Genomic DNA, 127,498 nt, shown 5'->3' with positions numbered 1-127,498 from the left:
GCCTCAAATCCAACTTTTCTCTGGGTCTACTGAGAAGCCCATCCATCCATTCAGGATTCACAGCCCTGCACCCTCCCCTGAAAAATAGTTCAGATGGCTTTTTTCAAAACCCAAGTGCAGCTCACAATTTTCCAACCAAGATCTGCCACTACTCCTCACTTGTTGTGAAGTTACTCAGCAGCTAAAGCACTCATCCTGACTGTAGGAGACTGGACGCCTATTTCCACTCTCCTTGCAGGTATTCAAACTCACATTCTCCACCTCTCACATAAGCACCATAAACACTAGATTTGAGCCATGTGTTCTCAGTGGGCCAATTACTGTTCCATTAGTTCATGAAAAATCGGGCCTTGTCAACAGGACAACCCCTCCCATCACAGAATAGCCTACAGCCTAGTATTTAAGTACTTAGATGGGAAGTGGGAGGCATGGGTTCAAATCCCTCTATGCAGAAGAGGGATTTGAACCCACTTCAAAGGTATATACTCTGAGCTATTAGAAGGGCATTGGGTAACTCTTTTCACTATCTTTTGGTATCTACAGACTTCAGGTGCTGCTAAGGTTAGGTAACAGCTCAATATTGGATTGTGGATCTAAACTTTAGACTTATGTTCCTATTGTTTTTGTGGATCTATTCCTTAACACTTACGTAGGCACTCTTAAAAATCCCGCTAGGCTACTGTCTGCATCTTTAGGTGCTTAACTGACTTGCTAAAAGTCAAATAGGAAACATGTAGCTGTGCCAGGAAAAAACCTCCAAATCTCCTGAGTTCCAGTCCACTGCCTTAATTATAAGATCATCTTTCCAGTTTGTCCTGTTTCCTCTTTCCTCCCTAAACTGTCTGAAATGCCAAATAATATTTGTTTGAGGAAAAGCATTTGTTGAAGGAAGGGCATGTAGTTCATTATATCATTTTATGACATGTTGCAAATTAACTTGTCACATGTTAGGGGGGGAAATTGGATCTTTTTTTTTTTTTTTCCTTGCTTGAAACTAGAACAAACTCTTTTAATGCTCTTGCTGTGAATCATTTGGCTAAGACCCCCTCATGTGATGCCACCTGCATTATTTTGGACTTAATTGCAACACTTGTTGTTATTTGCTCTTGAGACTGGTGAATTTCCCCTGTGTATCTTCTTTCTTTGGCTTTCTGTAGTGCTCCTGAAGCAGACTTAGCAGAGCCTGTGGTACTGGAAGCTTTCTGAACCCACTGTCAAAATCATAATCTCTCGAGATTAACTCAATGACAAATTTTAAATGTAAGTTTTGTTTGGCACCTTCCACTTAACTGTTCCTCACACAAAAATGGTTCCGTTAAATACTTAAGATGACATTTAATTGATCCTGAATATCATACCACTCTGGGTAAGATCTTTGCACTGCTTAAAGTCTTTGATCACTGTCTTTCTTGCCTAGACTTTGTAGACATAAAACAGCTTTTCATTGGGATTGACCCCAGAAATTTTCTCCAAACCACACAGCTGCCCTTACTGCTGTTTAGTAACTAGACTCTCATTTGGAAAGAGTTATCAGAAACCACTGAGATGTGTTTTTTGTTGGTGGTGGGATTTCTAAGCTCTCAGTCTCTCTTTCCCCCTCCCCCCAACTTTATATCAGCCAACAAGCAGCTGGAAGAAATAAAGAATTATCTCTTGCTGCTGATGGGACCCATTTAAACTGTGAGTTGGATCTTTGATGCTCCTTTTTTTCCTTGTGCTTAGCTTGCAGAGTTACAGGACAAAACCCGGAATGGAATAGTAGGCAGGGTAGATGTGCACCTTATAGACTAACTAAATTAGAGAGATGTATAGTACAAGCATTCATGTACTCATGAAGAGTTTTCCAAAAACTCCTGTTCTAAAAAATATTCTATACATTACTGTTAGTCATCCCGTGGCACTAATCTTAGAGCAACATTTCAACTAAGTGCGTTTGTTCTCTGCTACTGTCTTTTTGGCAGGAACAGTCCCCTCTAAGAGTATTTTAGTGCTTAGAGTTGATGGTAAGCTATATTTTATCCATCTAATGTTTAATTTAATAAGCTATGGTGTGATTATTTGAATTCATTAGAGGCTGTGTAAGAGCTTGGTATATAATGTACTTCTGATATTCACCTTTTAAATGCACATTTATATCTATCAACTATAAATATTTGAGGTATATTTATGCAAATTTGATATACTAGCAATGCAAAGCATTATAGATCATTTGCAAGGGTGTTGTAGAGTGAATCCACATTTAAGGCATCAGGCAGAACAGTTTAAGATCTGTGCTTTATTTTTAAAGGCTCCACTATTAAATCTATTCTGAAATGCTTCAAAGTTGTAGCTCAATCTTCTTAAGTGGTATCTTGATCCCAGCAGCTGTTTGGCATAGTAGCTTTACTGAAAACAAAAATGTTTATTTCAAACTGATGTAGTTATTAGTGGGCTATCTGAGGAGGTCTGACTACTTCCACACCACGGTAGGGTGAAAGTGTTTGTCAGTAGCTCCACCGTTTTTCTGTGTTTGTCACTTTTGTAATGTTAGTTGAATGCTACAGTCTATGCAAGGCCTTGTTACATATATGGTCAGTTTTTCTCTGTGTGTCTCACTGTACCTTTCAGGTGTTATACAGAAATGTAGATAAAAACAAAGAGGGGAAAATATTCATCTGAGCATCTGATTCAAGAAAGTACCTTATTGTAAAGACTGCCCTACCCGGTCTCTACTGAACTACTTGAAGGGCCCTGTTCCTGTTCAAGATTTCTGTAGAGAGTCCTGCCACTGTCTGGAAAACAAATTGCTAGAAACAAGAATATGACTGCCGAAATTGATCTTATCTGCAACAAGGTGGTGAGAAAACTGGTTTTGACTGAAGCAATCTGAACAATGCAAAAAAATAAGTGGAAGGGTGAGTGAAGCCTTGCCGATAATGGAAATGATCCAGAATCTCTTTCCAGGTTTCCCCAACCTTGACCTTTGCGTGGGAGTGGTTCTTAGTGGATCTGAACTAGTAATTATCCAAAACAAACACATGAGTTTGACTATTTCTAACAACTTCTCTAGAACCAGGCTGCTCTAGGCAGAGCGATACAATGTTTTAGCCAGTTTTTCATAGACTGTAAGGCCAGAAGGGACCTTGAAAGATCATTGGGTCCAGGCCCCTGCACCAAGCAGGAAAGATAACTGGGGGTCAAGTGACCCCAGCAAGGTGACCGTCTAGTCTCCTCTTGAAGATTTCCAGAGTAGGTGATTGCACCACCTCTGGAGAGAGCTTATTCCACAGTCTGGACACCTTGGCAGTGAAGACGTTTTTCCTGATGTTAAGCCCGAATCGATCTTCCAGGAGTTTGTGGCTATTACTCCTGGTTTTCCCCTTGGGTGCCCTGGTGAACAGTTGCTCACCAAGCCCTTAATTTACTCCCTGAGTGTAGTGGTAAGCTGCTACGAGGTCCCCTCTCAGCCTTCTTTTCCTCAGGCTGGAGATTCCCAGGTCCCTCGGCCTTTCCTCATATAGTGTGCTGTGTAAGACTGATCATACAGGTGGCGCTTTTCTGGACTCTCTCAAACTTGTCCATGTCCTTGTTGAAGTGTGGTGCCCAGAACTGGACACAGTACTTTACTGTGGACACAGCTTTATTGTGCATTGTGCCTTTTTAGACTGAGCAAGTTTCTCATCTGCTTAAAGAAAGCTGTGGCAGGCACCAGGATTTTACTCAAGGATGTATTCCTGTCCTAGGGTTTGTGTGGACATGCCTTTGTCATTTGTTGACAGATCAAAAGAATATGGCTCTATGGAATGGCATACCCTGATTACTTTCTCGTTCAGTCAATGTCTCCGTTAGTGATTAGGGGAGGAAATCCAATAGTTTGCTATAATATCAACTTTGAAATAGCATCTTAAAAATCCTTACTATTAGAACCTATTTATAGTGGACTCCATTTTATAAAGAAAAGAAAAGTGGCAGACATACAGATTCAGTATTACCTGAGCTGCTACTTACCTTTCTTTGTATCCAACAAACTAAAACTACATCTAGCATGGGGGACTCTTTGCTGATGTTCTACAGTTTTATAGATTTATTGATCTATTAAGCCTGTGTTCCTTAGCTAAATTCCTATATTCTGAGTGTCAAAGGATAGAGTGAGCTGTTTCCAATGGATGGCACCATAGAAAATGCTATTCATAGTATGTTTTTGTGCAGGGAACATTCTACAAGAAAGGGAGACCATTAAGATTCATCCTGCTGTAGACATAGAGGGCACTTGCTTGATCCCCACAATTCAGATTAGATACTAGAGTGAAAGTGACCTGGGTGGACAGTAAAGGAAAGATAAGCCATGAATCTCACCAGGTATTTTCCCTATCAACAAGTATTGGTATGGTCCCTTATGGACTGTCTGGGCAAATGAGATGCTACGTCGCCATAGCTTGTCACTGTGGTGACATAGCATCTAAAAATAACTGTGTGCTGCTTGGACTCTGCAGTACCAAATGCGCAGTCTGGGGCACATGTAGATGCACCCTCTGAAGAGGATAACAAGTTTCTATGTCAAAAAGGTCTCTACAGCTGGGGGACTGTGGTTAGTCTTTGGATGTCCATTGACCTAAAGCTGTGATAAGTGCTAGGTTGTGTGCTGTCCTTTATATATAACAGCTAGTGTTTGAAGGGTTGCACATCTGGCCAGCTGGATTTCTTGCTGGGTTTAGTGCATTTCCCTGCATACTGTAGGGCCAATAAAATACTGTACCCTTTACAGATTAGGTCAGGGGTAGGAAGGGCATGCCTGAGACATTGTGTTACAGTTATCCCATATGACAGCAAGAACCTTTTAGATACTAAAAGCATCATATGGTAAGGTTCATATCTACCTCCACTGGGCTGCAAAGGTAGCATAGAGCCACCTAGTTCTCTGAGCTGCAGTTCCCCTCTGGTTGGCAGCACATCAGAATGGGGACTGTCTAACTTTATCTCAGGATTGGATTCAGTTGGTAGGGGCAGTCTGAGGTTGACAAAGCACATCTGCTCAGTTCTGCTTTGGTTGCTGTGATCTTCTTAGAGTGAGAATGTACTAGGGCACAAAACTCTTGATATAAGCCTTTGTAAGGTTGTACTGAACCACAGATTTATGAAGAAGTGAGGCAGGATGATCAGTAGATCATCTTGTCCAGGGGCTGGTAAACTATGGCCTGTGGACCAGATTCAGCCTGCAGAGCCATTTGGATCTAGCGTACGAATGTGAGGCTTTGGTGGCATTCAGCAGCAGGGGGCTTCCACAGCAGTTTTTCTCCCCATGACACCACAGGGAAAAGCAGCTGGGTCCAAGCATCTGCCTGCTCACCTAGATATGAACTGGGTCAATCTGACTTACAGCTTTAAAAGGTTGCTGACTGCTGATCTAGTCCAACCTCCTGCTCAAGACAGGGTCATTCTTGACCTAGTCAGCCCAGAAGGCAGAGCAGTGTGGCATCATGTAAACTAACTCATTCAGAGGGGTCCAAGCTTTCGTGGGCCACAGCCTGTTTTGTCAGAAGCTAGGAAGCTCTGAATGAGTTGCACTATAATATGCCACACTGTTGTGCCTTCTAACTTCAGGTGAATATGGCTAACTACATATTTTTAAACCATCCCAGTCAGATATTTGTTTCTTTCTTTGGAACTTAGATGGCACTAGACTTGAAGTCTTTTGTATGGTGAGAAGCAGGCGGAGTTTGGGAGAATTGTTAAGTATGTAGTGGAGAGCATATGCACCCCTGATATCTGCTATGGATAATAACTGATACCCTGTACTTGGAATGATGAATTATTCCTTGGTGTGCGTGTGTGTGCTTATCTTAACGCAACATTATAGTGTTATAGCAAGTATGTGTAACTCTTCTATTAGAACCATTGCCCAGTGGAACATATGGGCCAAATTCATCTTTACTTTAACACCCCTGAAATCAAGAATGAAATGGACTGTACCTGCATGAAATCATAAAGAGTATCAAGACCTTTTTCCCCTATATGTGCTTTTATGTTACTACTGATCCTTTTCTGCTTGTATTACAAAAACCTGAGAAAGTGAATGTAAAGCTAGATCCATGAAAGGATAGGAAGCTGGTTTTACAAACATGACAGGGAAACTGTGTGGAATCAAATGCCAATATTAATGCATGACATCTGCTCTCTGCTCCAGTTCTGAATACAGTAATCCAGTCCTAATTATACACTGCTGTGCCCTCTACCAGCTATGGAGAATGGTGCAGCCACTCTTAGTACTGGTATATGAATTCCTTTCTGGATCCGATAGATACATTAGATGCAGGGCAGGCTTTTCATTTTTTGGCTGGCAGTAGATTTGGGAAGTACAAAGAGAGGGGAGGAGACAGGTTGCAGGAGGAAGAGATCAAAATCTTCCAAAAAAGGGCTCTGTTCCCAGAATAAAAATCTTTCCTAGAGACCGTTCCCCACAGACCTCAATCAATATTATTCTCATCTGAGTGCACATATTATTCATTAAGAAACGCTGGCAAGACGTGCACCATAATGTATGCCTTCACTAAAGCCTCCACCTGCCTGTTTTCATCAGAAGGTCTTCATTAATTTTTCTCTGCAATGAGCATCTCCCCATCTCTGGATGTGGGAGGAAATCTGGTATATTTTACAGAAGGGGTAAAAGTGTTTACACCTCCTCACTTTCTGAGGGATGCAATTCCCCTCTCCCACACAGGCTAGTGGATCAAAAGAACATTACCATTACTTTCAGATTCAGATACCATTACACCATAAAAAGCCATGCAAAATAAAGTCCAGTGCACTAGCCCCTCACTACCAATGATGGAGTAAATAGAGTGAGTTGTTCTTCTTGTCCTGTATTCAGCATTTGGGATGCATCTATTCTGTGAGCCTACAAGCTGTTATGCTAGTAGACACAGACCAGCAGAATTCCATTTCTTAGTTTTTAGAACATGGTCTTGAAGACTTGAAGAGAGAGAGAAAGATGCATCTACATCAACACTGATGAAGGGAACCACATAGTATTTGCTGCATAATCTGTTATCATTGCAATGATGGCTGCATTATGAGGTCTCAAAGATGTTTCACCATGACAGTGGGGTTGCACTTGGGCTTGATTGGTTGTCCTATTTTTTTTTTTTTTTCCCTTTTCTACACCCATGGCAAAATTTCTCCTCCTGGCATCAGGGAGGGGAAGAAAAGGATTCTGTCCTTGGGTAAACACTGTCTTTGTTTTGAGTTTGTATGATATGTCTATGACAGGGGCTCCTATGTACTACTGCAGTATAAATAATAAACAACAATAATGTATTCCCTCTCTGAGTCTGAAGCGTGATTTTGGTGGCTCTGGCTCATTTATCCAGCAATCTCACATTCTTGTTCGACACAGGACTGTGATTTTTCACTATCTACTTGATATCATGTACAGTGAGATGAGCCATGATCTGAACAGTGGAGTCGACAAGAAACCCTTAAGATCCATGTGTGACTAGAACAACAAGGTAATTATCACAATACCATGGTTTCCTCTGTAATGCAGTTGAGGTGACTGTGTGGATGCCAGTGGAAGCAGAAATGGTTTATTTGGGTTTGTTTTCCCACCACCATCTACATGAGTCTCCAAAAGTGAAATTGCAGAGTAAGGGCAATCTGCCAAGAAACCATTAGGGTACCCAGGGAAGTTTGGAGTATGAGCTGGTAAAGAAAGGCCAAGTAACATCAGGCCCACTCAATATAAGTGGCAATATGAGACTACACCAACAACAGAGCTCAATTTGTAATGGAAAATTTTAAGACCTTTCTGTATTTAAATTTTGGGTAATCGGGGAACTCTGTCATTTCTTTAAATATTTGCTTTGGAAAATAAACCTGGAGGAGAGGAAGTGGCACACTCGAAGTAAACTCTATCAACCTGACATATACCCAACCTTAGGTGTTTTGACTCTCATCTCTCTCCCCAAATCCTTTCTCTAAAGTTAACTAAAAAAGGAGCATCTTCTGGCTAGTTTTTGATGGAATTCATAAATAATTAACTTCCATACACTTAGCTTGGGAATCATGGTAGCAACCCCAGCCAAATTAGAAATGACTCACTTGATGGCAAAAGTGGCATTGGCATTGTGGCATTCTGTTCTTAATCAGCATCAGATTGTAGAGGGGGAAATGGGGTAAACAATGAATGGTAAAAGCTTAAAACAATCAGAAGGTAAATTAAAAATAACTCCAAAACCTCATGATGCAGAGGGATGGGGCAAACTAATATTTATTGAATGCTTCAGTTTGAGCTTACTAGGCTCACTCTCTCTTTTTCTTACATGTTTAACCCCCCCCCCCCCCCCAGGTGGATTTATTTAGGGAGCTTGGACTACTGAAAATGAATAATTTATCTGGTAAATGGACTGTAATTTCACTGGACTGGGCACAACCTATGTGTGTTCTAGTAACAGTCAAAATAACTAGTTTACCAGCCAGGTAAGAAGCAAATGGGATAGCTGACTACAGGAGGGTTTTGAGGGAAAGGAGATCTATAGGGGGATTCTACTGTGACTGGGATGCTGCATATGTGGATGGGAAGCAAATCCATGATAAATTGCGTGGAACTTGTTATGAAGAAGGCAGCAAACTGAACTCTAGCTTTTTACTGTTTTTATAAAATTGTTTTCCTTTTAACATTATAACATTTGGTGCCATTTAGAGAACAGCACCAAAGCTGTCTTGTAACTAACTTAATATCTGCAATACCTGCACCTTAATCCCCTAGAAGGTTACTTTAGATTGCATAGCCTAATGACTAAAATGCCCACCTTCTGTTACAGTAGTAGGGATCTCACCTTCTCCAGAGGCTGTTCTTTTATGAAGTTATCTTTCAGCTCTTCTTTTCTTGGTATCAAAAGGAATATAGTATTTTGAACACAAATATTATTTTCATCTAAAAATAACCCACAGTCAACAAAATATTTACATGACTTATTTCAAGCACACCTTGTAACACTAAACAGTTTGATTGTTTCTACAATATAAACAGGCTTTCACCTTCAGTAGACTATTTAAACAGGTGCTTGGGTCTCATTGAAGTCCATAGCACTTAAACAGGTGGTTAAGTGCTGTACTAAATTGAGGCTATAGTTGATACACATTTAAAAAATTAATGGGAGAGGTATAAAAAAGTTTTTTTTACAGGATAACAGAGTTGCAATAACAGATCAGAGTGGTGGCCAATCTAATCAGATATTAATGAGGAATATTGAAGAAACTCTGAAGTGGACACTTGTGAAGGGAATTTTGCTTGCAGCTAACTTAGTGGGCAGAACTTGGTATTCCATTTGGTGGTGAATTCTGCTGCAACACTTTTAAAATTTCTCATGAAATGAAATTCCAGGGAAGAGGGATAATTATTGAGGGTTAATCTAATTGTCTTGTTCCAATTCTAAAATGTTTATTAAAAATAAAATAAAATAAATGGATCAAAGTTGTTTTGAAATGGAAAGCTGAAAGGTTCTGTTCCAAAAAGGTCTTTGACCTCATCAGAATGCTCCATTCCGGGTTTTTTTTTTGCTAAATAAAATTTCATCAAGATGGACACTCTTCCATGAAATGCATTGCTTTCAACCTGTCAGCATTTCTAGTACAAAAACATTCAATCAGAAATCGGTACAGTCCGAGTTAGCACCTTTTTAATTTGCTGTTGTCTGCATGTGCTGTAATCTGAGTGGAGTGGATTTTTATCCTCATGGATAACATGTCTGTATTCCTGTTTGTAAAGTCATATACTAACCAAGGATCAGATCCTTATGCACAATTAATCAGTGTGACTGTGTGTGCAAAGTTACTTATCTGCAGGTTTAAGGCTTAGTACTTAGAAAGTGCAGTTCAAACACAACTATCTCTATAAACGTCTCCTTTTCTGAAATATTAAAAGAAGTCTGGGAGGTAAGAGGACTCCACTTCTGCAAATGGATCCATGTAGATGGCTCCTTCTGGCCCTGAGAGCCCCAAACGAGCTTGCAGTCTTAGCACACGGTTTTTATGAAAAATTGGACTTCCCACCCCCCCACAAAAAAACAAGCAATTTCATTAATAGGAGGAGTAGAAAGACCCATCCCAGGGTTGCTTAACACTTTCCAATTTTTAGAACTTCAACAAGATGGGTTGAATCTTTACATTTTAGTGGTCTCCCCTACAGCTTTTTTTTGATAAAGAATGAGTCAACCATTTTCAAGGAGATGAGTTTATGAAAAAAGTTACTCTGATTAAAAAAACTTCCTGACCCTTTTAAAAACTTCTCTGTAGCCTCTGTGAATGGCAGCAGAAATGAGAAGTGCAGCAGGAAAAATGTCTGTGGGCTCAGAGAGGTCCTTTTTGTTGAATCCATGAAACTACACCAAGAATGACATCTCTGAGAATCTGTCTCTGTGCTGGGGCTGTAGAACTTCTTAGAAATTCCTTTGTTACTTTCCTGAATTTCTCATCTGTAGTGTGTGTGCTCACATGCCCTAATAAACCTCCTGACAAGCCTTAGACATAGTATTTCCTCTTCTCCTCATCTCTGCTTTGACCTAGGGAAAGGTGCCCTGAATTAGGAATCTCTGTCCCATTGACTAGTGATGGTGATGTTGCACATGCCACAGCCCATTATAAATCAAAGCTTCATCTGTACACCCTATTTTATGCAGGTAGCAGTGGGAAGGCTTTCCAGTTTATTTCTGAGAAAGCAAGGTATAAAATATGGCAAATACAAATCTCATTCACTCAGCAATGATGCATTAGAAATGGTAGAGGTCTGTGCAATGGGTCTGATAGCTCCTGCAGTAGGATCACTTACTATTAAAATGATGGATCTTCTTCCTCCCCCACCTCCTTAAGGAAAAAAATCTAGAAAAATAAATACCAAATACCCTGCTGAAGCAACATTAGTGATGTTACGAATTCAAACTCAGTATCAGTAAACCCTGAAACTAAGATGGGCAATGCTAAATGTGCCATCTTCCGTGCATTCATTATGTTCTTTAATAGTGTAAACCAGGGGTTTTCAACCTTTTTGGATCAGTGTACCCCTGACAGCTGAATGCGGAGTGGGGGGGTGGCAGTGGCATATGGCTGAATGTGGAGCGGGAGCAGTCGCCATATGCGAGCTTCCCCTGCCCCTCGCATCCAGCCAGGTGGGCGATACCATGCACCATCCCATGCTGCTGTGCAGGTGATGCTTCGTCCCTGCTCACCTGCGCATACCCACTCCGGCCTTCTCAAGTACTCCTGGGGTTACACATACCCCTGGCTGACAACCCTTGGCCTGGTATAAACCATTACCTTCCCCTGGACCTCTGCCTCATTCTGACTTGCATTGCTATTTAAATTGTAGTTTTTTGGTATGGGGGCTGCCCCTTATTATTTTACTTTTGTTCTGCAGTAAATTTTTTCTGTTTTAACCCCTTGTGGGGCCCTGGAGATGCCAGCACAGTATTTTAATACTGTTAAATAGCAAGCTGGCAGCGATGAGTATTTTAGCAAACTGGATTTCCTAATCCTGACTGGACAAGGAGGTGGTATGGTTTAGTAGTTAAGCAGTGCTGGAATGGGAGTTGCAAGACATGAGTCCAATTCCTGGTTCTGCTACTGACTGTACTGGGTGCCCTGGAGCACGTCATTTAACCTGGTGTGCTACCTGGTATGCTTTCCCTTCCTGCCCTTTGTCTATGCTGTCTACTAGAATGTAAATTCTCTGGGTAGGAACTCTCTAATGTATTTCTATAGCATTTGGTAGAATGAGGCTGCTAGGTGTTTCTGTAATACAAATAATAATAATATGGAAAAACTCTAAACAAAGTCTATCCTTGTGAGATTGCCAGCCTGGCCTTTGAATATTTATCCAAACCTGAAAACACTTTCTTTTCTGAACCTATATTGAATACACACAACTGGAGAAACAACCAAAATAATGCTCCGCTGTACTATAAAAATTATTCATCTCTAGACTTTACATAGTAGTTCATTTTTTGTCATATAAAAGGTAAACATGTAAAGTCCACATAAATCCCTACAATTACATTACACCATAGATTTTAAATGGTAAAATGTTTATATGGGGAATTATTCAATGTTTTATGTTTGGCTGTAATGGTGTGAGCTCCCCCACACACTTGGATTTGTCTTTTGCCTCTTGCTTCCTCTTCTCTCTCTTCTCCCTAGTGACCACAGTCTTTCTGAATTCAACATCACATCCAGAGAGATGATACCAAAATCAATATTCATTTCACAGTTTAGCCCCTTTCCTCAGTTTCTCACTGCATCACCCTTTGCATTCTCCATGACCTTGAGCTTATGGTAACCAAACATCTACATTTTCCTAAAAGCATCCTTAGACAGAAGTCTACCCACCTCCCTAAAAAAATCACAATAAGGCTGCATGTTGGGCCCTGCACCTACTGCCATTGTGACGCAAAGTTTCCTTTGGCTACAGTGGGGAAAGAATTAGGCCCTTAAAGTTTAACATTTCTGAAGTATTTTGATGTGAATTTTTTTTTCTCCAACTTTGGTCTTTCTTGATATTTGTGTTCTTTCAAAAAAAGATTCATTGAGTTAGACGGGTCAAGTTCCTGTGGGTACAGTATATACCACGTGGCAAATATTAAAGGACAGAAAATTAACAGGGTTTGTTGTGTTATAAAGCTGAAGGCATTTTTATCCTCATGCTCCTAAAAAAACCGAACTGCACTAATGGAACACAACGTTATGTTCCAAGTCATATTTATACTTGCAAGCAATGAGTGTACTTCAGTTAAGCTTGCTTGGCAACAAACTTACTGGGTTTTTGTTGGGTTTTTTTTTGCCTTGGCTTTAAGTTATATGTACAAGGTGTGCTTTAAAGATAATGGGTAGAGTTGCCAAATGAGCCAGTTTAATCATGGTTGTCCTGACCATGGGTGGATTTGATGATGTAGAATTGGGGAGAAGGGAAAATCCCAGGCAATGAGCATTTGGCATGTTTCCCCCCAAATCTACGAAAAATTGTCTGTGTCCCGTCAAGAGGAACCAGCCTGAATAAAACTACAAAAAGGCCAGACGCTGGAGAAGGTAAAGCCTAAATAAAAGCTAGTATGTGAGCAAAGCTAATATTAGTTTCCTGATATATAAAGCCAAATGGATTAATGGATCGGCTCATGCATCGCCTGGGGAAAGAAAAAGAAAATCTTCAATACTTCTGTGCACATTGAGGACACTAACAATAAATGTCTCTAGAAAGAAAAACCTAATTTAGGAAAATCAATTACTACGTTTTAAGGGTGCTTCACCTGGAAGTAAAATCTGGGTAACTTGGAAACCACAAGTCCTGTTGGAAACTGAGTACAATAACGGTTGATTTCAGTGTGTGTTAGACCTGTCCAGATTCTCTTTTTTTGTTATTGTTCCAGTTTCAGCTAATGGAAATGAAGCGGAGCATTATCATTTATGATAAATGTAAGATGCAAGTACACTAAATAGTGGGCACTGATATTAATTCAGATTGAAAACAATTCAGAACTGTTACTACTACATACTATATTATGTGTCATCTTATCTGCTGCTTTCATGAGGCCATTTCCTTCCCAGCTTTTTAAAATACAGAAAATTGTCAGCTGCCCAGTTTTCTGCTTTGATAAAACTATTTGCAAATTCTAGTTTGCTCCCCCATCAGCCCTTTACACCTTTTTTGTATGTAGTTGCAAACACTTCTCAATCCACCATTGCCACCTACATTCATTGCAATGCAGATCTGCTCCTTATTAAAAAAAAAATAAGTTTAGTAGGGGGAGATGTGGGGAATAATCTAATGCCATAGGTAGAAAGAAAATTGAGCTTATTTATACAGTAACGTGTGTGTTGGAGCAATGCCTCCTTTCCTTGCCTATACACTCCCCCATTTTCTCTCTCACACACGTATATACACACACACTTTAACTGTGCTTTTGTGTTTTGTCAGAATTAATGAGAAAAGTTCCCTTGCCCTAGGGGTAATTAGTGTCCTTGGAGTTAAATAAGCTAATACTTAGACACCTCTGGCACAGGCAATTATGTTTGTGTATTGAATAATTGATTCAAAGAGGGGGGGAAGGGGCTGCTAATCAGATCTGAGCATAATGAATTGATTTAATTAACAGGGGAATCTGAGGGTCCCTGGGAAATGTGTGCATTTATTCAGCAGCAGGAGAGAGTGCAAAGCACATAAATTGAGAGAGAGAGGCAGGCAGCAAGTGCTTTTGCTTTCAGTGATAGGTTCACATCTTTCCTTCCCCCCAGCACCCCCCCCCCCCCGCCTTTGAATATAATTTTAGATTTAGAGTGAAATCAAGAGAAAAGCACTTTAGAAACCTGGAAAGCTCTGCAGTAGCAACAGCGAGAGGGGGGATTGCGACCTATCCTATTGCAATTATATTAGGACAACGTTTTATGTTGTTATTATTACTATTATTTTTTGGCGGTGCAGGCTGAGAAAGGACAGAGCGCTGGAGAGCCAGCCCGGGGGTTTCTTGTTTTGTCTCCCTTAACCTTCTTTTTTTTTTTTCCTCCCCCCCCCCCCCTTTTTTTTTTTTTTAATATCCAAACTGGCATTTGAGTTGCGGGGCGGGGGGGAAAGACCGCGTTGGCACTCGGCGAGCTTTTCGGTGCCGAATGTAATTCTAGCTCCGCGCAATCTAGGTTAAAAGTCGTGCAACTGTAGCTGGCTGGGGCGGGGGGGGAGAGAGGAAAAGGCGAGCGGGAGGACGATCCGGGTGCCTTTTTTGCTCGGCAGCGCTTTGCAAACACTCCGGTGCTCCTTCCCCTTCCCCTTCCCCTTCCCCTCCCCCGGAGCCGAGGAGCAGCGGCGGCGGCTGGAGAGTGGGGGGAGACACGGAGCGGCAGCGCAGGAGGCAGCTGCTGCCCTCGATCCCCGGGACAATGGTGCTGGACAAGGAGGACGGTAGGTGATGGGGGGCGGCGGCGGTCGTGCCCAGGCGCGCTGGCGCTGCTGTGCGGCCGGCCCTGCCCGGCCCCGCGGCCGCGGGCGCCTGCTCCGTGTCCCTGCGTGTGCGTGCGTGTGCACGCGGGGCACCGGCACCGGGCGCAGCTTCGCGGCCCCGCAGCCCGGCTCGGGGGGAGCTGCGGGCTTGCCCTGGCCCGGCTCCCGTGTGGCACCGCCGCTCCGCATCGCGGGCTGCCCGTCACCTGCCGGGTTTGTCCCACGGTGCGGGTCGCCCCCTCCCCTCCTGCAGGAGCTTCCCTCAAGTGCTGCAGGAAGCGGGGGGGATTTACTTGCTCAATGGGAGAGGGTGGCTGGGGGCGACGGGGGGTGTATCTGCACAAGTGTATTTGTGTGGATGCGCACGGATGTACGTATGCATGTGTGTACTTGTGTGGATGTGCGGGACATGCACGCACACATGCGTGTGGATGCCCGGCTGCCCATGTGTGTACAAGACAGGCGCGCACACGTGTGCATGCCTGTCGGTGTGAGTGGCTGTGTATGGATGTCCGTAGGCGTGTCTGGATGCCCGTGTATGTACAGGGCATGCACGCACGTGTGTGCACGTCTGTCCGTGTGCACACGTGTGGGTGGATGTCCGTATGTAGGGGTGTATCTGGATGCCCGTGTATGTGCGAGACATGTGCGCGTGTCTGGCCGTATGCCCATGTGTCTCGGGACGCGCGCGCACGTGTGTGCGTGTAGACCCGTGTGCACGTGTCCGTACACGTGTCTGTGTGCGGATGCGCATGTATGCCCGTATGTGCTTGCGCACGTATGTACAGGGCATGCAGGCGCTTGTGTACATGTATGTCCATCCGCACGTGTGCGCAGCTTGCCCCTGCTGTTGTGAATCCAAGCTTCATCTGTGTGCGGGTGTGGGTGCGGGAAAGCTTTCCCACCGGCATGTGCTCCCGTGGGATCGCGCGGGCCAGGGCAGAGGAGCTGCCAGCGGGGGGGGGCTGCTGCTGCCACAGCCCCGAGATTCCCCCTGCTGCCCCGCTCGCAACTTGCCCCTGCAATGCCGCCAGGCGCCGCCCAGGCCGGCCGAGGGCGCGGGGACGCCCGGCCACGCACCTCTGCCCCCCACACGCTCCCTGCAGGCGCCGGGCGGGGAGGCTGCGCCCGCTGTGAGAGGAGCGAATGCCTGACCGACCGCAGCCCCCCGGCGCCAGCCCTGTCCCCTGCGCTCCGCCTGCGAGCCAGGCTTGAATGCGGAGCACCTCGGAGGTGCGGAGGGGAGGGCGCTGCTTGCTGTCTCTCTTTAGTGGCGGTCTTTCCCCTCTCTGTCGGAGCAGCCCGAGGCAGCGGGGCGCACCAGGCTCCGGTGGCCAGGGGAAGGAGAGAGAGAGAGCCTCACTAAAGGGCCCCTTCCTCTCATCCCCCACCCTATGCAAAGATGCAAAGGGTTAAATCATAACAGGCTGTGCTCAGGTAGGATGGGGGTTGCATGTCCACCTGCCTCCCTCAAAACTTCCTCAGACTCCCAAGTGTTGCACTGCCCACCTTCCCCTGAAGAAAACGGGTTGCTTTCCCCCCCCCCACCATTAACACCCTTTCATAATAATAAACCGGGTGACGTCTTAATCCCGTTGACTTCTTGTCACAGGGTGCCTGCTAGCCCCTATCTGATTTAAATCTGATTGATGGGTAACAGCAGGATACTGCTTCCACAGCAGAAGTGAGGGAAACAGGTGAGCTGTGAGGAAAGACCGAGATCTAAAGCTGGTCTCCTAATGGGGATATTTGGGTTCTTTCAAGTCTTGCAGACGTACTCATTAAGCCTGAGGAGCTCAGGGCTGGCATGATGATGGCATGAGGGAGTGAAACTAGAACCATTGATTATCCAGACAGTTCTCAACAGCCCTCCTTCCAGGAGATCTCATGAATGGCTATATGAAAGGAAATAATGGGGATGGGAGTGGAGGTAAAGAGGAAATTAGAATGGGATGCACTTAAAAAGAAGAGAAGTAAGAAACAACCCCCTGATGAGAGAGGGATGTGGAGATCAGAGTAACAAACTGAGGTAATGCCTAGGAATCTTCAAAACTGTTGACAGGGTACTTAGGCTAGAGGAGAAATTGCACCTATTAAGGATGTTAGAAATTGGGGACAGAAGGTGAGATTAAGAGAGGTAACTATTTGAGGAGATGGTTATATTACACTTGAGCCGTTCTTTCCTTCTTTCTGCCCGACTCATGGGCTCCAGTTGTCTGCTTACGTATGAATATTAGAAGATATGCTGGATCTGCCTGGGTTACAAATGCGACTAAAATGGAGGCTTTCACTTAGCCGTACCAGTTCCTTTCCATATCAAGCTGAAAGCATGCATTAAAAAGAACAGGCCTAGTTCTTAACGTCTAAAAACGATGGATGTAAAATGCCCTTCTTTTTTCCAGTTCATTTTGAAATGTTAAAAAAGAAAAGTTTATAGAAGAGAGCACTGCCGTAGCTTAGCAAATGCTGTGCGCTGCCAAACGGAAAGCTGGCATTTGGGGAGTCTGTCGTTTCTCTAACGGTATTGGGGTATTACGCGGAGAGCAAGAGCGGTGTTCTCTGAAGTAGAGTTTGTAATGTGCTCCGAGCTTTTGCATCCCTGAGAGTTGGTTGTCAAGCTGCGTTGTGGTCTTGGTAGAGACTGCTCTCCCAGCCTCATGGTACATGTAGCAATCATGGCTCCGGGGCAGCAATGCTAGCCCTTAGCATGACACCGCCACCACACGCAGTCTAATAATTGGCTTGCTGCCTTGTAAGAAGAAACTTTCCTTGGCAAATGTTTCTTGCTTTTGATAGAAGCAACTGAAACGCAATATTGCTTTCTTAAGGTCTCAACAATAACGATATCATTGTGGGCAAAGGACGAGGCTAAAAAAAACTGTCAGCTCTCTGACTTGATAAATCATGGCACTATGTCAAGTTATGTCAGTGAGGTAGCATTATTTCATATGTCTGAAGTGACACAGTATAACTTGACTGATGTAACGTAATGTGATATTAGAAGATACCGTTTTAAGATGGAAACTTATGTGCATGTCTTCCCAAAACAACCCTTAAAAGCTTTGATTAAAGAAGAATTATTTAAGGACTTGCGCCTGTACAACTCCAGGGTGTAAATCAGTGTTGAATTTGGCCCAGTATATCCATGTAATTTCTTTTGCCTAAGACAAACTAACCAGCCCAGTGTCTGATATACTTTATAAATAATGGAGTGATTATAGATATTCCTCAAATATATAAATGCTGATTTAATGTTTTTAACCATCTGTTCTCTGCAATCAGAATCAGCGAGCTGCCCTCAGATATCGTGACCAATGCCAAAATACCATCTTGGTCACGGCTGATTTCTGTTAATTGTTCTTTCAAGTAGGTTAAGGGTTGGAAAAAAAATTTTCCACTGGAGTTTGAAATAAGTGAAGTGAATGAAAGAAGTTCAAGAAAAATATCATTTGGGTTATTCCTGGTGCAAATTTATGTGGCGTGTGGAAGCGATGTAGGGATAAAATGCGTACCAGCTCAGTGTTGCATATTATTGCACAAAATTTTAGGCAGGTGCATTATGTCAGTCAGTTTGTATGTGCAGTTACTACAAAAGTCAACTATTATAGCAAAGTTGAGACTGTACATTACTTTTAATTACTGAATAAAAATATTTTAAATTCTTTCTTTTTGAAAGAGAAAATTGCCTCAAAATACTCTGCTCATACCACGCAGCTTGAGAGTACACAAAACAAAACCTACAATTCATTAAAAAGTCAGTAGCATCAGTCTAAAATATTACAGTTTAGAAAATCCTACTTCTGTGCTAAGCAATTTTAAATCGGAACTTTTGGGCACTAGCTTTCTCATCTTGGCGTTACAGTTCCCATTCCTTTTTAACTTGGTAAAATAATCACTTATAGCTGTTGCACTCTTACCCTATGGTATAATTTTGGCTCTTGCAAACTAATATTACAGGAAAAAGAATAGTAGTTTTAAGTGCTGGATGAAATGACTATGCAAAATGATGACTGTTAGGATTAAGTATTCAAAATGAAGGGGGAGGGAAAAGCCATTTGAGCTGAGGATAAGGAATCTAATTAAAAATAGGTATTAAGGATATATAACTTGAGCTTGCTATCATGCTTTTAAAGAGTGCTGTTGTATCAGTTGTAAAGGGAAAGGAAAAGTATCATTAAAATGAGAATAAAATGTTTTCTTGGATTTAAAAAAAATGGACACAGCTGACATGCTGTTTAGATCAGCATTAAAGGACCTGATCCTGGAACATTTACTGACAGAATTGAGAACAATGGTCTACTTGTGTGAGTAAGAATAGCAGATCATATCTTCTAATAATTTGGCATTACTAGAATTAACTGGCACAACAGTGTATATGAACAGGTAGAGCAGTAGGTATGGGCTACCGTTGTATTTGTCTTGTATAAGTCGATAATATATGGATTGCTGAAGGTGAAGTGCATTCAGTGTTGAATTTTGCAAGTTGTATTTTGAAGCTTTAAGTGAGCGTACTAAAATAAGGTTGAAATGAGGACCAAAAATGTTAAATTGAGTTGTAAGCTATGACACATCTGTGAAACAGTTAATAATTGTAGAAGTCAATGTACCAAGGCTGTGCCCTTAGAATTTTATGCAGAGAACTTTAGCAGTCTTTGACCTATTGAAACCTACTAGCCATTTTCAAGCGACCCCCTCCAGTTTTAAATAAACATATTGGGTAAAGTGATCATGCTTTGGAGAAATAAAATGCATAAGCAAAAAGAAAACATTGGTAAGTTGCAGTCCATAAAGACTAAGGATGGAATTTCTTACTACTGAGTATATTCATAAATGAAAGTAGCCCACAAACCATGACCAAGATTGAACAGAGGCAAAGTTAGTAATTTGAAATGCTCAAAATAATTCAGTAGCAATCAAACCTCAATTTACAGAGACTGTGCTGCAGGTGGTGCTACTGAGCTGAGAAGACTTAAAATCACCATTCAACCCTGACAAGAGAATAAGAAGGGGTCCCTGGGAAATATGTGCATTTATTCAGTAGCAAATGTGCAAAGCTCACAAATTGAGAGACAGTGGCAGCAGTAGTCAGGCTTAGATATTTTACCCTCTCTGAATATAATTTTAGATTTAGAATCAGCTTAAATCCAAGGGGAAAACACTTTATAAGGTTGAAAGCTGTGTAGTTGCAACAGCCAGGGTTATGAGCTATCAAATGCAATTACATTAAAACAGATTATACTGTGCAAATTGAGCCATTTAGAAGGTGAGAACCAAAGAAACAGCTCTGATCTTCCTTTTTTTCTAAATTGCAGTTTTAGTTCCTTGCAATTCTGAGGTACAAAAGTAGGTGAGACTGCTTTTGTATCTGCAAAGTGCTTCATTTCTGAATGTAATTCTAACTGAGTGCAATCTAGGTTAAAAGCTGGACAACTGGGTAATTAGAGCTCACTCACTGCTAAAGGACGATCAGCTGTACTATAGCTCATCTGTGTTCCCAGAGACTAGTTCTCTTCTCTTCTGAGTGGAGCCTGCTGGCAAAGAAGCATCTACCCCCAGACTCTTCTTGATCCCTGAGATGATGGTGCTGGACAAGGAGGACGGTAGGTGTGCTGAGATTGCTTAAGCCTGTATATGGGGTGTTCTGTATGTTCCTTACATGAAAACAAATAGTTCTGATTTGTATGTACACCAAGTGCTCTGCCTTCAACCTTTTATGTTTTTCCCTTTGCTGATAATAGTGTGCTTGCTTTATATTTTTGTTCCCCCCCCCAGCATTGCTGAAAAGTGAACCAGTCTAGAAGGGTTTACTTCAGGGTTCTCTGTTTGTTGAAGGACATGGCATGAGCTGATATGTATACGTATATTAATTCCATTTGGATTTTTCTTCTCTGTGAATGACAAAACAGTTCTTCTTTGTGGTCCATTTCTGCCCATTTGTTTTGGTAGCTTTGTAAATCTAATTTGGAGACCTCTTCCCACTGCATGCCATCTGGGTCTTTTTAATTTACGTGTTTAATATCTCCTGTTTACTGCTCTTCTTCGTAGCTATAAATATAATGACAATAAGCTAATAGGCCTGCTAAACTGCTCTGGCAAGGAAGCATTGGCTTATTGTGAGAATTTACTCCTCTCGAACTGGGAGAGGTGTGATTCAGTAGGGAGGGAATCTTCTAATAGAAGAAGCTGAAGGGCAACTTGACTAAGTTTAGGACCTGGCATGTGCTTCTTATTCTTTTCTTTTTTTTTTTTTTAAAAGCTAACTGGTCCTTTATAAAAGAAAAGGAATCCGTGGGACAATTTTAGAGTCCTAGATCATATTAAGGCAGTGTTTCTTAGTAATTAGAACAAGGTAGAGAGAGACTCATCATCCTCATCTGAATGCCACTTGCTCTTGGACAGATGACTGAACTGCTCTGTGAGTGGTAGTTGCTAGGAAGACTGTGGTAAGGTTGATCACAAGTTTTCAGACGAGATGATATTGTTTGGCAGGTCTTGTGCAACCTCCTGCTGAACTAGTCCTGATGTGCCTGCAAAAAGGAGAACTTGTATTTAGACATACATTTCATGCAGTACATAGAACAAGCTCTTTGAATCTAAGATGTAATAGTTCATACCTTGAAAGCATGGTGGGATGCTTCTTAAGCTTTCCCTTTAGTCAGTCAGACTTCCCTACAAGTTTCACTGCTGCTAACAGCATTTTGGAGGTACTTATGTGTTTTTAATTGAAGAGATACCAACAAAGTCCATATTTGACTTTCAAAACACCAAACTCGCTTTAGATAGATGTTAGTCACTAATTTTTCTCTCTTATTCATTTTATAAATGGGTAACTTAATTGTTCTCTCCACTACTGTCTGCTGCTAGGTAGTGTGCATTCTGATAGCTTTTAGCATGTTAATCTATGTGGACAGGTCTTGAACAGCTGGAAAGTTAGACACAGGCTGCTGTCATTTGGAGGCAAAGTGCTGAATTTCTTCATGTCTACGGACAGAGAGAGCCGTTCAGGTTTTCTCTGTTCTATGTGGAACCCTATGTTTAACACTTTGGCAGCATTTTTTTTATTACTTGGGTGTGTGTTACATGTGTTGTGCTTTTTTGAAACGCATACCATTTGTAATTCAAAATGCCTTATTTTTTTTTTCCTGTCAAAATTGATGTTAATCATGTAACACTAATAATACAGAAACCCAACCAATTCAAATAAGCTGAAAGGGGATGATTCCCCGTCACCCCCAGTGTCTAGCTTCTGGCGTCAAAATGAAGTTAACCTACTGGGAAACAACTAGAAGAGGGAAAGTTTGGGTTTTTTTGTTTGTTTGTTTTTTAATATTAAAAAAACAAAGAAAACAGCCTCTCAGTGACTTTGAACCAGACGGTTGGGTAATTGTCATGGTGAAGTCTCTCAACATTGAAAACAATATCTAAAATTATGGTCTACATTTTTAGCTTCAGCTTTGTTTGCATTGCCTTTTGTCATGTATTTGGAGGACTGCCATTGCTTAATATAATTTATTTTACACGATCAGTTCACTTCGGCTTGTTTGCAAGCACCAAGCTACTTGGACTTATTTATGGAGTGGCATGCAAGCACTCCAACCTCAGCTTGACATGCTTGGTGTGGTGGATAAAATGTGTGTGGAATTTTTCACCACGATTTTTCTGCTGCTTTACACGCGCAGACACAACCCCTCCATCAAGCTTTATCTGATTCTTCTGTGTTTTTTATGAACGTTCATGAAGTCTTGTCTCTGAATAGAAAAATCATCATGTCACTTGTTACAGGTGTAACATACATGTGCATTCTTAGCAATGCTGTAATAGTTGAGTTGGAATCCTGATATTTTGAACTAGAAATTTCAGTTTTGTATTGATTCTCATCAGTTTTCTTGTAACCATATTAGAACTTAAAATAAAGTAGGTCCAAAGCATCTGTTAGACATCTTCTGGATCAACCTTGCAGATGGCTGGGACTAAGTAGCTGAGTATTGCTTATGCTAGAAAAAACAAATTAAGCTGACTGGATTTCAAAGGCTTTGAAGCAGCTCAGTGCTCAAAGGTGCTCAGTTATTTTTTTTGGCAGTCTTAAGTTAAATTTACTAAAGTAAAGTTGAGTTTACTTTATTAGAGGCATAAGGCTCCTCTTGTAACCTTTCTGTGAATAAGACATGTTTGGCTGGCTGGCTTTTTTTGCAGGTTTTTTTGTTGGACCACACATGGTGTGCTGCTTTTTAAGGTTTTTTTTTTTAAAATTTTTTTTTTTTCTTCTAAACAAAAGAAGCTTCTCCCACATCTTGTTAAATCTTCCTTTTCAGTTCACACTTGCACTCAGAAATCTAGTATACAATGATGGTATAGCATGCAACATAGCCCAAATTAATTATTTGTGTTTTGAGGCAGTGCTGTTACCTGCATAAAATTGGTAATGGGTTGTATAGGGATCAAACTTTCAAGTATGTGCAAGTAATGCTTGAAGCAACAAAAAAAAAAAAAAATCTGCATAATAATAATAATTAGGAATATGCTGCAGCTTATCCTTGCTGTGATCTTTGCTAACAATAAGGAACAGCTTAGTAATAGGCATTTTGTGGCATGAAATGCACTAAGAGAAACCATGGAAGTCATGTGGGGGGGGAAAAAGTTGCCTTTTGCATAATGTGTTATAGTAACCAGACAGTGTCTTTGAAATCAAATATTAAAGAATACGTTAATCACACTTTTTTTTACATGTGTGAAAGCAGTTGTCAGAACACATTTAATCCTAGTGCCAGTACCCAACAGCATAAAACTATGGGTACCACACATTAAAAATAGAAGTTGAATAAGTTAAATAGAGCAAACTTAAGTCTCCCACCTTGCATTTACATTGCCTATTCTAGTATGTGGACCTTTATGACAGACCAGTCAATGAGCAAGGGCTTAATAGTTCAAGAATGGCAACCTCCTCCCCCCCACCCCCCCACCCCTTCAAAACATCGGGGTATTACTGGCCAGGGGTAAGGAGACCTGTTAAAGAAATCAAAGGCTAGCATGGCAGCAAATGTTACAGCTTTTGAAACTAGATTTGAAGTAAGCGGTTAACAGGAGTTTCGTTTGTTTGTTTTTTTTAAATAAGCGGACAACATAGAAGCAACAAAAAACCAAGCCAGGTTTGATGTCTATGCACCGTGGCTGTACCTGTAGGAGTAGTTTAATCTGGACACTCTTAAAATATTTAGCAAGTGGAACTGGGTGTCTTAATCTCTTCTGTGTGTTGAAGCATCAGTTGATAATCCAACAATATTCACATATGTTAGGAGGAAAGCATAAGGAGAATTAATCTCTCGGTTGGGCATCAAAATATTTCACCCTATGATGAAATAGGGCCACAAAAACTTTTAAAAAACTTTAATAGCAAGATGTTCTGACTTAAAGAGATTAGCTTTTCTGTTTGCCACAGTCACCAGATTGCCAAGCCTGGAGGGGCCCCACTATGATATGAATAAAGGTGCATCTTCCACCTCCTTTCTGCAAACTCTATGAAAAGAATAACTGGTGACATAGGACTCCAGCCAGGAGAATAGAGCCATGGATTCATTTTATAAATGAATGTGTGAAATGCTGCACATCTGGAACAGGATCAGGTCATGACAATCCATGCAGGACACTACTGTTATATGGATGTCTGTAAGGACAATATCAAGGTAGCTATAGATCGCATACAAGCTTAATAGGAAATAGTGCCATCAGAGGGGAAAAGAGTGTTCCATATATTGCTGATGATACTAAAAAAGGAAATGGCAAATTTCCCAGACAGGTTTACTGAAGGACCAGACAAGGAGGGATGCGGAAAATGAGTGTCAAGTGAAAACAGCAGAGTCTCTTTCTGCCAACATGGCATGTAGAATTTCACTGTCATCCTGATTATCTAATACTAAATTCCTAAAGTTGCTACTTGCGCATGCTTACTTGCTCTCTTCCCTTCTATCTAGAACCTTCCCTTGGACTCATCACTCCGTGGCTTCCTGTGTCCACTACAGAAAAAAAAAAACCCCAAACCCCAAACAAACGTCACATCCTCCTAGAAGTCACCTCATTCCAAGGGTAAAAACATTCTGGATCTTCTGGTGGTGAAGGACTGATATTTCCATTGTTGGTGGAGTTGCATGTATAGTTATGGGGAGGGCCAGTCATGCTGCCTGCAGTCTAAATTTTAATTGCAGTGGGTCTTGGTTGGAATCCTGAAAGGAAACGATCGAGATCTTGAAGAGTACGTGTGAAAGTGTGGGTGCAGTTAGAAGCACAGAAGTAGCATGAACAGAAATGCACAGAAGTGACTATATATAAATAAAAACTTGTAGTGCTGCTGGGAGCTGAAGACAAGAAAGCAAGTATCTGGTGAGAGTAGAGTGTGACTTGATGGATAAATTTGTACAACGGTGGGATTCCAGTAGGCACTGAAAAGATCAGATTTTGCCCAAATTTTACGGGGTAGGATCTCCTAGAACAGGCTGTATTAGGTTAACTTCCTTCCATAGGAATTGGCAAACTCGGCATCAGGTGAAAGTTGACAAGTTGGTTTTAAAATGCTCTCCACTTTATTTAATGAATGCAAAAAGAGTTAAGTCTGGTTCAAGTTCCATGGTTCTCAATGTTTACATTCTTAAATTCATGGAAGTAGTTGCCCATCCATAATGGAAATAGAGAAGTCTACACTTCTAATAGCAGCAAATTATGTTTTATAGCTACACTCCTGCCATGCAATCAAGATCACTATTGTCTGCTGCGATAGGTTATTAAAAAACAGTAGCCAGGCTTCTTTTCAAACCTTTGTTGTTCGTCATTTCTAGGTGCTCTTGGGACCTATGGGACCATTGTTTTCAAGGCATATTATTTGTTTAAAACAAGTTGGAAACAGTTCTCCAGCTTTGGGGGTGAGACAGAAGATGAAAGACTGAATCTTGGAAGTTATTTAGCTTTAATTGTGCTTTGAACACAATAAAATTATGCTAGATACATAGGAAGGGCAACAGAATTTATCTTCTTCTCGGTCGGTATTCAATTTTTATGTTGTATTCGTGAAAGATAATAAAATATCAATCTGTTTGCTGTAGCCACTCTTAAGAGACTCTTCTTACAGTGTAGAATCTTCAAAAAAAATTCCTTTTAAGAGCAGTGCATTATTAATAAAGTAATCCATTAGGTCTGGCGATAAAGGGTCACAGAAGAGTCTGAAATATGTTTCTTAAATGGTTAAGAATTTTATCATGGTTGGCAGATTAATTGATTTCATTTGGAAGCTTTTTTAGGTTTTTCAGATTTAGAGACACTAGAGACAGTTGTGCACTATTTGTAAATGTGAATTTCCTGTTCAAAGTTTTGTTTAACCTAGGCCAAAGAATTAGGCTTACAGCAAAGTTAGCTTTCATTGGAAAACTATCAAAGTGCTACTAAAGAATAAGTACTCTTTTAGCACTAGTACTGAGTGCACCTTTAAAGCATTTTATCTTTGGTAAAGCCTATGAAAGTTTATGGCAAATAAGATATTTTATTTTAAATCAATTCAAATCAGAATAATGGCATTAAGCATGGTGGGGTAAAAGGAGAGAATACGCTACAGATATTGCAAACTGCCAAACAGTAAAACTCTAATGGGTCTATATGTTTTTAAAACTGTACAGAACTGTCATCATTTAGAACACAGAAATGTTATTTTAGATGGCATAAAAATTGTCACCCCATTTCCAGTGTGGTGAACTGTGTATAGGGAGTGATTTATTCAGTAAATGTAGCACCTATTCACTAGTAACTTGAGGGGAAAAGGGGAGAGCTATAACACTTTTCCACAAAGTAGACTTACAATTTGGCTTATTCATGGCTTGTGAATGCTCTACTGACTGTTAATGTGTGTGGGTCTCTTTCCCACTTAACTCCCAGGTCCACAAAAAGTTTTCAAGACTGGCATTGGGTATCGCTTCCACAAATATATAAACACAAAAGTTTTTATCTTGTTGTGAAAATTTTTGCAAATAAAATTTATTCAACAGTATCTATGAGCTGCATAATGTGCATTTGTACAAAGGAATTTATTTGAATGATCACTGGTGAATTCTTTTCTTTTGGTATTTAGAGTTGTAATCTTGCTGATCAAACTTGAAAAGATGTCTCTGGGAAGCTAAATGAATGCTAGGTAGTTGTGGGCTTCAACAATTATGCTCTGTTCCTAAAAGAGAAAAGTGTAAGATTCATGCATATGTATGAGTGAGTGAAGAGAATCTGGTTCAAAATTTAACAATTATGCACCTCCCCATGTAAACATCCACTTGGGGCAAAGCCAGGGATGTTCCTATTTGGTTTATTATGGGTCTGAGATATAGAAATGTATTCCAGAGGACTGTATTTCTAATAAATAAAAAAAGCATAATGAGAATGTAACTGGGAAGGAAGACAAAAGCAGCCATGCTTTAAATTGTTAATGATGGTGCCAGTGACTGCAGCTTTACCACAGCTGTTTAAATTGATCAGCTAGTGAAAATGTTTTGTTTTGGCACTTTCCCTGTGTATGCAACCTTTTCGAAGGGGAACTGTGAAATAGTGCTTAGAGAACCAAGTATTCTGGATTATTTAAAATGTGCAATTTGTTTTCCACTTGTAATATTTCAGACAGGTATTCAGTTCTCCATTTGTTCCCCAACTTGCAAATTATTGATGGCTTACACTAGATGGTGCACCTCACATTTCAGCATCACCTCTCTATCCAGCCTGAACTTTTTCTGTCATTATGAAGCTTGAACAGAAGAGCAGAATGGCACTTTTAAAACTTGAGGTATATCACTACAATTCACTGTTTGTTCTTGACAGACACCTAGTGAGAGAGTGTCCTTTCAGATCCATGTCACCTGCTACCTGTTTTATTTCTAGGCTGGTTCTACCTTTTAGTTAGTGTGGATCAGCTATTGTAGTCATTCTTGTAGTATCTAGTTTCATTCAGTTGTGGCGGGTAAAGTCCCCAGAACCGAAAACCACCCCTCCTCCTTACCCCCTTCCCCACCCCCAATAAAAATCCCATCCTCAATAAAGCCATCTTTGCTCAGTCTTTATGTTAAAGCAGCTTCTGAAAGGGGACCCTTTACTCAAGATTGTGGCGTCTGCTCAAGAAGGTTCATAATAGTATCTAGCCAGTGTGGAGTTATGTTCTCTACTTCGAAGAGTTTTTCAACGAACAAACAAAGATCAACTACTCTGTGGGCTTCGTTATCCCATTGTAGTTCCTGAAGATGTTTGAAAGGAACTTCAAGGATGGATGGTGTTGTATATGTCTCAGATAATCCTGGCATCTCAGTCCTATCTAATATGTTTATAGTTAGGGATACTTAACGTTATTTATTATTATAGAATCCATTATATATTCATTTTTATCCTCCTTTATGGAAAATGATTTCTCTAAGTACCTTGTTATGGATATGAAAGGCTGTAGTAGGCATCAGTCTCAAACCCTTTGACCTGTCTGCACAGAATGCAGCTCTGTTTTGAAAAGGACTCTCTTTATATCTGTTTTTACTCTGTGCCCTTCCATTCATTTGCCTATACAAACCAATAAAGGGTAAAACTAAAGTAACATAAATTGGTCTGTCTTCCTGAATCCATGTCTCACTAATGTACCCAGATTAACTCAACTGTAAATTGTCTCCTTTGGATGTCGTGTCTTGCTAAAAGTTTCCTATATGATTCATGATTTGGATTGCTTTTAACAGCTATTGGCTAAGCAATATGGTAAATGTACAAGGTGATGCAATTGGCATTAGTGAGAGGATGCACAGGAGCATGTAATGCAGTCAATACTACATTAACTACTGATGCCCAATTACAGAAACTGGAAGAGTGGCTTTTAGGAGCATTAGGACTTGCAGAAGAGCTGAGATCACCTGCCGCTCCTTGCCTAAAAGCTTCACCCTTTATGCGCTGGGATCAAAGCAAACATTTGGTTGCTGTTTTGTCATGTATAACAACGAAGGTTGGGTTTTTTCTTCTACAAAAAGTGTCACACTGATGCTTTTAATGCATGTAAATCTAAATCAACATATTTCAGGCTTCTCCTTCCATCTCCTGGGGCAAGACTTTATTTGAATAAAAACTCTTTAACTATCTCTACTTAGCGTCTCTTTCTCTGCAACCTACTACTTTAGCCATTTTTCATTTAAAGGAACACTAAGTGCAGTTTAGAGTGTCCTATTTCAGTGTGTCAGACAGAACAGGACTTTTTTTTCTCTCCTCTGTCTCCTGCCCTCTCTCTAATCTGTGTATGCTTGAGACATCAGCTGCTTTAAAGACTCCAGAAAGAGTGTTCTAAATACAAATAGATACCATATGTTTGAGTGTATAGTAGGACCTCCAAGCAGCCCATGTGGAAATTAAGGCTGTATTGTTTCTATCTTCCTTTTAAAAACATAATTGTAATAGAGAGAATTTTTTATAGGGACTCTTAGTACACAACAGCACAGCATGCATCTTCGGACAGACCTGAGTACTACTGCGATTCTTGATCTGCTTTAATGGCAGTAATGTTACTTTTGTATCACAGTACTAATAAGTCACTTGACTTTGAGAGGATGTGGACATGATGCAGTAAGAACAAATAAACATTTAATACAAAGGACAGCTGCCATGTGGCTTAAGATTCATTTTAGTATTTGTCTTGTGAAGACACATTTTTGTCACTTTATGTTGGCAAGACCTCTAGGAATGTAAAGGAATTTCTTCCAAAATACATCGGTTTATTAGACCCATTTTACAGATGGTGAAATGAAGGCACAAGGTACTGACACATTATACCCATCTTTCTTTTAAAATCCAATTGTGATGGACTGAATCTTTATAGAGGCTCTTTCGGTGCTCTTACAGCACGTCGGCCATCTGTACCGTACTCCACAGTACGGTATACCTCTCCTAGAGAAGTTGTGGAATCTCTATCCATGGAAACTTTCAAGAGCAGGTTACAGATGCACGAGTGGAATTGTTTAGTCGGAGATGATCCTACCTTGAGCAAGGGAATTGACTAAATGACCTTGTGAAGTTCTTTCTAGCCCTACTTTCTTATGATTCTATGATGTACCTAAACCAGAGATAGCAGGGAGGTTTTTAAAAGTGAAATTCAAGTACCCTAGTTAGGGTAGTCTAGATGTCTCTGGCTACACAGCACTGGCTCTACTGCTCAGGTGAGTGGAAGCTGCTCAAATGGTCACTTCAGTCATGGTGAGGGAGAACAGAGGCTGTGGGCCCCACTACTCACTGTTGTGAGCAAAATAGATGGGGTGTGGTAAGCGGAGAAGAAGAGTTTGAATGGCCTTGGCTCCCTTGACCAGGTGCAGAACAGATTAGTTAGGCCCGCTAGTCCATGACAAGACTGGAAGCCACTTTATTATTAGTAATTCTCCTTTTCTAGTCTCTTGCTGGGATAGTACGTCTTCTCGCTGAGTTTACGATAGAGTTACAACGTTGTCCTGTGTGCTTAGGTTACCGCTAGGTTAGTCTATTTCTGGGCATCACAAAAGTTAGATCCAGTTGATGACTTGCCCCCTAACCCCCACTCTGAAGACTAAAAAAAAAAAAAAAGGGGGGGAGAGAGAGAGAGAACTCTTCTAGAACGCGTTTTTCTTCCATGCATGGAAATGCCAAGTTCCAAAACACTTCTTGCCTACATGGTCCACAAAAATATCCTGACGTGGTTATAGTGCAATGTGGTATCGTGCAGTAGCTGGTCCTGCTTTATAGCTGTGGCCTAACATTTCTTTAGGCAGTGGTTGTCAAAGTGAAACTTGCAGGGTTGCTACCATCATTGCCCCTGCCCTAGTTAAAACTTCTGCATATTCAACAAGCCTGAAAGATTTATTCCTCTGTTGAAGAATGGCAGGGGGTGGTAGGAAACATTGCTATTTTTAAGAGAACTGTTGCTTTCAGTTCCTGATCAATGTTCTTTTGAACATCTGAGGGGGAGGGGAGCAGAAGGTAACCTGCTGGCTTGCCACCTTTTAAGCACATTAGCACAAGGAACACCAGCTTTGAAGGCGTGAGGGAACTTTATCTGAGCTCTGCTTTTAGAATGGTCTCAATGTCTAATGCAGACTAGTGTCCTACCCTAGATGCATTTCCCACACTGTACAAACAGGAGTTTAAATCTCTGAAGTATCCAGCAGGGCAAGTCAAAACATCCTTGAGTAACTTTTTGTTTAGTCAATGTTTTCTTGTATTCTGACCACAAGAGAATAGATGTATAGCCCTTACGCGCAAAAATGGTGTCCTTGTGTGACTGCTAGAATACTTAGGATGTGTGTGGTTTGTATTTTTTTTGGAAGGCCTAAGAATCCATGTGCAGGAATTTAGAGGTCAGACTGAAGAAGCTTTCACTTTTTTTTCCTTTTCTTTGTTCCTACATCTTTCTCTTTAATTTGGATTAAGTAGAAAACGTAACAGAACTGCCACTTTAAAAATGTTTATGTTCAGGTATAATCGATTTCATTGGCTTGCTTTTTTTTTTTTTAACATGCACTCTTTAAGTTGGCTGCTCAGTGAAATTTGTACATTCATAAAATAACTGATTGAAAAGCAATATTTCAGATAAATACAAGCCAGCGATCTATCAGCAGTTGTAATAAAAGCTGGGCTTCAGGCTGTGATTTTATTTTGAAATAATAAGAATTGCTTTATTCTTTTTACTTGAGTTACCATGGTAATTCTGTCGTGTAGCAGTGTTATATTGATTTAGAAAGTGGACAGTAATATTTCTTTTGTGTTATTCTGTTTCTAGGGGTTGATTTCTAATTTCCACTTGGAGATTACTTTTATAAATTTCTTAAGTCTTTCCACTTTTTTTCTCTAGCAGTGTAATTTTCCTCTCTCACATTGCTATTTTCTGAGCTTATTGGTTTGCTCTTATTTTAAATTAAACTTGCCGGTTTCAAATATTGAAATGACATCTTTGTCTGTGTCTGTACTTCAGTTTAGCAAAATATTACAGTCTGCTGTTTTATGCTTAATAATTTAAGGAAGGCTTTATGTCTGCCATCAGTGGTTGTTGGTAACTTATGACTAAACCAACACAAGCTTAAACCTCTGACATTTTAATATTAGTGTAATGGTCCTTCTGCCCTGCATACAATTCTGTTTTAAAAAAGAAAATCTATGTTGCATATGTTCCAAGAATATATTTTAACAATTAAATTCTAAAGAGATTCATATGAACTAATAACTTTGATTGGCAGATGACTACCTTAGGGTTCCATAGCAGGTAAGATAACCATCTGTCTCGTCTTTCAGACGCATTCACTATTTCTCAACCTTTTCCCCCCTAAGTAATCTGTCATACATCGAAGCATCTCTAAATTAAGCTTTGAATAGTGACCTGTATTTGTTTTCACATGCACATGAATAGAAGGATCTGAAAAATCATTAATAAAAACACCATACCTCTCAATATTATGTCTATCAGAAAACTGAATTTGGGCCAGTGTTCTATCTTGGGAAATAAATTTAAAAAACCTGCTGCTTCCCATCCCCAGGTAGCCTTCCCTTGAGGAGGAAAAAATATGGTAACTTTTAGCTCCTGGAGCTGGGAGAGATGGGGGGAATGAATATCAGACATCTCATTTTTAAGATGCATTTGTTCATCACTTATTCTATTTTAGAGCATACAGAGTGATCCCCAAACCTACTGAATTTACCTTTCTACAATGTGAATGCTGCTCTTTAAATGCTAAGTGATGGTCCTCTGTCACTCGGAAAACTCCCCAGTAGGTTTTCTGGTCCAAATAACGGGACAGAGAACCAAACGCTTGCACTGTTCTTTTTCAGTTTCATCCTTGTGAGAAACTCTACATTTTTCTTTGCCATGATTGTTGATCTAGATGTTCTAGAAGGGGAATTTATGCCATATTGTAGAGGATATGTTGTTGTTTTCATATAAAACTTCTATTTTCATGAAAATTCATTTTTACTGGAAAATCTGCCTATCAGATCCCTACCTGAGAATACCTTAACTTAATAGAAAAAACAGTCATTTTTCCTATTCTTACTTCATTTGACTGCTTTTGCCCAAAAACCAAAAAAGGCGAAATATGGCAAAGGAGATGGTTTCCTCCCCACACCCCCATGGTTTTTGAAGGATGCTTATTAAAACACAGCTTTGCAGGTGACATAAAATTTAAGGACATGCAGACTGTTTCTGTAGGTCTTTGTGTTAAAATGCAGAAGCTGCAGCCTTTCACAAAACATAAGGCTTTTATGCATGCAACTTGCTGTGCAGGTGCTGCCTGCAGTGCTCTATTTGGGATCAATGATCCACAAACCCTAAAGCCTTCAAATAGGTCTTGACCTGTGAGGCTATTAAAGCCTTTGGAGCCTTTGTGGCCCATCAGATGATGTCTGTTACACATTAGTTTGTAATAGCTCCAGAGTAAATAACTGATTTTTTTTAAAGTCAGTAATTATCTCTCTCCAAAATAAAGTGCAGTGACTTTGAATGCTAAAATGAATTTTTAAAGTAATGCAAAAAGAGATTGCTTAATGGTAGTGTCTGAAGTGAAGTCTCAGTGCTCAACTCACTAATGTTCTTTTACTTCCTCTACTCCGTTTCGTCAACTTTTTTTCCCTGAATTTTGGCTCATTTACAGTGTGTTTGTGTTACTGAAAACTGCTTCATCGACTGCTTTCTTTTTTCACCTTTGCAATGATGTGACAAACCAAACATAATGGGTCACTAAAAGAGAAGTTCTGTTGATCTTTCTTTAAATACCATACCTGCCTCTCAAATGAGCTTGAACTGATTATAGGCATGCTTTTAATATGTGCACAGTTTTGAGTAATGCATTGTTATGTGCCCTTGGGAACAATCTTGCTCTGATTGGAGAAGGGACTAGACGACCGACCAAATGGGCATTTTCCAATACAAATTTCTAGGAAACTAATCTACTTTATGACTTATGAGGTACAGTGCTGGCTGCAGACACCTGAGTCAAGGTTTGAGGTTGCTACCACCTGCTTTAAGATGTAATTTTCTTTCATAGTTCATTCCATTATGACTGTATGATACATCTTCTGGGACTGAGTAATTGGCTAGCTCAGAAGTAATCTTTATTTCCACTGTAAAGATGTTTACAAAGTGATGCTGTAGTATCCCTTTAAAACCCACTGAGAGTCTGATTAAAGCCTGAAGATTTTCTGCAAATACTGTGTTCTTCCAGTTGACTTGCAAGGGTCAGGACACTGTTTGCGGTTTTAGTTCATAGATTCATAGATGTTAGGGTCGGAAGGGACCTCAATAGATCATCGAGTCCGACCCCCTGCGTAAGCAGGAAAGAGTGCTGGGTCTAGATGACCCCAGCTAGATACTCATCTAACCTCCTCTTGAAGACCCCCAGGGTAGGGGAGAGCACCACCTCCCTTGGGAGCCCGTTCCAGACCCTGGCCACTCGAACTGTGAAACAGTTCTTCCTAATGTCCAATCTAAATCTGCTCTCCGCTAGCTTGTGGCCATTGTTTCTTGTAAAAAGGACGGGCAGCCTACGGCACCCGGGATTCCCAGGCGGTCTCCCATCCAGGTACTAGCCGGGCCCGGGACTGCTTAGTTTCCGAGATTGGACAGGATTGGGTGTGATCAGCCCGGTCTGGCTGTAGGCAGCAAGTTGTTGCTAAGAATTAAGTTAAAACTGATTTCAAATGCTACTCTGTGTGTATAGCATTGATTGAACTGATTTCAAATGGCAACAGTAACTTTATACCATAGTATGTGTGAACTCCATCTAGTTGAATAGAAGCTGAATGGACATGGTCACTTGTGACATGGGTCGTGAAGGTAAAAGTGTTTTTGCAGTCTTCCTCTTGTGTTCCACGTGTGTGAAATACCAAAAAAAAAACAAAACAAAAAAACCCCAAAAACCCGTAGCTGATGTTTGGGGTGTGTCCAGGGCAAATCCAACATACTCTTTCAAGAATGCTTATTGGTGCACGCCCAGCATTGCTCTAATAGAAGCTTAATTTCACTAAAAATGCTGGGAATGTAGGTCAAGGAATTGAGAAGTAGGGCTAGAAGGGACCTCTAGTGGTCATCTAGTCCAACCCCTGCCACAGGCAGGATCATCCCTGTCCAAACCACCTATACAGGTGCATGCATATGATGCATACAGACCATAGGGACGTACTTTTCTAGCTTCTTTTGTAAAAATATGCCCTTACAACTGATATTGACCATAACTCCCATTATCTTGCCCAAGCTTTGGGTTTGCTGGACCATGCTTCCATTTACTATCAAAAAAAAAGAAAAAGAAAGAAACCAAAGTTATTTAAAGTCCTTCAAAACAGAACCTTATAGCGTATTTCCACTTCTGTAGCTGTGCTCAGCAGCATGACAGTGGGAACTGAACTATTTTAGTGCCAGCAGCCCTGCAACTCAGCCAGTGATGTTCAAGTTCCCACAAGGACTTTTTGAAGAGAGAATTAGTTCACTTGAGACAAAGTACAAGCCTGAGGAAGTTCTTGCTCCCTCCCATTTCCCTGTTGAGTTCTGCTTCTGCATCTTGCACTTTTCTTTCAAATAGTTAAAATAAGTAGGTTAGGGTTATATTCCACTCACATTAAAACAGTGGTGGGTAAGGTCTTACCCAAACCTAACAGACACTGTGGTATAAGTCAGTGGTTTCAAACTCATTTGGTCCCCTAGACCAGACCTAAACTGCTGAACTCCTCACAAGTCAGATCTGGACCCATCTCTGATAACATTGCGGGCGAGCATTGTTAACTCCTGTGGCTTCCTGAGCCGACACAGCAGCTCTGTCACCCATGGCAATTAACACAGCCATCGCTTGCACTTCTGATGCCACTAAAATGAGTCCTCAACAACGACTCTGTATCCTGGAATTAGGTGATGGGTCTGGCTCCTGCTTATCCTGAGCCCTCTAGGAGCCCTACAGGATGGAAGAGAGAGCTTTACAGGATGAATCTGGCCTGTGGGCTACATCGAGGATAAACTTTTAGATCAGAAATTCAAAGCAAAGTTTAGATTTTTGGATGCTTTTTGTTTGGATCTTTCTGTAACTAGATATTAGTGACCACCATTACAGAGGATTATCAAATCTAGGCAATTTGTTTTGGATTTATAGCTGTCTGTCATGTTGGTATCTAAGTGCTGTTCAACAAGGAACATTCCTTCTACTCGATTGTTAAGTTAACATAGGGCTTTTGGTTTCTCTTCCATTCCCTTCTGGATTTCCTCCTAATATTGCCTGGAGGTGATGGAAGGGAAGGAAGAAAAGATTGTGGGCTGAGACTGAACACCAAACTAAAGCCTGGGGCTGTTTTTCTCTTGTGACTGTTATAAAAGCCTTGCTTTGGCAGACTGCTGAATTAGAGCAACAAGAGAGGCACTGCTGTAGTGTACATCTCAGCTTAAATTGTGCCCAATGCTATTTCTGTGTTCCTTTAAGCAGAGTTACAGTGCAGCATACAGAAGAACCTTGTGCTATGCATGTATCTGAAGCCATGACCATGGTAAGAACAGCTGCCCCAGGCAGCACTCTGAACAAGCTAGAGAGAGCATACCATATTTCCTGATTGGGTAGAGAGGAGGGAAAGGAGATCTGTTCTAATATCATTTGAAAGTGGTGGACATTTGATTCAGATGGAACAGTTCATTGTAAAGGTGCGTCTTTTCCTTTAAAAAAAAATACCCAGGGACTTACTAGCCCTCAGTCTGGTCCCTTTTCCAAAATAGAAATATACTAGTATCAGGCTCTTTGCAGTTTAACAGTTGTGTACTTTGCTTTACACATTGTGTTAATTTTGCATGCAATAAACAGAGCACTTTAATATGGTGTTTCTCTTTGTCAGTCTTTGCTTTTTATCAAATGTTATAGTTTAACAAATGTCGTTGATCTTATTGTGGCATGCAAGGTTCTTTGAGTAAATCCGTTATCTTTTATTAGACCAACTAAAATAGTTGGAAAAATTATTCTTTGCAAGCTTTCCGGTACAAATGCCGTTCCTCTGCGTAACGAAGGACATGTACCGGAAAGCTTGCAAAGAAGAAATTTTCCAACTATTTTTTAGTTGGTCTAATAAAAGATACTAGCTTTACTCCAAGAACCTTGTCTGCCTATGTCCTTAGACCAACACAACTACAGCCTATACCCCTGAAACATGTATCTTATTCCAACACTGATGCTACTCTTATTTTGTCTTTTTAGTTCAGCATTTATGCTTGGAATACCTGGCTTGCTGTCTTGTTTAACCAGCTCCTTAGATGCATTCAAGTCCCTAACTGTGACTTAATCTCTATTTTGGTGATGCCCACAAGGAAAAAGATTTTTTTTTTTTTTTTTTTTTAAACAAAGACAAAACTGAAACCTTCACCAAGTTAATCCCTCTTGAGGCTGTCTTAACATATCTGTGTTGACAGTAGTAATGGGCTTAAATTGCAATGGGGAAGTTTAGAGTGGATATTAGGAAGACTCTTCTGACTGCGATGGTATATAAGTACTGGGACAGATTATCTACACAGGTGGTGGAATCCCCATTTTTTGGAAGTTTTAAGTGGAGGTTAGACAGACATGTGGCTGGGATGTTTAGACAGAAATGTTCCTGCCTTGAGCAAGGGACTGAATTCCTGAAGTCTCTTCCAAGTTATTTTAATCATGAAAGTGTGGCTTGCACATATGTATTCTTCTCCTTAGATCAGGGGTGGGCAAAATAGCATATTTGGCCGGCTGGCCAGACTCCTGTTTCCCAGCAGCCCCTGACCGTGTGGCTGGGGCTGATTTCCATGGAGACCCCAGCAGTAGCTGCATTGTGATAGCGCCATGGTTTCTGTGGACACCAGCCCCAGCAGCACTGGAAGGGTGCACAGCAGGGTGTAGAGCTACTCTGGAGCCCAGCTGGGATCTTGTGGTGGTGATGGCGAGATCCAGAGCTAGGGAAGAGCTGCAATCTGCAGCCTGAATGCTCCAGGCAGGGGCGTGCAGAGAGAAGATCATGGCTTTGTCCCAGCTTCTTGCAGAGGTGACAGTGTGGTTCGGAGCCATGATCCACTGCCTGCATGTCCCTGCCCAGGCCATGCAGGCTACAGATTGTGGCTCTGCCCTGGCTCTGGATCATGCTGTCACTTGCCACAAGATCCCAGCTGGGCTCTGGAGCAGCTCCGCATCCTGCTACGTGCCCTACCAGCAGGGGTGATGCTGGGGGGGAGGCATGGAGAGGCTATAGCCACTCCAAAATTTCCTGTAGCCACCCCTTCCAACAGTGCTGCCACTACTGCTCACCCTGCACAGGCAGTGGCAGCTGAGCCCGCCCTGCTGCCATCTGCAGCACAGCCTGCCCTCAGCCCCGTGACCAGGAAGAGGCTGGCACCGCTGCTGCCTGTCAGTGCTGTTGGGGCCAGTGTCCACAGAAACCCCGGGCCTGTGCTATCACAGCGTGGCTGCTGCTGGGGTCTCCATGCAAACCAGACCCAACCACATGGGCAAGGGGCGCTAGGAAATGGAGTCTACTGCTGGCTGGATCTGGCCCCTGGGCCAGACTTTGCCCACTCTTGCCTTTAGATAGTTTGCTTTCCTGATTTTTACAGCCTCATTGTGCACTTTAGTGCTTACTAAAGGAAAATAAACAATTCTCAGACTTGACTTAAGTTTTTTTTTGTTAAGATCTACAAAGCAAGCCAGTTTTGCAGATACCATAATGGTTTGAAAGGAAACTCCCATGTTGTTTCTTATATCAGTTTACATCTGAAGTGGCTTAGAACAACAAGCTGTCTCATTTCATTCCATTTAAGTATAAAATATTCATAATTATTTTAAAATGTAATGATCTCACTTATTCAAACTTGGCTTGTTTAAGTCTCAACAAATATCTATTAAATGAAGCCAAGTCTAAAGTCTATTATGTACTTAAATTCCTTGTACAAATTTAAAGTGTATTGTAGCTGACAATATTAATATGTAAGTGCAGAAAGAGTTAGTGTTCAACCTGATCCTTGCATTTCATGACTTTGAGCGATTGGAACAACTTTTAGTATCTGAAAGAGTTTATGGTACTAAAAGCTGAAGTGTCTTTCAGTTTGCTTTAAGCAAAAAAGCAGTCTTAATACTGTGTGTACTTTGTTTCATGCAAACTCTGTTCATTGCTGACAGCAACTGCTATCTAGCTGTCTTTGCTCTTTGTCAGGGACATTTCTCCCCAGTGTAGCAATAGTCGTAACTATTTGATAGACATTGAAAAATACCTATTTGGGGTTGGTTTGTTTGGGTTTTTTTAAGATACTTTGGCTGGGTCCAGATGAGTGGCTGTGCAGTATGTGGTGCTACAGACATGTCTGCGACACCACATACTGCATGTCCTGTTGTTTTCCGCACTGTAAGGGAGCAGCACAGAGGGTTTTTTGTTTTTTAGGGGGTTTTGTGTTCCCTGGATATCCAGGGATGGCACACACGGAGTGGTGCACACAGTGGCAATATGCGCTGCCCAAAACCAGACCTGGCCAGCGGAACCTGCGCTCCAGTGCTAGCTAGACTCTGCATGGTGGAATTGCTGCTGCTGCAGCCCCAGGAGGACCCCAGGTAAGGCTGCTGGGGCCAGCCCAGTGCTGGCCCCTTGTTGTCCTCAGGGAACCAAATGTCTATGCACATCTGGACGTGGCCTTTATGTCCTAAACTAAACTACTTCCATTATGTGGAAAAATCAGGGCATAATGTTGTATTACTATAGTGCCTGGAGATCCAAATCAAGGTTGTAGCCCTAGTGTCCTTGGAGCTGTATGTACATTTAATAAGAAACTGTCCCTTGCCCAAAAGAAATTAAGTTTTTATATAGACTAACTTAACAAAGGATTTGGAGTAGCAACAGAAGCAAAGAGATGGCTGAGCTAGGAATAGAGCCCTTGTCTTCCAAGGTCTGCTTCAGTGCACTGGGTCCTGCTAGTTCTGAACACTTGAGCTCAAGTTGGTTTTGAGAGAATTTTTCACACTAGATTTGTACCAAATGCTAATCTAGCCAGGTTTCTAGTACCAAAATATAATTTGTTTTTAATGTACACCATGTGCTTCCACACTGCTGAATTTGGTACATTTTACAGTGTATTTCCATCGATGGTGTTTCCCTCAAGCAAGCGTAAAAACTGGAAGACCACCATGAGAACTAAATGAAACCCACTGTGCTGGAAGATCTATTAACCATGATGTTTTAAAATGCAGCTCAAAGATGTGTAACCAAGCCAGGGAGTAACCCTTGAAAATAGGAATATAATATAAACAAGACTCTCTAATTAGGATGGAGTGTGTGTAGAGGTACTTGCATTATGTCCCCTTTCTTCGTGGTTACCAGATGAAAAAGAAAATGGGTGGGAGGGGAGGACATACCATTAATTTCCTCTATACTCCAGATGTATCACTGGTGTAAATAATTGAAGTAGATGAAAGTAAATTATACTCTGGCCCTGGGGTTGCAAGTTTTAAAACAAGCAGGGAAAAGTAACTTCAACTAGTCCAAAGGCCAAAAAGCTTTTAAATTGTTTAATGAGCTGTTTTAAGTGATGCATAATCATTTATACTGAGGAGACCCAGGAAAGCTAAACACTAGTTAGATCTGTAATTGTTTGCATGTTTTCCATAGGAACAAAACATAAAGAGAATGAGATTAATGGACATCCATCTGTCCTTACATCCTCTCTTCCTTGGCCTGAAGTACATTTCTGAAGGGGGGACGAATGTAGCTTAATGCTTTGAACAACTCCATGGTGCTATGACCAAGAACTAGCATTTGTCTGGCACTTGGCTCCTCTGGTGTGTTAACACTGGACGAATGGCTTCTGATTGTGTTTCTAATGTAATTGAAAAGCCTATTGAAGACATGGGCCAACAAGTTTGGAGCCATTCTAGGTATCTCACCCTGGTGCTAGCTGGCCAGAAGCACAACCCATTTAGTCTGCCTGTGTGAGCACGATTTGAGAGAGAGGATTTGATGTAAAGAAAAAGAAGAAATGAACAAAAGGACATTTCTATGCATCTCAACCAAAGCTCTCTTCGAGCAGCCAAAACCTGTGACTGCCCTTGATAGCACAGTTTGCCTGTAAACTGTATTTTAAAAAGAAACAGCTCTGGAGCTCTAGGGCCTTGGTTTTATGGAGAGGGTCTTGCAGCTCCTCGTGCTGGATGAGGATGTGCAGCTTTGTCTTGTTTGTCCTCCCTATTCTCTTGAGAACTCCTGCATGATCCCATGGCAATTGTCTTTGCAAAGAAGAGCAATATTTATTCCTCCCTCTATTTTTGAATAAATAAAATTCCTGCATTCTTATAACATTTAGCTTGGCCTTTTCCATATTTGTTTGCAGCATACCTTTTAAGTGATTAGACCCATTCAGGAGTGTTCGATGTGTGGCCTTGCTGTGTCAGTAATAAGCTACTATAATGTCAATGACTCCTGCTCCTTAATCTGCATTACTATGGCAAATGCTTTTAATACACTTGTAAATTTAAGGGAAACAAATGGATTTTCTTCAGCTTGGGAGAGTTCTGCTTTCCAACCCCTTCAAACCCTCACTTTACCACAAATATTCATAACTTTTATATACAAATAATCGAAGAAATTAGGTGCCTGAGCAGAAATGGGGATATTTAAACAAGATTGGACCTAGACTGCCCTCCTCCCCTCACAATTTATGGAAGGTGCTAGCTCTGAGGGTAGGCCAAGGAAAAAAAATATTTTAGTTATAGTTCAAACCAGTAGTGAGTCTGTTCTTTCCTACTGTGCTCTTTCAAAGTTCTTCCAAGGAAGCTCACAAAGAACAGTTCTGAGATTTGAAGTGAGAACAAAGTGTTAATTGTTAAATTATTTTCTGCCCCCAAAATCTAAGGGAAAACCATCTGAAAGATGTTAGTTGCATACAGAGTATATCTGTCTCCATCCAGTGTTAAGTAATCTGTTTTTGAAATCCTTTGTATTCTGTCCTTGGCAGTTCTCAATAGGCTTTTACACGCAAACAATATGGACTCTAGCAGGTGGCATTTTTGGCAAATGACCTCCTCTCAATACAAGGATATTCAGAAGTTGGCCTTTCTTGTCCTTTTCTTTCTTTTCTTTTCTTTTCCCCTTTTAGCACTATTAAAATAAGAGATTGAGGGCAAACATATCACTACGACAGAGATGCACGAAGATGTTAGACCAGAGAAAAATCAAAATACTGGTTACTAGAGAATTCAAACATCAGTAAAGAATATAACTTAATAGCTGCAGATATTAACCAGCAGCAGATCTCCCTCTAGAAACAAGTGCTACAGACTTAAAATGGCAGGTCCATTTCTGTGGCGAAGGTTAATTATACCAGTGGTTCTGCAACTTGCAGGCTTTTGCTTCTCTGTTCCAGTCGCATTTGCTTTTTTTTTTTTTTTTTATGTGAACTGCGGTAACATGCACAAATCTGTCTGATTTTGGTTAATTGTAGTAGTAATTACTAATTTCCAACCCCTGACCTGTCTTTTAATCATGCTTTTAAAAAAATGGGCTTTTGGTGCCATTTTAAAATTTGGTGTTTTGGGTTTTTTTAATTTAGATAAATTATGCTAAAATGTTCAAGAGCATGCTGAACAGCAAGGTCAAAAGCTTTATCCGTGCAGCTCCCATTTTCTTTAACACATTTTTAATAACTGTAGAGGCTTTCTTTAACAGGGGTCTCTTGTTAGAACGATGTTAAATCTCTCCCTCTTAGGCCAAACTGCTGAGAGCGCGCTAGCACATAAATGATTATGGTTCTGGATCCATCTCTGCTGTTGGAGATATGGGTCCAGGTTCCTTCCCTCCACTCAGTACAATGCATTTGAAAGAGTTACCTTCATTGCAGGCACTCTTACCCAGGGACCTTTAGGAAAACAAAACCAAAACAAGGGGAACAGAGACTCAAATTTGTTCTATTTTCAGCTTCCCTCATGATACGTAAGGCCAGCATTTTCAAGAGCTAGATACCCGACATGCTGAGAATATGGTTGCCTGTTTTAGTTACTCGATTAGAGCTGGGCTCACTTAGAAACCATGCCACCCATTTGTGGGAACCAGAGCCCTTCTGAAAATAGTGACCAAGGAATAAAGTTGTACAGAACTCCATTGCTGCTGTCTTCTGCCAGGTGCTTAGGGCAGGTAAGGATTACAAGTACCCCATTCTCTCTACTCCAAGGGTGTGGATGCTGTATGACCCTTGTAGGCAGGCCCTTGGTATCAACAGCCTCAAAGCTGCCTTGTATTACAAAAGGCAGGTAAAATGTTCTTAATGTAGCATGGTGCTTTGTGAAGACCAGTTTCCAGATGTCTTTGCAATTTAAAGTGACTTGCTGCCAGCCTTAAGATAAAGCTTAAAGAATTTTTTTAAATACTGCAAAATAAATAGCAAAGCCCCTTTCTCCCCCTCTTTTGCCCCCACCCCCCATTTTTTTCTTTTGACTTATTGTAGAAAGTTATAGTTAAAATTCCACACAAAGTTAATTTGTCCCCCTTTATCCCATTTCCAATTCTACCTCCAAGTGGGAAAGGTTAATGGATTTGGGGGCTTTCAAGTTGGAAATGGCATTAAACAGCAATTAGGTGACCAGCTTCTCTGGCTAAGATTGAAAATGCTTGCCAAAAATCTTGTATTTAAACCTTTTTGTGAAAATCTTTGTCAAATATAGAAATGATTTGCCTACCTTTTTTTCTTCTTCCTCTTCTTTTCCCCAACCATTTTCAGTTCTGCATCTGGTTTAATATAATGGGTGTTTGCATGAATGGCTTAGTTAGCCAGAGTGGTAATAAAACACTTTAAATTTATTGTGACATTTGGATTTAATTAAAAAGTACACACTTAGAAAAGTAAAACATAATGTAAAAAGAGAGTCAGGAAGGTTTTTCTCCTTTTCTTCCAAAAAACTAATTAGAGTTGTATTTTAAATTGTTTATGTGCTGCTAATCATTGCAATAAATCATTTATACTGAGAAAGACACACTCTAATGTGCTTGTGTAACTGTTTATGCTCTCAAGTTTCTATCATGAACAAATTGATCTGGAAGTGAATTTATTAACCACTAGGGAAGAAATCATTAGTGCTTTCTCTAAATATTCCCCAGGTACATTTTTATTATAGTAGTTTACTGTTTTAACTAAAAGTAACGTTATATAGCCTTGGTTGTAATTATGATGCAAATTCCCTTTCCATCACTCAAAAGGAAAGAAACTGCCTTTTCACCACTAATATTTGTCACTTCTTTTTCAGACAATAGTGTGTTTTGCTAAAATTTAGATCTGTGTTCCTGGTGGAGCTACTGGAGGAACATTTTAATCATGTTACACAACTCCTTGAGTGAGTTTAAAAATGTATTCTTTGCAACTCAGTGGTCCTTGCTGAAGTACCACGTTTACCCACCTGATTTAAGTCCCTTCTAATAAGTGCTTTCAAAGAGCACAACACCACACCCTGGGAGGTAGCCAAGTATTGTTGTTCCCATGTTACCAATGGACAAATGGATATGCCACATGTTGTGGCTAACCCAAGTCAGTGGCAGAAACAGGACTTGCCAGCTCCTAATTCCATCCTTAATCGAAAGTGGGGATTTATTGGTAGTCAGGATCTTTGCTAGGGATTATAAAATGATTGTGGAGTTGACAGGGCAAGCACATAAAGAAATGGTCAAAGTGTTCACAATTTAGAGTGCTTTGAGTCGGTCTTCTAAAACCATATTTTGTTAAATCAATGGTCTGATTTTTTTCAGATATGGATTATCTGCTGCTCCAGTTGATATCAGTGGGATTTGTGGAATCCTTTCCCCCCCCTCCCGCACAGGTTTACAAGACACTTGAAGTTGCTGCTACTGTGAACCCTTTGACCAGTGTGACTAGCAAAGAAACTATCTGTTGCTGACTTGCAGAATTAGATAGATGGGGTGCCCCTGCACTTGTTTCATTTGGAGAGCGACGCCCCCTGAGAGAGTAAAATGATTGAGAAGGGCTAGGGACAGACATTCAAAAAGTTGGAGCCTGAATTGATTCAACCTTTGCAGGTTAGTCTAACCTGCAGACAGTGAACTGGTTTGTAACAGAACAGACATGCGGGCCCATGCCTGCAGTTGCTCAGGCCAGGAGCTGTGGGTGCTAGAGTGTGCTCTCGGCTGCAGGGAAGCTATGTTGGGGCGGGGGCATAGCCAGTCTAGGCTGAACTGGCCAGAGAGAGGTTTAATTTCCCCCTCCCTGCCCCACTGGCAGGGGCCCAAGCCAGGTCTTCCATTTGCCCCCCCCCCACCCCCCCCCCCCCGCTGCAACAGTGGGCACCATGGCCCCTGAGACAGAGGGGGGCAGGGAGGGGGAGTTAGTCTCCTCTCTACCCCCACTGGCAGCTGGGTTGGGCCCCCCTCCCCCCATCACCACTGTGCTCGCTCCCTGTGGCGGAGTAGGCCCCCGCTGTCCCTTCCATGAGACAACGGAGGGAGGGAGAATAATCCTATCCCTGTCCACCCCAAGGGGCCCTACAGGCTTGCTGTGCCTCCAGGCTACCGCAGCAGGAGAGGGCAGGGCCCTTGGTAGGGACAGCAGCCCATCATAATGTTTGGCAGTATGAGCCCCTTCCTGGCAGGGGCCCCTGTTGCAGACTAGGCAGAGCTGTGGCAGGCTGCACGTGGCAGCATCGGGGCCCAGAGCACCGCCCTCCCCCCCCCCCCCCAAAGTGCCACCACTATGGCCACTTTCCTTGCCCTGCTATGGCACACCCTCCCCTCCCCCCCCACCCCAGGAATGGGATCCTGCAGAGTGGTGGGGCCATCCTGGCTGGGCTGGAGCAGAGAGCCCAGCCCAGAGAGCAAGCCAGGAGGCTGGGGGTGCCTGGTTTAACTTTAATGTAAACTAGAAAGGGGTCTGGGACATACGCTGCATAAACCGGTTTAAGCCAAATCTGTGAAGTTTACATTCAACCAGGTTTATCTTAAACCAGTTTTGGCCATTTTGAAACTGGTTTACGTGCACTAAATTGTCTGTTCTGTTACAGGTTTAAACCAGTTTCCGATCACTTAAACTGGTTTATGTTTGTACCTAGCCAAGGAGGCTTAATGTAAAGTAACAGTGATGGGGAAAAATCTTAAACTATGGTCAAGTTTCTATTAAACCAAGCGCTACAGTGCTCTTTCCAAAAGGGATAAGGATAAGAGGGGCTTTATTTTTATGTATGCATGATCAGATTTGTTGGCAAGCAAGAGGTTATGCTATATGCATAAAGGGGAAAGGTGAGAAGATGCATATGGAATCCACAAGACTCGAGAGCATCCACAAGAATGTACAAGAAGAGACCTAAATTGCGATTGGGAGCGTCCCTTGAATTTTAACATGTTAAATGTTCCAAACTGTTCACTTCATTTTATCACTCTGAATTATGAACTACAGGTTATAACTAGAATATCAGCTAGTCCTAGTCCTATCCACAGAGGCTTTCCAGTTTAATTTAGAACTTCTCTCTTGTGAGCTGCCTCGTGAGGGTTTTGTGGGAGTATATTGACTGCTTCCTTAGCAATTCAGGGTAGCTGTTCTGAAGCTTACGTGAAGAATTTTTGGAGGTGGTATAGAAGAAATAAAAAATAAAAATAAAAAAAAAAGAAACCACTCATTCAAAAAATCAAGTTGTAGCAACTCACCCTCTTTTGCCACACTTGATTCTTTTTTCTTTTCTTTCTTTTTTTTGTGGCAATAATTACAAGATACTGTACTCTTGAGGAAATCATATGAGACCTATTTTTTTTTTTTTTTTTGTATCATGGTTTTCCTCTCTTCCCCCTCCCCACCGCATCTTCTCTGTTACCAAGACTAAAATAGCACAAGTGCACACATGCGTACACGCTTCAGTGCACTTTGGTACTTCCAAGACTAAAATAGTGCCAATATTCTCTTAGCCTGTTCAGATAGTTGCTTTGGTAATAGTGTCATTGTTCTTGTTTATAAATAGTTGACTTGGTGTCAGAGGTGTCTTGAGTGAGTTGGTCTTGGGTCTCTCAACATTCCTTCTTATTGTCCAAACAAATGATAAAATTGGATGTGTCAGTATTTATCATGTTGGTAAAAGCTTTTTTTTTTTTTTTACTAAGCAGGCAGTTGGTTTTACCATGTGTGTACCATGTCACTGGCAAACTGTAGACTTAGGTCCCTGAGTATTTAAAAATTTACTAGCATTTAAGCAGCATACATTTGGTCACTTAAATATTTTCTATGCTTTTTTTTGTTGTTGGTTTTTGGTTACAAAGAAATGGTTTTTGCTAGCGCAACAAATGCATGCTTATTCTTTTATTATTTTTTGGATGTTATTGATGCATCAAGGAATCTAAAATCCTGCAACACTATACATATTTTGCTTGCAAAGTAATGAGTGTTTTTAAGACTCTATTCATTTTTCCAGAAACCCACTGTACAATGTTCTGCCACATTAGGTTTTCCTAATAATCCATGGGAGGATATGATCAAGATCTATTACTGTTTCCTGATATGGTAGACTATTGAGACAGAGAGAGAGAGTGGTGACACTTTACCATTGCAAACATTTTTATCTGTACATTGGGAGACTCCATATTTCCCCTACACTTCTTTTGAAAAGGAGTCCTGATGTTAAACATGTTTCTTCTAGGTCAGCAGTTCTCAACCTGGGGGTCACGAGCAGACTTTAGGCTGTCTGCCCAGCTTGGTGCAGAGGGGAGCCACCTCAGCCCTCTGGGGTGGGGGCAGGACCACCCCACTCGGCTCCACAGCCTCCATCTTCTGGGTGATGCTGTGGGTGGGCAGGTGGGACTCCGTGCAGCTGCTGCTCAGGTGAATGGGGCCTGGGGCTCCCCACTGCTGAATGCTGGCTGCTGCCTCTGGGGCCATGCAGTTGTTGTGGCACAAGTGGGTCATGGAGGTTTTTTTTATAGCATTATAGAGTGGGGGTTTAGGAAGAAAAGGGTTGAAAATCCCTGTTCTAGGTTACGGGGCTTATTTTGAACCATCCAGTCAACAATATTGTTGGGATCTCTTACATTACTTTTGTAGTGAGAAAAGGAGGCCTTGAGTCATTTCATACCCCTCTTAAATCTGATGTTCATAAATTTGGACATATCTATCAAGATGTCATTAATTGAAGACATTAAATATCCCTTTAAATGTAATGTCTCTCTGTGCAAAGTGACTCCTGCTGCTGTTCCTGAAGGCTTTTATTCCTTCAAAATATAAAACAAAGTCCTGTATCCAAACATGGACCTTCTCTGCCAGTGTGATGTCCATAAACCAATGGAGTTGAAAAATGATTGGCATCAGTTTTATAGGATCCAAAAGCAGCATGTCAAACTGATTGGGGAGAGAGGGGGAGGGAGGAGAGCAACATTGGTGACACATTTAAGTAGAAGTCTATTGGAACTAATTACCTCAACGGAGAGAGGGAGTGTCGTTCTCTGCTGGTCATTTCTATATGAGAACTATTTGCTTTTATGGGCAGAAGATCTGGTGACACATTTGTAGACTGGAGGGGGAAGCATCTTCCTTGCCTTGTTTTTTTTTCTTTCAAACCAAGAAATTTGTTGAAACTCTTCGTACCAAAAATTCAATCTCAATTTTAGTAAATCATAGATTCATAGACACTAGGGCTGGGAGGGACCTCTGAAGATCGTCGAGTCCAGCCCCCTGCCCTAGGGGCAGGAAGTCAGCAGGGATCATAGGATCCCAGCAAGATAAATATCCAAATGTCTCTTGAAGGCGTTCAAGGTAGGCGCTTGAACCACCTCCAGCACCAGTCTATTCCAGACTTTGGGGGCTTGGACAGTAAAGAAGTTCTTCCTTATGTCCAGCCTGAAACGGTCATGGAGGAGTTTGTGACCATTCAACCTTGTCATCCATTGGGGTGCTCTGGTGAGCAGACATTCCCCCAGATCCTGGTGAGCTGGTTGGGGGGGGGGGGGTTGTCTTTTGTTTTTGAAAAAACAAACAAAAATCCAGGGAAGCTGTGCAGTTCAGTATAGTGAATATGTTTGAATTAAACTGCCTTTGGCGAAATGTTTCTGATTCACAAGCTCTTATTTTGGTTCCATTTTATTTTATATTTTTCTCATATAAGGTCTACATTTTGCCCTTCGGTGCCCTCTAAATCTGTCTAATTAGGAATAGGCCTTCCATAAGTTTTTAAGAGATGTAGTCATGTTTAGCCTACCTTATCCGCTTTTCCTCCTGCCACCATTATTTTTCGGACTATGATCAGAGGAGTGCCGTGTCTCTTGAGGAATGAGGGAAGCTACTAGCAGAGGTGTCGTTTCAGCAGACACTAAGTTGTGAGAAATAACCTGACAAGCTATCTTCAGATCCCTTTAGAAGTAGACAGAGAGGGAAGATTGAGAACCAACCAAAACTAGGGAAGATGGGAGTTGGAAGCCCTCCAAGGAAGCAGAGGGCAGAATCAAATTGGCAGTAGAAAGGGGAAATACAGCAAGAGCAGGAACACTGGGAGCCACCTCTTGAAGAGTCTTCTGCTATACCATGACATGAAAGTTTCTGCAAGTCTTTTTTAGAAAGAGCGATGCCTCTGTGTTGCTCTTCTGTGTCAATAAGAGAGCAGATAGGATTCCTTTGACTGATAGAAGATGCTTTCAGAGAGCAGAATCAGAAGTTCTTGCCAGTAAACTTTGAGGTGGTGGTTGGCTACCAGCCTTCTGTGAAGAATCCCCTGGAAGAAAGGAGAATTTCCTCTAGGTAAAACCCTATGTAAGAGGGCCAGTGTTTTGGGGAACCTAGGATCCACTGCAGATAAAGACCCTCTATTGTTACAAAGGGGTACTTATTAATCATCGAAAGGAGGACTGGGAGGGACCTGTAAGATCATAAAGTCCAGTCCCTTGCCATGGACAGGAGGTAATAGGGCTCAAACAAGCTCAACGAGGTATTTGTCCAGCCTCCTCTTAAAGACCGCCAGAGATGGCAACTGCACCACCTCTGCTGGAAGTGTTCCAGATTCTAGTTACCTGGGCAGAAAAGAAGTTTTTCCTTATGTCCAACCAAAGCTTTTCCTCAACTAGCTTGCGTCCATTGGTGTGTGTCTTCCTGGAGTGGGGACTTTTCTGAAGAGTTGTTGTCCTAGATGCTGGTGTTTTTCTTTGACATATTTGCAGGTGGATATCAGGTCACCTCTCGGCCTCCTTTTGCTCAGGCTGAACAAACCCAGATCCCAAAGTCTCTCCTCATAGGGCCTGTCCCCCAGGCCTTTGATCATGCGGGTGGCCCTCCTCTGCACCCTTTCAAGCTTGTCCGCATATTTCTTGAAGTGCAGTGCCCAGAATTGGACACAGTACTCCAGCTGTGGCCTCACCAATGCTGAATAGATGGGGAGGAGCACCTCTCTGGATCTGTTGGCAACACACCTGCTGATGCACGCCACGGTTCTATTTGTGCTATTGGCGACTTCATCATGCTGGAGGCTCGTATTCATCCTCTGCTCAATTGATACCCTTGGGTCCCTTTCGGATGCAGTGCCAGCCAGTGGACCACCACCCATTGTATAGATATGGTGAGGGTTCTTTCTACCCAAGTGAAGGACTCGGCATTGGTCCCTGTTGAACCTCATGTGGTTTTGTTTAGTCCATAGGACCAGCCTGTAAAGGTCTTCCTGAATCCTTGACTTGTCCTCTGTACCCGCTTGTCCCCACAGCTTGGTATCCTCTGAAAACTTATTAGGGAAACTCATAACTGGCACCAGGTGAACCCAACTTGTCAACAAGCGAAGTGACCCTGCCAGATTATTGTATCGGAGTGTTAAGTGACGCAAACATTTATAAATAGTGATGCGGTGGCGGAGTGTATCAGCAATTTGACCCAACATGCGAGCGATGCGTGATCAGGGCGTGATCGCCTGTGGTCTAGCCAATCAAAGACCACCTAATGGGCATGGCTGGCCAGCATGTCCATGGGTTCCAGAATGTACCATCAGGGGAGCTTCCTGATTGGCCAAAAAGGTTATATAGGGGACCACACGCCTCAGTGCGTGGTCCCCAGGCTCTGACTTTCAAGGCGGATTGATCACCCGTCTTGGGGCCTGGTCAGACCCCTAGGTCTATAGCAGAAGCTGCTCCGGTCGCTCTGAGCATTATAGTTTACTGCATCACCAAATCCGGAACGCACTGTACTTTGTCCCAACCAGACATCGTACTCATATACTGCAGTCTCCACCTGCCACCCACCGCTTGTCCGTTGTTGCTGTATATGGTTCATCGCCTCCAAGTTATGTCACCCTTCCAGTTGTTTCGACAGTTCTGTAAGTAAATATCAAGTTTTATTTCACCCTCTCATTGCCTCCGGTATTTCATCTCTCTCCTTCATACCTGGCATCCCTGAGCATGTCTGGGTTGGTGTCACCACCCGGTGCCCCACTCGACACGCAACTGCGGCCGTTTCCCAAGGACCATCCGGGAATCGTGGCCCACACAACTCTGCAGAACCAGGAATTTCACCTGATCTAGATCTAAAGGCAGAGAGTCTTGATAAAAAGCTTGCTTTTGGAAGAGTTATTTTGGCTGCAACAGTGTAGTTCACAGGTTCCTGAGCTTGGGTAAACTCACAAGTAACTAACAAGTTTAGTTTTGAGATCAAGATTTTTTTAAAAAATAAACTAATATAGTAAGGTTTAACTGTCCTTACCCAGAATGGAAACTCATGAAAAGGTTTGTGAAAGGCTTTATTTCCAAATGTATTTTGAAGGGGAAGTATAACTGGGTTACGTAGGGAGTGTAACGCAAGTGCCTGCTTGATAATCCTGTCCATACGTGAAATTCTGCCCCCATGGTATCTGCACCAGCAAAACTCTCCTCACATATTACACAATATATAACTTCTGTGGTCAAAAAGAAACTAGAATTTTTATTACTATGCCAGGGGTCTGGGCCTGGTGTTGTTCAGTTTATGATCAAAGTGAATTAATGCACATTCCAATAAAGTTTTGTTTGTTGTTGCTATATCACCTGTTATGTATCAAAACAAATTAGGCCAAAATAATCAAAAGATGTTTTATTAGTCCTATAATCATTTGAATTAAATGTACACCTCCTTCAGATCCATAGAATAAATCTAGCCCTCTTCAGCATCTTGACTGTGCATTCAGTGCTTCACTGAAAATTATTTCCATGCCCAAGTTAATATTGGGTGTCAACTGATTGCCGTAAAACCAAAGGGAGCTCACTTCTTGCAGTATCCAGCAGATGAAGCAAGCCCTTGCCAATGCTATATGTTAATCATTGGAAAGAAGTTTCACAAGTACCAAAGATTTGCTTATAAGATCTATCCCTAACATAATTTTATAATGTTGACCAACATTTATTTTTTCTGGAGCTAAGTTTCAAAGTGTTTACGTACTGTTTATGTAATGTTATTTTTGGGCTTAGGCTCACCGTTTTCTTACGTTATGGGACAAGAACAGGATTTCCAGAGATGCCATTAACATGACTATATGTTAACACAAAGTCAAGTCTTCCTCACCGCCCCGTTTTCTCTCCTCTACCCCCAATGAAAATCTCTCCCCAAAGAAAAAACTGAATAATGGCACAAAGAACAGGGTATAGCTGGATTGTCTGTGCGGGTTTATATATTATAGTGCAAGTGCATTTTGACAAAAGAAACTGAAGAAATGAGAAACTCCATTTGCCTTGGGAGTTGCTACTGATATAAATGTCAGGTTCGATACTTTCAGACTCTGGAACCACAAATTCAAATCTCAGGAGAGCTGACCTGAGTCCTTGACCTCTGTGGTAGAGAACGTGTCATTTCTGCTTTTTGGGGTGAGATGTTAAAATGATGTTTTGTCAGCTTTGTGCAGACACTGGAGATTGTACAGCACAATTAGAAGAGGAGGAAGTTCTTGATAACCTGGGGATGTTAATACATATTTTGCTGCATTCCACCTGTCAGCCTTGCTTCATTCTGGCAATGACTGAAATTTAGTCTTGCTTTATTCGTAGTACTGTTTCAGTGCTCTTTTGGCCAAGCAACTTTCTATCAATATAACTTGCTTGCCTCCCTTGTGAAAACCATCCAAGGACAGAGTTTCAGATAAGTTAGCACCTAAAAACAGTGCTGAAACGAAAAACCCAAACAGTCAAGGGTGAAAGTTAAGGGTTTTTTTAGTTAGTTTGTTAGTTTTTTTGCGGTGTTTCATTTCCTTGGTACTATCATACGAAATTACCGGTTTATCATTTTTTAGTAGATCAGTCTGTCAGTTTTAAAGTGGCTGTGGGCTATAACCTTTGAACATTAGACGCAGTTTCTTCTACTGTCAAAGTCTTGGCGTCTGCCACTAAGTTTTTATATGTATTACAGTAGTATGTGGAGGCCGAGAGGAGGGCTTCCATTCTACTCCTGTAAATGTGCATTCCACAGAAGTTTGTAACTGAATAGTCGGGGGGGGGGGGGTGGATGAAAAGGAAAACAGATACTGAGCTGAAGTGACTCACCCAAAATTGTACAGTGGGTCAGTGGCAGAGCTGAGAATAAACCCTGTCTTTCCTGACTTCCCGTCCTAGGATGCATTTTACATTGTGAGCTACCACAGCTCAGCAGACATTGCTCATTATGCTTGGACTGAAAAGTCTGTGGCCTGAAATCCAGGCAAGATTTAAACTCTGATTTGGGTTTGAGGCTGAATTAGGGTGTATGGATTAGCATAGAATTTGCTGCACACAAAGGTGATTTAAAATGTTCTTATGTTTGCCAAAGGGTAGAACGCACACTGAATTCCTGCAAAATTTCCAGTAACTTCCGCAGAAAGTAGACTTTTAACATTTTGACTTCAGCTTCCTTGAAATAAGAGGAACAGATTTCAAGTCCTTATTTTCACCATTTTTACTTCTCAAAACAGTGGTGTTGCATACAGACTAGAATGTAAGTTACTACATGGCATTGTAGTCAATCCCTCTCCCCCCTACCCACAAACAAAAAAGCAAAAACATCCTTAAATTTGAAGATTATGATTTTAAATCTGTTGATCTAGTGGATAAAGAGCAGAGATTTGTTTCCTCTCTGGATACTCATCAATGCAAACTGGAAACAGGGACAATTGTGATAGTGTTGAGATTGAAGTGAAATAATGAGAGTATAGACTTCTTAATTTAACACCTAAAATGTGGTTGGCAGACTTATTGCTGCATTTTTTTTTTAAGTAACAAACTATTTTTCATAAGCAGTTGCCTTAGCAGTTTCCAGCTTGCTTTAGAGTAACTTTTTTTAAATCCCAGTGCTGCAGGTAGTTTAAGCGCTCCTCTGAAAAGAGGTACCACGTAGAGTGCAACTGAGCTGAGGTGGATTGGAAAGGGGATTATGTTTTGCATGGTGAAGCAATGAATGTAGGCTATAGATAAGTGGGGTAAGTTTAGGGAGAGCACAGTTGCTACAGCTTGATTTGATTTTTTTTTCAGGAACAGGTTAAGGCTTTTTTTTCCTTTCAAAGAGCTACCCCACACTTGACTGTACTGGAACTTGTACAGCACTTGCCCATGGCACTCATGCCATTCTCTGCTGGAGCTTGGTACTCCATTTTTACCTGACCATATGACTCTAGGATCAACTGTTTTTTCCTGATAAATAGTCCCACAATGGGTAACAACTGGAAAAGAACTTGCTACTTTACTGACATACCTTGCTGTATAAAAATATCAGTCAAATGCCTGTTGACAGTGAATTCCTCGTATAGGAACATCGATTCCCTAGCTTCAAAAAACACAGTTGTTCTTAAATTGACTGTCTTAGGCAGTTAGTCATGGGTGTAGTGTGAGGTAGTTCAGAACTTGTTGCCCTACCATGTAAGCATTTTGTCTGTAGTTGAAAAATGTGGTGAAACTTATTACTTGTTAAGACCTTGAATTGTCTTCTTGATCTCCAAAATCAAGAAGAAAGATTTGTCTCAATTGTGGAGCAGTGCAGGAGAACCATGATCGCTTTTGCATTAGTTGTGTCCAATAAGTGTGTATTTGCCAATCATTAAATTTATTTTATTCAAGTGGTTGAATAAATTTCTTTATTTATTCAAAAAGAGAATAAGAATAAATTCTTATAAGTAAAAAACGTTGTAGCTAGGGACAGACATTCAAAAAGCTTGAGCTTAAATTGGTTCAATCTTTGGAGCTTAGGCTAACCTGACTAGGTTGAACAAGTTTGCAACTGCACAGACATTCCCTCTGGACTGAGGATTCCACAGTGCTGAGCTCCCACCGGAGGATGCTTTGATTAGGGAGAGGTGTAAATCCCCACCCTTCCTACACCATCCCAGACTTTTCTCCACTCGCTGCTCAAGGGGCAGGAGTGTTGCCAGACCCCAGTTCTTGGCTAGCACTGAGGCAAAGGGCAGGTGTGCAGTATATGCATCTGTTGATGATACTGGGCTTTTCAATCTCCCTCTCCCTGCTTCTTCATACTGTCTGCAAACTAATGGGTAAGGGAGCCAGCAGGAAGCTGATAACACAGTGTTTAGCAGCCCATCAAGAAAACAAAAGCCTCTCATCAGTTCAAGCTCTTCTTAAACAGCTTTTTCCAAGGAAGGGATGGAGGGACGTTACCAGCTACCTGTTGATTGGCTCCAGAAAGCCCTAAAAAGACACTGTTCTATATGCCTTCGTCCTATCCCAGTGAAACTGGAGAGGCACACACACAGACACCTCTCAACATTATCTAGCATACCACAAACTGGCTAGGGTCCTTGGGGCTGGGATCCATGTTGTGGGAGATGGGAGGGGGGGGTGGGATCCCTGCTTGAATAGTGAGGGTGGGGTGAGGCAGGGGGAAGCCAGGCAGACCTTGCTGTGCCTGCAGTTGCTGCCAGAGCTCTGGCTAGGAAGCAGAAGGGAGGGGCCAGCCCTGTTCTCTGGAGCAGACAGCCCTGCCCAGGGCTGCAAAGCATCTGGGATGCTGGGAGACTCTGGTTTAACTTAAACCAGGAAGAGGGGTAATGGCTTGACCCAAATCAATTAAGTCTGATACTACATTTATGTGTACTGAACTTATGTTGTGTTACAGGTTTAAACCAGTTTCTGATCACTTAAACCAGTTTGTGTAATGTCTGTCCCTGGCCTGTTATGACTTGGAAGTAGTAAACTGGACTTTGCATCAGCCCTGTCCTTGAAATGACTCTTGTTTTCACAAGCCTGGTTATAATCCATGAACTTGAAATCCTCAAAATATCTGTGGCTGGGTTTTGCAGGAGTTTTGTTTGTTTGTTTGGGGTTTTTTGAGAGACATTTCCTGATTTAGTTTGTGGTGCCATTTGACATTTGGTGGATACGTTTTTTTTCTTGTTCTGAAAGAACAGGGCTACTTTTTATTACATGTCTTTTAATTCATGAGGAATGTATGGGTAATAGGAAGACATTGAAATTAACCTGAGTAGCCAGCATAGGGTATGCACTGTAGCCTATTCTAATCAGCCTGGGACTCTGAAAGCTAGCTAGATGCTTCTCATGGTAACTGCCCAGCTTCTTGTTGCAGATTGACATAATTCCACCTATCCCGGGGGAACATAATAGAGCACTTCAGGGAGTGCTCTAAATTCTGAAGGGAATTTAGGATCTTTTTATAGGATTTCTGGAGTGCTTATGTTCATCCAAAAGATTGTAGGCTGTTAAATGTTTTTAAAAGGTTTTTCTAATTGCCACACTCTTTGCCTTTAAGTGGCTTCAGATATTCACAGAACTTTGATTTTAAACTTGTCTAATCTCTCCAGCTATCTAGTTAAGAAAAACTATTGCAACTGAAAACAGCTGATTTCTCTTGCTCGCTTCGGCAGCACATATACTCAAATTGGAACGATACAGAGAAGATTAGCATGGCCCCTGCGCAAGGATGACACGCAAATTCGTGAAGCGTTCTTTCTTTCTGAGCCGGCGAAACCAGCTCAGCGGCACCGGGATGGTCGACGCCCTGCAGCTCTTCCGCCTGCTGGTGCGGGCCCGCCTCTCGCTCAAGTTTGAGCACGCTGTCCTCCGGCGGACGGTGCCCGCCTTTGAGGAGCGCTGGGCCCTCGAGGGGGTGCTGTGCCGAGTCGAGGCGGGACGCCTGATCCTCGTTCTGTGATGCCACCGGCTGGTAAAGCCGCAGAGACGCGTCAAGCGGACCGAGGCCCTGGGCTTTTGCTCAAGTGGGTCGACCCCGGAGGCCTCCATGGGTGTCCCCGCTGGCAGAACTGTAAATACTGTAAATAGTCCTAATGTTCGCTGTATTGTTTTTTTTGTCTAGAGTGTACGGGCAGGCCTTGCAGGCCATGAGCCCAGGTCTTGTCCATGAGGCCCAGAGCTTCGGGCGTCCTTGTACATGCTCTTTACTGGCTCCGAGTCATCACCCTCCTGGGAATAAAGGTCTCTTAAAAGTCAAAGTCTTTCTTTCTTTCTTTCTTGTGTTGTATGAAAGGAGAGAAGGTTAGCACTCCCCTTGATAAGGATGGAAGCGGTCCTAGTGGCCTATACAACACGCATATGGTTAAGGCATTGCCACTTACTTCGTGGCATCTTTCTTTCTTTCTTTCTTTCTTTCTTTCTTTCTTTCTTTCTTTCTTTCTTTCTTTCTTTCAAGATGGCCGCTGACAGCTGAAGCCCTTCTAAGCTCCTCCAGCTCAGGTACTTTCAGCTTGTTGCCTTGCACTCCCTGCCCCCCTTTTCCTGCCCCCCCCCCAAAAAAAACCCTTGCCTCTCCCCACCCTGTCCCTGGGGACCCCCTCCCTGCCCCTTCCCCCCGCTTTCTGAACCTTTTTCCCCTAGGCTCTGGCAGCCTCGTTTGCCTCTGCCCCTCCCCCACCCCCGCCTGAGTTCTCCTTTTGATTTCTGCTGCCTCCCTCCCCCAGGGCCCCTTCCCTTGGTCCCTGCCATCTGCCCCTGCCTTGGGGCTTGCCCTGAGCCCCTGCGGGGTTGCTCTGCCCCCCCTCAGGCCGATTTTGGGGCGTTTTCAGCCCCCTCCCAGTCCCACACCCCCGTGTCAGCCTGAGGCTTTTTTTTTTTTTTTTTTGCTGCGCTTCGCAGTTTAACCCTGTCCTGGCGAGGAATGGCGGCTCCTACGCCTGGCAGCTGGCATGAGGATGTCTCTCGGGACCTCCCACTGACTCATGGCCTGAGGGTTCATGCCCCTCTCCATGTGGGGCTCGAGGCTTGCGTGGAGGCTCTGGCCGCCCTCCTGGGATGGCGTACCATCCGCTACGCGGGGCGCGTGAACACGGTCCCGATGATCTATTTGAGCAAGCCCGCCTTGGTTGACAGGGTGTGTGCGGAGGGCCTGGACATTGTGGGCATCCACTACCCTGTCACGCCCCTAGAGACTCAGGCAGTGAGGGTGGTGATTTCCAACGTCCCACCGCACGTTTCCGATCGGGAGCTGGCCAGGGGACTCGAGGCCTATGGGGTTCCTGCGAGTCCTTTTCGCCGCCTGCCGATGGGAAACAAGAACCCTCAGGGCAAGCATGTCCTGTTCTTTCGGAGGCAGGTCTTCATGCTCCTCAAGGAGGGCCCCCAGTCGCTGCCTCGCTCCCTGAGCCTCACGCTCGAGGGGCGGAGGTTTATTATCTATCTGTCTGTGGGAGAGACCACGTGCTTCAAGTGCGGGGGCTCCTCCCACCTGGCCACGCAGTGCCCTCGGGGCAAGGCAGCCGGACCATCGCCGCCTGCGGCAGCGCCGAAAGACGGCGCGTCGACCTCTGGGGCACGCGGCAGGCCCAGGGAGGTTGGGAGCTCTTCCTCCCGACCTCCTTCCACCCCCATTCCATCTCAGGGGACCAGGGTCTCCAGTGGGAAGCCATCATCCAGCCGAGGGGCTGGTGCTACTACCGTGGCCCCACCGCCCCCTCCCCCGTCTGTGGCGCCCCCTGCCCTCGGTGCGGCAGCCCCACCGGGTGGAGGGGCGGACGCTTCCCCTTGCCCCCTGCCTGCCCCGGCCGAAGTGGCTGGGGTGGCCGGGGACTGCGGCGCTGGAGCCTCATCGGATGATGGGGCTCGGGCGTCCTCCCAACCACCCGACAAAGAGAGGGAGATGAGGGGGGCCGCTCAGGACACCCCATCCCTGACAGACCCCTCCTCGGCCAGTGCCGAGGGCCCCCCCACTACAGAGCCGGACCCCACCCCGGCTGCCACACCACCCACCCCGTCAGATGTAGCCACCGACGGGGCAGACTTAGCAGGTGGGGGGGAGGGGCCTTCAGGGGTCCCCCTCCCCTCGCCTGTCCCCCAGCCTCCGGAGTCGGGCGGCAGCAGGGATAGTGGCGAATGTCTCTCTTCCTGTGGCCTGGCCCCGGGGGTGGCGGGAGAGCCCGCTGCCCCTTTGGTCATGCCCCAGCCTACCGGAGCAGACGGGGAAGTTAGCGAGATGGAGATCCAGCTCTCGGAGTCTCGCAAGAGACGTCGTGAGCGGGATGGCCCCTCCCCCACCAAGAAGACAGGGAATGTCCTCGCGGAGCCGGTCCTTGACTGGGACGATGAGAGGCGGCTGATGTGCCTGGACATCGAGGGGGTCGACGCTGCAGTTGCGGGCGAGCTCCCGCCGGGGGTGCGGTCTCTCCGCTCTTCCGTAGGCAACATCCACCCCAAGCTGGCGGAGCCCCCCTGGGTCCCTCCTGACTATGGGGGACTCCTGTCCTTGCTGAAGCTAACTAAGGGGGCAGAAAAATGTAGCGGGGCACATCACCCAGTGGTGTGCGGACCCCAAAGTGTTTGTCAAGGCTGCCAGGGCGGCAGTCAAGCTCATGCAGCAAGATCGGGGCACACGTCAGATGGCCTACCGTCTGGACAAGCTTGCCCAGAGGGTGAGAGTGGAGTGGGGCCTGGGCGGGTCCTTCGACTAGAGTAGGGCACGGTAGACCTTCCCTGACCTGTCTGTATTGCCTTGCTCTGCTCTTGGGTGCTCGCTCTTCCACCCGCGCTCTACTTTGCTCCTCCTCTCCCACACCCACACCCATGGCAGCCACAACCATTGGCACCTTCAACGTCAACGGCTGTCGAGACGCGGTGAAGTGCGAGGCCGTCCTGGAGCTCCTGCGACAGAAGAGGCTGGCCGTCACCTTCCTACAAGAGACCCACTCTGACAGGTTCAACCAGGCGGCCTGGCGAGGACAGGTGTTCCTGAGCCACGGCACCAACCTCCGCGCAGGGGTCGTGACACTCTTATCGCCGCAGCTGCAGCTTGACGCGGCGGTGCTGCGGGAGGTCGTCCCCGGCCGCCTGCTGACCGTTCGCATCACCCTCACGCAACACCGTCTGCTGCTCATCAACATCTATGCGCCCTCCGATGGCCAGGAGAGGGTCGTTTTCTTTGAGACCTTGGCTGCCCTCCTGCGCGACGCTAGCGAGGATGATGACCTGCTCCTCCTCGGGGGAGATTTCAATTGCACCACTGCCCCGCACCTCGACCGCACAGGGCCTGAGCCCCACCTGCCCTCCGCTCGCAAGCTGCAAGCTGCCCTGGAGGGGGCAGACCTCGTGGACGTCTGGCGAGCCCTGCATCCCGATGCGCGCCAGTACCCCTGGGCCAAGATGAGTGCCGGCGGTCTCACCATGGCTCGCCTCGACCGCCTTTATATCACCAGGCATCACCTGCCACTCCTGCGCAGCAGCCGCATCGCTCCCTCGGGTCTGTCAGATCATGGTCTGGCCTTCAGCGAACTGAGCCTGCCGGGGAGAGCCTGTGCACAGGCACCGTATTGGTGTTTGAACGTTAGTCTGCTCCAGGACTCTTATTTCCGGGACTGCTTTGCCCACTTTTGGCGGCGGTGGGAGGCTGCGAGACCGAGCCACTCCTCCTGGAAGCTGTGGTGGGACGTGGGCAAGGTCCAGACCCGAGCCTTCTGCCAGCAGTACACCCAGCTGGCCGCAAGCGAGATGCGCCGCCGTATCCGGGAGTTGGAGGAGGACGTGGCGGAGCTCGAGGCTGCTCTGCTGGCCGCTGGCAGCGACGCAGCACTGAGCGAGAGCCTCCAGCTCCGCAGGAAATGCCTGCGCGACTTGGCAGAGAGCGCGGCCCACGGCGCGAGGATCCGCGCCCGCTGCCAGGAGCTGGTGGAAACCGACGCCCCGACCCGCTTCTTTTTCGACCTGGAGCGGCGGCGGGCAGCGAGCAAAGTCTTGGACCATCTCAAGACTCCTGAGGGCCGGGTCATTACAGAGCCGGGCGAAGTCCGCGAACGTGCCGTCGCCTTCTATCGCGACCTGTTCGCGGCCGAGCCGTCGTGCCCCGAGGCCACGCGGGAACTCCACGAGGGCCTACCGCGTCTCAATGCCCTGGAGGCTGGCGAGCTGGAGCGGGACTTGTCCCTGGAAGAGCTGGTGGCCGCCACGGCCGGCCTCGCCTCCGGCAAAGCCCCGGGCCTCGACGGGCTGCCTGCCGAGTTCTTCAAGACCTTCTGGCCTCTCCTCGGCCCCAGCCTCCTGCGCGTCTTCCAGGAGAGTTTCGCCGACAAGGTCTTGCCGATCAGTTGCCACCGAGCGGTGCTGACCCTGCTGCCCAAGAAGGGAGACCTGGGCTACATGAAGAACTGGCAGCCGGTCTCCCTGCTGTGCGCGGACTACAAGATTCTGGCCAAAGCGCTGGCCACCCGCCTCCGCGCGGTCATGGCCTCTCTCACCAGGCCCGAGCAGAGCTACTGCGTGCCGGGCAGGACCATACAAGACAACCTGTTCCTGCTGCGGGACCTGCTCACGGCTAGCGAGCTCTTTGGCCTCGACATCGGCCTCCTCTCTCTCGACCAGGAGAAGGCCTTTGACCGCGTGGGCCACGCCTACCTCTTCCGCACGCTGGAGGCCTTTGGCTTTGGGCCCCTCTTCACCGGGGCCCTCCGGGTCTTGTACCGGGACATTTCCAGCCTGCTCAAGGTGAACGGGGTGCTTTGCGCTCCGTTCCCCGCGCGCAGGGGCATTCGCCAGGGCTGTCCGCTGTCGGGCATGCTCTACGCCCTGGCCATCGAGCCGCTGTTACACGCGCTGCGCCGCCGCCTGAGTGGGGTGGCCCTGCCATCGGCCACGGGCCCGTCCGCTGGCCCTCGTCTCCGACTGTCGGCCTATGCGGACGACGTCACCGTCTTCCTCGCCACCCGGGAAGACGTGCGGGCTCTGGCAGATTGCCAGCGGGCCTACGAGCGCGCCTCCTCCGCCCGCATCAACTGGGGCAAGAGTGACACTCTGCTGCTTGGCGCATGGACTGGCAGGCCTCCGCCGGACTTGCCGGGGGGCCTCGCCTGGCGCCGCGAGGGCCTCAAGGTCTTGGGCGTGTTCCTGGGGCCGACGACCTTCATGGCGCGCAACTGGGACGGCCTCGAGGAGGGAGTGGAGGCCCGCCTGCAGCGGTGGCGCTGGCGCCTGCCCAGCCTTTCCTACCGGGGGCGCATCCTCGTCATCAATAACCTGGCGGCGGCGACCCTGTGGCACCGCTGCGCGGTGCTGGACCCTCCGCCGGAGCTACTGGAGCGACTGCAGCGGCTCCTGGTCGATTTCCTGTGGGACGGACGCCACTGGCTCCCACGAGCTGCCCTCTACCTGCCCACCGGCGAGGGGGGCCAGGGCCTGATCGATCTGGCCAGCAGGGTGGCCGCCTATCGGCTGCAGGCCCTCCAGCGGCTCCTGTACACCGAAGGCCACCTCCCGTGGCGACAGCTGGCGTGCCGATTCCTGCGGCGAGTGGGGGGCCTCGGCTTTGACCGGGAGCTGTTTCAACTGGACCTCACCTTCCTGAACGGGGCGGTCCTTCCCCCGTTCTACCGCAGCGTGGTGCGGGCCTGGCGGGCGGCCTTCCATCTCTGTCCCCAGGCCAGGCACCTGCGGTTCCCGCAACTCCTTCGAGAGCCCTTGGTCCACAACCTGGCCCTGCACCGTGTCGTGCCGAGCCTGGCCTCTGCCAGCCTCACGGCAGCTCTCGTCGAGGCACGCTCCACCCGCCTGGAGCACCTCCTGGACCCCGCTCGGTCGGACTGGCTGTCCCCCGAGGCCCTGGCTGCCCGGCTGGCGATGCGCTCCGTCCGCACCGCGGGGCGGCTTCTGCGGGCCGTTAGGGCCACCCTCCCGACGGAGGCAGTGACCGCCCTGGAAGCCCATCTCCAGACTCGCCGGCCCCTCCCCACCGCAGACGCCGCGGAACACGCCATCCCAGCAGTACCCGGCGAGCTGACCGAGCGGCCCAACACGCTGCTCAGGCTCCCGGTGCCCCCCAGCAGCAATACGGGCTGCCCTTTTGGCCCCCTGCCCCGCAAGGGCCTCTACATGTGGGTGGTGCGCACCCGGCACGCCCAGGTGCTCGCCGGCCGCCCTGACACTGTGTGGCGGCGGCGCCTGGCGCGGCCTGGGACCCCGGCGTGGCGCACGCTGTATAAGGTGCCCATCGCCAAGAAGACCGGCGACCTGCAGTGGCAGCTCGTGCACGGCATCCTGGCCACCGGCACCTTTGTGCGTCACTTGGACCCAGCGGCCTCGGCGGCCTGCCCCTTCTGCCCGGGGGTGCTGGACGAGGACATTTTCCACGCGTTCCTCGACTGCCCCCGGCTGCAGCCTCTCTTTGCCGCCCTGGGCGCACTGCTTCAGGTACTGGGCCGAGACTTCTCCAAAGACGCCTACGTCCACTCCTTTCCATACCAGGCGGCTGAGCGGGCCACGGTCAGCCTGGCCAACTTCCTGCTGGGCCAGGCCAAGATGGCCACCCTGAAGAGCCGGCGAAACCAGCTCACCGGCACCGGGACGGTCGACGCCCTGCAGCTCTTCCGCCTGCTGGTGCGGGCCCGCCTCTCGCTCGAGTTTGAGCACACTGTCCTCCGGCGGATGGTGCCCGCCTTTGAGGAGCGCTGGGCCCTCGAGGGGGTGCTGTGCCGAGTCGAGGCGGGACACCTGATCCTTGTACTGTGATGCCACCGGCTGCGGGCCGAGGCCCTGGACCTTTGCTCATGCGGGTCGACCCCGGAGGCCTCCATGGGTGTCCCTGCTGGCAAAACTGTAAATACTGTAAATAGTCCTAATGTTCATTGTGTTGTTTTTTTTGTCTAGAGTGTACGGGCAGGCCTTGCAGGCCATGAGCCCAGGCCTTGTCCATGAGGCCCAGAGCTTCGGGCGTCCTTGTACATGCTCTTTACTGGCTCCGAGTTATCACCCTCCCGGGAATAAAGGTCTCTTAAAAGTAAAAGTCTTGCTTGCTTCCTTCCTTCCTTCCTTCCTTCCATTTTAATAGAGACATTTAGTCTGGTTTAAAAGCTTTCTAGTGAACCTTTTATGAATGACTAATTTAGGCTTGACAGGTTTTAATTATAATCTCTCTATACACAAGTTAAGATGCTTAATGCTGGTGAAAAGTTCTGAATGCAAAGCAAACTTGTGTCAAGTTGCAGAGCAAATTTACCCATCTTAATTGCTTTAGGGTTGAACTTTGACCTTAGTTCCCCATCTGTGTCTTACAAATTCCCTTCCCTCATAACAATAACTGCCTTTCTGTAGAACTTTGGATCTATATTTAATTTTACAGAATTGTCAGTCTTGCAGCTGAATTTCCACAGGCCAGAGTCTGTTTGTCTTTGGACAGTAAGAATACTTTGCTCAGGGATGGATTTAGCTCCCCTAGATCAAGAAAAGCATTTCCTTTATTCTGTGGGTAAAATGGGTGTTGCTTATGGAGTAAGGTACTTCCCTACATGAGTAAAGGTGACAATGTGATTTTAATAGTTTTGGCAGCATTTATTTTCCATTAAGACAAGCTTCCAAAAATACTTGCAGTGCCTTTCTGTGTCTGGTTTTAATGAGCAACGCCTTAAGTGTATTGTTCCTTTTTAGGATTGATGGTGTCTGCATAATTTTCCGTGTGTGACCCAGCCTCGGTACTTCAGTCACAAAGGTTAGTTGCATCCTTTCCTTAGATAAGAATTGAGATCCACCCAAGCTTACAAAATTAGCCTTGAAAATATCTACTGAGTGCAGATTCTTTTGCTGTGCTCTGGAGAGTGCATTTAAAAGTTTGAATCCAAAATTGATTTTGAAGTACTCTAATCTAAAATAACCCTGATGTTAGCATTGTTGTCTGTAACTCCTGCTAGCCTCTAGTGTTCTGGTTCAGTGCGTTGGCACTCAGTTTCCTGATGCTGTGAAATTGAGACTCATCTGGAGATTCAAACTTTTCTAAAGAGATCACAGGACACTTAAGACTCTGTTTCATTAGTTAGGTGAAAGTAGTTCTTTTCAACGACTGGAAGGGGATGCATGGGGGTGCACGTTTCCCCCCCCCGACGGGGCCGGTGCCCACCCCCGATGACTGACACTGATGCTGTCTGCAGGGCTGATTTCCCCCCCCCCCCCCCCCCCCCGGGGCTACCGCCATCAGAGGCTTCTGCTGGTGCTGCCCCAGATTTGGGAGGCACCAGTCACTCGTGTTTCTTATGGTGAGGTATACACACAAAACAAACCAAGTCAAGCCTTTGGGACTTGACTGTTGAAATGGAAAGAAGGTAAAGTATGCTACCTGGAATTCCTCCTCATGAATTGTCAAAACACTGGAGGTAACGCTTGGAGTTTGCAAGCTATTGGGAACTGTAGGAAATTGCTGGGAGTTAAGTGAAACTTCACAAGAAATGTTTGTGCTCAGTGCCTCTACCTATGTAGAGTTGGTCCAAATTCTTGGATTCTAGGTTTTGGAGTCTGTCAGGATCTTGGTTTGGATTTATCTTTTAAAAAAAAACATTTCATATATGCAGTGAGAATCAATTGGAGCAGAAATAACTGACCTGAAGAACAGACGACTTCTGTCTTAAGAGGATCAGCTGCTGCATGGAGCAGCTGTAATAATCCCAACTCCTTGAAGAAAAGAGCAAAGTGTGAGCTGTATTCAGTGTGCAGGCAGCAAGTCGTAAATTCTTTGAGTAGTGGTGGCCTGAGATTCAAGGAATAGGATTAGAAAGCTACTGTAGGCTAATGAAAATGGCTCCCTTGGGATCATCTTGAACATAACCCAATGGACAGCCTTAAGGGAAGGAATGTCTCATGTGATTCTGATTTCTCTGACGTCGAATACTGTGATATTGGTAATGCTTTCTATATGCATACTGTTTTACAGTATGTTTTTGAACATGAGTGCAAACTAAATGTCTCTCAGACTTGCCCCACACCATTAATGCTTACTTTATTCTGGACAAGTCAGCAAGTGGTTTTCAAGCTCTTTGTAATGCAGTGTCTTGCAATTTTTATCCATTTTGCTATCCTAGGTCTTTAGCTGTCTGGGACAGGAACATTCAAGGGCTACCTTCACATGTGATTTACCCTAAAAAGAGATGGCATTATTGAAGGGACACAGAAGGCTGGCACCATCTAACCACTCTAGCAGTAATTTTCATCAATCTCTTCAAAGTGTTTACATCTAGGCTTATAGCATAAATGGCTAATTGTGGATTGCAAGCCTGTCTTACCAATGTAAATAAGAGAAAAGCCCCTTTGATCTATAAGATGTGGATGTCTACAAGCTAATTTCAGCTCCAACAAATGTTAACAAGCTTTTTTCTGTGTAGAGGGGACGGAAAGCTTTCCCAGTAGATGAAGGGATGAGGTGGACAGAATGTGCTAACCTCATTACTTTCTGAGCCCAAGTTCCTAGAACAAGACATTTGGGTAAGGAAGCATGGGCTAACCCCTTGTCTACATTACGAAGTTTTGGGGTTTTTTGCACTCCTAGCCAGCAGAACTCCTGGTGTGGATGCAGCCCAGCCAGCAGAAGGTGGGCTTGTGCCTGCAGAGCTGTTTGAGGAAAATGGTGCAACTTTGGTTACAGAAAAATTCCTGGTGCTATGGCTGTGTCCAAAGCAGTGGACATGGCTGCTATTAACACTGCTGCCATAAATAAAGAAGCAGCCCCCATAACATAAACTCAACAGAATAGACCAGTGGTGGCCAACTTGTGACATGCATGCCACAAGTGCCATGGGCTACCAGCATGTGTGTTTGGCATGTGGCAGATTGGGGAGGATGAGAAGGAAGGAGTGAGAGTCAGGGCTCAATGCTGACTGGGGCATTTGGCAGGAACAGTGTGGGTAGGTGCCACTGACTTTGTTGTCAAATCCCAATCGCCACAGGTGACACTGGGCAACACCGATGACTGATTATTAGTGACACAATCTTATACTTTGGATGTAACCTGTGCCATGCTTGCCAATGAGGTTGGCCCCTACTGGTATAGACTGACAACAGTTGTAACTATTTCAAAAGACACTAATGCAAGCTGTTGTGATGGAACTGTTATAACTGCATGCTTCTGTAGAGCAGGGAAGCCCAACCTTTTTGGCAGGCCCCATGCCCATCCCTTTCCCCCATTCCAATCTGCTGCTCTGCTTTCTGCTGCCTGCCCACTCCCTGGTCTGTGGTGTGCCACACAGTCTGCCTACACCACTTGTGAGAAGCATGCTGCAGGATGGCCATCCTTGTACAGATAAGTGTAGTAAAACCATTCCAACATTAACCAGGCTCATGAGTGGATCTAGAATTTAGTAAAGTGGGGTGCTGCACGTTGCTCAGACCATGGTGGAGGATGGGGAGCAGGTTTAAGCCTCTGGGTCATCAGGGGACACTGGGAGTGGGGCAGGGAGCAGATGCAGGGACAGGGGAACCCTAGAGCTGCTCCTCTTACCTCATGGGATCTGATGGGCAGAGGTTTGGCTAGACAGAGTGCTGGGCTTGGCTGTGGACAGCAGTGGCAATGGGTGGTTTCTTCCCTCTTGCATTTGTTCCTTGCTTACCCCCACGCTGGGTGTCTTCCCATAAGCTGGGAGCAAGTATGGGAGGAGGAACCCATTCCTTCTATTGCCACTGTCCCTGGCCAAGCCCGGCACACTGTGGAGCTGCTCCATGTGGCCCGTGGCTGCAGCAGAGCAGGAGCAGCTCTGGGGTTCACCCCACATCTGCATCAAACAGGGACAATGGCAGCAGTGGGTTCCTCCTCCTGCATCTGTTCCTAAGCAGCAGGGACATTGGGAGGGTGGGGATGGGGAGGAGCGGAAGGAAGAAGAAACCTGTGCATCCCTGACTGTTCTCTGGTAGCCCAGTCCCCTGCAGAGCAGCAGTGTGTAGCTGGAGTGGGGCAGGCATGGCTCTGGGGCTTCCCCCCTCCCAACACACCTTGATCAGCCAGGGACAGCAATAGCAGTGGGTGGCTCTCCCACTCCCTGTGTCTGTTCCTGCCCAGTCCTTTGGATGTCCCCCACTGGCCCAAAGGCTCCAGCTTCAGGGAGAGAATTCCTGGAGTGCTGGGCTCAGCTGGAGACAGTGACAATAGCAGCAGAAGGGGGTGTGACCACTCTTCCCTCCTCCCAGATCTGCCCCTGACCCTGCTTCATCCAGGGTCAAAGCATTGGTGCTTCCATTAACATGCATTACCTACAGGATGTTAACGGTTACATTGCAGCATCTGTTGTGTGTTCTCCAAGCCTTTTAAAGCTGCTAAAATGTATGTTTGTCCATACCCTGGGTGTCTAAGCAAGAAGTGGGTCAGTTGAGTAAATGAGTAGAAGCAATGCTGAGGTCTAGAAGCTGATTTTTTTTTTTTTTTAACTGATTTTTCCATCAGGTTCAGAGAACAGTAGCTTTTTACAGTTAATTGCCAAATAGTAAAGATTTGTGATGTACTTTGAGAATTTGGGAGCCCTAACTTCTATATAGGCTTCTGGTTTTGCTCAGCCTAATAGTGTTTTGCCATGGCAATAAAACAAGAGCGGAGTTACTTTGTCAAAGAGTAGCAGTAGTGTCAGAAGCCCTTAATGATGATACTGTAATTCTCCCTGCCCCTCCCTCCCCAATCTCATTGCAAAATCAGACTGAACCAAAGGGCTTGGTATGCCGAAGGCATCTTTCTGTCTAAGGTTAATGTTTGAGGACCAGAACTTGAAAAGCATGGTAAGAGTAGGCATGCCCTTGGAATGGGGCAAAGAGCCTGGATTGGAGGGAGAAAATGTGCACAGTGTTAAGATACTAAGTAGTGCTAAGTACAGTACCAGGGGGATGGGCTTCTTGAAGGCCTGGGAGAGGGGCACTACAGTAAATAGGAGGCATATCTGCTATGGCCTGTTACTGTATAGCAGCATGGTATCCTAGACCACAATCCAGCTGGTCTGCCCTCTGTATATAACTATATAGAATAAAGAAACTGAGAATGTGTTTGGTTTTAGCTCCAGAGTGGACTCTAAAATTACCTTGTTAAATTTATCGCATAAGATAATTGTGATACGTAAAATGAACAATGACACCTTTCCATTTGCTTATTACATGTGCTGTAGGCATTGACTTACTGATGGGCTAAAACTCTCCCTGCTCCCTCCCAACCAGCTGCAGGCTTCTTTTGAAGGACACTAATGGACTATTTTGGAACTATCATTCTATATATATATATATATATATATATATATTCCAGCCGTGAAGTGCTACCACAGGTAATGGAGATCATTTTGAAGGGTTCTGAGGTGAATCTAGTGCCCCTGAAGAGTGGCTAAACTCTGTTTATTCATAGTGCAGACAGAAAGCCAGTAACTTCTGTTGTACTCATTCCAGGTTTAAATTGTTCCTACAACTCCAGGATGTGATGTGATGTGTGTGTGTGTGTATTAGGCCTGTGCTAAACAACTAGTATTCACTTTGGATTTGGATTCAGCTGATTTGGGAGACAGAGATTCGATTTGGTGATTCAAATCACTGTCCCGAATTGATTCGGCTGAATCCCCAAATTTAAGCAGGCCTCATCCCCCAGCGTCCCAACTCTTTTAAAAAAGACAAACAAACAAACCCCCAACTCATGGGGGGGGGCATCCCCACTGCCCCCCACAGCCCTGTGCTGTGTGGGGGACTGCCACGAGCCCCCAGAAGCCCTGACAGCCACAGCAGCAGCTCATGAGTACAGGGCTTTTTAAAAAAAAAAAAAAAAAAGAGCTGGGACTTGGGGGCCAGGTGGGGCAGCCATTGATGGGCCTGGGAGAGCGGCCGGGGGTCGGGGGGAGTGCTCAGAGGGGCTGGGGCCTAGTGGGGGTTCCCCTAACCCCTGCCTACCAGCATGGAGTCCAGGTCCAGCTCCCTGCGGTGGCAAGTGGGAACGACCTGAGTCTCTGAAGCTCTCCGAAGCACGCCAAATCTTTTCCAAATTGATTTGAAGAGTTTGAATCTATTCGGAGCTTCTTATTCGTCTCCCATTTTGATTCAGGTTCAGAGATTCAGCCACTGAATCTCTTCCAAAATGAATCTGCACCCGAAGCTTCGCATGGCCCTGGTATGTATGTGTATGTATACATATATACATTTCTTACACAACTAATTGGTAAAAAATATATATATATATATATATATATATAATGAAACTGAGATTTTTTTTTTTCAGACCGGTGTGGGAGATTTAGCCATGTAACTCTCACTAATTTCAGTTGGAGCTGTGTGTGGCAAAAATCATCTAATGTGGTTTTGCAAATCCTATACCTTTTTATTTTTAGAAATATTGCTTCTCTGCTTAACTTATGCAGTCCCCTCAACCGGTTGGCAAATATTTTGCCATGATTGCCACTTTTAAAACTTATAGATAGTTAAAGCAAAGTTACATCTTAGGTGCCACATTTTTTGTTTATTCAGTTGGGGAAAATTGTTGTCTGTCTGTCTCTGTTCGTCTGTTGTTGACCTCTATATATGCACCATTTCTACGTTCATTTGCATTTGGAGATTTGAAGGTAACTTGAATGGGTGTGGGAGACAGAACCTTAATGTACAAGAGAGAAACACATCACTTTTGATATATATTGGCTGCTTGGAAAATTATTTTCCTCTAGTAACCTTGGTTTTCCTCCACTACTTTCATGAGATGAAATTCCAGACTGCTTTATTTTTAAGTCAGCAAACTGATTATATATTGTAAAAGATCAGTGTTTTCATGGGTGAATGGTAATTACTGAGTAATGGCTTAAAACATTTCCTGAAGGAACATAAAGCTGTTTTTAAAAGTCAAGAGTACATTAAAAGGATTACCATGTAGATTTGATTTTTAGATAACGCTAAAATGGATCCCAAATGGACTTATGAAAAGGGATGCTATCTCTTTAATGGAAAGTGCATGGTCTGACAGTTCAGTATGCAAATGGTCCTGCAAAGAAGTGGGGTTTTTTTTTCCTTTCAACAAAGGAGAGGAAATGACCCCCTCCTCCCCCCTTTCCAAGTTTTAATAGCAAATGGGTTTGTCTGGTGGCTGCTTGGAAAGGTAGTAAGAGCATAGGTTTTCAGGATAACTGCATCTTCCTGATTCATTATAAAGGTACTTTCCATGACATCTAGAAGGTCAACAGCACTTGTATCTGTTACATGGATCGAATTAAGGGGAAAGACTGTCTGCCTTCTTTAAATGTAGGTTCTTTCTCATCTTTAGAAAAATTGAGGGAATATGCAAATAACCCAATAGCCTTTGTGGTTTCTGACGTAAAGGTGAAGAGTTGAGTGCCACAGGCATTAACTTGGCACAGGAGGGTGATTGTGGTAAGCCTCTTGTTGGGGAGCTTGCTTTTTACCTACTGTAATGACATTTCTGATGACTGTAACTTTCAGTATTTTTGGAGTCTCCTGGCCCAACTTTTCAAGTGATTGATGGCTTTAAATACTGCCTTTGGCTTAAGTATGATTCCTTTTTAAAACATTTAAAAGCATATATTCATATCTCATTAAATACTAGACTTTGGTTGATTCCAAATTCTTCTGCGGTAGTGCACAAATTATTATAGGCTCCAAAAGTCTTGAGAAATTTCTATAGGCATGTGAAAGCTTTAGATTGGAGAGTCGTCATAGCCTGCATTAAGGGTTGTGACGGATTGCTTCATCTGTGTACACAGCAGAACATCAAATGGCCATTTGGCAATGGCCGCTGAAATTCTATTAAGGTTGCCGAAAGCTTAAGCTGACATTGTATATGTCTGCAGAAAGGAAGAAGAAAAGATGATGATGATGATCTTGCAATGATAGAGCTCTTTTCACCTCAAAATGCTCATGTGTATAATGGTGTTTAAAAAACAAACAAACAAACAAACAAAAACCTCACGTGAATGTGTATGTAGTATTAAGGTTTCACTGTTAAATTTGAGCTCACTATACTGCACACCCTTTATTTTATTTGTATTTTTTGAAATCCAGACAGTAAGATACTCAGGTACGCACTTTAAGCTAGAAAGTAAGGGGAAAAAATATACTGAGTCTGACTGAGAGCTGCCTTTTAACTCTTCTTTTCAAGGCTCTCCTTGGGAGTTTAACTTAATCTAGGGTTATTTTACATTTAATTGCATTTCTTTAAAGAGAGAGAGAGAATTGCCTTTACTTCAGTATTCGGACTTAAATTATTTTAATTGGTCGTAGAAGGGAAGGGTGAGGTGTCAACTTTGTCTGTCTGGTCTGGAGACAGTTCTCTATAGTCTTCTTGTTTCCTTTGGCATCTAAAACCTAGAAACTTAATACTGTTTTAATGCTAACTTTATAAGTTTTCAGAATCTTGAAACACGTGGAAGGAACTTCAGGCAAACCTTAACTTCCTGAACTGGCATTTTTTTTCCCACCAATGACTTTCTCCTGTTCCTAATGAAGTATTTTAAAGGTAATTTGTTTATTACTTTCCCCCTTATTTTCCTTCTTTCCCGGTCCCTAATTTCCCCTCCCCTCCCTCTGATCAAATGTAAACCAAAAGTACAAATTGTTAAAGCAGAGGACTATGCCAAGCATCGACTCTCAACCTATTTTTCTATAGCAAACAAAGTGGTTAAAATGTTCTACAATGGGGAAATGCAAGTTGAGAAATATAAGTCTTGTTTCATTTTCCCACTGAAAACTCCAGAATGGATTTTACTAAGGCCTTTTATATGCGACAAAAAACAAACCACCCTTCCCCCACCCCCCAAAAACAAACAAACAACAAACCAACAATTTTTGACAGATGCCAGTTATGTAGAACTTAAACCCCAACATAAGAACACTTTATAAGCATATGGAAAAAGTTGTTTGTGGGAAATGCTTTGCAACCTTAATCCTTGTGGCTTCTACCTAGTGCCTGCTGCGTGTGCTTTTTAATAGCCATAGGTTGTTCACTACGTAATGGACATTGGCCTAAATTAGCATTTGATGAGTATGTACTTCATGAAGAGGAAGAACAACTGGATTCTCAACCCTAATCCAGATATTGTGTTTAGGGTCCATTTCTATGCAAGTCATAGATGAAAATAGTAGAGAAATAATGCTGGAAGGACCTCAGGCAGCTCAGGGCAAGGGTCATCCCTGTCTAAACCATCTGCAAGGTTTGTCTAACCCAGGGGTGGGCAAAATGCAGCCCGTGGGCTGGATCTGGCCTACCAACAGATTCAGTCTGGCCCACTGGTAGCCAGCAGTTCCGCCCACCACATGATGCCTAGTGGGTGTATGGGTGGGATTACTTCCACCCAGCAGCATCAGGCATCAGCTGTGGACTCAGGCAGGGCTTCTGTTGCAGCAGGCAGGCAGTGGTATCAGCTGTGGATGCCACAGGCAGGTTCAGGAGCCAGGATGCAGAACCTTCTACAGCTGACCCACTGCCCACCCCGCGTAGTAGAAGCTCTCGTCTGGAACCCCAATCCGGAACCTGCTGGCAGCATCAGCAGTGGACCCAGGCAGGAGCTGCTGCTGCACCCGGTGTGTGGCGTAGTCTCTCCCCCAAGAACCCAGCCAAAGCTCTAGTCTGCCAGGAGCCCAATGCTCAGCTGTGAACCCAGGCAGGAGCTGCTGTTGCGTCAGGTGAGTGTTAGCCATGACACTGCTGGCAGGTTCTGACATTGCCCACCACCCGGCAGGGCAGCACCTCCTGCCTGGGTCCACAGCTGAGCATCTACAATCTCTTCAGGTAATCTATTCCAGTGCTTAATCAAATGTATAGTGAGAGAGTTCTTCCTGACGCTTAAATTTCACTTGTTTAATTTGAGATTTACCCCATATCCTGTCTGTTGCAGTCACAAAGAGCCAATCTTTATCCTTTTCATAACCAACCTTCATATATTTCAATTTCTCCAAGTCTTCTCTTTTCCAAATTAAATAATTCCAGTTCTTCCAATCTTTTCTCAGTAATCATGATTCCTAGACCTCTTGCCATTTTTGCTGCCCTGTGGGGCATTGTCCACTTCTTTCTTGAAGTGCGGAGCACAAAACTGAATGCAGTACTCCAGGTGAGGCCTCACCAGTGCTGAATAGATCAGAAGAATCACTTTCTTTGACTTGCAGACAACACTATTATTAATACAGCCCAGTATGCTATTGGGTCTTTTTACAAAAAGAGAACTGTTGGCTCATGTTCAGCTTACAGTCCATTATATCCCCCAGGTCCTTTTCTGTAATACAGTAATGCAGCCTAGCCAGCTATCTCCCAGGCTGTATCTGTACACGTGATTGTTCTGTCTTAAGTGCTAGACTTTGTAGGTGTCCTTCTTGAATTGCATTCAGTAGACTAGAAAAATGGTTTGACATTAACTGAAGTAATTCTGAATGGTCACCCTACCTTCCAGAGTGTCTGCAGCTCCTGCTGGCCAGCTGAGTTGTGGTCAGTTTTTGAACACCTGCCTTGAGCACACCTTTTGAAAAACAGGGCCCTAGATGTGCCATTTTTCAGGATCCTTAAGGATTTTAAAGATTTTCAGGCAACCAAAATCACTAGTTGATCTTAAACTTGAGCCACCTTTGCAACAAAAACTACCAAATGGCAAAAAGCAGGCAATATGCAATGAATTTCACTGATGGTAGGTTAAAATACCACTTTTCCATCCCTTTCAGTAATCCCCCTCTGTAACAATAGTGCATCTTACAGTGCTTTGAGGGTCAGGCTAGATGATCTGTTCAGGTCCCTTCTGACCCCAAACTACTATGAAACTATGAAACCTGTTTAATAATGACTTAATAAGAATCACTGTTTTCAGGGTGCTGTGAGATCCTTTTAAAGGTGACATACAGTATTGCCACTGTTAGGTTTGCAAACATGTACACATGATCCGCAGAATAAAAACAGAGATTTCAGATAAATCCGTAACATCACAAACATTCTGACCTGTTGTGGACTTTGAATTCTTTCCAATGGAAGAATCCCTCTATGTTTTTTCCATAGTCAAAACATGAATTAAAGCTAAGAGCTGGCATTTTCTGAGGTGAGCCTAGTGTCTAATAGGGGGTACTTTGAATCTAATAAGAGGTGCCTTGAGTCTAAAAGGCCTGAGAACTATTGGCTTAAAGGAAAGTGCACAAGTAAATTAATTGTTAAAGCTACTTTAATGTTGTAGCACAAAACTGGAATTGTGAGGATACTGTGGTGGTTATTTATTAAATAATTTTGATGAATGACCAGTCTTATTCACAAGTACTATGTTTTGGGTATAACAGAGCACATGATAAAGTTGCAAATCACTGAGTGACCATAACTCCTCAAATCCAAGTTCCTGTTGCAGAAATTCAGGATTCCAAATTCACAATTTGCTGAAAATATGATATTTGCCTAGTTTGCTTTTCCTGATAGTAAGTGTATTTGCTAGAATATTTCCTGAAGGCAGATACAATATTACTATGAATGCAGCCACATTGAATTTGCTTAAAACTAATATTTAAAATACACTGAATCTTTTGTTTCATTTCTGGGAATGCTTGCCTAGGTCGACTTACATTTGTGTTGCGAGACTCTAAAGCTTATAACTGATGTCAGATCCTCTGATGAAAGACTGAGAATGCTGCTTGCTTAATGTGAAGACAAAAGCTAATAAGATTACTCCTACTATTCAGTTGCCTTTTCATCTTTTTCAGCCAGCCAAATCCTAGTTCGTTTGTTTGCTAGGGGCAAGAGTAAAGATATATATATTTTTTTTAATGAGAATATTAGATATTGGAAATAAAGTTTGTTTCCTTAAGCAGTACTCTGAAATACTTGGTTAAATATGTGTCTCATCTTCCCAAATCCCAGCCTCTAAACTGCTTTGGGAAGTCACTTACCTCTACCCTCTTTATTTGTTGCAATTGTAGTATATAAATTCAGGCTTTTGGCCTCTTACTTGAAATGATAGCAAAGGATATATTTTCCATTTTAAACAACAGTTCCCAGCTGAGAACAAAATTATGAATACAGTAGAATCCAGCTACCCTTGTGTGAGGTGCTACACAAACATCTGGAGCCTTGGGCCTTTCCTTCTAAAGAATAGTCATCCACTAGTAAGTTTTAATATCTATCTATCTATCTATCTATCTATCTATCTATCTATCTATCTATCTATCGAAACTTACTAGTGGATGACTATTCTTTTATATATTTTCTATATATATTTTTAGCGTGTGACTACTCATTCTGTTGAGAAATGCTGTTGTAGTAAGAGCAGCTATGTGGAAAAGTTTGGTGTGTGGGTGTGTGTGATTGGTTTATGGGGTGTGGTTTGGTTTGTTTGGTTTTTTTTAAGAACTTGCTAAAGGAAAGAGTTAAAGCCATCTGCCTGAAAGCATTGTGTAAAACATACACACAATGTTAGGGAAATAAGCCAATTATGTGTGCTTCACAGGAGGTGGGGGACTGACCTTTGTGTATAATTAGTTCTTTTATTTAAAGCAAAGATTTTGAATAGAATAACTAATTAGCTGTCATAAATGGCAAATTGAAGATTTTGGCCAGATTCCTTAGGGAATGTGGGAGGACTTTCCTCCTCCCGCCCCATGCTGTATGCTTGTATGCGCTTTCCTCGTTAGGGTTGTTTTTAGTCCTCTGCAGTGGTAATGAGGAGTGCAGTTGCTGCACTTAACTGAGCCCCCTCTAACAAGGCATGAAATGCAGGTGGAACAGAACTGCCTTCAGCTACTGCTGCTTTAACATGAAGCATTTTAGAGGTATTGGTAGGTTGGGGGAAGGAAAGAAGGGGGGTTGAAAAGTCGTGGTGATCTCACCTGTGTAATATGCTCTGGACTTGATTGTATAAAGCACAAAAAAGCCAGGAGGCCTGGAGGCATATATCATTAACCAGAAGTCCCACATATTACTCTTTCAGACCAATTAACCTTTAGAGTTGCATTAAAGAAATTAGGTGGTGAATTTCCCTGCTTTCAGATGGGACCAGTAGCTCTTGCAGAACAGAGCACTGTGGAGAACTATACCGTAGCAGCATAGCAGATAATTATTATTTTAAATCCATTGTCTATCCTTTATAAAAAGTTTTCTGCCTCTCCTAGTGAAGCTTTATGAAGGGCGCCCTTAGAAGTACTGAAACAGATTGCCACGCAAAGAAAAATATCAGTAAAATGGTTTAGAAACCTTCAGGGGTATTTTTAGTGGACACTTGTGGTATAAGCAGGTTGAATAATTTTACAGAAAGACCCCAGACAGAGAAGATATGGGCTGATTAAAGCTAGCTTGTCAGCCCTTGAATAGAAGTAAAGTTTAGATTACCCAGTACAATAACAGCCTCTTTAGACACAGTCATAAATTTCAATCTGACCAAAGGTGGTGTCTATAATTTTTTAATGTGCATTGGAGCTGTGAGCACTCAGTACAGGTTTTGTTTTGTATTTACCAGCAGCAAGTCTATTAAGTTGTAAAGGGCAAGGAGGGGGATATAGGTAGCCAAAAATAGAAAGGCTTCATCTACTGTTTCTAAGAAAAGATACTGTGCATGGCTAGCAACAGGAGACGAAGAGAATGGAACTTGACATTCCATATTCAGGACTTGTTACAAAGGAATTTTGATTAAGTCTGATTGTATATTAAACAGGTAAGTATTGGATTGTTACTTTTTCCTAGCTTGACAATTGTTCTCTTATTTTGAATGCTGGCTCATGTTGTGCATGGGGAAACTACTAACGGTGGACTATTGGGGTGTGTCCTGTCAACACCCATTCAAATGCCCCATCCATGTGGTCAACATGAACTGTCTTGTGATTTGCAAAGAAAAACAAGGTACTGTCTGTCTACTGGTTGCCCGAAGAGTCCTTCTAAACCCTGGTTGGTTGATTGTGGGGAAAAGAAAGCGGAAAGAAGGATTTGGTGTTAATCTCTGAGCTGTCTCATTGCAGGGCTCTGGCTGTAAAGTTCAAATGCTTTGGCTGTGCTGCTCTTTTTTTTGTTTGGAAACAAAATGGCAGGCATACTGCAAATCCTTGCTGATTAAGTTTGGCTGTTGGAAATCTGTTTCACACCTCACCTGCCATGTCACCTTGCTAATTATAGCCAGAACTTTCTGTAGTTGTATTTGTTTTCCCTCTAGATGGGTTGGGGTCTTGAAGGGAAGCCTTACAAACCACCGAATCTGACTGGCATTGGCTGACCTTGCTTGTTATTTTATTTGAGTGGGAATAGCAGCTTTGAACATCATATGATCTCTGAAACACTATTTTTTTTCCTCAGTAGAAAACCCCCTGCTGAACACTGACCAAATATGTAGCTTTTTTCTGTGCTAAGATATTGTAAAGAAATCTTCACGTTTTTGCTACTAGATATTAGAAGAAAATGAGGCTGTTCGCATGAGCCTTTCAAGGCAGTCACATGCATGAACAGATTTGAAGCAGGAGGTTGTCAGTCTGGAGGCCACATAAAGAACAAGAAACTACATTGTGGTCAGTCCACTAGTCATCCTTAACTCTTCACCAAGCCTTGCTTAACATTTAACAAGGAAAATCTTCCTATCCATTCAGTTTGCCCCCGTCTGATGAAAGTAACTTCTCTGTTGAAACAGCAGGAAAAGGATTTATGCTTTCCCTCCCTTCTTGCCCATCACTCACTGCCTCAATCCAGGGTCTGATTTTACCAGTTATTAGGAGGCCCGCTTTTCAGAGAGAGAGTGAATGTTATTCTCCTAGAGTTTACTTTCCAAGGCCACTTGGATGATTTGGAGAGACAAGTCACTTGCGTGCTTTAAAACCCCCCACCCATGGTAGCTACTTTTGTTTGGAGGCATAGAATTCATTAAATTTAGGGCGCCTGTAGACGTGCAGGGACTCTGCTCCAGTGCACTGTAATTACAGCTCATCAGAGCAGATTTGATTAACCAAGTCTGCTGGCGTGTGCTAATTAGCGCATGCCAGCCAACTGCATCATGTGTATTCAACATCCCCATGCTTCAAAATGGCGGTGGGGGTGCTTTAACTAAAGCTCATTGAACAAGCTTTAGTTAAAGTACCCCTGCTGCCATTTTGAAGTGCAGGACACTGAATACACAAGGTGCTACAGGCGCTCTAATTAAAACACCTCCCTCCACCCCTGGAGCACATGTAAAGATGCCCATTGCAGGGAGAGGGCAGTGAAAATAACTAGCTGGAAGCAGTCTTTGGGTGGAAATAATCCTCAGTGTTTAACTGAAGGCTGTCAAGAGTCTAAGGCAACATCTCCAGACTATCCCGAAGGACATGTAGACAAATCTAGAGAAGGAGGCCTGTAAATTGCTGAAACTGTGTGTTTGGCATCATAGGAATGGAAGCAAAAAGTAAATGTTAATAAAGTTCAACAGTGGGGAAACTTTACCGTGGTGTTAGTATTTCAAGTTCCAGTGAGTTTGTCGGTGGCTAAACTTTACTGCTAAACTGAAGTTTTAGGTTATCAGTAACTACAAGAAAGGGCGGGGGCGGGGGGGGCTTCTCTAAAGAAGTAAAGGTAACTAGGGAGAACTAGGGAGCAACTAGGGCTGATTAGTTTTGAGCCGCTGATTTTGGTTCTGCCAGGCCCAGGTATGGTACTTGTGCTTCCAAATGAACTTGTATCCTATGAAAAGTAAATGGTTTCTCTGCCATAGTGAAAAAGTTGATGTCATTCTTTGCCCAGGAAACTTGCTCCGACTAGACTATGACTGTATGTGTCAGCTTGAAGGGAAAAATTATAGTTCTCTCTCTCTCTCTACTGAATCCTTGTCATGGACAAACATGCCTATGTATTGAAGGAAGTAAAAAGGGTATCATTAAACAAGAGTTCTTTGTCATGGCAGAAGAGTAATCTAAACTTCTGTCAAGTTTTATTTCATAGATTTCATAGACATTAGGGCTGGAAGGGACCTCGGAAGATCATCGAGTCCAGCCCCCTGCCCAAAGGGCAGGAAGTCAGCTGGGGTCATAGGATCCCAGCAAGATAAGCATCCAGTTTCATCTTGAAGGTGTTCATTGAAGGCGCTTGAACGACCTCCGGTGGCAGGCTGTTCCAGACGTTGGGGCTCGGACAGTAAAGAAATTCTTCCTTATGTCCATCCTGAAACGATCTTGTAGTAGTTTGTGACCATTCGACCTCGTCATCCCTTGGGACACTCTGGTGAACAAACGTTCCCCCAGATACTGGTGGTCACCCCTGATAAACTTGTAGGTGGCCATCAGATCACCCCTGAGCCTGCGCTTTTCCAGGCTAAAGAGCCCCAGGGCTCTCAGCCTGTCATCGTAGGGTCTGCTTCCCTGACCTCTGATCATGCATGTGGCTCTTCTCTGGACTCTCTCAAGCTTCTCCACATCCTTTTTGAATTGTGGAGCCCAAAACTGGACGCAGTACTCCAGCTGCGGCCTCACTAAGGCCGAGTACAGGGGGAGAATGACGTCCCGGGATTTGCTTGAGAAGCATCTATGGATGCAAGCCAGCGTTTTGGTCGCTTTACTAGCCGCAGCATCGCACTGCAGGCTCATGTTCATCTTGTGGTCAATGATGACCCCCAAGTCTCTTTCTTCCATAGTGCTAGCAAACATAGCGCTGCCGAGCCTATAAGGATGCTGCGGGTTTTTCTTCCCAAGGTGGAGAACCTTGCATTTATCGGCGTTGAACACCATCAGATTCTTGTCCGCCCACTTGCTGAGCCTGTCTAGGTCAGCCTGGATCATCCGCCTGTCTTCTGGTGTGGATGCTTTGCCCCAAAGTTTGGTGTCATCTGCGAACTTGGCCAGTCCGCTTTTAACTTTTTCTGTTCCCTTGCATGACTTGCCAGCTGAACAAGCAGTAGGTATTTTTAATTGATCTCTCTATCCAGGTAACGGGGTGGCGCTGACAATAGAGGATTTTGAGGCAGTAAAGAGCATGCAAATGAGATATTGGGAAGAAATATGGGAAAATCAATCGTTCCATGTGTGTTTGGGTGGTAAATGAAATTAAAGCTTTTTGAGAGATGGTTGAAGTTAAATAACTTGTTACCTCACCAACTTTTTTTTTTTCACAACCTTCTTATTTCCCTCTTGGAATTGAAGTACCTATACATTAATGCATAAGATTGTTCACTGAGTTTTCTCTCCAGACTTCAGAAATAATGAATCTACTGTGTGACTTGACCATAAGAAACTTGAATTTTATGTAACAAGCTTGATGAATTCAACATTTTAGATTGCATGATTAGTACTTAGAGATCCTGTTTTCTATTCTCTTCTAGGGATAGGATCTTCTAAGACAGCTTTCAGCTCTGGGAGAACCTGATTGTTAGGGGTTTTTTGAGGGTCAGAGAGAGACTTTAGCAAAACTATGTTTCTTTAATATTATGATTGAAATAGACTTGCACAGTACAAATGCATATGTGCAGAGTTCTCTCTCCTGACAGGTTATTTAGATCTTTCTGCCTATTGTGTTAAGCTGCTGGTGTGGGATTTGAGATGGCATGTGGTAATGTCTTAATGTGAAACATTTAAAAAAAGAGGCCTGGAAAAGTGGAGCTGCTTCTCTCTGCTCCAGAAATGGACCATGTGAAAATGCTGTGTGCAGAACTCAGGGAGTCACTTCCTGACTCTTCTAGTGAGCCTCCCCTTATCACACTGCTTCTGAAATTTGATCCCAAGGTTCAGTTTCTGAAACCTCCATATCATTTCCTCCTCCCTCCCACTCCCTTCCCCCCCCCCAAAAAAAACAAACAAACAAAACTTCTAGGTTTTGGGGTGTTTTTTGTTTGAGATTTCTACAGGAAAATGTGCATACTTGTTCAAAACTGTTTCTCCCTACTTCTGGGAAGCTTGACACTGTTATATTTCAGAGTGGCAGTATGTACTATGTGTCATGATTGACCAGAAATTTAGATTTTCACATACACATGCATTTGTCATCAGTGTCAAAAGTTTGCTGATATCAACTAAGCAAGTTGAGTAGGAAGGTTCTTTAAGTCTTAAAAGTTTTTGAATGTTATTTGACCTGTCTCTGTAATAGTGAGACCACTTCCATAACAAATGGATCGATACCTCACTGTTCCTGTAGAAGTGTCTTAAGTGCTATTGTCATCTGCTTGCAGCTTTGACAAAGCAATTATTACTGGAAGAGTGGTAGGTTTTACATGTGCTGAGTGTTAGGCACCCTCAGGTCATCCTTGCTTTTAAGGAAAGCAGCAAATGTCACTTATTACAGCAGCAGTAACTAGTATCACTCTGGTTAAGGGACTGTTAATAATTCCATTATAATGCTGCTTTTTTTCTAGGACATAAAGCTTGTTATCAAAATTGTCTTCTAAAACTGTGCAAGGGCAGATTTTGTGTCGCCTGCTGCTACAGCCAGAACCACTAACGCTATATTTCCTCAGCTTCAGCCAGGCCAAGTGTGTACTTCAGCGGCAATCCATCCTGGTTGCATTTGATGAAATCGTGAAAAGTGCAAAGCCAACAGTAGAAATTTTGAAGCTTTAAGTAAAATTGCATTCTGGAGCCCCAGTTGGATCGTTGCATATGGTCAACCCCATAACCATTTGTTGTCTTTTCTCTGTCAGACTCAGAATAGCATCCTTGGGTTTCAAAATGATCCCCTCCCTTTCCTCTGTGATGCTAAGAGGGTGTGGGGCTGAGGCTCATTCGCCAGTACTTGCAAGACAACAGATGACCTACTTCCTTTCTGAACTTCTGGATAAAGAAACCCAAAAAAGGAGAGCCATATAGGCTGGATAAAAGTTGGAAACATTAGGAAGGAGCAGATTACTGGAAATTGAAAAAGAAGCATCCAGAGACATGGCATCTTCCCAGCTTGGGGGCAGGGCTCAAATAGGCTCTTGGTGACATGGTGCCCATGCAGGGTCCTACTGGCCAAAAACTGATTTCTCCATAGATACCCCTAACTGAAAACTCAGCCCCTGCTCTAGGCCAGCTAGCTTAGTTTCATGTCTCAAGACTTTTTGCACTCCCTTTTGCAAGATAGTTGGGATTTCTAGTTTTTGAATGTCTAGGTCAGGTGTGACCAACCTGCCAAGTAGCACAGGTAGGTCTTGTGTGTGGTGCACAGAAGATGAGGAAGATGAAAGGCAGCACAGCAGCAGGTAGGGAAGAAGCAGAAAGCGGAACAGTGCATCAGGCAGGGAGTACAGGGTAGGCAGCAGAAAGAAGAGCAGCAGGTTGGGTAGAAGGGGATCATAGTGGCACTCAGGGAGGATATGGAACTAATTTGTGGCATGCCTGCCAAAAATGTTGGCCCCCACTGATCTAGATGTTGGTCCTTCTCCAATGGCACAAACAGGAGAAAAAAGTTGTGCTTTGTTGGCTATATGGAAACATCCAGGTAACCCCTGATGTAGGCAACCTCAAAGGTTTGTCAGGGCAAATGGTTTAAAAATCATTGTGGCCTTGTTAATCTCAGTTACCATTGGGATGCCTTGGATAGGAGGGGTTAGAAGAGCATAATTGTTACTAGGGCTGTGCGAAGCTTCGGTAGCTGATTCAATTTGGAGGAGATTCAGCCCGATTCAGCAGCCCACCCTGCGCAGATCCAGGGGCACACACCCGCTCCCATGCCCTCCCAGACCAGTGGCACACAGTGATGAGAGAGCCCCTCCCCGAGTCCTGTGCCTAGGGCCATCCCTGGGAAGGGGGGGCAAATCAGGGCAACTGCCCCAGACCCCATGCTTTGGGGGGCCCTGCAGATAGTCCTGTATAGGCCCTGCCATGGCCAACACGTGCCGCTGCTGCTGAGTGCCTCCGGCTCTGTTGCCACTGTGCACTGCCAGCTCTGGCCGCCCGCCCACCTACTCCGCTGGCTCCGGCAGCTCCTCTAGCGGCTCGCCCCCTCCCTGGACTCCACAGAGGCTGATATGCCCCAGACACCCCTAGGGATGGCTCTGCCTGTGGCCCCCCCCCCCACCTGGGCAGCTTGTCCCAGCCCCAATCCCTCCCTCACTGTGGGGGCATTGATCTGTACCCCCCATGTCCCTTCCCTCCCCACTCTGCCCACCACAACAGACTTACCAGCTGGAGGTAGCTGTGTGTCTAGAGTCCTCAAGGACTGCTGCCTGTTTAGTCTATGGCCGAATCTCTGAATTGGCACTAAATCTTTGGATCCAAATCAGCCAAATCAAATCAGGACAGTGATTCGAATTGCTGAATTGAATCACTGTCCCTGCAAATTGGCCAAATCCAAATCAAATACTTGCCGCTTCACACAGGCTTAATTGTTACACCAGCTTTCACCAGGAGCCTTTTGGTAGAGGGGCTGCAAAGGAATCGAGGGGTAGTGTGCCACTTCCTTTGTTTTACTTTCTGTTCTGCCCCACCATTAAACTCACCTCCAACTGTCCACCTTGAGGCTTTGGTGCATGTGTAGTAGTTGCCATTCTAATCTTCATAGTATGGTTACCTTGTTTTCATTACCTAAGTTATGTAATACCCTGGTGTCATTCTAATGAGGAAAAAACCCGATAAATAGCAGACAATTTAATTTTTTTCTGAATTGGAATCAAAAAGCACAATGCCAGCATCAGCTCCATATTTGGCATATGTCCGTTGCATCTTTGCAGGTGAACATCTTTTGGGAGGTGAAATCTATGCTCCTATGAGCATAGATTTTTAAGACCAAAAGCCTCACAGGACGTAGGCTCAGCAAGTTCTAACAGGCCATAAAGTTTATACAGTGATCACAGAAGGTACTCGATACCAGGGCTGTCCAAATTTCTAAGCAGTTGGGGGCTGCAGACCTACAGGCTGCACCAGGGTGAGCTGTGGGCTCCCAGGCCACATGCCACGTGGAACTCCACCTCCTGTGGCACCACATGCCCATGAGAGCCCTACCCCTTCTACCACTCCACTGCCTGCCTGTGCTGTCCCCCTCTGCCCTCCCCACTGCTGTGCAGTGCTGACCCTCTTCCCACTCCACTGCAGCACAAGATACCTTCCCTCCATGCACCCTCTCCTGCCTCCATGCTGGGCTGTGTGCCCATGCAGCCTCCCTCCCCACTGGGGCAGGGGTAGGAAGAGAAGAGAGACTGGAAGAGGAAGGGGGAGGATTTGAGGCTCTGGCTGCTGTTGCAGCTGGAGCCGTGTGGAGAGCAATGGCCAGGCAGGAGCTTGGGGGCCTCAACATAACCCCTCACAGGCCCACGGGCCACCAGCTGGACAGCCCTGTTCTACACCATTTATAGCTATCGTGGAACATACTTCAGCAATGCAGGGCACCAACTTAAACTGTCTAAATACCTTCAGACTTAAACACTCTGGCTTGGTTTTTGTTATAGGTGTGCCAATGTTATCTGTGCAACCCAAAGGGAAGCAGAAGGGCTGTGCTGGCTGCAACCGAAAGATCAAGGACCGCTACCTTTTGAAGGCCCTGGATAAGTACTGGCATGAAGACTGTCTAAAGTGTGCCTGCTGTGACTGCCGTCTTGGAGAGGTTGGATCAACTCTTTACACGAAAGCAAATCTTATTCTTTGCCGCAGAGATTACCTGAGGTAAATATAGGCATGTGCTATGGTCTCGTTCTTTGATCTCTCAGTTGCTGCAAGATGTTTATTTATTTATGGTCTACGAGTACAGCAAGATATACTCATTGGTTTAGTAGCTGAACCAACTCCTTTTTAAAGATGGGTTTTAATTTGCATTTCAAGTGTGTTTATTTTTTTGATGCAATGTTAAGTGCTTAGTTGGTAGAGAGGGGAGGACGTGCTTTGGTATTGTGGTCCTACTATGGAAAATAATGTTTATCACTTTAAAAAATACAGGGATAATCTTCAGCTAGCCCCACATGGCGCCATTGACCTCAGTACACATCACCTGAGTGTCTGACCTGAAATTCTTGTTTTACTTTTGCCTCTTCAGTAGTAGTTTTTTACAATGGACCTTCAGTGTTCATCTTCAGTGGGTTTTCCCCTCTGTGAAGTACTTGTCTGGTCAGTAACTAACCAAATGAAATAATCCATCAAAATTAAATTTCTTAAAGTATTTTTCTACAGAAGGAATTTACAGTGACCAACAGGGACTTTTCTAATTTGTGTAGAACAACGCTCATCTGCATTATTTTATAAGAAATAAGATGGAGACTTTTTTTTTTTCATGGTTACATGTATGGAAGCTCAGATTAGTTGTTTCCTATAACAAGTCTTAACACAACTTCCTTATTAAGGGCTGTGTTGTATGAGATTACTGCTGATGGATTTTGTTGGTTTTATTGGTTCTGATTTTTCCTTACCTTTTTTCACTTTTCCATAGCACCTGTCCCCATAACATTTCCTTCCCTAGCCTCAACCCCTAAGTGTGTTTTCAGCAAGAAATTATTACTTTTAAGTGTTCTAATAACAGCTAACCTTGAAGTGGGCAGTGACTGGCCATAGTGACAGTAATTTAAATCCTTGAAATACGTGGTGTATTTAAAAAAGATAAAGGGGGGAAAGAAATCCTGACATCAGAAGGAAACCTATAATAGTTAAAATTTACTAACTCATATTTTGCTAAATTCCTTCTTGAAAACTAAGAGGAAACAGTTATGTGTTTCTCTTTTATCATTTACTGTTGGAGGTCTTTGGAAGTGGATCCTTGCTTTCTGGTTCTACTGACTGACTACAGAGCATCTTTCCTATAGTTACGGTTTGTTCTGCTGTTTGAATTTAAACTCTCAAGAGGACATGTGGAGTGTCTCTGCTGTCAAGAGAATCATAAAACTTCGACTGCTGCAGACGCAGGTATAATTATGTAGGGAAAGATGCATCCCTGAATTGTAGCTTGTGGAGGTGATATTTTATGAGTGGGGGCAGAGTCTAGTAGGATTTAATGGAGAGGAAAGAACTGCGTTTGGGAGCTGTGGAGGTGCAGGAGAATAGAATGTGGACAGGGAAGAGAGAACTTGGGGATAAGAGGCTAGCCATAACAGGAAAAGAGGTGGGTGAAATGGGAATCGAGGATGCTTCTGGACAGCAGGCAAGACTTCTTGGTAAATCTGGACAATAAAGGGAGGGTGGCTTAGCTGATGTCTGCTGGGAACTGAAGAATTCAAAAGAGACGATAAGTACTGAGGCGCTTTAAGGAAGCAGGAGGGAGGATGGGCTTTGTTCTGCACCAGTTTATTGGCTAAATTGTAAAGCAGGGGCATGGTTACATAAGGGGAAAAACTGCCTTAAGACCTCAAGTTCAGTCTCTGATTGATTGTCCAGGTTCTTTAATTGATTATGAGATCAGAAGAAATTATCTTGGTGCTTTTCTTAAGCTTCTGCATAACAGGACTATCCAGGTCATAGGACTTTCAAGGATTAAGTTCTGTTTGAAATAGATCATCTATTTTAAAAAATCTAGTCTTGACCTTTTAATTGCTATTGGTGGAGAATTCACCACAATTTTTTGGTAAGTTGTTCCACTAGCCAGTTGTCTCCACAGTTTACAAAAAACCTGCTACATTTCTAATCTAAACATGCCTGGCTTCAGTTTCCAGGCAGTGAACCTTGTAGTATGTTTTTTTCTACTCGATTTAAAAACCCTCCAGCATCACTGCTTGAATCTTTGCTACTATGCATGTTTTCAAAATATATAATCTTTGTTATAACTCAGCTCTAACCCCTCCAATTCATCATCCTCCTTCAGTTGTAAACACCAGAACTGGACACCAGTATTCCAGTTGTGGTTGCACCACTGCCAAATGCAGAGGTAATAATACAGTCTCCTTGCTTCTAATTCAGTGTTTCCCTAGTTACACATTTGAGGATGGTATTAGCTCTTTGGCTGCTTGGATGCACTGGATCTCATGTTTAGTTATTAATCCATCATAACCCCCAAGTCTTTCAGAGCTGCTGCTTTCCAGATAACATTCCACAGTGCTCTTGTCATTAAGGCCTGCATTATTTGCCCCTGTAGGTGCAACTCTATACATGGACATACAGCTTTACATACTCCTTGCTTGCACATCAACTTCCACATGGGTCAATGACTTGTCTCTTACATCACTTCTACCAGTTCTCTAGTTTTCATTTCATCTGCAACTTTGATCAGTAATTCTTTTTCTTCAAGGCTCTTTTGTAAAAATGTTAAATAGTGTAGATCCAAAAGGAATCCTTATAAAATCCCAGTAGAGATGCTCCTCTTCAACAGTGACTCTCCACTCAGGCTTTTTGAGACCTGTGAGTTAAGCATTTTTAATCCACTTAATGTGTGCCATATAGATTTTGTATTCTAGCTTCTTAATTGAAAGTGGTGCCACTTCAAGTAAAATGCAAATTGATATCAACAATATTGCCTTTATCGCTTATCACCATTAACATCAGGTTTGTTTGTGACTTATCCTTGCAACACTGTTCTGAGTTAGGAACATAGTTTTTGCCACCTTCTGCTTGAATTAGCCAAGAGAGAGGACAGATTAAGAGATTTCCAAGAAGACTTAAATCTGTATTAGAGTCAGAAATTCAACCCAAGTATCTTAAGTTTTCTGACTAGTGACCCATTTCAGTCTTTGAAGAATTTTATTAATTCATTCATTTATGCTGTGGATATTATTTGAGGCAATATTCTGGGCTAGCATTTTAATTTGATCTTTCTTGCACTTTGGGCGAGTCATTTAGCACCTCTGCCTCTGACTGTCTGTTCATGGCATCTGACAAAGTAGGCTTCCACTTACTTATGAAAACTTATGAATGTCTGAATGAAAAGTACCACCGTGTCCTGCCTTCTGCCTGACTTCAGACTAACACGACTTAAGTACCTCTTTCCATCTGGTAGATCAATTGTTGTAACAATACATTACTATTTTAGCTCAGAAGTATTGAGGGAAGAGGGGTGGTCGCTAAACACAGAGAAAATGTAAAGCAATATGGTAGTGATCCAAGTAGCAAGTACCCTAGTAAGACTGGCACAGGTAAGATTGACTCGGGCTTTCTCTATAATAAAGGACTTTTAGGTAGCATGAATAAAGAAGCTGTGGGGTTTCCCTTTTTCCCCCAGTCATTTGGCTTGATCCCTAGAGGATACAGAATACTTCTGGCTTTTTCCCAAATGGCCTCTAGATCTCTAGCTGATCACTTCTTTTCAGCTACTTCAAATGATGAAAGTTCCATGTGCACATGTATCTACCCAACTTCTCTTTAAATTATTTTCTAGTTTAGTGGAAGTTCTTTCTTAATTTTAATCTAGTAAGATTTGATGAAAGTAGTACTTTTTCTGTGCTGCCAAAAATAACCTCCTGGCTTTTTATTCAAATCTGTGTCAATTCTTTATTTGTGGAGCCTTGCATTTCAACCTTTGTCATTAGTCACATCTCCAAACTATACTACTGCCTTTTCATTTAGCTGCAAAACATGCCCAGCAGAAGAGTAGAACCAATCCTTTTGCCAGGAACAAGTACATATTTTTAGTATGTAGTTCTTGACCAGTATTTACCCATTTTACTCTGTTTCTCTTTTTCCTCAAACTGCTAATTCTGTTTATGGCTTTTTCTTGGATTCTTATGGATCTTACCATTTAAGCCTGATTAATGCAGCCCTTCCCATTTTGTGATGTCAGAAAATTGAATGAATGTGCTTTCCTTTACCTGTTACATCCCTTATAAAGATATTGAATGTTGAGTCTAAACCTGGCTCGTGTGGAAGATGGGAAGTTCTGGCATTTAACTAGTAGCATTACTCTCTCGGCCTCAGTCAGGTACCATCACAAAAGGTACTTAACAAACCTGTTGTTTGGTTAGACTTCTCTAAAAGCAGTATGCGGAGCAGTGTTGGATGCCCGCCTGAGGTGCCTAATGGTAACTGTTGTTGCTGAAATTGGTTTGATTTCCTTGGTATTCAGCTTGCTTGAAGATTTGGAATATGTCTTTAGGTAACTAAATTATGGACTTTTTGAAGCCAAATTTTAAGTACTAGTTTTTGAAAAATCTTGGCCCTGGTTAACATTAGTTTTCTACAGTTCAGGTTTTCCTGAACTATAGAAAACTAATGTTAACCAGGGCCAAGATTTTTTCGAAATACCAATAACTGTTGATATTACAATTATTTCGTCCTTTAATTTTAATAACCAGCTGAATAGGATTTTTGTTCTTATTCTTATCAAAGACTAGAAATACAATAGACACTTTCCTTGCTCTGCTCACCACTAGGCATTCTTGTATAATCTTCTGCTCTCTTTCAGTATCATCTTCTGTGTTGTGTGCCCTGGTTGCCTTACATGGTATAGTGAGTATCCATTGTCATCTCCCTTACCAACCTGGCCAGCCTTCAAGTCAAACCACTTTCTCTGGAGGCTAGAGAGCCTCCCTCTTGCCCACAGACTTTAGAACTGTTCTTTTTCCAAATGTTTCCTCAATCCTTTGTTTGCCTCCCAGATCTCTGAATTAGCCTTCTTGTTAGACTCCTTTAATGGCACTGGAGCCCATACCCAAGCTCTTTCAGGTAAGGTAAAAAGAAAGCATGCTTTAGAGCAAGTAAAAGTGAATTACCAGCAAATTATAATGAAATTTTCTGTTAAAGCTGTATTTATAAATTTACAGCTATATTCAAATAAGTACATAATGATGACTTACAGCATTATGATGACCTTCAGAGGAATTAATCATTGACCACTTGCTGAATGCAGTTTCTGGTGAGAGCAGCATTGGGTATTTATCATAATTTGGCGCATCGGCTTTATTTACAAAGCAGTGAACCAGTTTGAGGTCTGTAGATGTGAGCAAAGGTAAAAGAAACCAGAAAAAATACTTCCTACGATTAAATGTAGGAGCATGTGCTCTATTGGAGTCCCCTGGTCTCTGTTTGGAGAGGAGAGTGCCTCTTAGAATGGCTGTTTTTGCCCATGTGGTACTATAATAGTTGAGATAATCTAAAGAGCTCAAGGTGCCAGTCTGTGGTTTGAGAAAGCACTGCCCCTTGAATAGTGAGCAACCCAACCGTGGAATTTCCTTCCTGCTTCGCTTGGTCAGGGCCCAAATCTATTAACCTGCAACAGGCCTTATTACCGTAGATGTAAAGGCACCTAGCATTCTGGCAACTTGCTTGAAACAAAGGCTATATTTTCTATGAGCATTAATAGTGTTCATATGTTTATAAATGCCTGTCTTTTTTTTTTTTTATGAGATGACTGAGGTTGCTTCAGCTTCAGTGCTCACTTTTTTTTTTCTAATGCAAGCTTTTGACTGTGTATTTAGGAGCTCTGCTTTCCTCTCTGGTCTGTTTGTTGACATGCTGCTACTTCTGCTTTGGAGCTTTCTCTAGCGGTCAGCACAGTGCACAGATCTTTCATAGAAGAAGAGCTATCATGTTAATTAAGCACCTGTGGCTGATGCATGCAAGTCAGGTGCAGACTAGCTTTTTATACACTGAGGCTAGGGACAGAGATTACACAAACTGGCATAAGTGATCAGAAACCGGTTCAAATCTGTAACAGCAGAATTCAGGGTACACAAACTGCTTTGAAAATGGCTGAAACAGGTTTAAGATAAACCTAAATGGATATAGTATTAGGCTTAACTGATTTAGATTAAATCGGTTTATTGAACTTCTGTCCCAGATCTTCTCCTGACTCAAGTTAACTCACAGACCAACAGCATCCCGGGAAGCTTTGCACCTCCCCTGAGAAGGTGGGTGGGCTGGCCTTGACCCAAACTGTCTGCTCCAGCTGAGCTACACATGGGCTACTGCAGGCATGTGGCTGCATTTCTGGAATCAAAAGTGAATGTCTGTTCACTTGCTTATTTGTTCAATCTACACAGCTTAGATTAATTTACAAAGACTGAATTGATTCAGCCATGGGCTTTTTTACTGTCTGTACTTAGCCTGAATGTTTTCTCTTCATTAGAGTTGGGCAAACCTCAGCCTAGGTTCTGGACATGTGTTTTGCCTTCATTGCTTTGGAGCAGACTGTTGTCCAATGTAGTAGGCTTTCAGTAGTGTGTACAGGGGAAGTGCTTGGGAGAGGGGGACTTGGGGAGGCTATAGCCACCCCAAAATTCACCTTAGCCCTCCCCCCATAGCCACCTCTCCCAGCACCGCTGCCGCCCACCCTGCTCCCACCCACAGAGGCACAGCACCTTAAATGGGTATTGTTAAAAAGCTAATATGTTTGGCCAGAAGATGCAAAGCACAGCCCCCTTCCGCGCCCCAATTTTCTGACTAGCTTACCTCAGCCCCACCACTGAGAAGAGGGTGGTGCCACCCCTGAGTGTGTACATGTCCTCAAGTGACTCTTTAGAAGAAATGTGCTTCAGGAATTGTTAGCAGGCCATAGCCTAATCATTTATTTTAAGAGATAAACTGTCATCATTGCTTCTGAAGGAACATTTGTTAACCTTCACATTTCATAAACCATGAAAGATGAAACCAGGTCTTAAGGTGTTTGAAATTGTTATTCTTGTAGTCCCACCTTAGTCTCCAGCTGCATTTAGACATTTCTGGATACATTTTTCTGAACATATAGATTTAGTGTTCAATTAATAGTGATGATTCCCTGTGTATTTTCTTCCTAATGTGTTTTTTTGAATACACAAATAGTATTAGAAGTGACTATTCCACTACAGTACAGATATCCTTTCATGGTGCTGCTTTTGTAAGCTGATTTGTTAATACAAATACTAGTTCTTTTAGTGATCTACAGGTTTGAAGATCTACCCAGTTGGAAGGACGCAAGCAAGCACTGTGAACCCTCTTTGGATTTCCCTGGTAGCACAGCCAGCCTATTTTAGACTTTCCGGTGTCAGGTTTTCACGACGTTCCCTTCTTACGCCAGTTTTACTCTTTAAACTTCAGTGAAGTTATTCCTGAATCAGATTAAAAATAAAACTGATCAATTAACTTCTATATATTGTTGCACAGACTAGGGGATTAGTTGGATTTTGATAAACAAATCTACCTGATCAGGACTCACAGATGCTGCCAAGGAAAACTCTAATGCTACATGAAATAAATATTTGTCCTGTGAAGCCTGATCCAGTTCCCACTAAAGTTAACAGGACACTTAACTGACTGTGCGTTTTTGATCAGTCTTCAGTTGGGTATGATACTCCAGTGCTTCAGCATAGACTAGGGGTAGATTGATCTTCTTATCCCAGCTTTTGGCAGGGGGGTCAAATGAAGGCATTCAGCTTATACAGTTATTAATAAATCCAAGACACTGCTTACAAGAGAGCTTTTAACCCAATTTCAGTTGGAATAGGGTCAGGCAGAAGCAATGCATTGAGAGTTCCTAGAATTGGATGCATTAAATACCCAACCTTTCCTGTCTGCTCCATTCTGCCCAAGTGGTGGCTAGAGATACAACTTGTAATTCAGTTTAATAATAAATTGCTTTTTCCTTAGAAGGTTCCTACTCAACAAATAGGTAGGATTTATTTAGATGACTGAGAAGTGACTTCTAAAGATAGGTGTTGCTTCCCCTTGGCAGGGAAACGCATAAAGCTTCATCTAGTTAGTAAGCTTCCATATGTACTCAAGGAGCTGGCGAGCATCATAGCCCAGCCTCTGGCCCAGATCTTTGAGAATTCCTGGCACTCTGGTGTAGTGTCCGAAGACTGGAAGAAGGCCAATGTGGTGCCTAATTTCAAGAAAGGGAGGAAAGTGGATCCAGCAAACTGTAGGCCCATCAGCCTGAACTCTATCCCAGGGAAGGTCTTAGAAAAGTTTATTAAAGAGGACATCCTTAGTGGACTGGCCGACGCTAACATCCTGAGGGATAGCCAGCACAGGTTTGTAGCAGGTAGGTCTTGCTTGACCAATCTAATTTCCTTCTACGACCAGGTGACCTATCACCTGGACAAGGGAGAAGAGATTGATGTCATATATCTTGACTTCAAAAAAGCCTTCGATCTGGTATCCCATGATCATCTCTTGGTGAAACTGGCCAGTTGTGGCTTTGGGTCCACCACGATCTGCTGGCTGGGAAATTGGCTCTGTGGTCAGACCCAGAGGGTGGTAATTGATGGAAGTCAATCGTCATGGTACCCTGTGACCAGTGGGGTCCCCCAAGGCTCTGTTCTTGGACCCGTATTGTTCAACATCTTCATTAATGATGTCGACATTGGAGTCAGAAGCGGACTGGCCAAGTTCGCCAATGACACAAACTTTGGGGCAAAGCATCCACACCTGAAGACAGGAGGGCGATCCAGGCCGACCTGGACAGGCTCAGCAAATGGGCGGACAAGAACCTGATGGTGTTTAACACTGAAAAATGCAAGGTTCTCCACCTTGGGAGGAAAAACCTGCAGCATCCTTATAGGCTCAGCAGTGCTACGCTGGCTAGCACTACGGAAGAAAGAGACTTGGGGGTCATCATTGACCACAAGATGAACATGAGCCTTCAGTGCGATGCTGCAGCTAGTAAAGCGACCAAAACGCTGGCTTGCATCCATAGATGCTTCTCAAGCAAATCTCGGGACATCATTCTCCCCCTGTACTCGGCCTTGGTGAGGCTGCAGCTGGAGTACTGCGTCCAGTTTTGGGCCCCACAATTCAAAAAGGGTGTGGAGAAGCTTGAGAGAGTCCAGAGAAGAGCCACGCGCATGATCAGAGGTCAGGAAAACAGACCTTACGACGACAGGCTGAGAGCTATGGGGCTCTTTAGCCTGGAAAAGCGCAGGCTCAGGGGTGATCTGATGTCTACCTATAAGTTTATCAGGGGTGACCACCAGTATTTGGAGGAACGCTTGTGCATCAGAGCGCCCCAAGGGATGACAAGGTCGAACAGTTATAAACTACTGCAAGACTGTTTCAGGCTGGACATAAGGAAGAATTTCTTTACTGTCTGAGCCCCCAAGATCTGGAATGGCCTGCCATCGGAGGTGGTTCATGCACCTACGTTGAACACCTTCAAGAGTAAATTGGATGCTTATCTTGCTGGGATCCTATGACTCCAGCTGACTTCCTGCCCTTTGGGCAGGGGACTGGACTCGATCTTCAAAGGTCCCTTCCAGCCCTAATGTCTATGAAATCTATGTAAGGAAGGATGATGGCACCAAACCAAATGGTCCAGCTGCAGCTGTATGTTCAAAATACAAGGCTCTGAAAGTTGGAGCTCATCTGTTCCATAAGTAGAGGAACTTTAGCTCATCTGTTAAGTGTCACTACAACTGAATTTACTTTTCATCTTCCAAAAGGATTTTTAAAGCTGAAGAATCTTCCAAGAAGGGCAGTGATGCTCTTTCAGGAAATACACAGCATATGTAGGCTCTTTGGGATACATATCGTTCATCAGCAATCTGCTTTCAAAGATTTTTTGTTAATTTTTTTCTAGCCACACATGAACTTTCCTTTAATAAAATTAAGCAGGTCTGGTGGTGGTGGTGGTTGTTGTATTGTATTTTATTTTATTTTATTTTATTTTTTAGAAGCCTAATAAAGTGTTAGGGTTAGCTGACCAAACTTGCCTCAAACAGTCAAGACCAAATCATACAGTGCACAGCCTTTCCCTGCCTTGAACTCTGTGCCCAAACAGAATGACAATGAAAATGTTACTTTGAAACTGTAGTTGCATCTCAGCCTTATTGTCATAATTTGAAGTGTCAAAGCAAAGATTACTTTATACACGGTAGTTGGTCTGGAGGCTTTTTCATGTGTGCAACTTGGCACTTTCCAGGATACTGCCAAAGTGCCATTGGTTTGTTAGTCTATTTGACTCTCTTTCCCAAACCTCTTTAATGAGATTAAAAACAAAAATCCATGTGGACTTTTTCTTTCTCTTAGCTTTTGACGTTCTAACATGGCTCTAGCACTTTGGAAACTTGGCTCCATGTGTGTTTACATAGTATCCAGGAAAGTTGTGATTTGGTTATAATGGGAAGTTGGGGCAGTGGAAGAAGGCTGAGCTTAAACTCTTGACACCAAGTAGAAGAGCTTCATACCAAATATAAATGCCTCCCCCCAAAATTGCCGAAAGGCCAGTTTTTCATATGGGTTGTTTAAATGAAGACCTACCCTTAAGCAACCTCAAAATTTATGGCTTCTAGTTTTCAAGCTAGTGCAGTCACCCAGGCAGAGGGCTCTTTATATTACATTGGTTCAATTCCTTCTGTAAGCTATCCATGAATGACGAACCCCTTGGCATATGAGACATACGTTCTCTGGAACTGAAGTCAAAGGCATCTTGAAAAGACCAATTTAATTATTTTCAAAATATGTTTCCTTTCCTTAATTTGATGCAGTTTCCACTGCAGCTTTAACTCTCTTGCACTGAGGAGGATGCACTTGCCTAACTTAAGCATTGCATGTGATGGGATTATTTGTTGGTTAGTGGGGTTCTTTTATTTCAATTTTGCCACTGTGATCCTTTGCAGAAAGAGAAACACAAGGTAAGAATAGGTTACCTTTGTATGCTGGACAAAGGCAGGCTACAGAGATGTCAGACAGTCTTGACTTTGCAGTTAAGCTTTCTGTACAGTTACTTGCATATTGAATACCTTTGTCAGTTCACATTAATGATATCCAAATGTCGCATTCTAACAGCATCATGTGCATGCTGTTGGAAATAATGCTGATGCAAGCTGTCCGGCTCACTTGGTACAAGTGAAAAAGCTGTTCTTCTCATAGCTATGGATTTTAAGGTATGAGAAATGAATGTAGCAACTCCTGCATGGCGTCATATCTATAATGTATCTACATGGTGACCAGCACCAGAAACTTCAAAAGAGCGTGGAAGAAGAGGCTTAATCCCAGCAGTTGGGGATTAATTTAAGCATGGGGTGTTCAATATCTCCTGTTGAATCTGTTACCATTAGCTTATACCAGTTATCCAACTACACATTTGGACCCCTCTTGAATCCTGTCAGCTTCTTGGCCTCAACAACTTCCTGCAACTTCCATCGACTTATGCTTCAAATAGGAAAAGCATTTCCTTTCATACATTTTGAAATTGTCATTTTAAATTTCATTGAACTTTCCCTGTCCTCTCATCTTTGAGTATTCCTACTCTCCCTATTTTATAAATGAATCTTCTCTCCATCATTAGTTACTTTATCTATGCTTGTATCGTTTTTGTTCATCTCCTCTCTAACATAAACATTCCCAAACTTTTCATAGCAAAATTTTTTGGGGTTTTTTGCCCCCCCCCAATTAATTTGCTGTTATCTTAGGGACCTGGATATGGAATTAGACGTCTGGTTGTGCATATTGGTAGGTTTAGAGTAGTGCAGGAAATAAGTCGACTGTCTTAGATTTTGGACCACAAATAAATGTGAGTGAAGCAACATGGAAAATTCTTGAAAACTTAATGGGCCTCTGTAAGAGACAGATGTATGTAGGAAATCCATTGCGTGCGAGATGGCTGGAAAATACGCCCATTTTAAAGAAGTGCAGCCCTTTTCCCATTCTTACCACAGTAAGCCTGTTGTTTGTCCCCTTCATAAAAAAAAAAAATAAATTCTGCATAATTGTTCCTCCTATACACATAATTGATTCAGAGTACATACTGGAATTGCTGATTCCAGAATGTTTTAGAGAAGACCACTACTAGAACCAGATAATTCTTTGAATAAAAGCAGCCACTAACATTCACATAGCACTTCCACAAAGTGCTCCCCACTTTCCTCATCAATCCATTCATATTCACTGGTGCTTCCGTATGCCAATTAGCTTTAATTTTTACTATACACAGTGACATCAACAGCCAATCAGTGTATAGAATAGCCAGGTTTTTAGCTTGCCTATAAACTACAGAAAATTGTCCTTGGAAAAACTCCTACTTTCAGATTGGCTGACGACAATAGACATGGTTAAGTTCAGGGTAAGAGCCATTAAACATAATTACTACCACAGGGTAAAAGTTTAATTGTGTTAAATTTTAAATCTGCATAGTCTAAGCTTATTTACAAGCTGGCTGGATCCTCTCATTACATAAAGAGATATAAATCTGTACTTAAAAATTGCTGTCTTCTAACTTTGGGGAGGAGGGCAGGTTTTTTTTAAAGCCTGGTTTTAAAAGAACTCCTTTATCTCCAAGTCATGTTTTTGCTGGTGGTATCATGCCAGTTAAAATCACCTAAGTACTGCAGACTTTTTGATGCATTTCTCTAGTACGCCTGCACTCTACTTAAATGACAAGCTTCCTTCTGCTATGAAGAAAATATATCTAGGGGACAATGTGTGTGGCTGTTTTACCAAGGAATATATTGATGGTCAATAAAGAATTGATATGTGAGCTACAAGTCATAGTTGAATCAGACTAAAAACAGGCCTTGGATTTCTCCTAGGATAAAGCATTTTATCCTAGGATCCTGCAGACGGAGAAGCTCATTGTCCCGTGTTAAGTACCTGTGAAATATCCGAATTAGTACTTTGCCCTGGGACAATAGTGGCTAATTCGAGTTAATTGCCATTCAGGCTGCACGTGTAAATGACTGTCCCTCCCCTGTTGGATGCCAGTCCCCAGGTAACCCCAGCATTTAACATCTGTATGGGGGGTTTTTTAGCTTTAGTGAATATACGGATCTAAAAAGCTCCCTAATTTTAATCCTATTTTTCAGGGAAGTGCCAGAATGAGGGCTTTATCGCACCTTCACTTCAACAGCAAATTATTGGATTCATAGATGTTAGGGTTGGAGGGGACCTCAATAGATCATCGAGTCCGACCCCCTGCATAGGCAGGAAAGAGTGCTGGGTGTAGATGACCCCAGCTAGATGCATATCCAGCCTCCTCTTGAAGACCCCCCTGGATGGTTGGATGGTAGCAACCTTTTTAAAGTTGGGTGTTAGGATATAACCCTGGCCTGGAAGGGAGCAACTTTTGCAACTGCCACAAGAGCACTTAACATGTGCTGTACTCCTTGAACTTGCATCTGCTTGATTTTTTTTTTTTTAACTGCACTTACCATTAAATTGAACATGCGATGCCACCCTGATTGTGAAATAGTCATCTGTATAGAAAGGATTGTGGGGAATATCTGCAGCTCAATAGAAGGAAAGAAGTTTAACACACTGACTAGCTGGAAGTTATGCTTATGTCGACATTAGAAAACAACTGATTTCAGCTGGCCAGAACATAAGCTGCAGGTCTCTTGCAAACATTCAGCACAGTTAAACAATATGTTTGCCTTCAGCCCCCTGAAAAGAGACAGGTGAATCAAGTGCCAAATACATTTTTCATGTTTCTTAAGCTAACTGTTTAAATAGTTAAGTGAACATCTGTCCAAACTTCCCCATCATTTCCATTTAGAGAAGTATCCTATTTGAAACATGAAGAAAAGCGCCTGCTTAACAATGCAAATGGTGCTGTCTGGGGCCCCTTTATTTTGTTTAATCTAGATTGAGCTCAGCACAACTGTGATGCTAATGAATAATGGATATTTGATGGCTGCACATGCAGCAGTACCATGCCTGGAACAAATCTAGGATTAAGTTTCCCTTTTTCCTCTACCAGATATATTGGGCTGGTTCACTCAGGTTAGCTGTTCTTGCTGTGGTGTTTTTGGAGGGGTGAGTTTTAATGTTTTTTGTGACTTGGTCATTCTAAAATTGTAAATATCCTTGTACTCCCAATCTGCTGGTTTTGCAAGGGAACCAAAACAGATGACTGTCCCTGCTGGTCTGAAAGGTCCTGTTTATACAGTGGGAGGAGACGGTAACAATGGGGAGTGATAGAGGCATGCTTTTGTGTTACTGAGCAAAATAACTGTGAATGGAGGAAAAACAAATTGGAGGCTAGAATCTCCTTGTACAGTCTGTCTCAAATAAAGGACTTCATATAACCACACTAGCCCTGGAGCTTTCCAGGCAGGAAACTGTGGGCTACCAGCACCTTCTGTTCCAGTTTACTACTGATCCATATTCTTCCTTAGAAATCTCCCTGCCCAACTGTGAGAGCAGAAGCAAAAGAGAGGATGCTTTCTAATATGTATTTAACTTGCAGTGCAGGGAAGTTAGGGCCTGTGTTGTGTGGTGTCATAAGGTGAACACGTTTCCATTTGCCTTATGTTAGGTTATACAGACTTAAATGCTCTGCCATTTGGCTTTGTTAGGTTTTCCGACCCAATATGGTGAAGTCTTAAAGCAAGATTATATAGCTCTTATATCACTCTTTTATGAGATTTCTGTATAGCCACTGTACCATAGGCTTTTAGTGAGGTAGCAGGAGAAAATGTCTAGTCTCCCAAAGAAAATTGTTCTTTTTTATTTCTTCTTAGAATTCCAGGAGCTGCTTGTTCAGGAATAACAGAAGAATGATGGATGTGTACTTTAACACGTGACACAAGAAATAAGATTTTACGTTATCTACCAAAAAAACCCCAAACAGTTGGGGGGAGGGGGATTAGTTTTTGAGGATCGTACCACTTCAGGGATCATGCTCCACAGATCAGTAGCATTGATAAAGTGAGCAAATTACAGGCTGAGAAAGCAGCCAAAGGTTTTCAACCTATGCTGGGCTAACTGATCCTCTTCTACATCTCCTGTCCAGGTGGGCAGATTGCATAAATTAATGTATTTAGAGAGGCATGAGTTTTTCATAGGCTTCAGCCTACTTCATCTGAATGAGTGAGTTTATAACGTGCTGCCTTATATTGCCTTCTGCTGAATTTGAGACAGCTAGCTATCTCTCTCCTACCTAGGTACTTAAGAAAATAGCTAGCACCTTCATTCACAAGATCCAGCTTCAAAACTTTGAGAGATGCCAAATATGTTCAATATTTGGGGAAAGTGTTACAAGCATGTGTTTGTACGCACAGCTAATGATTAGTATGAGAAAGGTGTTTTCCATATTGCTTCAAGAATAAGGTTAAATCTCAAGCTGTCTTCTAAATAGAAATGAACTAACCACATGTATGTTGATTGTTCACAATCTACAGCTGAAACTTCTGCTTCATGAACTACATTGCATGCAACTGAAAACTGATTTTAATGGCTTTAATTTAGAAGTGCGGTGGTGCCTATCACCAAGGAGTGGTTCTGGCTCATAGGTCTGCAGGGACTTGTTTTTGAGGGTCAGAGCTGGGGGAGTGATACTGTAGGTTTCGGTTATCCCCCTGAGGGAGCTGTAACAGCAGCAGACATCTGGGGAGACAGATAGGGACAGCCAAGATGAAAATGGCAAAGCTTCCAGTGCTGAAGGGCTATCTTCAAGGATCCAGGAGCTGAAGTGGAACAGCTCAACATGCCGTTTGTGCCTTGGTGTAAGAGCTTAGCTGGCTCCCAGGAGGATAGGGTTAGGAGCGGAGGTGGGGAAGTGAGAAGAAAAACTTGTAAAGTGGCTGTGTAAAACATGAATGCATGCTGCTTTTTATGCAGGAGATAAGTTAGTGTCTTCCTGAGCTGTGGCTTTGTCTGCTAGAGGTGGCAAAGTTTGCAAGTCTCCTGCACTTTTGCCCCACACAGCTAGGTTACTGATGGTCTCGGTCAGTCTGTTAGGTCACAGTGAAGAGCAAATGGGGCAAGAATGCAGAGGAAAGAAAGCAAGATATGCAGAGAACAAGCCCTGCTACTCCAGATAACCAGAGAGTTTGTTGTGACTGAAATTTTGTGAGCCCCAAAATAGCATTCTAAGTGTTTAATGTTTTTCTCCATTAGCCAGTAAATTAGCCCTAGGCTCACGAGCTGAGTGAAGTTTCATCTCAACAGGCAGAGCTTGCTCACCAGGCAGTTTTATCCCAAGTTCCTGAACACTGGTTGGTCAGCGAAATGGAGACGGCAACTTCTATTTATTGGTGCAATACAGTATTTGATACTGCTAATTACACTTAATTAGTCCTTCCACCATTTAATTAAAATGGCTTCTAATGATTGTGCTTCTTTGGCAGGCTCTTTGGTACCACCGGGAATTGTGCTGCTTGCAGTAAACTGATCCCTGCCTTTGAGATGGTGATGAGGGCCAGAGATAATGTTTACCATTTGGACTGCTTTGCCTGCCAGCTCTGCAACCAGCGGTGAGGACACAGTTATTATACAACCCCCCCTCCCCCCCCCCCCAAAAAAAACCAAAACAAAATACCACACAAACTAATTTGTTTTTTGCCCACGGAACAGGAAAATCTGTGTGATCTGCACTGCTTTTCTGAGACTTTCAAGCAGGAGGAACTCTCCAGCTAGAACTGGTTGAGTTGTCTTTTTGTGTAGTTACCTGCACAATACCTGTCTACCCTGCAGTCCTTTTGCTTGTGGTAGCTCCTTACCATCAGTAGGTTTTTGGTGGGTGAGAAGATTGCACATTTGGATTCAGTGTGCACTACACAGCTGCTCTGAAGTCACATGAATAGTATCTGAGTTTTTTTAGCATCTAGCTTGTCTGCTGAACATCTGTTGATAGAGGATTTTGTTTTGCCTATGTGCTTTTTAACTCAGGTTTGCTTAAAATCAGTCTTGTAATAGACCCAGAAGGCAGGGACAAGAGAGAGATTTAAGGCAAGCCCTTTCCAAGTCAAGGAACAATTCCCTTCCATTTTCTGCTTAATTACTGTAATTAGGCATGCTTGTGGTATAACCCAAAATGAGATTCATTCAAATAACAACTGAAGGATGTACAATAAAGGAACATGTGAATTCTGCCTTACTTACTGGTGTCCATAGCTGACTGGATGTCAGGACTGCTATGACAAGGTTTTAGGGCTCAGCTTTCTCTTGTGACCTTAGTAGAACTGAGTTTGAGTCCTGGAAATCTGCTGCAGTACATGCAGCACATTCTCCCCTTCAGAAACATGAGTCTGTTTTTTAAACTTCTGATGTTCCTCTCAACTACAACCGGACTGAAATACTTGCTACATCTTAGTTAAGTAGGGGGAATGATAACTGTCCAATGCACAAAGGCCAGATGTACTTTGGATTCTGTCTTGGGAGTTGAGAGGTGTTTTGCCGATTGCTGGGTCAAGTAGGCAGCTCTAATACCTACTTTTTTTGTGAAGTATGTGTTAGGAAAAGGAGATGCAGGTAGGTGGTGCAGCTCTTGGTGTGTTCTGGGAAGTCCAGTGCTACTTGCTTCAAAGCCAATATTTTTCTTTAAAATTTATAACTTGTCTTGTTTACTACCCTGAAATCTGTCAGTATGGGATACTTAGGGGAGGGGGGAAGCACTGTAAAATGTGTGTATGGCAAAGTACGCACCTCCATGCACAATGCCCCGCCAGCTCCGTATTGGATTGGTGAGAATGCACAAAAATACTGGGACTGACTTTCTCTCCTCAAGCTAATTTTCCACCAGTGTAAGTTGTTGAAGTAAGTGGAGCTGTGCCCAGCCACTACAACAGTGCACATGAGAGCAGGATCAAGAACTCAGTATGTAGTTTGGGTGGCTTTAATTGAAGTCACTGTATCAAGCACAAAGCTGGTATTACTTGTTTTGGGTAGAATGCCTTCCTATTAATGCTGGCAACTGTAATAAATCAAGCTGTCTAATTTGATAGGTTATTCCACTGTGGTTACAGTGACATCTAGTGGCTATTGTGTTTGGACAGAGACAAACTTGAAGACAAATTACATCAAAGTACGTTGGTACCTGGTCTTGCTAATCCTGTCTTTTTAAATATGCTTCTGACATACTGTTACTGCCATTCAGAAGCTCAGGGAAGCCCATTCACCTTGTGACCATGCCAGCAGGTGGCAAGCACTTTATTCCACCCACCCTACTCCTGAGAAGGTGCTCATAATAGGGCCTAATGTCCCAAGCCAGAGTTTCCAGTTGTGCTTTCTTCCTGGTTCCTCAAATATTGTACCATGCATTTCAGTTGCAGGCTTCATCATCTAGAGCTCACTGATCCCAAGCACTGGCACACAGGAAAATGGTGCTCCAGCTATCAGACCTAGTTTAGACTCTGGGATTGACTAGCAAGGTTAAGGTTAGGGGAGACAAGTAACTAACTTGCAAGTAATCCTAACTACCCCATTTCCCTAAGCAGAAGGAAGATATCAGACTGTAATTGCACTCTTAGTTGGCTAAAACTGAATTTAAACAATGGCTGTGCTTTCCTTGGGAGTTCACAAAAAACATTTTATAGAGAAAAGCACCACATAAGTTTTCATTGTGAAGGATAAGTTTTATTTCATTCTCTTCTTTTCAACACGGCCCTACAGAGCAAAGAAATACAGAACACTATTCTCCCTTCATTCCGCTCCTGGTAGCATACAGTTGAGACCTATCCTGTTTGCATGTGCTTTGGTACTCTTTCCAAGACTGTCCTCACACAAGAGGAGGACAGGTACTTGCCATAGTCAGGATAGAACAACAGTGCAGTGCAAAGAGGCCTAAACTTTTGATTTGGGGTTGGGTTTTTTTGAGAACTGGGATCAAAAAACATTTTTGCCTGAAGACATGTCACACAGGCAGTGCTGGGGCCTATGGCTGTATCATGCTATGGCTCAAACTTGACAAATCCAAAATCTTGTGCAAGTTCTCAGGAGATGTTCTTTTTAAAGCCCTAATGGTAAGAGTATCATGGAGTCACTTGTTCCCAAGAGATTGGTCACATTTTGAAATGCAATGGAAATAAATCTGCTGTTCAGTCTGGACATAATTGAAAGCTACAACATCAGGGCTGGGCTTTGAGGAAAGGCTTTGAATGTATAGCCAGTTCTCCCCTGGTCCCAGATGCATAGCTAGCTATTAAGACACCCTGGGCCAGTGGAGGGGGAAATGCTGTTCTGCTGATTTGCGGAAGGTAGGGAACCTTACCTGCCACGGTGGGCTTCCTGCACATTGGCAGCAGCACAGGCTCAGACTACTGTGGCTGCAGAATGGGCTTCCCATATCCCAGGTGAAGCTGCCCCACTACAGGGGCTTCTTGGGATGGTCATCATTCTGGCATCCTCTGTAAGTCAGTTATGGGGGCTGGTGCCCCATTCACACACCCCCTGGTTACACTACTCTGTTGCCCTATAAATGTGTCCCCTTTTGCATCAAAGCTGAACAGTAAGATTCTGTTGGAACATTTGCTTCTACTTTTAGCATGGTGGTCATAATACAAGAGTAGGAAACACTTTTTAAATGTTATGCCATCTGAAACGTTTGTCATTTCTCCTCTCCAGAGCACATTGCTGCTGTTTAGACTTCAGCAGTATTTCTCTGCCTTAATTCCATGTTCCTTTTTTCAATGGTGTGGGTTCCATCTTTGTGGCGCTCTGATCTCTGCTGAGACTTGCTCAGTGAGAGGGGTCTTTCTGAAGGGGGGCCACTTTGCGTTCGAAAGCTCAATTCTTTTCTCTTTGTGCATTGCCCTGAGGAAAGTTGCCAGGTGTACACAAGTGGAACTGAGTGTGGGAAGCTGGCCTACTAAATCTTCTATTGTCAGTGAAGATGCCTGAGAAGGAAAAGACCCAGTTTTCCACGGGGTCCTGGCTGAGTCTGCAGGACTGGCAGTTAAAAGAAAAAAAGTCCTCAGTGTTATAAATTCTGAGACACAAACTTGGGGACCCCATGATGCCAATTTTGATCAATTTTTCAAAGTAAAACCACACACAAAACTTTTATGAATCAATTCCTAGGCTTTTTATTCCCACCCCACCTTGCAGCAGTAAACCCCAGTTAGGTCTAACAAAAGGCAGCTGTTGGTTGTAATAGTGACAGGACTTCAGTTTGCATTACTTCTCCTCAGGTTTTAAGTTCTCAATTTAACATAATAGTAAGTAACAGGGAATAAGCAGCTGTGTCTTTACTTTAAATTGAGCAAAACCTTTGGTGGGACTGTAACTTTCATAAGAATGTGCACAGGGCTGCTTTTTAACTTCAGTCTCATCTTAGATGAGCAGCTTTTATCTCTCTTCTGTACTACAAGTTGTTAGGTAGTTAAATTTTCAGAACCACTATACAGAGCACAGACTTGCAGTGTGCTTAGTTTAAGTCATAAAATAAGAAAGCCACAACTTTACGGTCTTCCTATGCAAGGAATCAGCTGACCCATAGGAGAGGCTGGGATGTCGTAGGGCTTACATAAAGGAACACCTCTCATGTAATGTAATGTAATATATCTAGCCTCATGCAAAAACTCTAGCTCTAAAAATATTCCATCCAGTCCCTGGGAAGAAGCAGATTTTGGCAACTTAAAATTAATTTGCTGAGGAAGGAATTATCTTGCATTTGTGGGCTCCATTGTGTTCTTCCTCCCATACCCCTGGCTTAAATCCTTGTCTGCTTAAAATTGCTGTTTACTGCTTCCTTATAGGACAGATACTTACTGTGTCTGCCCTTCCGAACTGGCCTTAGCATGGATGAACTTAGCCTTCTGTACCCGCTCAAAAGGCTACAGTAGAGGATGCTATTCTGTCTTGCTCTGCTATGACCCCCTTTGCCTGGATTGAGACAAAATATGTCCTTGAACAGGAATCCACTGAAATTTAAAAACTATACACACACCCAGATTAGCCTGCATGTGTGCAGCAAACAGGAAGTATGAAGAGGTCATTGGCTGTCAATTTGAACCTTTCCAGCATTATATGTGGAACTTTTTTTTACATTAATTGTCAAATAAAATTGCTAAATATTACAAGCCCCTCTGTCAACTTTAATACAAATAGAACAATTTACATGGTATATAGAGAACATTATGCTCCTCTCAGTGAAGATAAAGGTTAAGAGTCTAGCCATCAGGAAATTTCTATTTATTGTTCTGTACTGTACATAAGGGGGTGAAGAAGGACTTAATAGCCCGTCATTGCCTATAAATTAGTGTAAATACAGCCTCACCTCGAAGGCTATGGAAATATGAATACCAAAGAATGCCTAATTTTTCCCGTGTAATAAAACCTCTCTGACTTTCCTGTTTGTGTTCTGGAAAGTCTTGTCAGTTGGGGCAAATTTCTTTCATCCTCCTGTCAAATTATTCTTAGTTATAGTAATGTCCTGGGGCTTCAGCTGGAATGAAGCCCTTTGTGCTAAATTCTGCACAAGCCTAGTGTGAAGCTGCCTCTATCCCAGATTACAATCTCAGTAGGCAGCACAAACAAAGGTTGGGGGGGACAGGAGGGAAGGGTTAAATGGCTGACCCAGGCTCACCTAGAGGATTGGTCACCAAAAACTACAACACAGCTCTCCTGGTTCCCAGATCAGTCTTTATCCACAGAACTGTGCCCCCTCCAATTCTCATCTGAGAGGCAAAAGTGATGATGTCCTTTATAACCCATCTAGAATGTTACTCTTGTGTCATTTTTCCCCTTTGGTATAGAGCCACCAGGTTAAAAAAAACAATTACGTTTTAGATATCTGATTTTTTTTTTCCCTTTACATTTCAGATTTTGTGTGGGAGACAAATTTTTCCTGAAGAACAACATGATCTTGTGTCAGATGGACTATGAGGAAGGACAGCTTAACGGAAGCTTTGAATCCCAAGTTCAATAACGAACCCTGCTTCACTGAAGCACTGTGGGATGGACGTTCGACCACACGAGCAGTGAGGGGCGTCTGTCAGCTTGCCTGCAATATTTTTTTAATTCTTGGTCCAGAAAGGACTATATACATTGTAGTACTTTTCCCCCTTCCGCCCCAACACAAAGCAGTTACAATTTTAGATGTACAGTTGTGCCTGCTTAGCTGAGCACTGCATTGCCTGTATGTTTGTGAGTTTTTGAGGTCTGGGGGAGGGCTCTGTACAGTCTGTTTTCTGTATATAAACTGGAACATTTATTTTATGAAAAATGTAATGCAATTTTATTACTGGTGTGAATTAAAAATTATGAATGTTTCCTGGTCATCCTGGTTGTGATTTTGTTTCTAATAGTCAAGGGGGGAGGGAGGGCAGGAAGAGGGCAGCGTATAAGATATATAATAATATATAAAATGTATCTATTTAATATAATTATATATTATATTATAAATATAAATGCATGTATTTTATTGTGTGTGTATGATACACAATTCCCTGGAAATCACACAAAATAAAATCACAGGGAAGAGTCTAAAGAAACTCAAAAATAGTTGAGGGCAAGTGCTGGTCTGAAACCTAAGCCTCTTGATTGGAACCAAATCAATATTAATCTCCAAAATAACAACTGCCTAAAAAGAGAGGAAACGTGTGAGGGGTCCGGAGTATCTTCATATCCCTGATCAATCCCCACAGAGGCTACTATAAATAATGTGTTCAATTGTTGACTATGGGCACTGGTCTCTTTCTTCTTATGCATCAATTCAGACAGCAGTGTGATGACCAAGAACCCCACTGACACATTACTATACAGTATCTCTCTAGTTTGAATCCCAGTGAATGGAATCGCAGCAGCCCTGACAACAGGTGGTCAATGACCAATCAGACTATTCATTTCAAGGCTTTGATTAAGGGTTTAATGTTTTGATACAGGGCATCAGCTTCCCAAGTAACAGGCACCAAAATATTTGATGCCAAGGACTTCAAATTAAACCTAGTTTTGAACTTACACCACCTGTTTAATGGACTCCTCTGGTTATTGCGTACTAGGTGCTTAGACCTCCCACACAACAAAAGCTGTTTGATTTTTTTTTTCTTTTTTTTTTTTGGTTTATCTTTGGTCAGCTTTAAACAGCTGCTATAGAACAGCTCTGAATCCTGTTCAACCTACTGTACTCTGCTATTTTACAAGCTTACACAATTCATGTGCAATGCTTGTTACTATACCAAGGAAGTTTTACATCTGTCTAGGATCCCTGTTATATAAGTGCAGGTAGCACTTGAGAAGAATAACTGAACAAATGCTTAAATTCTACTTGTGCTTGTCTCCTGCTGCTGTTTTTTTCCCCTTCTGTTCCTGATCTGTAAAGAAGTACCAATATAGCTTTAAATATTAAACTACCAGTCCTGAATCAAATGCAGCTTGTTTTCTCAGCAGTGCAAATACTATATCTGGATTTTGGACTTTCATACCTATTGCTGTACATCCAGACCTCAACCTCGGGGAGGAGGGAAAAGAGAACACCACCTGAAACCTAAAAGAAACCCTGAGCTTTTACTAATGGACTAATAAACTACAACACGTAGCCTGGAACCCCTCTTGATAGCTCATTCTCATTTTTCTGGAGGCAACTGTTTTCAAATTGGGATGGCCTATTGAAAAAACTGTTTGGTCTTTTTAGCAAATCACTGCTCCATTTGGTATTAATTAGTCCAACTTAGCAATATTTCAGCAGAGATGCTGAGGAGTAAATAGTTTCCTTACACTACCACTTTACTGCATGATCATATGGGGACTTCTAGTTACAGTGAAGGAAACTTCTTCACTCATGCAACTCAAACTGTACTTGTCTCTTGAATTTAAAAGGGCTATTATATCCAGGCTAACCCATCTCCCATCTTTTAAGTGCACTAAATTCACAGGAAAATTGGTATCTGTGGTTCCTTTCATAATCCAAAATGGCTGCATTTGTATAATGGGATATCTTTTTTAATAGAAATGGCAGGAATTTCAGCTTTGTTAGCTCCCCTGTCAGATCTACCTGAGGTTTGGTGCCAGTCAAGGAATTTCCTTTAAGAACCAGTACTTACCCTCGCTAGGAAAAATGGAGTTTTTAAATTATGTAGTGTAACAGCCTTTCACAAAAAGAAGCATGGAAAATGTATTTTTGAAAGATTTGCCAAGGTATCTGGCTGCCAGTTTCACTTACCCATTCCCATCCTATAGTGACAATGAAGGTAGCCACTAGCGCAAAGCATTAAGGAAAAAATATATCCAGTTGCTTTTAGGTTGTTTAGATCTTTGGCTTAATAAAATGGCTGTTTCCTGTATCAAGAGATTCCTTCGTACAGATCGGAATCCTCTCTCTATGCTAAGACTACCAGCCTGTTGAGCCCTCCCAGAGGTGCCTTGTAAGGCCACATGACTGTATCTTGTACTGAAACAGTTGGCACATAAAAAGAATTAATGTGTCTTGTTCAGAAAGTTCTCTCTGGACACATGGGAACGTTTTCCTTCTGAATCATATTTTCTACTGACAAAGCATTCACAGAGCCTTTAAGATAAAGTAACAAAACTGTAGCTTGCTGTTCCTGCTGCACACAACTCCTGCCTGGGTTCAGATTTAACTGAAGTGAGTTTTAGGATAAAGTTCTTCCCTTACCAAAAATACCATTAAAATGTCTTTTCTACCATCTTGTTTATAATTGAATGAATTAAGAGGGGTGTTTAGTGGCAGCGTATGATGCAGCAAATGCAACCTGGCACCCCTCTTGAGACTATAGGCTGATATCAGATGAAGGTGACACCCAAAAACAAAAATGGAGCTTAGATTGATGAGTGGATTAGGTTTCGTGTAGACTAAAAACTACAAGGCAAGATTTAAAGAAATTCACAGAACGCTGACCGAAATAGCTACAAATAGCAAGATGCTGTTTAGGAGCAGGATCTGGGCTAAAAGTAAAGTAGTAGAAACAAAAACATTGCTACGGAGATTGGGGGTGTTAGAAAAACTAATGAATGTGTTAGATATAAACAGCAAAAAGGAGATAACCCATATTTGAGACTTGGTGGATGTGTCCTAATCAAAGAACTAAGTTTTCTTGAAGTTCAGAAGCTAAACATATTAACATCTTTTTTTAGTACCACTTCACTTCCTGGTTTCATGGGGAAGTGACACCATGTCGCATGTTGTCAATGATTGCTCGCTGCTCAAGTTCAGCGGCAGGCTACAAGAACTGCACGTGGCCACTGAGGATACTATCACACGGCTCAGTGATTATATACACAGTGACTGACTAACACACACAATAGCATTAGTATCTCTCCGCTGGTGGCAGGGCAAAGAAAATCCTTGGAAAAGGTACAATCTCCCTGTGCCCCACAAAGACACCGTCCTTAAGTTCTCATCCTGCCTGTTTTTTTATACTTTTCAGTCTGGACAAATTCAGATTGTAAAGAGAAGGCGCAGCTGCAGAATGTAGCAGCTGAGGCGTTAGCTGGTCTGGACCAGATCTCTTGAGTGTACACCAACTGGTGATGTGCAAAAAGGAAGTGAGGAAGCAGTTGCATCAGTGCTCAGAACTCAGAGTATTATATCATGGAAGGATAATGGTACATAACAAGACTTGGAAGGATTGATTGTAGCCTTTCTTGTGAGACACTCGTTCATATGAATGTGGCTGAGATGTATAACACCAATTTTGCTTGCCAACAAAGCTAAATGAAATTTTGACTTGGCAGAAATAAATCAATATTAACAAAATGCAAAAGCTGCCATGTGCTGTTACAGCACCCTCTTCTATTTCTTTTGCCTTTTTCCGTTTCCTTCCCCAATTCACATCCTGCCTCTGTTTTCACCAGTCACAATGGCCAAGGAAAGAAACAATGAAAGACAACAATACTCTCTTTGGTAGTCATGCCTGTTATAACAGTATCATGTAACATGCTAATAGCCAAAGGAGTGGAGAATTTAGAAAATATAGGTTCCAAGAGCTCATAAAAGAAAAAAGAGCATCATCAATTTCAGCCTGTTTTTTTTCAAGTTTGAGAAGAATGAATGCCCAAGTGGAAAAGACTATTTCCATCTGCACAAACCATTGCATGCAATTGTAAAAAAAGTTCATGATCATTGGAAGATTTCTACCCAAAAATGAAAGTAGTAAAGCACAAATTTCTGGTGTTTTTTGCATTTTACACAGCCTTTACATTTAGTATATTAGTGAGGGCCTAGAGATTCCAATCACAGATCAGGGGTCGTGCTGTTCTTGGCACTGTATAAACAGTAAGATTTTTTTTTGCTGAGAAATAATTTAACAACAAGGCAAGAGACAACAGATAATTACAGCAAACAGAAAAGATGAGCATAAGGAAACAATGAGACAATGCTAATCAGTTACAGCTTGCCAAACCCTCACCAAGATTTTTGTAGACATCATGGCCCATGGATCCCTACAAAAAAAGACAAGTGGATAGTATTTGATGGGATGGTGAAGGGGAAGGCTCATGAGCCTTATCTCAAGCCAGCCATTGGCAGAACGCCATCATTTCAGTTTTGGTGCATCTCCTTCAAGCAAACTTCTATTTTACTTGCATATTTCCCTGCATAGGTGACTGGTGGGGGGGCATGAGTAGGCATGTGCCCCCCCCCCCAACAGGGCTGTCCCCACCGCCACTGCCAGTGGCTTCTGCAAGTGCTTGCCAGCCCCATCCCCACCACCAATGCCACCAGCAGCTTCTGCAGGTGCTTACTGGCCCTGTCCCCACTACCACTTCTGGCTTCTGCAGGTCGTCCCCCCCCCCCCCCCCCCCGATTCAAGAGGCACCAGTTGCCCATGTTTCTATGTAAAACATTTTCATGCAATCAGATATGCCAAAAACCCAGGGTCAAATTATATACAGTTATCCTGACTCTTCTATCTTAGCTTTTCCTCAGCATACTCTTCTATGTTTAGAAGTTCAGGCCTAGGTTTTGATAATTAGCATTAGGGCAAAATGCAAGAGTACATGCCGTACTCAGAAGTACTGTTCACTAATAATGTTCTTGGGGTTACAGTTTAGGACTTCGAATCACATGCAATGGCTTCTGTTCCCTGTGCTCCCACCAATTAGGCAGGTGAGCCTCTCTCCCTGCCTCATTTCTCCTGGCCATTCCAAAATAGGGACATAATCGTCTCTCCTCGTGATACTAGGGATGCATTTTGAAGTCATGATGGCAGGTACTAAAAATTTAAAAAAAATATTATTTTCAATGTTTGAAGGTTAGAATCACTTTTAGTCAAAGAGTCAAAATTAGACTTTAAGGATATATGTTTTGATTAACACTTTATTGCTCATCATACCTTTCAGCGACTTCCTATACCTCACCACAGGAAAGCATGCCATCTTAAACGTTATCATCTGTGATTTGCATAAAGAATGTGGTTGATCGCCTCAATAAATGTAGGGATAGTTCATTCTCGATAAGCCGGACTATTATGTTGTCACTGCAAATGATTAACTATGATCTGATTAAATCCGATTCCTTAGTCCTAATAAGGAGTTCCCTTTACTGCACATCCCCTTTCACCCCCATGTTCATGTTGCATGCAGAAAGTCTACCTGAGAGGGCAAGGTAGAGAGAAGCCCAGCACAGATTATGGTTTTGTCTTTTGAACAGCAAATCTTCAGTGCTTTCATGTAAAATGTGTGAGCAAAATTGTGTATGTCAGTATAGCCCTGTTCCTATATATCTATTAGGTAAGGTCCACCTACTATGACCCACAGTTGTAATAGGGAGAATAGGATTTCTTTAAAAAAAAGAAAAAAGGAAAGAAAAATCCAGTAGGAAAACACAATCCTGAGTTTTTGTCTGAACATTGCGCGTTTGCTTAATAGAAACAAGTGCTGAAGCCCAGGCTTGCTATTGAATAATCACTGACACTCTGAAGAACAGAACACGAAAACCTTTTGATGGTGTTATAGTCATCACTTGGCATAAATATTCATTCAAGGAATCAGAGCAGAGTAAATGGCATTTTAGACTCTAATAATCTAGTATTAGCAGATAGCCTTTTTACTGCTAAAGATAACCACAGCTTAATCAGTTTAGTGACCACTGGCATATAGTATGACATTTAAGCTTTTGCCTCAGTCCCTGCATTCAGAATAAGACTCCCAATGACCCTTCTGCTTGAGCCTTAATGATTCTTACTTAAAGTCAAACAGAATCACTGCAGCACCATGATGCTGACAAAACACACGCAACTTGCTTTAATTTAGGAATTATTCGCCATTTGCCTCCTTATCTTAGATCAAAGTGGTATTTAGACTCTAGATTGTAAGTGTAAAAAGCTAGGGTCTTTTTGTGGTCCAATGGCTGCTAGTGACTCAGTTTGATTTTATGATAAGGAAGTTCCTTTCCATTCCCCTTTAACACTGTAGTTATCTCTGTGCCGATTCTCCTTCCAATATGATTTTTACATCTGTTTTTTAGATGGATGCTATACTTCCCTGAACCACATTAGCTTTATTGAACACTCGGCTATTGACAATCCAGCTCGTCTGATTTCATTTCTTCCCAAACGAGATAATCTAATATTAACAGCAGTTTGTTACCTTGTTGTTAGCTTAATTTACTTTACAAGAAATGCTGTATTTGCAACTCAACCCTCTCTCACTAGTCTGTACATTTATCTACCCTTTCCCCCTTGTGCCAAAACAACTATTTTGCTAAGCGCAAAGTGTAGAATGCATCTTTTCTATTAGTGTTGCAAGTTAGTTATAGGCAGAGGGATCGTAATGAGCACTTTCACTAATTGGCTGGGAAGTGAAACAGTTTTTAAAGGAGTCTTTCAAAGTGAGAGCTATAGAATGAGGATCCGTGCATATAACTGGAAATGCAGGATTCTGACTAAGACAAAAACAGTACTGCTCTTCCAGTAATATTGCTGAATTGTAGGCTGTAGTTTTCCCTTGTGGCAAACATATACAGTAAATGTCTTTAGTATGGAAATAAGTAGACATATGGGCACAACAGCAGACATTTCTAACATCAACAAATTCCTGAGGCATTTATACACTGCTTCCATGTTAGCCTTCATCTTGTGCATTAGGATTTTCTCAGATTTATCTACCGGCAAAGCAAGTGTCTGTCTTTTCACTGGTACATTCTTATAAGAGAAAAGGGCAAGCAATCCAGATGCTGAAAAGCAATTTCCAGGGTGACCCAGATTCTAACCATTAGAAGAGTCTTAGATGTGAAAATGATTCTCAGGCTTTAATACTATGCCACCTTGGGCAGAGATCTCAAGCTAAGCAGGGTCATATCAAAGAAGGCTTCCTGAAGACCTCCAAGTCAGAACCCAACTGCTACAGGAAATGCTACTGGTAATTCAACATTTAGTATTCATGCCTTCAAGCCAGTAATAGCCCCATGACCCCAACATCTTGTTAGGGGGAACTGTGTTGTTGTATGATGTTCTGGCTACCTGGGAGTGTTAGTCCCTGACCTAATTTTGGATTAGATAATGATATTCTGCATATCTAAATTTTTTGTCCATTCACTTTCTATTTGGGCATTATTATTGGTCTACCTGTTCTAAAAACTCATATAGTACTGCTGTTTGCTTTGGCTTTCTGTTTTATGGGGAAAGGGTATATTTAGTTAGAGGTCAAGTGTTCCACACAGACTGTGTGATATCCTTCTGGAAGGAAGGGGGATCATGAATGTATGATACTGTAGAATAACAAAAAATATCCTGTGATTGCATACAAATTAAGTAGTCCCAGTGTAGCAATTAAAACAGCCAGATGCAGCTCTTAAATATGCAATTCCCATTTACTTCAATGTGTTGCATACTTGAGCTGTATCTGAAACCTGAGTTTGGCCAACTGACTTTTATGTAAGGCATCCCTTAACCATGTAGCATAGCCAGATATAACAGCCTAGCTTTCACAGAAGCACTGCACTATGTTATTGCCGCCAGAAGTATATACGCAAGATAGCAGCTTGTGGGATTAAAATAATGAATTCCAGGATACTAGAGAGCTTTTACAGCAGCAATTTTGGGTTTGTCCCCATCACTTCAGGTTCATCTGACTGTTTGATACTTTCTGTAATATATTTTCAACCAATTTACTTAGTATGGAAGAAAACTTCTATGGTCTGAATTTGAAGTAACCCCTCTAAGACCTGGTTCTAAAGATTACTAGCAAATGTCCATCCAAACCTCCCTGCTTTCCAGTGTATTAGGTTCTTTTAATAAGAGAAGATGCTTACCTATTTTTGTTAGGTCATCTACAAAGTGCTTAACTTCCTTTAGTACTTCAGGTAGTTATCAGGACCAGATGGTATAGAACTGCTCCTTAATTTATACATCTGTTTTAGAGGCTCCTATTTTGACATACCAGTCCCTGGGTGCCTTGTTTGACCTGGAAAAAGTCAGCCCTAAACATCATCTTTGATGAAGATAGATACAAAGAATTAATTTATCTTCTGTTTGATACCTTTATCCCCCTTAATCGCTGCTTTGACTCTGGTGCTCCAACAGAATTACTGATTCCCAAGCAGTCTCTTTTGTTTTTACATTTTGTCTCTTGGAAATCAGGAAGGATTTTGATGTTAGATTTCTCCTGTGGTGTTTACGTTCATGTAATGGGGTACATATAGTCCACATGTCAGCAGCCTGGGAAGGATCATTACCTTCAGCAACTGTAACTAAGCAGCCAATTAGAAGCAGCTGCTATAAAAGGCTGCAACTCAGATAGAAAGGGAGTTTCTTGATGGAAAGAAGTTGTGGAAAGGACATGGTAGGGAGCACATGTGGTGTAGGGAATATATAAACAAGTAAGGCAAGAATCAGTGAAAGAGAAATGAACAGTTCTATGGTATTTAATGCTAAGTCCCCGGTTTGGAGCTCAAGAATTCCCTTCTCCACAAGGTGATGCAATGGCTCGAGGTAAAATGGCTACTCAAAAAGCATAGTATTTGAACAGATGTAGAGGGTTACATAGAACATCTCCCTGCATAGGTGCAGGATGCACAAATTCAACAGCATCTAAGCTGCCCCAAGCTTAAGGACTAGCATGCCTTAAATGAGGGAGAGGCCCCAAGGCTGGATATGACTCCCTGGATTTTGGGGTGTGAGTTAAACTTTCTGTTCACTTGAGAGGAGGAGAAAAGTGAGAGGAGCTTGTCCTGAAATTATACAGCTAGAAGGGATCCCAGATGATAGCAAAACTACTCTACCAGACCTGGCAATAGGGAGGTACTACGGAGCCTTAGGCCAAGTTTGATGTATTTACCCAATACTGTGTTATTTTTCTAAAATGTATCTCTGTGACTTCAACCTGTCACTTTGCGCTATTTGCTTTTTCTATGCTGTTCTTTCTCCTCAGCACTGCTCAGGTTGGCTTGGTAGTGGGGGAGGAAAACTACAATATTTATTGGTGCTAGATTCTATGTTGTTCCCTTCACAAACTTATTTTTGCTACTGGCTCTCAAAGGACAATAGCACTAGTTAATAGAAATTGGGAAGGAACTTGGATGGGATGGTTTACATCATCAAAACTAGTTTGATATCTGTTGAGGGGTAAACCTATAATAACTCAATGTATTCAATGCTGGGTATGACTAGAAATGATTCTTCTTATGCAGCAGTTTCTCTGATAGTCAGACTTGTTTTGTTAGGATTTGTGAAGATACCAGCAACTAAATGCATACAAGTCGTTAACATGGCATTGATATTTTCAACCACGGTTCTGGAATAGGCTTCAGATGGTAATTTATATGGCAAAAGGCTCAAATTGTCAGTCACCTGAAAATGTATGTTTTTTCTCCCCATAGTGGTTTGGATACTTATAATAATTGATTTGCTATAAGTACACTTTTTTTTCCCTCTAATGGAGGGGAGACATTCCACTTAAAAGTTGCAAGATTAAAAAGGCTGCTACAAGAGCAAGTGTCACAGCCTTGGTTGAGCACCCTCTGCCCAATAGTCTCCAGAATACTCTTTGGGTCCCACCAATCTGTGCTTTTAAGCCTCCCTTCTGGGTAGTCTTTGGGTGGTGCCAGTCCTTGCTTTTTCTAGGTCAGGTTGTCTGCTTCATGGAGGTGGGGAGTCCTGTTTCTCACATCCCCATCCCACAAGGCCAGGGCTGACCCTCTTCATATTCATGCTGATAAGATAAGCCCCTTGCCTCAGAACTCCAACCTTCTGGACAGCTTGGCTGGCAGTTTCTCTCCAGGTGTGTGGAGTAGCTGAAGCACATAACTCAGACTTTGCAAAGGTTTCAGACCCAGTTGTTCCTCGCTAGGCACAGCAGAACTCTGCAGACCTTAGGGCTTGCTTCCACCATGCAGTAAGCTAAAGTGTAAATTTGCAGTGTGCTATCTATTTCTGCAATAACTCTCTCTGTGGGTGCTTTTAGTATGCATTAAGACTGCCATTGTGTGAGGCCACTTTCTTCTTTTTGAATACTGGGATTAAGAAATCTCATGCTAAAAGTGCCCAAAAAGCGAGTTAGTGGAGAGTAACTAGTGAACTTGTAACATCCCTGTGTAGGCAAATTCCTAGACAAAGCAATAATAGACTCGTATGCTGTTCCCTAGCTCAGTGCTCTCATAACAAGAGCTCTTTGGGTTTACGTCAAGGACCTCTAGGGTAGTGATTCTTAATCCAGGTGCCAGGGCACCTTGGGGTGAAATCCTTTTTAAGGATGCTTCAGAATGCTTTAATATTAGCACTGTTAGGTGTTCAAACATCTATACATGATCCACAGAATTAAACCCAGAGATTTCAAATAAGAGTCCACAGGGTCAAAACTATTCTGACCTATTGTGGGATTTTTTTAAAAGAGTTATTGTGTCCATAGTCAAAAAATGAGTGCAACATAAGACCTTGTATTTTCTGAGTGATGCCTCAAGTCTACTGAAGGATTCCTGCAAATTATGGCATTAGTTTGTCTGACCACCTGCAGTCAATACCTTATTGTTCTCCAAAATGGACAGTGAGCAACTTTCTGTTACACTCCAAACTCTGACTGCCAGACAAAGCTGATTAGAGAGTCTCCTACCATGTGATCAGTTTAACCCCATTTCAGCAGGGGTAAATCTTCACCAGTTAGCTTTCCTTTGGAGGACTAAGAGCTTACACATAGGCAGTTACTGCAGAGCAGGTATTATCATAAACCTCCGTCATGGGACCTTGTTTGTGTGATCTTAGTCACTACGTTTATTCACATCAAACTCGGAAAATATGTTTGCTCTGGGTGTTGAATAGAATGGATGGTCATCAGCTCTTAATGACCCTGCAGGGTTACTGTGTTCAAGGATTTTGTTCTTGCCTCCTGTAGGTTTGTAGTGCAATATGGAGGCCAAATGGAGCAGATGACAAACTGGGTGTACACTCAATGGGGAGTCTGTAGGCTGCCATTGAAATAGAATTCTGTTTGGTTTGGGGGAAATCTGTCTTCCCAAATTACCATAGTTAGGCTTTGGGGGATGTAAAATGACGAACCAGAAGAGAGTTAGATATCCAACTCCCACTGAAACAGAGTGGAAGGTGATGTCCTCTAAAATACCAGCCTTAAATTTCCATGAAGGGTGACCTTCATAAAACCAAGCTAAACGTTTACAGGGCAAATACTATGAAATGATTTTTTTCAGGCAATTAAGCTATATTAGCAGTGGTTAGCTCGGGAGTAAAAATAAAGGTTAGATAGGAAATGACCAGCTTCAGCTGGTATCGGGCTACCACTGAACAAACTGTACTGAGTGGCTAGAGCAAACAGAAGTTGCTGCATGAACTGGTCAGAAACATTAAGCATCTGAACACAAAGTTGGAATGTGGAGAATATAGTACCTTCCACTGCCTCCTTTTCTTGTTAAAATTGCCTGCCTGCTGCATGGGGATGCTATTAATCTAAACACTTTTTCTCTGTAAACAGACTTTATTTTTATCTTTAAAAAAGTGTGGTAATAACAATTGATATGATTTCTCATTCCATTCCAGTGTTAGCAAATGATGACGTTTAATTTTTTCTGGCCCAGTAGGGTATTTAGCGATAGCACATTGCAATATTATGCAAGAGACATGGATCTGGGAGTGAGCTAAGAGCTCTGCAAGCAATTTAAACAACACGTTTAGCATAACATATGAAATATGGAGCATGGCAAAGTAGTGTACAAAGAGGACATATTCCAGAGATGGTGGATGTACTTCTGTATCATTCCTGAACAGTCTGAGTAAACACGAGCTATAACCAACTTGTAAATATCTGAATGTCGCTGAAGATGAAACCCAGTTACCTGTGGAACATGTGACTATATGATTTCCTTTACAGCTACCTTTTCAATGCCAAGTTGGGAACTTTGGTCTTACCTGCATGAATATATCCTTGGAGGTGATTAGTACAAGAAGAACATACAGGGAGTTCCACTGATTTTTAAACCTAATTCTTCTTACCAAATTCTTTTGAATTCCTAATACAGTGATTCTCAATCAGGGTGCTGAAGTACCTAGGGGGGAGTCCCTAGATCTTTTGAAGAGTGCTGTATTGTGTGAGAAGCTAAGTGAGGTTTTAGGAGATTAAACTAAGCAGATAAGCTCCAGCTCATGCTTGTACCTGCCTGGGCCACCCTCCATCCCCACTGCCAGGCCCCTCTGCAAGGAGGCAAGTACTGTAATCTATAAATTAGGTTTTAAAATGGGATGCTACTCAATTAACAGAAGTTATGGAGGGGTGTCTCAAGTCTGGGAGGTACCTTGAATCCAAAAAGTTTGGGAACCACTGCCCTAATACAATAGAATATGTTGCCTGCATTGTAGCCAGACTATTAAGAAGGCACTTAAAACTTGCACAGTTCAATTAAATATAAAATCAAAGGACATCTTCCTTTTCCCTAAAAAAAAGGTCTATATTTATATAGAAAGGGCTCTTATGACATAGCATACAAAACCTGAACAGGGAATGCAGCCAAAGTTTTGAAATATCCACCCAAATTTGTGAGGTTGTTTATCCTAAAGATGCCCATGCTTGATAAGGTTTTGCTTGCCTGCTGTGAGAATCTGTTCAGTACACAGCAATGATTTCACAGCAATGAGTAAGAGTTTTCTTTTCTTTTTAGTTTCCATCTGTCACTTCCAAATCGGTGTATAACTTTGGCTTTACAGTGAGACTCCGGAGAATGTTGAGTGTTTCCTGTACCTTGGAGGCCATTGCTCACACAAAGGTGACGTGAACATGAATCCAACATCACTTTAAAAGTGTAAGTGCAGCCTTTGAGAAATGCAAAAATCTAGAACTCTTGGTTCAGAAATGATACCTTTTATTAGACCAACTAGGAAATCACAAAAAAAAATTCTAATTTTTTGCAAGTTCTTGGGCTCAAAGGCCCTTTGTCAGGCTCTGGGAAAATTTAAAGTTGGTAAAAAGTCCCCATGAGGAAATAGGTGTTCAAAGATCACGACATCAGATCTGAAACTAAGCTCATGGTTTATCAAGGAGTCATGATCTCTCACCTTACTGTATAAGAGCTGAAGCATGGACAACATACCAGGAGACGCCTCAAGTTACTGGAAAAGTGTCATCAACACTGCCTGTGGAAGATCCTTTGAATCCAGTGGGAAGACAGACACACCAGCATTAGCATCCTCTCACAAGCAAACACCACAAGCATCGAGGTGATGATTATCCAACATCAACTTTACTGAGCCAGTCATGTCATCCAAATGTCTGACTCGAGACTCCAAAAGTAAGTCTTATTCTCTCAGCTCAAGAGGAGGGCAGAAAAAGCACTTCAGTGACATCCTCAAGGCCAACTTGGAAAAAAAGGCGTCAATTTATGAGAGAGTATTGCCCAGGACTGCCCCAAATGGAAAAGTCTGCTGCAAGGATCTCAGTGCTTTGAAACCTTATAAGACAAGGAGATGGAAAAGCAGGAGCGCAGAAACAGTGTGTTGCAGACTGAGCCAGGAATCTGGAACCACCCACCCTGAATGGAAACACGTGCCTGAGTTGCAGCAGAGTCTGTTGATCCCAGATAGGCCTGGTCAGCCCTCTTAAGACCCACAGATAAAACAATCATGGAAGATATCTATCAGCAATCTCTTGCATTTGAGGATGATTAACTTCAGCACAAATGGTGTAGGGATTTTGTTTGTTTGTTTTCTTTCACCCATAAATACACTGTAAAATGACCTGGTCCTGCTGTCAAAACCATGAGTACTGTGTTTTACTTAGAAACACTGCATTGTAACATCCATCCTCCTGTACTGCCAGGGAAAATAGGTGTAAAGAGTGTGTGGAGAAGGCTAATAGTGATTCAATTAACACAAATCGTGTGGTTACTAGAAGTGGGAGGAATTACTGAAGGAGTGGAGTTGGGATATGACAAGAGTAGTAGGATCCCATGACATTGTTTACACTAAAGAATAGCCCCAATTCGGCATTCAATAGAGCTACGCTGGCCCTGACCAAGAAGCTTAGAAGTGCAGAACTCTGGATCAACTGAGCTCATCAAGGTAAGGCTTTACCTCTTCACTTGTTCTGTATGTGACTGTAACTGTTTCACTGTTTCTTTATGTGATCTCAGCACCTTAGTACTTGATCGTAGGCAAGACCCAACAAGCAGACATCTAAGCCAGACCTTTCTTGGCTTTTTGAGACAGTGCAATCACACCAATAACTTGTAGTGGTGTTCATATGCAACACCAGGGTAACTTCAAGGCCAGCTTAATGTTCTGCAATCTGCAAAACCAGGGGAGTTGGAAGAGTCAGGTACAGTTGTCTAGTCTTGTATCCAGAATAGCTTTATGATCTCAACCAATGAGAGCCAACCTTTTTGACAAGTGGGCCACAGATTAGCCCTCTATCCTCCCCAAGTGCCACTTGAATTCTCTTCTCCTGCCTGGGGTGCTGCTTTGCTTTCTGCTCCCAGCCTGACTTGCTGTTATGTCTGCTCCCTGCCTGATTTGCTGGTGAGGTTTTCAAAAGTGCCTAGATGCCTAACTTTCATTGCTTATCTATATATTTAGGTGCCTAATAAACTGTTGGCTTTTTTCTGTGCTGCAGTCCCACTTAGACAGAGATCCTGGGGAATGGTGGCAAAAGGCCATGAAATTAGAGAGACAGAAGCTGGTTATCGGAAAGAACCTGATATGGCTGAGACTACTTTTTAGTCCTGGAGCCAGTCATTCCTTTTCCTCTGCACTTCAGCTAAAGCACCTGGCAGGGAGCAAAGGGAGGTGGAGACAATTATATTTATTGTTCTGAAGATACAAATTTCTAGTAAGAAATTAGGGACAGGATGGTATTTCCCTTTGGGGACCAGACTACATGTTTTCAAACACCTTCCTTTGTCCATGGAAAAAGACAAAACTAACACATTTTAACAATGCAGCTGTTAAAACACAGTTAAGTGTCATTTTTCTAGTACATATGGTGCTTGTGATAATTGAGGTTCTAACTGGTATATACAGAGGAAACTAAAGGCTAAGGATACTGAAATTGTAACACAATCTTTGAAGTACATATTTAGGATCACCTCGATACTTTAAAAATAGTATACCTTTACAGAGCTCGTCTTTCCAAACTTTTTCTTTTCTCATTCATAATGATTCCAGCAGAATTATGCGAGTGCCATAATGAAGCCAGGTATCTGCATGCTGATTTTGTAGCTTGATGAGCAGATGACTTTTGTAGGGGATACCATAAGGTGATACACATGCATCAAGTCTGCACAGAAGCTACTTTGTTTATTTATAGGTAGCCAATAGGATGCAGCCTTCTAGCTCATTTCTCTTTGCTTTCCAATATGTAACAAACAGTGCAATGGTGTCCTGGGGAAAACTGCCCTGGAAGGTGTGTGGATTTTTTTTGTTTGGTTCTTTGTTTTATTGCATGGACAACATGAGAAATTTTGCAGCCAACCTTAATGTGACTGAGTAAGCTTAGTCCAAGGCAAACAAAACAGCATTATGTTTTGGCCCTGGAAACTAAGCACACCGTGAATAAACCATCTGCATGTTTGCAGTAAGAACATTAAAAAGGAAATCTGTGGACTGATGTTGCCATTCATTGTACTTTCCAGCAAAACATTCAAAAAATTTATCACTGCAGCTGGCTGGCTTTGTTAGCACGTCCTGCCTTAGATTTTCTTTCTTTAAAAATAATTATGTTCAATAGAGAGATGCTGCTATTCCCAGAATGCAATGCACAAGCATAAATGAACTGAGGGGAGGAGTAAGTTAATCTCACCATGGATATGTGGACTAGTAGTCACATCTGAGTTATGCTGGCTCACTGGGGAATATCCCAGTGCAACTTATTTGTCCAGATCCTACCATGCAAATAAAATGACCACAAATAGGAGACAACGAAAAAAAATTGAAGCATGGCTCACCCTCAACTTCTAGTGCTGGCTTCATTGTACTAAACAGCATGACCATAAACATATTACAGGTTCTAGGATCTAACATGTAGACAAAGCTTATAGAAACAACGTATTGCTACTTCAAATGATTTTGGCTTGGTTTGGAACAACTTATTTTAAATAGCATATAAGAGGTGACATTCAGTTCTGAATCGAGCAACCCAAAGAAATAGCTGTCACGTACCCTCAAAGATATACACTAGAAGATTTCCTCAGTTCTAGCCAAAAGGAGCAGGGCTTAAAACCCCTACTCCCTTCTTCTCCTACCCCCAGCTCAGGAAAAATGACAGAAGCGGTCCCACAGAAAACTCTAAGAATACCATATTTTCTTGCATACAATACACCCTGTAATATACTATATATATTTTCATTTTTGAGAGACAGAATGAACAGAAAAGCATCTCCAGAGTTGCAGCTGCATAAAGCAGAGACAAAACCTAATCTTAAGCAAGAAAGGGAGGCTGAGTCAGCTGAACTAAAGCTGAAACTGTAGCTCCTGCTGAAGATTGTCTCGATGGATGGATCTATGATTTTGAAGAGGTAAAGAGTCCCCAGGGCTGTGAAACAGGAGGAGAGCGAGCAGAAGCAGTTAGTTGACAGCAAAATTGCCCTTGGACAAGTCTGTGAGATAAGTGGAACATTAAGACTTAAAAAACAGAGATGATCACTACTTGAGGAGAAAAGAATAATGAACCTTTAAGCAATTGACTCACTCGCCTGCCTGAATAGTAATGCCAGAGATGCTGCACTCAGGAGCAGGTATGAAAGCAGGGTGTGTTTCTATTAGTCAGAAAATCAACTTCACCAGTTAATACAGATGTCCCAGTTTTAGGAGGCTGATTCCAGGGGTGTTGTGGGGAGGAAGGAGAGGGAAGGATACATGCTTTATGAGAGAAAATATGGTAGTCCAGCCTGAGGAAACAGGTGACATTTGTGGTACTGAATTTTAAGTTTCCATCCATGCCAAACCCCTGAAAGGGGGTTAGGCAATATACAATCTACATAATCTGCTCACCGTCAGATGATTTGGACAATAGACAATATAGTGAGAAATAATCTACTGCATGTTTTTTGTGTGAACACCCTGGTGTGGAAAATGTAACTATTGTATGTAAATTACACACCTAGATTATCCTGTGTTCATTATTCAACCTGTAATAGTCGTAGGTTCAGGTAGCTTCTATAGAAGCTAGGAACATTTTTATCCTTCTCCAAAAACGGAGCACCATGCTATGTATTGGCTAAGGCGAAAAGACTGGTCATGGTAACCCTGTAGTGTCCATGGTTAGAAGGAGAATACTGGAATGGATGAGTTCAAAAAGAGAGACTATCCACAATGAGATGTCTTCATGAAAGACTGTATGAGCTTCCTGTTTCATGCTCAATTTTGTTTTGGGGACTTGTAGGGGGTGATAAAATGGAACATGTGTACTGCCAGAAAAATGTGTGATTTTAAAAATTAAAGCATTTACTAATTTTGTGTTTACATTGCATTCTAATTGCATTGTAACTTGCATTGGATTGTTAAAATGGCTGTTAATGAGCACCTCTCCTTTTTGAATCTCCATGTTCCACTCGCCAAACTAACATTTCTTAGGGCAATTTGCTGGCTAGCTTTTTCTCTCTCCCTTCCTATTTCACTGCCTTGGAGACTCTTTAATGTGTCCTTTTGCTTGTGTGTTTTTTCTTTTTCCCCAAGGGTGCTAAGGATTACTGAGGAGTGAGACCTTAAAAAATCCAGCACAAAGCGTCTCAAACAAAGTTGATGAACACCCTTGGAAGTACTGGCCCTTGTTTCTGATCTGTCTTTGGGCTTCAGAGTTGGTGATCTGCGGGGAGAGAGGAAGGATTGTCAATGTGTTTTGTTGCCTTGACTAATATTTTTCCCGAGGGGGGAAAAAAGCTGAAATCTAGCTTCCAGGCCATGCATACAATATGACAACATGGCTATATGCCGCAGCCTGGATAATTTTCACCAATAATCACCAGGCATCATACACCCTATTTAAATGCATCAATCGCCCACATGGCCACAAGTAGATTAAGTTACAAAAAATTAGTATAAATTTTATTCTAATAACTAGAAAATTCATTTTGCCAGGAGCAAAAACTTGTTGCTTTGTCTTCTGACTTTCCGTGTTGGGGAAAAAAAGTGTGTGTGTATATATGTATATGTATCTCACACTTTGGACCTTTTGGCATCATTGCTCTACACTGAAGCTGGACTGCTTGGGCAAATTGGTTAATCTGGGTATTAGTGACAGAATAGCTATAAGACAAAAGGCTGGATGCCAGAGAAGACTCTAAAATAGTTAAGTCCAAATATACTGTTCAACACCTGAGTTGCCTGCAGTCCAATGTGCCTTCAGAGCATATTTTTCACTATGGCTGGTAGCATTGTTACAAACAGAAGGACCTTGTTAAGTGCTATCAATGTTGAGTGTCTCACTTTATGACCAATGAATTTGGAAAAGATCCTAAATTGTACATCTGTGCATCATATACACCAAAGAGGATGCGTCTAGTCAGGGTAAATGCATCTGATCATAGTAGAAAGCTACTATCACTCACTCTTTATGGAATAACTGAACTCCTTGTCACCCTAAAGTCAGTTTATTGGCACCTTACCTGTGCAACATGATAAGCTTGTGCCTGATTCTGTAAGGGCAGATGCAGGTAAATTGAGGGGGGGGGGGGTATGCACGTATAATATTTCTATTAACTCATGGAAATAAATCCTGCTTAATAGAACCATATCCTTTGTAAGTGAGTAATTTTTAGACAGGTGAACTCTGGGAACATTTTAATTCTTTTGTTTGATAGAATTCTTGCTGTGACCTCTTCGGAGTCCATGAACTGCTGTAGAAACCATATAAAAGTGCAGCATTGTGGTAAATTTCATGTCTCAGCACTCAGAAACTAATTTTCACTCTGCAGCTCATCCCTCACTGCAGTGTGCAACTTGCCAGTCAGTTGCTTGAGTTGCAAGGCACTGAAAGGAAATCCAGAACATAGAAGCTTTTAGAGCACTTGTTCCTTGTAGTGAACTGTTAACAGTTCATTTCCTTATGCTTTTTTTTTTTTTCCTTGCCTGTTTTCTTTTCTTTTTCCTCCTTTTTGTCTCTGCCCACTGTGTCATGTGTATCAAATTCCTTCCTCCCTTCAAGCAGAAATCATGCAAGGGAAAGGACACACCTGCTCCCAAGAGAGAACCAGAAGGAACCACAGACTGAGGAGAGCTTAAAGCATTTAGCACAGGGTCTGTGTCTCCTCCTAGTCTAGTGGCTGATCCACCTTAAAGGATTATTAGGCTGCTGCTCTTTTCAGTTAATGAGTTCAGACCTTTAGCCTAAGCAGCAGGGATTCATGCCCTTGTAAAATTCTGCTGTTGGCTCAAGCAGGCCTGGTTATAGAGGCTCTGAAGTTCCCTTTTTCTTCTCCTTCCTTCCAGCAACAACTACAAAGGGCAACCATAACGCAAGTGATAGAAACCTTTAAAAAGAGTGAGTGGGGGAGCAGCGTATAAACCATGCTACATGCACTGGGGAAGCGTTCAATGTACCAAGAAACATAGGCCCAGATCCTTCTGTTAGCCCTCCTACTCCAGCAGGAAGTACAGCCCAAAAAACAATGGCTTCAGAAAACACTTTCTATTTGCATCTAGCTAGAAAATTATCTCCCATTGTGTCAGGCACAGACCCAGCTGTGGCAGTACATGCTTGTGTGACCTCCAGGCTTGATGATTACAACTCAGGCTATCTAGTAATGAAGCTATACAGTCTAATAAAGCT

At 43.0% G+C, this 127,498-nt stretch overlaps 1 protein-coding gene, 2 non-coding genes and 1 pseudogene across 11 annotated transcripts; 3 read left to right on the top strand and 1 right to left on the bottom strand.

Moving 5' to 3' along the window:
- The first annotated feature begins 13,964 nt into the window (after positions 1-13,964).
- Positions 13,965-107,616, top strand: LMO1 (LIM domain only 1). Of its 9 annotated transcripts, none has more exons than XM_014602461.3 (5): positions 14,294-14,917; positions 64,721-64,781; positions 85,318-85,531; positions 101,755-101,880; positions 107,168-107,616. In XM_014602461.3, exons 3-5 carry the CDS (start codon positions 85,326-85,328, stop codon positions 107,271-107,273), a joined length of 438 nt encoding a protein of 145 aa, XP_014457947.1. In that variant the 5' UTR covers positions 14,294-14,917; positions 64,721-64,781; positions 85,318-85,325; the 3' UTR covers positions 107,274-107,616. The 9 variants fall into 9 exon arrangements, with proteins under 9 accessions (XP_059578638.1, XP_059578637.1, XP_014457945.1 ...); XM_059722656.1 differs by lacking the exon at positions 14,294-14,917 and adding an exon at positions 19,979-20,556; XM_014602459.3 differs by lacking the exon at positions 64,721-64,781 and having other exon boundaries at positions 14,293-14,917.
- LOC132248970 (5S ribosomal RNA) lies at positions 34,484-34,602 on the bottom strand (annotated as a pseudogene).
- LOC132248914 (U6 spliceosomal RNA) lies at positions 56,718-56,824 on the top strand. Its single transcript, XR_009460387.1, has one exon. It is a non-coding gene; the product is annotated as a U6 spliceosomal RNA (small nuclear RNA).
- On the top strand, positions 57,340-57,467 carry LOC132248948 (U6atac minor spliceosomal RNA). The gene has a single exon (XR_009460419.1). It is a non-coding gene; the product is annotated as a U6atac minor spliceosomal RNA (small nuclear RNA).
- Positions 107,617-127,498: the final 19,882 nt, after the last annotated feature.

Source organism: Alligator mississippiensis, chromosome 2 (genome assembly GCF_030867095.1).
Source record: "Alligator mississippiensis isolate rAllMis1 chromosome 2, rAllMis1, whole genome shotgun sequence".
In the NCBI taxonomy this organism is placed as follows: Eukaryota; Metazoa; Chordata; order Crocodylia; family Alligatoridae; genus Alligator; species Alligator mississippiensis.
Note: the sequence above shows the minus strand (reverse complement) of the source record. Positions and strands in the feature narration are given on the sequence as shown.

Excerpts from the sequence above, each read along its gene's own strand:
- LMO1 (XM_059722655.1), top strand. The coding sequence starts at position 59,879 with ATGGCAGCCACAACCATTGGCACCTTCAACGTCAACGGCTGTCGAGAC.